This window comes from Gigantopelta aegis, chromosome 3, assembly GCF_016097555.1.
Source record: "Gigantopelta aegis isolate Gae_Host chromosome 3, Gae_host_genome, whole genome shotgun sequence".
Lineage (NCBI taxonomy): Eukaryota > Metazoa > Mollusca > Gastropoda > Neomphalida > Peltospiridae > Gigantopelta > Gigantopelta aegis.
In genome coordinates, this window is record NC_054701.1 from 48,880,119 (window position 1) to 49,024,297 (window position 144,179).

General features: G+C 38.5%; 7 protein-coding genes across 8 annotated transcripts in view; 5 read left to right on the forward strand and 2 right to left on the reverse strand.

Annotated features, from left to right (window-relative positions):
• LOC121368689 (leucine-rich repeat-containing protein 4-like) overlaps positions 1-631 on the forward strand; it is a 1,488-nt gene extending 857 nt beyond the window's left edge. Inside the window, exons 1-2 of the mRNA XM_041493427.1 lie at positions 1-112; positions 592-631. The exon at positions 1-112 is cut by the window's left edge and continues 857 nt beyond it. Of these exons, the coding sequence (XP_041349361.1) occupies positions 1-112; positions 592-631 (152 nt within the window). The remainder of the gene's footprint in view (positions 113-591) is intronic.
• On the forward strand, positions 556-1,972 carry LOC121390621 (toll-like receptor 4). Its single transcript, XM_041522487.1, has one exon. The coding sequence runs from the start codon at positions 699-701 to the stop codon at positions 1,767-1,769; it is 1,071 nt and encodes a 356-aa protein (XP_041378421.1). The 5' UTR covers positions 556-698; the 3' UTR covers positions 1,770-1,972.
• Positions 1,973-11,026: 9,054 nt separating this feature from the next.
• Positions 11,027-18,608, forward strand: LOC121368167 (epididymal secretory glutathione peroxidase-like). Its single transcript, XM_041492783.1, has 3 exons — positions 11,027-11,351; positions 14,669-14,910; positions 17,406-18,608. The coding sequence occupies exons 2-3, from the start codon at positions 14,704-14,706 to the stop codon at positions 17,688-17,690; spliced, it is 492 nt and encodes a 163-aa protein (XP_041348717.1). The 5' UTR covers positions 11,027-11,351; positions 14,669-14,703; the 3' UTR covers positions 17,691-18,608.
• A 10,068-nt stretch (positions 18,609-28,676) lies between these two features.
• On the forward strand, positions 28,677-58,969 carry LOC121368166 (integrator complex subunit 2-like). The gene is made up of 23 exons (XM_041492782.1): positions 28,677-29,057; positions 31,457-31,595; positions 33,262-33,373; positions 35,247-35,360; positions 35,879-36,009; positions 37,006-37,182; positions 37,717-37,886; positions 39,428-39,553; positions 39,897-39,968; positions 43,369-43,483; positions 45,714-45,782; positions 46,301-46,435; positions 46,814-47,102; positions 47,664-47,790; positions 48,392-48,519; positions 49,125-49,326; positions 49,823-49,951; positions 50,491-50,713; positions 51,575-51,682; positions 53,650-53,757; positions 55,062-55,167; positions 56,175-56,342; positions 57,700-58,969. Exons 1-23 carry the CDS (start codon positions 28,771-28,773, stop codon positions 57,873-57,875), a joined length of 3,411 nt encoding a protein of 1,136 aa, XP_041348716.1. The 5' UTR covers positions 28,677-28,770; the 3' UTR covers positions 57,876-58,969.
• A 1,534-nt stretch (positions 58,970-60,503) lies between these two features.
• Positions 60,504-66,578, reverse strand: LOC121390630 (phospholipase A2 phospholipin-like). The gene is made up of 5 exons (XM_041522499.1): positions 66,359-66,578; positions 66,068-66,231; positions 64,673-64,832; positions 61,231-61,389; positions 60,504-60,849 (listed from the first exon to the last, which is right to left on the reverse strand). The coding sequence occupies exons 1-5, from the start codon at positions 66,508-66,510 to the stop codon at positions 60,753-60,755; spliced, it is 732 nt and encodes a 243-aa protein (XP_041378433.1). The 5' UTR covers positions 66,511-66,578; the 3' UTR covers positions 60,504-60,752.
• Positions 66,579-69,549: 2,971 nt separating this feature from the next.
• On the forward strand, positions 69,550-88,679 carry LOC121368690 (sphingomyelin phosphodiesterase-like). The gene is made up of 12 exons (XM_041493429.1): positions 69,550-69,897; positions 70,769-70,933; positions 72,231-72,354; positions 73,276-73,382; positions 75,375-75,544; positions 77,707-77,817; positions 78,857-79,025; positions 79,916-79,998; positions 82,155-82,347; positions 83,934-84,026; positions 85,483-85,577; positions 88,064-88,679. The coding sequence occupies exons 1-12, from the start codon at positions 69,550-69,552 to the stop codon at positions 88,176-88,178; spliced, it is 1,773 nt and encodes a 590-aa protein (XP_041349363.1). The 3' UTR covers positions 88,179-88,679.
• A 12,396-nt stretch (positions 88,680-101,075) lies between these two features.
• On the reverse strand, positions 101,076-143,721 carry LOC121368168 (G-protein coupled receptor 161-like). 2 transcript variants are annotated; one of them, XM_041492784.1, is made up of 2 exons: positions 143,480-143,721; positions 101,076-103,808 (listed from the first exon to the last, which is right to left on the reverse strand). In XM_041492784.1, the coding sequence occupies exon 2, from the start codon at positions 103,651-103,653 to the stop codon at positions 102,331-102,333; it is 1,323 nt and encodes a 440-aa protein (XP_041348718.1). In that variant the 5' UTR covers positions 103,654-103,808; positions 143,480-143,721; the 3' UTR covers positions 101,076-102,330. The 2 variants fall into 2 exon arrangements, with proteins under 2 accessions (XP_041348718.1, XP_041348719.1); XM_041492785.1 differs by lacking the exon at positions 143,480-143,721 and adding an exon at positions 114,959-115,118.
• Between the last annotated feature and the right edge of the window lie 458 nt (positions 143,722-144,179).

The following is a 144,179-nucleotide window of genomic DNA, read 5'->3' on the forward strand; positions in this document are numbered from 1 at the left end:
TTGATTCGCACAAGACGGATTTATTACGGATTGACGATTCAGTATTGACGACCGATGTAATTCGGTATTTAGCCAACATCTGTGTTACCAAGATAGATTTATCACGAAACAGGTTGATTTTTATTGATTTAAAGTTGCTAATAGATGAACGGTTTCTCTTTCGAAAATGCATAGAGTATATTGATTTATCGTTTAACCGACTAGATCAAAATGTAATTCTTCTAATGATTAAGGTCCACAGTTTCTCCAACCTTCGCATTCTAAATATTTCACAGCAGTTTGAAAAACATGATCCAGTTTCAGAAATCCAACAAGAACTAATATCAGACGTTAGTATTAAATATTTCACAAACGCAGATCATGAGGTTACATCTCTGCCAGACCGTCGCGAAAACTACATTAAGCAAAACCCACACTACTTTATAATACTCCCGCCAAAGCTGGAGGAGTTTTATATGGGAAATGCTAAGGGAAGCACGGGGCAAATCACCACCTCATTTAAACCCAACGCAACAGTCATCGATGGTCATATGCTGCGAGAACTCGGCCTATCATTTTTGGGGATAACCGATTTCACAGGAACAATTTCAGGATTAGAAAACCTTCAGAAACTGGATATATCGGGAAATGATGGAACACATTTCTCAGAGTTATTTTTTGATACATTTCCAAGTATTCAATACCTCAATCTAAACGATATGTCGATAGGAAATGATTTTGTCTTCTGGCACGGAAGACGATTATTTAAGAATTTAGTTAAACTGAAAAGTCTTCATCTGGCTAACAATAACCTTGCCCTTCTTCCTCGTGATATTTTCGTCGACAACATAAACCTTGAACATCTTGATTTGTCTTTTAACAGGTTTCAGTCTCTGCCTTTGAAAATAATCAATCTAAATGCGCTGACTTCTATTGTTATGACATTTAACTCCATTAGTTACCTTAACAAAGAAGAACGATATGCCCTCGATATGAAAACAATTTCAAATCCTGTCCGTATTTATTTAGATGGTAATGTGTTTGCATGTGGATGTGAAAGTAGGAGTTCAATAATGTGGCTATTTGAAACCAACGTTGTTCTTGACAACAAGGGCAACTACAGCTGTATTTCGGAACACGGTTTGGTTACTACAACATCTGCTATGATAGACCAAATTGAGCTGTTATTCAGGACGTGTTCTGGAAAATTGTGGTTGTTTATTGGTCTCTGCGGCTTAACTTTGATGTTAGCTACTTTCTTGTCTGTCATGCTAATTAGTCGACTCAAGACACGAATTATTTACTGGATTTTTAAAGTATTGGGTCATAATGTCGAGATCCCTAAACGAAAGGACTTTGAATATGATCTGTTTGTTCTTCATGCTGATTCTGAATACCAGTGGCTTTGTTACACTATGAGGTTAAATCTGGAGGAAGACCCACGAAGGAACATCCGACTCTGCCTCAAAGAGAGAAACATTCTACCAGGTGGAGCAAAGGCTGAGAGTATCGTTGAATGCCTTTACTCTAGCTGGAAATCTGTTATAATTCTTACCCCAGAATTTGTAGCTGATGAATGGTGTATTTTTGCTATGAGAACGGCCATTTATTCCATATCCACCCAGATGCCAAGTCGAGTTATTGTGCTTTGGGAAGAAAGCATGACTGTACAGCTAGTACCTGAAGAATTGCTTGCTGTGTTGGATGAACGAAGCATCATAACGTTTTCCTGGCAGGTGGACAACAATGATAAATTCTGGCATGACCTATACAAGATGATTATTGACTGACCATTGACTATTCACATTGCTAACTTAACCACAATTACATTTACTGTACGATGTCTCAATATGTTTATTAATTTTTAATATAACAAATGGAGAATGTTTGTATTTGTATGCTACTTATGTTATATAATATGTTAAAATCATTACTTTTCCTTTGCCCAACTAGAACACGGTAGCTCGATTAAGCGCCTCTATTCATTCCATGAGTTCAGTGATCAATGTTTACTTATCTATGCCCACAAAACCGGTATACCAGTCTATATACATTTATAAATCGTATATAACGTATTTTATTGTTGCGTATTTTATTTGTTAATACAAAAGATTAATGTGCGTAGTTTGAACAGTGGCGTTAGAAGCTGCGATGGTGGTGGTGGTGGTGGAGCAGTGAGTACTTCCGCTGTTTAAAAGGCGAATTAATATAATATACACCCCACACCCTAGAAGCTATCTTCCGAGAGCTTCGTAAGTTGATAACTTGTACCCAGTCCTATTTGTATATGAGCATTATATTGTAATAGAATATGTTTTCAATGCTGTATATTATAGATAGTTTTGTGTTTTAAACGTATCTAATTAGATGCGTGCACAATATTTTATTAAAGGTGCATGGTCCCTGCTCATGAACATAAACAAAATGATGCTCTCTCTCTCTCTCTCTCTCTCTCTCTCTCTCTCTCTCTCTCTCTCTCTCTCTCTCTCTCTCTCTCTCTCTCTCTCTCTCTCTCACGGTGAACAGATGAAAATACACTTTTAATAGTTTTTAATTAATATGTCTTTTTGTGTTTATCTCTTAGGGGTCTTTCATAACTATCGACATTTTCATGAAGGGGGTGGGGGGTGGGGGGAGATAATTCTAGCGAAAGCTTTATAAACGGTTAAAAATCGAAATAAATATCCCTTGCTAAATTAGTATTTTTTATGATTACTTTTATTAGCAGGTAGAGGAAGTCGTAAACAATAGTATGCTTGTGACAGTGTTTACAAAAATTGTGAACGACCCTTGTCATTTTTATTAATAGAAGGTTTAAGGATGGTTTTGTTTTATTTTCGCCGTTTGTATTTTGAGCTACGTTTTCTGTTAGAAAATAATAAAAACAAAAATCTCAGTTCAGTTCTTTTCTCTTTTTTCCCCCTGTTTAGCATTAAAAGCAGCATTAGCACTAGTAGTAAACAACATCTATTGTTATTTCTTAGTGAGTTAGTAATAATCGCCACCAATTGTCCGGACAACGCAGAGGCAGATCCAGGACATAGTTTTGCGGGAGGTGGTGGGGGGGGGGGGGGGCGGGCTAATGGGAAAAGGGCATATGGACCAAGTCGTCAAAAGGGAAATCCTAAAAATCCTAATGAAAAAAACAACTAAAAGAGTGAAAAAAGGGGAAACTTGAATGTTTTTAAAGGGGTTCTTGGTTCAACCCTCTTAGCACTGGCATTATATTGGGGGAGGGGGGGGGGGGGGGGGGCAAGCCACACTATGTATTTATGTATGTATGATTTTATAAAATTTGATACAGAAACAAAAAAGAAAAAAATGTCTGATTGGGGAAGTAGTGCCCCCCTCCACCCCCTCCCCTCGCAACGTCATTGCCCCTTGGACCCACCTCTGCCATGAGTAATAATTCGTAATAATACGTTATGGATTGCCCCAAAATTGTATTAAATGAATAGGTGCGTAGTTGACTGCGAGCGTGGGCGGGATCTCGGTATGTCAATAGGTTCTGTGTGAATTTTTTCCATTTAAATAATCGTGACAGTGTGGTGAGATATACCGGGGTGGGTGTAGGGTTTCTCTGATCCCTGAAAAATAATGTAATTAACCAATCACAATACAGAACACACTCGCCATCAGTTTACAATTTGGATTAGTTGGGTTTTTTCCCTCTAGACGCCAGGCACTAAGCCATTGTGAAAACATATTGGTAATACATCGGTCATCTATAGATCTCTTTGTAATTTTGCATTCACAGGGCCGTAACTAGCGAATGGGATAGAGGTAGTTACCCTTCATAAAATACGAAAAAGTGTCTTCTAAGTTTTAAAGTATCCTCTCTGTTTAGCTAGAGAAGACACTGTACACATATATTATTTTACCCTGCTATTTGTTGTTTTCACTACACCCCAATGTTTTGGGCTAGATAACACTCACGAGTATGTTAGAACATAAAATCATTAAAATTGCTGTTCTTGTTCTCGCAATAATAACAGCAAGCGCGGATCAAGGGGGAGGTGCTGGGGTACCTACCCTCTCCTTGAATTTCGAAGTTCTCCGAAAAATCCAGCCTGGTGTTTCTGGAGAAGACTGCCACATAGATAATGCATAATAATTTTAAATATTATAGGTGGTCTTTTCTTCTTCTTCGAACACTCAGTAGCTCGAACAAATGCTGATGTGGGTTGCAGGTTTTCCTTGGGGCCAAAGGTTCTATGTTCATACGTTATACATATCCCCTTTATAAGCGATACACCCCTTCGAGAAAGACTCTCATTCTGGGGTAGATGGTGAAAGAGAATATGAATACATATTTAGTCACAGTTGTTGATGCGTGCAGCGTACACCCATATACAGGTGTTGCACAATTTCCTGCACACGCGCCCGAGGCAGAAATGACAGGGTTCAAAGTGTTTAATGAGGATGGAGGATCCTCTTTGGCAGGGGAACAAATAATGTGTGTAGCTTCGTGGGTTAAACGACCCAAAGGTTGAGTCCAGTTAGAGACCTGTTAGGAGCATCGAACAAGTACCAACTCAGTTATCACCTCTCGAGGAAATGATAAACATAAGACACGTGAATATTAATTTAGTTGTGTTTTGTGACGGAACATGCTCTTAATATTGTTTTCACCTGTGGCGATATTAATTGTTTTACAGGCCCGTGTGCAGTTCCAATATGCACTTAAGCCCAGGTGGGCACTTTGTTACGTAATACCTCCTCGCGACCGTGGTCGAGCTGTGCCTAATACACACCCAGCCCAGGTGCGGAGGCCATGTGGCCAGTAGTTACGTAATACCTCCGCGAGTGCGGCTTTTACGGCCGTGATTTTGGCGACTAGGCGTCATCAAGTCTGGCCATCTAAGAAAAATATTCCGGCTTGGTCGCTGTGGAAATATCACTTGATAGGGGGAGGACCGCGTTGTACCCCCAGGCGATATTCGGATATTTTATGATAAATAGCTAGGGTTTTAGAGATATCAGGGAGAAACAAAAGGAGGGCTCCAGGGGATCGTTGTCCGTCCGGACTGGTAATTATATATTTCCTGCTCTGTTGTATAACCTTGATGTGATTGATGTGACTTTAAATATTTTAATACTGTATTATACCAATATTATTTAGACGGTGCTGCCGGTAATCTGACGCAGTAAACTGTAGGCTCACTGTTCTAATATATATAAAGCTTAACCAGTCATCCTAGAGGACCTAGGTAAACTGTAGGTTATTTTCTTTATTGTGATAGGTACCAGTACTAATTCTGTATTACAAGGTTACTGAATGAGTAGTTACGGGTTAATTAAAAATTAACCAGTTAGGAATAGAGTTGTAATTCCTTTATTAATTAAGTTGCTCTGGAAGCGTTTCTCAATTATCACACGTGTGGGTGTTGTGTCACGGTGAAGTGATTAGAATATTGTGTAAACTAGACACCTAGAGATTAACTAATTAAGTGATCAGTTCAGGGTTGTTATTATTTGTTGTTGTTAATTAACTACTGCGGCAGTACATTAGTCAGCGTAGTAATAATACAGATTCCAAAGTGTATTGTGTTTTTGTTGTGTTTTCTAGTGAACTAAACGTGCTATATTACTTATACTTTATATATAAGATCTTATCTCTGATCATACCTAGACGAGCCACGTGGGTATAACCACCCGTTACAGAGAGATCTAATAGATATACAGTTAGGAGAGATATTTTGATAATCGTGTTTTATTCAGTTACGGGTATTATAGGATCCCCGTGACAGGAGTGAAAATTGGGGGCTCGTCCGGGATCTGAAACGGGACATGCATATTTAAAAAAGTATTGTTTGTAAATGGGAGCTTTATAAATTATTTTTACAAATTAACTAGAAGTAGCAACGTTGTTCACTAGAAAATTAATTAATAATAAGTGCGTCATATCTAAACATGGATAAGAATTTGCTGGATAGGCCTACGCTCAGTGTAGTGGAGATTAAGCGAGCACGTAAGGCCGAATTAGTTGAAATCGCGGGTGAGCGAGAAATTGATTTAACATCAGTTAAAACCTTAGGTGATATAAAGACAATTATTATCCAGGAAGTTTTTGGTGATAGGCCTGTTATGGAAGACAGTGAGATTGTTCCAGAGATAGAGATAAATGAGTTAAGTGTGGAACAACAATTAGCTTTTAAAAAGCTTGAGTACGAAAGAGAGGAACGTGCATTAGATAGAGAGAGAGAGAGAGAGAGAGAGAGAGAGAGAGAGAGAGAGAGAGAGAGAGAGAGAGAGAGAGAGAGAGAGAGAGAGAGAGAGAGAGAGAGAGAGAGAGAAGAAGAGAGAGAGAGAAGAGAGAGAGAGAGAGAGAGAGAGAGAGAGAGAGAGAGAGAGAGAGAGAGAGGGAGAAGAGAGGGAGTAGAGAGGGAGAGAGAAGATAGAGATAGAGAAGATAGAGAGAGAGGGGGATAGAGAGAGAGAGAAAGAGAAGAGAGGGATAGAGAAGATAGAGATAGAGAATTCCAGTTAGCAAAATTAAAAGTGGAACATGAGTTAAAGTTGAATACTGAAGAAGTTAGACGGGAGGTAGGAAATGGTTTTAACATGTCGGAGGCTTATAGATCAGTGCCTGTATTTGACGATCAGGAGGTAGATATGTTCTTCCAACTTTTTGAACGGGCCGCTAAGCAGCTAAATTGGCCGCAGTCTAAGTGGACATTGTTAGCCGTGTCTAAGTTTAAGGGGAAGGCTAGTGTAGCTTATAATTCAATGAGTGATGAGCGAGCAAGTCAGTACGACCTAGTTAAGGCGGCAGTGTTGAGTGCTTATGAATTACGACCTGAGGATTATCGTTTACGGTATAGCGAGTTGAGAAAAACGCAGGGTTAGTCTTATAGTGAGTTTGTGGCTAAGAAGGCAGGGATGTTTGATAAATGGGTGGTGTCTCATCAGGTAGAGTCATATACCGAGTTACGGGAGTTGTTGATCTTACAGGACATTAAAAATGGATTACCAGTTAGCTTACGTATTCATTTAGAGGATCGTGATGTCAAAAAGATAGAGGAGGCAGGCATAGTGGCAGATGACTACGTGTTAATACACAAAGCTCAGGCAGTACAGGATAGCTCTTTACAACAGGGTGATAAGAAGAAATTTCAGCCAGGTTTTTCCCGGGAAAGTAACTATCGGGGAGAGTCATCTAGTTGGTCAGCTAGTCAGGCAAGGAATGCACCTGGTGGGCAAAGTAAGGATAAGCCTGCATTATCAGCCAATGCACAAACTTTTCGTCCACATTGCAGTTACTGTAAAAAGGATAACCATCTTGTCGGGGACTGTTTTAAAAGGAAACGCGATAACGCGCAAGTGGTCGGTTTAGTGAGGTCAGCTCCGTTAGCAAGATAGTTAACGGTTAGTCCCATGGCAGAGAAAGTAAACCCGTATGTGTCCACTGGTATGGTTTGTGATGTGAAACAAGAATTGAGTCCTAAGGCAATATCAATCTATCGAGATACAGGCTGTAGTCAGTCACTGATAACGCAAGAGTGTTTAGCTGGTATTAAGAATTCAGATACAGGACGTAGTTTGTCCTTAACCTCGGTTACTGGAGAAAAAATGGTTGTCCGGTTACATAACGTTTTCTTGTGTTCGAAGTTTGTGACGGGACCAGTCATTATGGGTGTTGTGAAGGACTTGCCTGTTGAAAACATAGGAGTTTTGTTGGGTAATGATTTGACTAGTCAGTGTTGTCAGCCGAAATGTGACCAATTGTTAATTAAAGACAGCCCTTTACCAATAGAAGAGAGTGAGGTTCCTGAGATTAGTTATCCTGTGTGTGTAAAGACTAGGGCTATGGCCAGAAGGGTAACACGAGACCCCGAGGATATTTGTGATTTGTCTGATACTTGTGTGAGCCATGAAATTGGAGTGGATGAGGATATCAGTAAAATGGTAGATAAGTCAACTGAGGAACTAAATGTGGTGGAACCTGTTGACCTCCCGCAGAGGGTAAATGAACCAGTTGTGTTTTATAGAGGGGCCTTACCTTGTAATAGACAAGAGTTAATTCTAGAGCAGGGGGCTGATCCAAATTTGTTGGCAGCTCGCACTACCTTGTTAACTGAGGGTGAGATGGAGGATCAGATGTCAGGTTATGATATGGACAAGGGAGTATTAATGAATAAGAGAGTTAGAGATAGGAAGGCTAGGAAGCAACTTAGCCATGCTCAGAGCAAAATAAAATCAGTGTTTGATAGGAAGACTAAGAGTCGGGAATTTAAACCAGGGGATACGGTGCTGCTGTACCTTCCCATTAAACGGGGTTCATTGCAGAACAGGTATTTCGGGCCCTATGTTGTGCACAAACGGGTTAATGAGACAGGGTATGTGATAAACACTCCTGATAGGGTTAGGAAAAGTAGGTATTGTCACATCAATTTGCTAAAAGGTTATTTTGACAGACTGCCGATAGTTCCAGAGTTACCGGTCCAAATTGAGAGTCATTCAATTTCCTGTGATGACGTCAAGACTGCAGAGATCAAATTAACCAACAGCCAGATTCTAGCAGACTTGAACCCCCAGCGAGAAACGTTCACTACGCTGATACAAGACAATGTTTCCATTTGTCAGGACCTTCCAACGGTTACCAATACCTTAAGCCAGGATGTGCGCTTGGAACCCAACGCTACACCGATTCGACAGCATGCCTATCGGAGAAAACCTGGAAAACGTGCGACACGGAAAAAGAAGGAAAAGAAGTTCCAGTGGTCCGATGAATGCGAGAAGTCATTCAACCGTCTCAAGCAGATGTTCTCCTCGTCTCCCGTGATGGCAGCACCAGACTACCGAATGCCTTTCAAGCTAGCTGTGGATGCTAGTGACGTGGGAGCTGGAGCTGTGCTGTTCCAGGAAGACGAAAATGGACTGGACCATCCTGTAAGTTTCATCTCCAAAACGTTTGACAAACACCAGGTGAACTATTCCACTATAGAGAAGGAAGCTTTGGCCATGGTACAAGCTCTGAAGCATTTTCAGATCTACGTGAAATCGGCAGTGCATCAAGTGGTGGTCTTTACTGATCATAATCCGCTTACCTTCATTCATAGAATGAAAGCCACCAACCAGAGAGTTTTGAGATGGAGTCTTCTTCTGCAAGAATTCCCAATTACCAGTGAACATATCAAGGGCACATCCAATGTAATCGCTGATGCCCTGTCCCGAAATTGAACGTTATGATAATGTGTTGACATTCTTGATTTCTGTTTTGTTTTTATATATTTTATTTGTATACCAGGGACTCAGAGACTCAGTGTGATTACTGGTAGTCACCTTATTACATGTGTTATAAATGCCCGGATGCATCGGTTAACGCACTTTTTGTTTTAATGTAGTATATTTCCCTATTTCTAGAGTAGAGGAAATATCCTTTTTGAGGTGTGTGTGTGTGACGGAACATGCTCTTAATTTTGTTTTCGCCTGTGGCGATATTAATTGTTTTAGAGGGCCGTGTGCAGTTCCAATATGCACTTTGTTACGTAATACCTCCGCGTGACCGTGGTCGATCTGTGCCTAATACACACCCAGCCCAGGTGCGGAGGCCATGTGGCCAGTAGTTACGTAATACCTCCGCGAGTGCGGCTTTTACGACCGTGATTTTGGCGACTAGGCGTCAGCAAGTCTGGCCATCCAAGAAAAATATGCCGGCTTGGTCACTGTGGAAATATCACTTGATAGGGGGAGGACCGCGTTGTACCCCCAGGCGATATTCGGATATTTTATGATAAATAGCTAGGGTTTTAGAGATATCAGGGAGAAACAAAAGGAAGGCTCCAGGGGATCGTTGTCCATCCGGACTGGTAATTATATATTTTCTGTTCTGTTGTATAACCTTGATGTGATTGATGTGACTTTAAATATTTTAATACTGTATTATACCAATATTATTTAGACGGTGCTGCCGGTAATCTGACGCAGTAAACTGTAGGCTCACTGTTCTAATATATATAAAGCTTAACCAGTCATCCTAGAGGACCTAGGTAAACTGTAGGTTATTTTCTTTATTGTGATAGGTACCAGTATTAATTCTGTATTACAAGGTTACTGAATGAGTAGTTAAGAGTTAATTAAAAATTAACCAGTTAGGAATAGAGTTGTAATTCCTTTATTAATTAAGTTCCCCTGGAAGCGTTTCTCAATTATCACACGTGTGGGTGTTGTGTCACGGTGAAGTGATTAGAATATTGTGTAAACTAGACACCTAGAGATTAACTAATTAAGTTATCAGTTCTGGGTTGTTATTATTTGTTGTTGTTAATTAACTACTGCGGCAGTACATTAGTCAGCGTAGTAATAATACAGATTCCAAAGTGCATTGTGTTTTTGTTGTGTTTTCTAGTGAACTAAACGTGCTATATTACTTATACTTTATATATAAGATCTTATCTCTGATCATACCTAGACGAGCCACGCGGGTATAACCGCCCGTTACAGAGAGATCTAATAGATATGCAGTTAGGGGAGATATTTTGATAATCGTGTTTTATTCAGTTACAGGTATTATAGGATCCCCGTGACATGTTTTGGGGTTTTTTAAAAATCATTTAGGTAGAAATCCATTAGGTTTTTTTTTTGTGGATATTAAAATAATGAACATTTTAGGCCTATTTTGACAGTCTGTTTTGTGAATTAATTTTATTCTGAAAAATATATATACATAGACTATTAAAAAATTTGCTTCCTTTGGTTGTTCAGTGTATATATAAAGATCTCCAAAAATAAACTCTTGCCCTCGGCACCACACCCCAATATTTGAATAAGTAACAGTTATAGAGTCGAGTTTAAGTCTATTTTTAGAGGGTATTTCACCATTTCAAACTCACAGACTCATGTTTCACTCAATTGTAACTTTATCCAAATGTGTTACAGGCTTGTAGATTATCTGAACTTAGTGTTAATTTACACGGGTTGAAACTAGAGTATGTCCCTTTAAGACAGTACGTGCTTTTTGCATAACGAAACCATATTGATTTATTTGAAACACAACCGGTGATTGGCTGCATAAAACCCGTACTGCATTGAGACAGCACTGATTAGTATGAATTCTCGTAGCATTAATTCTACAACTGCAGGGATTGACATTAAACGTCATTTGTCAGTTTATGTGTCAGCAGTAAATGTGCAGACAACACTGCGTATAAGCCGAACATCTGCCATGACGGTGGCGGGCATCGGGGGACTTGTCCCCTTGCTACTGCTGGGTGTGGTTCAAGGGGGCCGGTATCACACTGTATGCGAGCCTGTAAGGAATGAAACGGTGTACGACTATCGTGCTGACAGATTGGACGGTACATATGTTAGTATAAGAAGTGAACTGCGCGATAGCGTAACACTATTGCTGAATGTCGCTACCTTCTGAGGTAAGTTCATTACTGTTGTTTAATAATATTGGCATGATTTTAGAATTATATTGTACGTACAGCATGAGAGGGTTTTGGGGGCTGAACCCCTCCCTGCTCAAGTACATTTTTTTTCTTATTTTTTTTCAATACATTTTCATGAAGAATATGTCTCCATAAGCGTACGACCGGCCTCGGTGGCGTCGTGGTTAGCCCATCGGTCTACAGGCTGGTAGGTAATGGGTTCGAATCCCAGTCGAGGCATGGGATTTTTAATCCAGATACCGACTCCAAACCCTGAGTGAGTGCTCCGTAAGGCTCAATGGGTAGGTGTAAACCACTTGCACCGACCAGTGATCCATAACTGGTTCAACAAAGGCCATGGTTTGTGCTATCCTGCCTGTGTGAAGTGCAAATAAAAGATCCCTTGCTGCCTGTCGTAAAAGAGTAGCCTATATGGCGACAGTGGGTTTCCTCTAAAAAAAACCCAGTCAGAATGACCATGTTTGACGTCCAATAGCCGATGATAAGATAAAAAAATCAATGTGCTCTAGTGGCGTCGTTAAATAAAACAAACTTTACCTTTACTTTACCATAAGCGTACGACTACGAGACAGAGGGCGGGGGGGGGGGGGGCAAAACCTCAAATTCGGGCAAAAATGATGCAGATATTCGGACAAAATGTGCTACCTTCAAAATTAGTTGTAATCCATGTAAAAATGCGTAGTGATTCGTTTGCATCCCTATAATATTATAACTGGTAGTAATATATATAATGCTAATATGAATAAATGTTGTCCAGACTCGGGCATTTTCATTTAATTCGGGCAAAAGCCAGCCTGCCCCCCCCCCCCCCCCCCCCCCCCCTTTACAAAAATAAAAACCTGTACGTCTATGCATGTCTCGATCCCCTATAAACTGATAAACGTCGCTCGTCAGTCTACCGCAAACCCTGATAAAACGCGCTGGTTTCATCAAAATAAATAATGGAAGGAAGGAAGTGGTTTAATTAACGACGCACTCAACACATTTTATTTACGGTTATATTGCTTCGGACATATGGTTAAGGACCACACAGATATTGCGGGAGGAAACCCGCTGTCACCACTACATGGGCTACTGTGTTCGATTAACAGCAAGGGATCTTATATATACACCACCCCATAGACAGGATAGCACATACCACGGCCTTTGATGTACCAGTCGTGGTGAAATAAATAATGATCGGAGTAATACTGCAAACAAGCTTTGTCTGTGAAAGGCATGTTGACATTTAATGGAATTGGCATTTAATGTAACTGGTTTAGCTGAGAAGTCGTCAACCCAGTAATAATACTTATCTCAGGTCAATGGAAAGGTTCTGATTTAGTGTTTAATTTGACGGCAAAACTTCAGACCATTCCAGAATTAAATAAAGACAGAAATCATTAAATACACATTAATTTTAACATCAAACTTTTATTATGTTATGACAATATAGTTTAAATAAATCCATTAATGCTCATTAATTATTGTAAAAAAACGTTGGAAACGGGGTGGGGGGGGGGGGGGGGTAGAGCAGGGGGTGGTGCAGGGGGTACTTCCCCGCTAATTGAAGATTATGCATTACGACTCCTGTTAAAAAGTGAAATAAAATGAACTGTCACCACCACACACCCCTACCCACACCCACCCCTACCCCTACCATCACCACAACTGGTATACCAAAGGCCGTAGTATGTGCTATCCTGTCTGTGGGACGGTGCATATAAAAGATCCCTTGCTACTAATGAAAAAGAAATGTAGCAGGTTTCCTCTTTAAAAATATGTCAAAATATTTACTACATGTTTGACATCCAATACCCGATGATTAATAAATCATTGTGCTCTAGTGGTGTCATTAAACAAACTAACCGGTTTTCGTCTAGTTTACATTATACAGGTTAAAAGTTGTGTGTCCCGTTTCTCTGAACTTTTTGTTTATACAAAGTTCTAAATGATGGCGACGAAACTAACAATATTGCACAAAGGCTTACTAATAAAAAGCGGAGTCTTTTTAAAGTCGCTAACAAGTTTTCGAGATATGTACGTCATATTGTTTCGTATTAAATTAATTTAGAGCTTCAATAGCAGGCCAACCACGTTGGAATTGTTAAAATTATTAATTTGGCAATCATTTGTAGGTCTAAATAATGGTTTGTTAAACTATAATAAACGGAAATAGTTTACATGGTCTAAAAACTAGGATTAGTAACTTTGAAAGATGTGTGTGCTTGCGTGCGCGCGCGCGTGCGTGCGTGTGTGTGTGTGTGTGTGTGTGTGTGTGTGTGTGTGGTAAACGATGTCCTTTAGTCAAGTTAAGTTCAAGTTCAGTCAGTCAAGAAGTCAGAGCCGAGTTGCTTAACCATGGCAGTGTAATAGAACCTTACTTGGATTTATATTCGCAGTGTGAACGATAAAGCGATTAACGCATTCAAAATCGTATCTCTGCACAGTTTAGTCCAAAGGTTGTTTTAATAAGATTGTGACAGTTAACGGCTATTCCAGAATTGATCAGATGTGGGAGTGGGGAGGGAGAAAGAAAGACATGTTTTATTTAACGACGCACTCAACACATTTTATTTACAGTTATATTGCGCCAGACATATGGTTAAGGACCACATGTATTGAGAGAGGAAACCCGCTGTTGCCACTTCATGGGCTACTCTTTCCGATTAGCAGCAAGGGATCTTTTATATGCACCATCCCATAGACAGGATAGCACATACCACGGCCTTTGATATAGCAGTCCTGGTGCACTGGCTGGAGCGAGAAATAGCCCAATGGGCCCGCCGACGGTGATCGATCCCACACCGACCGCGCATCGAGCGAACGCTGTACCACTGGGCTACGTCCCACCCGGGGGGAGGGAGAGCGGGCGATATGTTTTATATTATACTCAGTCACGAAATCGAATTTTATGACACAAGTATATAGATTTAGATATAAATCTAGACATATAGATATAGATATATTTTAAAATGAAGCAGACTGGGCACAAAAAATTACGGCGTTCCTTGTCTCCTTCGACCGATCATCACCAAAACACTCATAAATCACTGTCGGAAACTTCGTTTATAAGACTGCCACTTCCCATATCCATTCATCTTGCCGTGTGGGGAAATGGGTGTTATCAACGTCATCATACCAATGTAGGCCCAGCTGCACAGCTTCAGACTATATTTTTGTTTTAATTTTTAAAAGCTTAATTTGGAAAAATTAAGATTTAACAACTTGATATGGGTTTTCCCCCGACGCCATATAACCGTAAAATAATGTGGTGTGTCGTTAAATAAAACATTTCTTTGGTTCTCTTTCAGGTTTCACTCCTCAGTACTGGCAGTTAAATGCACTTATGTCAGAACTGAGTTATCTTCCTTTCACCATCATTGGCTTTCCGTGTAACCAATTCGGGCATCAGGAACCGGGGAATAACGCAACTGAGATCCTCAACGGATTGTACTACGTTCGTCCTGGACTGCAGTTTACTCCTCTGTTCCAGCTCATGTCCAAGGTGGATGTAAACGGGCACAGAGAGCATCCCCTCTTCTCTTACTTGAAGGTTAGTTCATCCGAAGATCAATTTAGATAAATATTACAGTGGTATGTGATATCCTGTTTGTGGGATGGTGCATATAAAATATCCCTAGCTTCTAATGCAAAAATGAATGTGCTGTTCTCTGTGACTGTTAGAATTACCAAATGTTTGATATCCAATAGCCGATGATTATTAAAACAATGTGCTCTAGTTAGTGTTGTTCCAGTGATCGATTATAATTTAAAAAATTATCAGATTGGCTCTTACGATGTGATGATCAATTATAAAAATCCATAATCGATTGTGTGGAAAAATGTTAGCTGTAACTGATCCTCCAGTTTAGATGATAAAATTGAAGGAAATATACAGTGGTTTCGGTTTGTTTTCATGTGTACATAAAGCAAACTTATATTAAATAGTTAATAACAGAACAATTGGCCATTTGCAGCGTGCACCCGACAATAGGTACATGGTCCTTGTAATTCAAAGCCGTCTCATGGTCATGGAATTCTAACCCGACTGTGTAATCGAAAGTTGATCGGTTGGTGCCAACCGATTAAAACCGACGATCGATGATAAAATCTCAACCGATTCCCAAAACTAGCTCTAGTGGTGTCGTTAAACAAAACAAACTTTAAATAAACATTATCTCATCTAATTCATCGCATAATTCGTCCTTGTTTCTATGTCAAAAAAGTACTGTTCGTTAAGTTAGTTGAACGTTGTTTTTCACTTAGATAAATAGATTTGTTTCATCATGATATATTGATTAATGTGTTTATCCTGCAATCACTTTATTGATTATGTATTGTTAAGGTATGATAAGTAGATAAATTTCTATATTTTCGGTCACTGACCAAAAATATAGCTTTTTGGGACGAAATTACTTTTACATTAATTATAAAGAAGCAAAGGAATATTGTATTGTCCATAGTTATTTATTTTTGTCATTTCCAGATATGGTTTTGAGTTTTAAAAACAGTTTTCAACCCAAGAAAAAATAAACAAATTATTGTTCTTTAAGAACTATTTTGTTTCGGTTCTTTATAGATATTGTAGATAACCTTCACAGCATAAAGACAGGTGTAACAGATAAAAATAACCTCCACTGAGGGGATTCGAACCACAGACTCTCAGTATGAACTCGTTCTAAGCAGTGCACCACGACTGGTATATCATATGCCGTGGTATGTGCTATCCTGTCTGTGGGATGGTGCATATAAAAGATCCTTTGCTGCATTAGGAAAAATGTAGTGGGTTTCCTCTGATAACGAGTCAGAATTACCAAATATTTGACATTCAATGGCCAATGATAAGTTAATCAATGTTCTTTAGTGGTGTCATTAAACAAAACTAAACAGTATGAAAGTTCAGCGCTCTACCAACTGAGCTAATAGGGAAATTCTCACTTGTTACTGCCAGTAGCAGCACTTTATACCAACACTACTACACAGTAACCAGTTATTCTCTATGATAGGTGTATTTTACACCAATTTCGCCATTTTAATGTTTCATAATTTAATCGAGATACTTGAATGTATAGTGCAGCGTGATGTAGTTCAGTGGCAGGACTCTTGCCTGAGTTGCGCTGGGTCGTTGGATCGATCTCCAGAACGAACAGTCCCATTTGGGTTTCACCCCTTTCCAACCAGTGTCCCACGACTGGCAGATCAAAGACCATGTTATGTGATCCTTTCAATGATAGTGTATTCAAAAGAGCCCTTGCTGCTCTTCAATAAGACTAGCCCATGCGGCGGCATTTTCTGTCTGGACTAAAGACGACGCCACACGATACGAGTGTCATGTACGAGAATAGCTGATGGCATAGCAGCCGATGAAATTGTAATGTTTGTCATATCACAATCAGCTATTCTCGTGACTTATTCTCGTAAAGACTGGCCTCGGTGGCGTCGTGGTTAGGTCATCGGTCTACAGGCTGATAGGTACTGGGTTCGGATCCCAGTCGAGGCATGGGATTTTTAATCCAGATACCGACTCCAAACCTTGAGTGGGTGCTCCGCAAGGCTCAGTGGGTAGATGTATACCACTTGCACCGACCAATGATCCATAACTGGTTCAACAAAGGCCATGGTTTGTGCTAGCCTGCCTGTGGGAAGCGCAAATAAAAGATCCCTTGCTGCCTGTCATAAAAGAGTAGCCCAAGTGGCGACAGCGGGTTTCCTCTAAAAAAAACAAGTGTCAGAATGACCATATGTTTGACGTCCAATAGCCGATGATAAGATAAAAAAATCAATGTGCTCTAGTGGCGTCGTTAAATAAAACAAACTTCTTTTTTATTATTCTCGTAAGAGGCACTCTTATTGGGAAGCGTCGCATTAAGTGCTGCAATGACAATAAGTTGCACATGATTAACTAAAGTAAAACAACATTTTATATTCCTTTTTCACGAATTTGTCAAACAGTCAGTCGCCTTTTTGCATGGTCACGTGGTTGCCTAATTTGAACTCAGTAAGAAATCTGCTCACGGTCATTAACAAACATTTTTTATTTATTTTTAGGAATCGTGTGCTGTTCCATCAGCATCGAACTACGATAAAACTGAAAGTTTCTGGAACCCTATTAAAGTGAATGACATTGCATGGAACTTTGAAAAATTCCTTATTGATCGTAATGGCTATCCTGTTCTGCGGTTCAAACCGGAAGTTGAACCCCGGCAACTTCGGGGAATAATTACAATCATGATGGATGAGACGCTGTCACGGGAGGAGAAAGAAATGTACATTTCAATGGAAGTTCAAAGATTGGAGCAAAAACTCCAGATGCGACCCAACAGAATTCATTAGAATAATTCAGTATAATTTTATGAATGCCTCCCCCAAAAACCAAACTGTAATTCTATTAAGAGCTATTCAGAAATGATCACATAGCAATCCACTTCACCCACAAATAAAAATGGTGCATTATCTCGTCAAGAACAATAAAATAAAAATACTAACAGAAATAAAAAAAGAAAGAATATAAGATCTAATACATATATGAAAATGAAACATATGTACACTCTCACTCTCTCTCTCTCTCTCTCTCTCTCTCTCTCTCTCTCTCTCACTCACTCACTCACTCACTCACTCACTCACTAACTCACTCACAAAAACGATCACACACACAAAAAAACGATCACACATATCACACACACACACACACACACACATGCTCATACACAACACAAACACACGGCGTTGCAGTATTCAACGGGTACACCATTAACTACTTTATAAAAGAATACTGCTGTTTAACTCGCTATAGATTAGTACTAAGATATATATCGTTATTCTAATAGAATACATACGTCACTATTAATGCGTCTTACCGTTATTATTGGACATTATTATTTTATTTATCCATATTTATTGGTGGTGAAGATATTGCTGTCGATTATCATTCTTTACATGGGTTTTTGTTTTTCGTTTGTTTGTGTTTGTTTCGTGTGTGTGTTGTTTTAGGAGTTGATCCAGTTTTGGATATTTGCTGTTTCGCTGACCTCGAAAACGGCAATACATGATGAGCCATCCACAAGCCAGTGACATGGTCGGGCAGCTCTGAATATGCCAAATAAAAATCGAGAATTTGTGCATTTGACTCGATGTGTTTATTTTGGTATCGCCGAGACGCGAGATCGGTGTAATAGTAAAACAAACCCATTTGAACGTCCGTGTGCAAACAAATGACATAAAAGATCTTAATAAAGACGTATAAATCTCGTATAACTGTGTTCTGTCTTTGTTGTAATGTTCCACGTAATATGTTATGCAGGAAAATGGTAAATGTTACGCCCTGGTATCTAAATATAAGCACCAATTTGTTTTCCTGGCATGTGGACAACAATGATAGATTCTGGCATGACCTATACAAGATGATTATTCGCTGACCATAACTATTCACATTGCTAACTTAACCACAATTACATTTACTGTACGGTGTTTCATTATGTTTATTAATTTTGAATATAACAAATGGATAATGTTTGTATTTTTATGATACATTATGTACGACGGACGTTGAACACGTGAAAATGCACTTTCAATAGGTTTTAATTAATATGGCTTTTTGTGTTTATCTTTCATAACTCCTATAAGCCTAAATAGTGGGGTGGCTTAGGGGAATGGTCGTGACTTGCTGGCCTAAAGCAACAAATTTGGCACAGTTTTACTACAGGACAGTACATAGTTTTAGAGGGAGCTACTCGATTTTAGAGGTCAAGATCATGGTCAACAGTCAAATTTAGACTATCCAGAAAAGCTGTTTCAAACCACATTATGCATATATTTACCCAAAGCATGTACAAAATGTTAGAGATTACCCCCGCCACCAATTTAGATGTCAATGTCAAAGGTCAAAATCAAATTAAAATGGTATTCAAGAAATTCAGAAATTTGTTTTTAATTTCGCACAATTAAACTAGTACTTTCATAGCCAAACCAAGTACGTATCACACGCTCTTTATGCAGATGATATGGCCATCTGGAGCTCTGCTGAGAAACTAAACGTTGCAGTGTGCCAAGTACAGGACACCCATAACCTCATCAATGAGTGGTCCAAAACCTGGAAAGTTTAGATCACCAGCAAAAAACCACGGTCACGACATGTTTTTCCCTCTCAAACAAGGAAAGAAGGAAGGAAATGTTTTATTTAATGACGCACTCAACACATTTAATTACGGTTATATGGCGTCAGACATATGGTTAAGGACCACAGATATAGAGAGGAAACTCGCTGTCGCCACTTCATGGGCTACTCTTTTCGAGTAGCAGCAAGGGATCTTTTATATGCACCATCCCACAGACAGGGTAGTACATACCACAGCCTTTGATATACCAATCGTGGTGCACTGGCTGGAACGAGAAATAGCCCAATGGACCCAAGATCCCTTGCTGCTAATCAAAAAGGGTAGCCCATGGAGTGGTCCTTAATCATATGTCTGACGCCATATAACCGTAATAAAATGTGTTGAGTGCGTCGTTAAATAAAACATCTCTTTCTTTCTGAAACGGAAAAGTATAAAACACACAACACAAGACCTAAATGGAAAACATGCTGACATCATCTCAAAATATCCGGAACATTGTGAACCACTGACAAATATGGCAACTCCCAACAGTTCTTCTTCCTCTTTTTGTTCGCTTCTTGACTACATGTCGAGGCCAGCAGTGACTATGAACGATACTGTTCTCTGTAGATCACTTCTTGTGCCATACAGCTTCTTCTGGAGATGTGTTGTAATTGTCCAGGTAGTTTCCCTCAGCTGCTGTAGGTTTATGCAGTCTTGGATAACATGTTCAGTGGCCTGTTCTGCTTCTCCACAGGAGCACACGGAAGAAGATACCAGACGGAACCTCGTATGCATATGCTGGTTCATCCTGTTGTGTCCAGTCCTTAGTCGGAAAATTATGACCTGTTCCTGACGGGACAGCGGTAATAATCATTGGTTTGTTTGGGAGGTCTATAGAGAGAAATTTAATATGGGATTTCATATCTTTATATGTCAGCCAGTTATCCTCCTGTTCTTTAGCTGCACCCAGTTTGACCGGTTTGTCTGCATTTTCCTTCCCTGGTATGCCAAAGTGAGCAGGGATCCATTGTAACACGACTTGGTTGACACTGTTGATAGGATGTAGGGCTTCTGAAAGTCTGTCAAGCTTCTTGTTTTCAAGAGCCTGGAGGGCAGAGAGAACATCAATCAGGAAGACAACATGTGAGCAGTTCTCCTCTCTGTTGCTGATGATGTGGGCAGCATGAATTAGAGCCTCAACCTCTGCAGCATAGTTTGTGCAGTGTTTCCCAATAGGAAAATGTTCCTCCTCTTGATACCACTAGGGTCCATGATGTATATTCTAGCCCCTCCGTTTTCCACTGCATTTGTTGCAGATCCATCAGTATATGCCTTTGTCCATGATGTCTCTGGGTACTGTTCATCAATCATGGCCCGTGTCAGGGCTCGTTTGTATGGTATTCCTCTCCAGGGGTGAGGTGTATGACCGCTGTGCAGATCTTTACATTGTCCAGTTGTTGTTCCCATGGTGGGATGCAACCGACAGTACTAACTTGATAGATTTTATCTGGGAGTTGTCTCTTATGTTGCCTCAGGAGTGAAAGTTAGTTCTTTTGAGTCTGTTGCAGGGATAGTCATTCATTATCTTGTTCATTGGGTGTTGTGGCAAAGACTTGAACTTAGTAGCTTGTATCATGAGCTTGGCGTTTGCTGATGGGTACGTTGCCAGTGAGCTGTTCCATTTTCTCAATGAGGGTTGACCTGAGTGCTTGATTTTGAACCCTGTTGTGACGGTACATGCTCTTAATTTCTTTTCGCCTGTGGCGATATTAATTGTTTTAGAAGGCCGTGTGCAGTTCCAAATGCACTTAGCCCAGGTGGGCAACTTGTTACGTGATACCTTTGCGCGACGGTCGTCGAGCTGTACTTCTAATACACACCCAGCCCAGGTCCGGAGCCATGTGGCCAGTAGTTACGTAATACCTCGGTTTTACAACCGTGATTTGGCGACTTGACGTCATTGAGTCTGGCGATCTAAGAGAAAGATATGCCGTCTTGGTCGCTGTGGAAATTCAGATGATACGTGAGGTACCGCCTTGTGCTCCCAGGCGATATTCGCTGTCTCTGAGAGTTTTGAATAAATAGCTAGGGTTTTGAATAAATAGCTAGGGTTTTAGAGATATCGGGGAGAAACATAGGAAGGCTTCCAGGGGGAACGTTAGTCCGTCCGGACTGGTAAATAATTTTATTTCTGCTCTGTGTATAACCTTGATGTGATTGATGTGACTTTAAATATTTTAATACTGTAATATACCAATATTATTTAGACGGTGCTGCCGGTCATCTGACGCAGTAATCTGTAGGTTCACTGTCTAAATAATTATTAAAGCTTAGCCAGTCATTCTAGAGGACCTAGGTAAACTGTATGTTATTTTCTTTATTGTGATAGGTACCAGTATTAATTCTGTGTTACAAGGTTACTGAATGAGTAGTAACGATTAATTCAAAATTAACCAGTTAGGAATAGAGTTGTAATTCCTTTATTAATTAAGTTCTCCTGGAAGCGTTTCTCAATTATCATACGTTACTGAACGAGCAGTAAGGGTTAATTAAAAATTAACCAGTTAGGAATAGAGTTGTAATTCCTTTATTAATTAAGTTCTCCTGGAAGCGTTTCTCAATTATCACACGTGTGGGTGTTGTGTCACGGTGAAGTGATTAGCATATTGTGTAAACGAGACACCTAGAGATTAACTAACTAAGTGATCAGTTCTGGGTTGTTATTATTTGTTGTTGTTAATTAACTACTGCGGCAGTACATGTGTCAGCGTAGGTTAATACAGATTCCAAAGTGTATTGTGTTTTTGTTGTGTTTTCTAGTGAACTAAACGTGTTATAATAATATATACTTTATATAAGATCTTATCTCTGATCATACCTAGACGAGCCACATTAGGGTATAACCGCCCGTTACAGAGAGATCTAATAGATATACAGTTAGGAAAGATATTTGGACAATCGTGTTTCATTCAGTTACGGGTATTATAGGATCCCCGTGACACCTGTCTAGTTTTTGTTGATGTGACTTTGCTGCTGTTGACCATGCACTGGATCCGTACTCATGATGTGGTCTGATTGCCCCTTGGTAGACTCTTTTCAGTGTGTTATGATCAGCACCCCACTTGGTGCCAGCTAGTTTTCTCATTATGGCAAGTTTTCTTCGAGCTTTGACCTCGGCTTTCTCCACTTGTGGTTTCCAGGTCTGTCTCTTGTCAAAAGTGACCTCCAGGTATGTCTGTTGGTCCTCATACTGGAGAGGCGTGTCATCAAGTTTGAGGTTGCCTGCTTCCTGCTTTGTGGAGAGTGAGAAAAGAGTGGCAGCTGACTTGTCTTTGTTGATTGTCATGCACCAGTCTCGAGTCCAAGATATAACATTGTCAAGGGCAAGCTGCATGCGATATGTTGCTGTTGTTGCATACTCCTCTGAGCACCACAAAACTAGGTCATCTGCATATAGTTCTGCGTGTATCCCTTTGGGTAGTTGTGTGACCAAGTCATTGAAGAAGATGATGAAAAAAATAGGTGACAGTACTCATCCTTGAGGTACTCCATGGCGTATGATTACTTTCTTGTTGTGTTGGCCATCTACCATTACTCTCGCCCTTCGGTTGTGAAGATAAGACTTGGTCCACCTGCACATGTTGCCACATATACCGGGGTGTGTTTTTTGTATAGCTTTGCTAGCAGGCTATCTTTCCAGACCTTGTTAAAGGCCTTTTTGTAGATCAATGAACAACTTTCTGTGATAGGTAGGTGGCCTGGCCTTCTGTGCTGCGGAATTGTCTAAATACTGCCTGTTATTGAGTGATGATGTTCCCAGTGTCAAGAACCTGTTGAAGCCGATAGTTGATGATGCGCTCTAGGGTTTAGGCGACACAGCTAGCTAGGCTGATGGGTCTGTAGCTTCTTGCCTTTTGTTTGTTTTTACCTTTTTTTAGTATGGGTATCATCATCGCCTCTTTCCAGATTTGTGGCACCTTGCCTTCAGACCAGCTTAGGTTGAAAATTTCCAACAGCTTGGATCGCGCAGTATTGCCTAGGTGTTTCAGCATTTCATTAGTAATACCAACCAGTCCTGGAGATTTCTTATTTTTTAGATGTTTGAAGGCATTCTCAAGTTCTGGTAGAGTTATACTATTCGTCATGGAATCTTGCGGAGTAGCTCTACTTGCCGTTTCTTTTTGTTCCCTTCGTGGTTTTTTCATCTGAGTTGTTGTGATGGTAATGTCACTTTCCTTGGCATAGGTCTTTGCTAAAAGGTCAGCAGAGGTCTTACCCATGAGTATATTTCCATCCTCCATTAGAGATTCTTCATCATTCAGTTGCTTTGTAAGTTTCCATAATTTGGTGCTATCCTTTTCAAGGTTAAGTGCAGCAGTTTCGTCTCTCCAGCTTTTTCTTTTGGATTCAATCTTGGTTCTGAGGTATATGACTTTAGCATGCTGGAGCTTTAGGTTGTTGTTTTGGCTCGGGTTAGACTCTACTTCTTCCCTTACCCGGGTCAGTTCATCATGTGCCATTTGATGTTTTTTATTCCAGTAAGGAGCATATACTTTCCTGACTCCTCTTGAGATATTTTCTTTGGCAGCTTTAATGATTGTAGGTTCAATTCTTTCACTACAGTGTCTATGTTCCTTCTCTGCACTTCAAGCTCTTTGGTCAACTTATTCGTGCGAAGCTTGAAAAGCTCCCATTTGGCTTTCTTGTAGTTCCATCTTGGGGGCTGTGAAGCTGTATGGATTTTGCTATCACTTAAGGTTAGGAGGACCGGTCGATGGTCACTTCCCCCTAGCTGTGGTCCTACGTCTCGACTAATGACTATGTGGGCATCGTCAGTATAGAAGGCAAGGTCAGGGGAGGTTGTGGAATGCCAACGCCTGGAATAGAATGTTGGTTGATCTCCTCTTTTGTCAATGTTGTTGTAACCCCAGCTCTGGGATTGGCTGTTGAAGTCTCCAACACGTAGGAAGTTACTGTCTGATGTCTTGATATCATCAAGAGAGAGTTCTTTGTCATTTGAGCAGTAACAATTTACAATGTGAAGCTCAGACGTTTTTGTTTTGATCTTGACCCCAGTGAATTCAGCTTCCTCCATATATATATTGGTTTCAATGGCACTGATGTTGTTTCTAACCAGAGTGACTACCCTACCCTTGGTTCTTCCATTACGATCACTTCTGAAGGTCTGGTAACCTCTGACCTTGAAGCTCATTGATTCTTTCAGATGGGATTCTTGGATGCAACAGATGTTGATCTGGTTTTCATGCATAAAGTGCTGAAGCTCTGTCTTCTTGTCTGAAACTCCCTCAGCATTCTAGTGCATTATGTTGTTAGGGGTGTTTTCTTTTGTTGCTTTTGTCTTGCCAGTAGCTTTACTTCCTCGTCCCCTGGCTCCGCGAGAAGGTCGGGAAGGACTTCTAATAGTTGAAGATGGGCCCCTCGAGGTAAGGAGCCCAGCGCTGCACCTGCCTGGTGAGACATCACAGGGCGAGCACCGATCACGTCAGTATTGTCTAGAAATGTAGTCATAATAGCTGTTGATGCATGGTATTGTCTTATTAGAGTGCGCCGTGTGGCCCAGTATCTCCGACTTCAGCACTCGAGGTTTCTGTTAGGGTTACCTCACCTTTAGTCCATATCAGTCTAGCCTCTACCCATTGACCAGTCCAGCGTGGGTGTCCCTAACAGAAGCCAAAGCTCCTGCTGGCATGGCTCTCGGGGTCACTGAGACATACAAGCCCTCTCACCACGTCAAGGAATGGACTATGAAGTGGACTCCCAACAGTCAAGTTCAACATTTTTCTTAACATCCCAGGCATCATGAGGAAAGAAGATATGACACCAGATATGCTGAAATACCTGACTCTCGAACACATAGAAAACAAACTTCAACAAAACAATCTGGACGCATATAAACACTGATGGATCAGCAGAAGAAGCCATCAAAATGGAGGAGGGGGGTCTACATAAAATTCCCAAATACGAAAACAATCTCCAGAACTATACCAAATGGATCACTCGCTTCAAACATTAAAGCTGAAGCAAAAGCAGTCCATGAAGCACTAGAGATTCTCAGCCAAGAACTCTTCCCACCATCACATGCAGTAATCTTCACCGACACAAAAACATTTTTATTACAGCAATATTATTATCCAACAGAAATTGCCTTAAAACTGTGTGTGTGTGTGTGTGTGTGTGTGTGTGTGTGTGTGTGTGTGTGTGTGTGTGTGTGTGTGTGTGTTATGGTATCGACAGACATTTATTTCTGTAACAAATGTGTAACTCGTCAAGTATAAAAATATATATTTATTTTCAGCATTTACTTATTAAAAGAATTCCTGGGAATATTGCGGTTGCGCACCATTCTTTGACTGCTGATGTTGAATGTTTGGGGATGTGCACCTTCCTTTGATTATTGATGTTGAATATTTTTTTGGGTGCGTACCCATCCTTTGATTGTTAATGTTGGATGATTTTTGGGTGCACACCATTTGTTGATGTTGAATGTTTGTGGAGTGCATCCCATCATTTACCCTTCTTCTTTTTTTTTTTTCTTCTTTTTTTTTTTTTTTTTCTTCTTTTTTTTGGGGGGGGGGGGGGGCACCATCCTTTGATTATTAATGCTGAATGTGTTTAAGGTGCGCACCATCTTTTGACTGTTGATGTTGAAAATTTTGGGGGTGGACACAATCCTTTGATTGTTGATGTTGAATGTTTTTGGAGTGTGCATCTATTCTTTGATTGTTAATGTTGGATGCTTTTTGGGTGCGCAGTCCTTTCAGTGGATGATGATGAATATTTATGGAGTGCACTCCATCGTTTACTTATTGATATTGAATATTTTATGTGGGTGCGTACCATCCGTTGATTTTTGATGTTGAATGTTTTGGGGTGAGCACCCATCCTTTGATTGTTAATAATGAATGAGTTTTGGGTGTGCACTATCATTTGATTGTTGATGTTGAATGTTTGAGAGTGCGCACACATCCTTTGATTGTAGATGTTGAATATTTATAGAGTTTACCCCATCGTTTGGTTATTTATATTGAATATTTTTGGTGAGTGAGAACTATCCTTTGATTGATTTTGAATGTGTTTTGGGGTGAGCGTCAACCTTTGATTGTTGAAGTTGAATAGTTTTTGTGGTGCGCACCAACCTTTGATTTTTGATGCTGAATGTGTTTGGGGGTGGTGCACTCCATCGTTTGCTTATTGATATAGAATATATTTTGTGGGTGCGCACCTCTCTTTTATTGTTAATGTTGAATGTGTCAGGGGTGCGCATCCGCCTTTTGATTGTTGATTTTGAATGTTTTTGGGGTGCGCACCCTTCGTTAGATTGTTGATTTTGAATGTTTGTGGGGTGCACCCTTTCGTTTTCTTATTAATATTGAAAAACAAAATGTGTGGGTATGTACCATCCTTTCATTGTTAATGTTGAATATTTTTAGGGTGTTCACCATCCTTTGATTGTTAATGTTATATGTTTTGGGGTGCGCACCATTCTTTTTCAATTAATTGATATTGCATATATTTGGGTGAGCACATCATCCTTTGGTTGTTGGTGTTCAGTGGGTTCTTTTGGGTGTGCATCATCCTTTAATTGTTGATGTTCACTGGGGGGTTTTGGGATGCGCACCATCCTTTGGTTGTAGATGTTGAATGTTTATGGAGTGCACCCCATTGTTTGCTTACTGATATTGAATATTTTTGGGGGGTGCGTACGATGCTTTGATTGTTGATTTTGAATGTTTTTGGGTGCGCACCATCTTTTGTTGATGTTGATATTTTGGGGATGTACACAATTCTTTGATTGTTGGTGTTGAAATTTTTGGGGTGTGTGCGCGCACCATCCTTTGACATTTTCTTTAGTAGTTTGCTACTGTTCTGTTTGGAACATTTTGTGTAATAATTTGTGCATTTTGCCAATTATATAATATGATTTAATGGGAAGTTGAACGCAGTAACTTAGAAAACTCACTTTAATTGGTTGTGATACCTCCGGTGTAGGATTGGGGACGGTGTGGTCATATTTGCAGTTATAAATAAGAAACTAAGTTTCGCGACCCTAACCTGATTGCAGTTATAAAACATAAACAGCGGCATAATTTTAATTTTTTTCAGGGCAAGGCGAGTTTGGCCTTGAGGTTTGAGAAAATGTTTGGGGTCACCAAGACAATTGACAAGCGCACCAAAGCCAACATTCCTTTCAACATTTCTACACGTTAGTCATATGTGGTTACTGGTTAATGATCAAAATTTAAAAAAAAACCCATAAAAAAACAAAAACATGCTGGCATTGTCTTTGTCTTTCGGTTTGTAAAATCAGCAAATGTTAAGTAGGTGTGGGACAGCTGATATAAAAGTGTTTTCACAACTGAAGACATTTATAGGTTTAGCCAAAAGTTTAGCACTCGAATGAAACGATAACGATGACCATATAGCAAGTTACCAGGATTTGAAGTGAAATTACGGTAAGATATGTTATATTTATTGTGTACAAAGCCAAAACAAGTAAAGTAAAGGGTGCGAAAAAAACAACTATAGTCCGTCCCATTCTCCTACAAAAATGTTTGGAGTTTTTTTGGTAAATAATTTCAGTTTGGTTTGCCGTAAGAAGAAAAGTAAAAGTGTTTTTAAAATAACACAAAAATAGAAGAACCTATTTCTGTGTGCAATTTGAATTTAGGAACAATCGGCTCAGAAATAAATAACTTAAATTGTCCGTACTACATTTAGTCGGGTTGCCAGGTGCCACAATTTGACCTGACCTTGAACTAGGGTACATACAATGTTTTATGGTGGTTTTATGTCATTCAGGGTATCCTGAATCGGAAACTGCATGATGACACTTTGTCATCATTGAGGGTTTTTTTTTTTTTTTTACGGCCATTTTAAAAACACCTCTTCCAGGCTAAAAAATAACCGTTTTTTAGTTAGGCCTACTGTGTCATGCTATAATGTCCTATTCCATAGTATGAGAAAAAGGCGTTCCCTGTCATATCGAAATTGAGTCATGGAAAATTCCACTTTCTTCAGTTAATACTTTGGGGACAGGGGGTCATACATCCAGGGGACATAGTTTGGTTAATATATTGCATATCGTACCATAACATTATCGCCTATGGGATTTTATTTCATATAGTACAACCTATTTGTAAAGAAAAAGTGTTTGTAGTTGTGTCCCTTGGTATATAGCTCTCTTTAGATTGAAATAATTTAGTTGTTTTAAAGGAAAATTATCTTAAAAGCTTTTAAAATTATGATAGACCTGTTTTTATTCTCAAAATCAGACATTGTCTTCGTATTTTAACAAAATGTCAAAGAACTACGTACCTGTAACAAGTCGGATTTTTCTGGCAATGAAAAATGTCGACATTGATACGCTGTCACGTTGTAGTGAGACGGATCTGCGCCCAGTTTTGCCAAGTCTTGTGAGAATGGCACTGTGTTCGCCTCTGGATTCCAGCGAAGAGTGGACACAAGGACGTAAAGATATTCTTAAAATACTCTCAGGTCTTGACATCGTAAACAGTATTGTAGCACTACTGTCGATAGATTTTCATGCACTCGAGCAAGATGTGAAAAAAGAGCAACAGTTAAGGTGAGATAAAAATGATGCAGGGACGGAGTCGAAACATGATTAAAAAATTGCCTTTAATTTTGTTATTATGGTTGAAGTTTCGTGACATTTGTTTTGTTGTCTTTTTTACCTTGCATATATCACACTTGCCTTTGGGGCATCAGAGGATCATGGTATTGTTTAACGAGGGGCGGGACGTAGTCCAGTGGTAAAGTGCTCACCTGAAGGACTGTCAGTTTAGGATCAATCCCCATCAGTATGCACCATGACTGGTACATATATATATTATGTATATATCGCCAATTGTCGAAAACCATATTATTTTACTTCCGGGTATTTTGTAATGTCTGCACATGTTTGATCGTTGATACGACAAGAACGTCTTGTTAAGGAAGTACATTTAAAACAAATTTCCTTAAAAATGCGGGGAAAAAAGTAAAAATAAGTTTTATGTACAGTGAAATGTATTATTACAGTTAATTTGCACCCTGGAATCTTAATGAATGCAATGCAAATGCATCCCTAAACAGCAACAGGTGCACAACGGAATCCACACAACCAAACATGTCTGCTACCACTGCCAAATGAGTAATGATGGATCATTTCCAGATAGCCGCTTTTAGGTCATGTGACTGTCATGTTACTGTTTTCACGGGAAAAGCTGATTTTATGTTGTTGCCATTAAGTTGATAACGTCAGTACGGTTTTCGATAATGCTTTTAAAATGACGTTTTCTTACCACCTGGTGTAATTTTTTATGGAACGGGGATAACATGCGAGTATGTACTTACCTTTTTATACATTTTATTTCTAAATTGAACAAGGTAAACATTAATGTCGTTAAATTGATAGCCTGACATGACTGAGCATGCGCACCAGCCATTTCTTCTTAGTCGTACGGTTTTCGATTAAACGAGGATATATATATATATATATATATCAAAGGCTGTGGTATGTATGTGCTATGCTATCTGTGGAATGGTGTATATAAAAGATCCCTTGCACAACTAAAGGAAAAATGTAGCAGGTTTTCTCTCTCAGATTATATGTCAGAATTATGAAATGTTTGACATCCAATAGCCAATGATTAATAAATCAATATGTTCTAGTGGTGTCATTGTTTAACACTTATTTTAACTTTTTTTTGTTTAATAATATTTTAAACTACTATACATATGAACCCTCATTATGTGGCCAACAATTGGTAGTTGTGACATTTGGTTTAAATGAAAGGTTTGTTGCATGCCAAGGCTCGAATTTGGCAGGTGGCAATTGTCACTCAAAATGCATGACAATAATCCATTTCATAAGCAGCTTTTGCTTTCCATCTTATTTCTAAAAATTGTTTCAGGGGTGCAGAAATGGAAAATATTTCACTAGCCAGCTGGACTAGTACCAACTAAAATTTACTAGCCAGTCAGAATTTGTACTAATCCGCCAGAACTTGATTGAAAAATCATTTCATTCATATAGATTTACAAAATTCAAGTTATATTCCACAAGTATTTAACAGACCAATCTATTCATAACCGGCAACATAATTTGAATGTAAAGAATCCATTTCTAAGTAGTATTGACTAACTCTGTTTCCTGACTGTCGTACTTACGCAGTTGCTTATTTGGAACTCCGAAGTCCTCGTATTACGTATTTCGTCATTATTCTCAACAGCTTATTTGAATGGTTTTAAATTCTGGCATGGCCGATGCTCTGTTAGGAATTCGAAGGAAAATTACAGTCAGTCAGGGGGAAAAAAGATCGCCCGTTGGACTGGTTGTTGCATTTTTTAACTCGTCAGTCAGAATTTTTACTTGCATTTGGCGAGCGAGTGAGTACTTCCTGCACCCCTGTGTTTTCAGTATATCCCAGAATTCTTGATTCACGTTTGTCATGCATTTCCTGCATTTTAATTGAAGAACATGAAATATTTTAAAACATTGCTACATTTGTACCAACATCGTGGACACGGCTATTTTACATTGGTGTGCACACCAATAATGGAACAATTATCTACCAACAACATTCTCGAAACTCATTCAGATCACATTGGCCGGTTACGGTTTTTCAAATCAGAGTTCAGCATCGTGAACTATTTAATGTGGTACTCAGAGTGGTCATGTAGCATAAAAACTAGTCTAGTGAACATTAGCAAAAAACTACTGTCTGAATTAAAATTGGAAAAGCAAAGATTGCTTCCCAATCAACAAAATTAATTTCGAGCCATGCATGTAATCCATTGTGGTCTGAACTACTCCCATATACCGGTACACACAGCACATGATATTGCCACCTACATCCTCCTTGCTTAAATTATTTATAGATGCTCCATTCCAAATTTCATGTTAGTTCTTGTGTAGTGTTAGTAAACTAGTAATTGATGTCTTTATATTGTATCACATTTGTTTACTCAATTCATTTGTAGAGCTAAGATTGGAGGGAACCAGACAGAAAGTGTACTCATTTCCCAGCTGCAGCATGGTTTATGTCTAGAGTTTGAACGCAGTGATGCGCCACGCCGTATTCGACTTTTGCTCAGTGAGCTCATGTTCATCATGACTGAGGTACATTTATGACCGTATAAGGATATTAATATAAAATTACGGGATGGTAATGGTAACACAATTTAAGTTTAAAAATATTTTTTGAGGATGGCAGTGCATTTTTAAGGCCTTTGAATAGGTTATTTTAATTTCTACTTGTACATGTATGTACCTTCAGCAATGTTTAATTCTAGTCATCAAGCATGGCTCTGTTTGTGTACAGTTGAGTTACTTCCCTTCTAGTTCCTTGTTCTTGGTACACTGCTAATCAGTACGTGTATATGGAAATGAAATACAATTAGAAACTTATAATTTATACATGTAGTTAAACTATTTTGTCTAAGAAACATCATTTAAAAGCGGTGTGTGTGTGTGTGTATATATATATATATATATATATATATATATATATATATATATATATATATATATATATATATATATATATATAATCACACCCATAACTTGTAAGAATCATATTTAGTACAACAAAGTAGAAAATACCTTTTAATTAATTATTACTTGATCATTTGTTGGTTTGTGCAAAATTTCATTTGATTCCCAATACTAGAAAATGCAACAGTGCAGAACTCGGACCTCACTATGAAATAAATTAAGGGGAGTGATTAAATTGCTTCTCTAACTTAGATTATGCAGGCCTTTGGATTTCACGGTAATGATCGTTTCCGGTACCGTGTCGGTAAAATCACGGAACTGAAATTTCGTTTCCCATGATTATTATATTGAGTACAACTATTCATTGAAAATAGTATATAATTAATTATATTAAAAAAAATTATGTTTCTGATGTCACACTATTGGAGAATGTGTTTGATACAATCACGTGACCTGATTCGGATTGTTGTGTTAATCGTACTTCTGTGTTCTTGTTCAAGCAAACCTGAATCCAACCCATTGCACATTTGAACTAAAATCTCTAGCACTAATTATTTGTACTTGTAGTGTATTGCTTAAGTATAGGGGTCAAGAAATAGTATTTAAATTCAAATATAATTTTGTAGAAAATATTTAACCTTCTGCCTACTGTCACTTAAGTCGACAAAAGTTGATGTCACGCATGTGCTCAAGTACTGAAGGTGGCAATCGAATAGGCCCCCACTATTTACTGTGCTTTCGTTATGGGAGGAAATGATGTAGGCCTAAATATTATTTTTATTTAGCTGTCAAAATCACAACACCATGCTACGTGTAACAGAGAGGGTCGAAAATCAACTTTATAATGAGTTTGAAAACATGTCTCTTTGCACAGATTTTTGCAATAATTTAAATCAGTGTTATTAAAAATGTGTTCCCGTTATTTGTTTTCACAAAACCTAAAAACAGTTTCTGATTGGTTCCCATAAACACAAGGCACAGAACCCAAAATGTGTTTTCCATGGCCTGTTATGTGGAACCATTAATTACGATATTACTGTATTTAGCATTGACATTTAATCCTTTTGTAGTATTATCATTAAAAAAAAATTCACATGCTAAGGGGAGCTAAAAAATACTCTCTTTGTCTAGTCTCAGGTGGGGAGCCAAAGTGATACCTTCCCTTAAATGATGAGGTTTGAGAACTAGATTTTAATGTTTTGAAGTTTTAGAGATGAAAGGGATTTTGTCAAGTACACATTTTTAGTTTTTTTGTTTTTAAATGTTTTTAAACAAATTAAATACTTTCTAGTTGCAGGTGAAAGATCAACAAAAACCTGTACTATTCCAGAAACAGTCGGAACTGTTTGAAAGTGAGGTGTATTTGGAAGAAGTTTGTGATGTGCTGTGTATTGCACAAGCAGGTTTGTCACGTCAGAGGATTTTTATTTTGGAAATCTAGGTTACCAAGTAGATATAGCTCAAGTGTCCTCTATCCCAGTTCTGTTTGTAAGTCAGTATAGGGCTAGAATGTGCTGAGTGCTAAAAACTGTCAATTTTACAAGTATTAAAGGGTCGTTAAGTACAGTCTCTTAAATAAACATAGTTTCTTAAGTTTTACCTGATGTCACAGACTGTTTGTTTTATTATTTTAAGAGTTCACCCATAACATTAAACTTATATGTTTCCAACTAGTACAATTGCTACAAGAAGAAACTGAACACCCCTATCAGAAACAAGTCCTCCCATTTTGGATAGGAGTGTCAGGTTTTCTCCAGTAGCACTTGTACTAGTTACTAACATGTTAGTTTAATGTTATAAGTAAATTACCAGCCTCGGTGGTGTTGTGGTTAAGCCATAAGGCTGGTAGGTACAGGGTTCGCAGCCCGGTACCGGCATCCACCCAGAGCGAGTTTTAATGACTCGATGGGTCGGTGTAAGACCACTACACCCTCTTCTCTCTCAATAACCACTAACAACTAACCCACTGTCCTGAACAGATAGCTGAGGTGTGTGCCCATGACAGCATGCTTGAACCGTAACTGGATATAAGCATGAAAATAAGTTTAAATGAAATGAAAATGAGTGAATAAAAAAAAAAGATCAAAGTAAAGTCTGTAACATGAGATTTAGGAAAATGTGTGCAGTATTATGACTAACCTAGTTTTTAAGTTTGTTTTAATTGTATTACGCTGAAGACAGAGAACTGAGACACTTGAGCTATTTTGACCCACATAGTCAGATCAAGGGCCATTGTCTTTTACCAGTAGTTTAATTCTCTTCATTGTAATGGAGTAACCATCAACATTGTTAAACTAAGCTGAAACTATCTGTGTGTTGGGACATAACCAGGAACATTTTGTTCAGTATCACATCGCAATTCGCTATGCATGTTTTAGAGATCACTACACAATTTTATTACATACCTGTTCAATCTTACTATAGTAATAAAGGCATTTTGAAACCATGTGATAAATGTATTTTGTATCGTACATATGGACTGGAACTTTTAAATCGGGAATTCTCTTTTTCTTTTTACAGCAGTTAGCACCTTTTATTTACTGACGTCATATATGATTAAACATGACATCACATCGTATTTGAAACTTTACACAAAACTGCCGCAGAGTGATTCTTAAGATTAAGTAAATCCATGAAAGGAGTTTTGATCATAGATTTAACAAAGTGTTGTTATGACGTTAAATTAAAAACCGTTTCTGTAAAACATAAAGAAGGTATGTAATAAATACAGAACTTCACATACATTGTTTTCGCTTCCTGTTTATTTCACTCGTTTATTTTGTGAAAGCACATACCACACGACCGCTACGTGGTCTCGTGCTTTATATTCTTGCACAAAAAAAACTTGTGCAATAAATAGGAAGCGAAAACACCGTATGAGATGTTCTGATTATTTATAACTTTAAGCAGTTGTTGCTAATAAATTTTTAACTGACTATAATTATTGGTAATCAAAATTTTATTTAAAAAACATAGATTGTTGCTCTTCCTTGAGTTGCATTATCTAAATAAATTTATATCAAGTGACCTTTGAGCATTCCTATATTGTAAGTTAAGTACAAATCTATGTATTAAATTTGGCTGTTGCACATAATAGATAATAATATTTTTAAGAGGTGATACAAATTTAATTTATACACATGTGATAGTTCACAGTGATGCCAAGTTTACAACATACATTCTGTATTTAAGTATTACCAAATACCAGGAAGTGACTGAAAAAAAGAGGTATTATAGTTTAGTTTGTTTGTAATGCTTGTTATTTTCTAATTTCAGAACTGCCAAATCTGCTTCCTATGACAGATCTGGCAGAGGCGTTGCTGTGTGTCAAGAATGGAGCTGGCTTGATTTGTCAACTAGTAGCAAATTGTCCCGAGAGTTTTACAGAAGGTTAATAGCTGTATTTGTACTTTTATCAGGATGTTATTTCTAAGTTTGAATTAGTTAGTCACTCTGGACTCATCTTGTCTGTTTATTTCAACTAGCCTGTACATCTACCAACTTAAAAGCATTATCTTCGTGTGTTCTGGGATTTTTTAGGATAAATTTGTGTAGGAACTGTACACAATTGAATTTTTATCATTTTAATGATTTTAGTCTTGATACCTTGCATGAGACTTGATTTAACAAATTCAGAGCTAGATGCATGCTTGATTCCACCATAAATACAGTTTTAGCAAGCTTTGAAATTCTGGGTTCATTGATGTTTTAAAATAAAGCTTACCATCACTTGTGGTATAAGATAGATATATATTACGTAAAAAATAAAATAATAATAATAATAATAATATGTCTGTGAACGTGACTTTTGAACAGATGTAGGTTTTCTTTCAGTATTTTCAGTGAGAATGCTGTTTTTTTGTGAAAAAGAGAAAGGACCCATATTTTGCTGAATCTGTTTGTTTCAGTGTGTAGAAGTCTGGTTTCTCACGGAGAGCGGCAGGATGAGGAGTCGGTGAGCGGCCGGCTGCGGCTGGACATGCTTAAGGCTCTGTGTACCATGAACCCCAAGGAAGCACTCAATGTCCGACAGCTATGTGTATGTGCTGCTTTCATTTGTTAAAAGGGGCGGGATGTGGCCCAATGGTAAATAGGTCGCCTGATGTACGGTCGCTCTAGGATCGATCCCCATTTGGGCTATTTCTTTTTCCAGCCAGTGCACCATAACTGGCATATTAAATGCTGTGGCATGTGCTATCCTGTCTGTGGGATGGTGCATATAAAAGATCCTTTGCTACTAATAAAAAAAAATGTGGCGGGTTTCCTCTCTAAATGTCAGAATTCCTAAATGTTTGACATCCAATAGCCGATGGTTAATAAAACTAGTGGTGGTATTAAAGAAAACAAACTTTTAACTTTTCATTTCTAAAAAAAAATGTTTTCTTCAATGACACCACTAGAACACGTTGATTTATTAATCATTGACTATTTGGGAGGTGAAACATTTGGTAATTGTGACATATATAGTTTTAAAGAGGAAACCCGCTACATTTTTCCATTAGTAGCAAGGGATCTGTGATATGCACCATGCCACAGACATGATAAAACATACCACAGTCTTTGTTATGCCAGTCGTGGTACACTGGATAGAAAGAGAAATGGCCCAATGGGCCCAGCGACGGGGATCAATCCTTAACTGTGACTGCGCATTAGACTGGGCTAGATACCAACCTGCATTCATTTGTTGTAAATAACAGTAAAGAAATAATATGAAATCTATGGTCCATTTATTATGCCCCATCACTTTATTGTATGGCATCAGGCTTGTCTATTTAATTTGTCTGAATCCTGTGCATGTTTTCTATTGACTATCTATGTGTTTTGTCTGAACACTGGAAAATGTATGTAAATTAGACTTTAAAAAAGTCGTCATGAATAACATTTTAAAATTTTTCATTCTACTCAGTACTCTTGCATATCCTATGAGTTCTTGCAATTTAAAATTTATTAACTTTTATATTTTTATACAAATTTATACCTTTGTTGCGAGTTTATATATATATATATATATATATAAAACATTTTTCTTCTGCAGGTAAAACATTGTACCATGCCTGGTCTGGCTATCTCCCTGTCTCTGCAGATTGGTGAGAGTGACAGACAGATGGACACACAAGAAGATGATTTAGTAGCTTTTGTTAGCAGCTTACTGCTTGGGAATGACCAAGCAATTCGAATGTGGTTCTCTCAGTTTGTGAAAGTTGGACAAAAGGTAAGTTTGTTTTTAACACAAAATTTTACCATTGAAATTTGGAGTCATGGCATGAAATTAAAATCTTTTTAAACACTTTATATCAATTTTGTCATAATTTGTGCCGTTTCTGCAGCATTTCACAGCCTTCATCAGGGATTACAATTTTCTTTTATCTGTAATTATAATAATTGTAATCCCCTTATAAAGGAAACAGGATGTTGCTGAAATGGGCATATATTGTGATGAAAGCGATAAAGTGTTTAATTTTCTCTGTTATGGATTTTTGTATAGTGTAAAGAAAGTTTTACTGTATCAGATTCACAATCAGTATTCTGATAAAAAAAATAATTAGCCATATTTTTTGTTTTAAATACTGTAATTTTTAATGGCATTTTGTTGTGTGTTTTCAGAAAAAGTGTGCTTTATCTGGCTCGTTCCTTCGGGCATTGCATTTTAATGGCATTTTGTTGTGTGTTTTCAGAAAAAGTGTGACTCATCTGGCTCATTGCTTCAGGCATTGCATTTTAATGGCATTTTATTGTGTGTTTTCAGAAAAAGTGTGACTCACCTGGCTCATTGCTTCAGGCATTGCGTGACAATCTTCTTGGACAAGTGGCTCTGCTGCTGCCCAAGAAATATGAACTGATGAGTGAAGGCAACGTGGTTAAAGCCAGCAGTATGATAAAGTTGTACTGCGCACTCAGGGGCATGGCTACTCTCAAGTAGGTTTTATTATACATGTGTACATAGAAAATACTACATAGAGCAACATGGTTAATGCCAGCAGTATGATAAAGTTGTACTGCGCACTCAGGGGCATGGCTACTCTCAAGTAGGTTTTATTATACACGTGTACATAGGAAATACTACATATAGCAACATGGTTAATGCCAGCAGTATGATAAAGTTGTACTGCGCACTCGGGGGCATGGCTACTCTCAAGTAGGTTTTATTATACACGTGTACATAGGAAATACTACATAGAGCAACATGGTTAAAGCCAGCAGTATGATAAAGTTGTACTGCGCACTCAGGGGCATGGCTACTCTCAAGTAGGTTTTATTATACACATGTACATAGGAAATACTACATAGAGCAACATGGTTAATGCCAGCAGTATGATAAAGTTGTACTGCGCACTCAGGGGCATGGCTACTCTCAAGTAGGTTTTATTATACACATGTACATAGGAAATACTATATAAGTAGCCATTAGATACCATTTTATTTTATGAGTTCTCTTAAATTATTTAAGTAATAAATGCGAGTTGGATACATTTTAAAACAAGTTGTAGAATAAGTGGTATTTAACAGACACATGTTCAGTATTCTGTTTGTTATATCCTCGAAGACGTTTCAAAGAAATTAAAAAAATATTTTCCAATGAATACTTATTTATGGCTCTTACACTTTCATTTAATCTACTTGTCATAGAGGCATCTATTTCGGGTTAACATAAATGTCATAGAGCAATCAATTTTGGTCATCTTTATTTATTGGATGGTATCACTTTAGTGTTCCTTCCAATAAGTGGGTAACAAACTTGTCGTTAGTATGATAAATATTCACGAAAGAGAAAATGCTCAGTTTTTTCAATCCTTTATTCAGCTAATGGCCTTGTTAGTATAATGGTTATGTCTTCACACTTAAGCTGGTAGGTACTGAGTTTGCATCCCAGTACTGACTTCAGCCAAGAGCAAGCATCAATAACTAAATGGGTGTAAGGCCACTGTACAGTACTTACTTCTCTCCCACTAACAGGTAACCCATAGTCCTGGACAAACACTTCAGGTAGCTAAAGTGCATCATTGGATATAACATAAAATTAAATAAAATGAAGTTTTCTTCGATCCTTATTTGTTTAGTTGATGAAGTAAAATATCTTACTTGGTTTTCCATAAGAAGATGAAGGCTAACATTACTGGTATATCCATTGTTTGTCTATTCCATTGTATACAAATTAATACTTGTTAGAAATGTAAAATTTCCTCTCTTTTTTTTCTTTCTTTCTTTCTTTCTTTTTAACATGCAAAGCATACCAATTAATCAAAGCATGTCAATGACAACATCCACTGAATATAATAGTAATTGTCTATGTCCCTTAAACAGAATTGCATTAATGGCACCCATGTGGGGTGTTGTTAAATTCATTCATACATCCATCCATTAAATGAATCTTTTTACTTACTGATAGTCAATAAAAGTTTTGAAAGTTGTCCACCCTTATAAACAATGTAAAGATAAGTTAGTGTTGTAAATTGCAGGTACTCAGAAGAAGAAATGTCATCACTGCTGGAACTTATCACAGCAAGACCGCCGCCATCCAAAACTGGTGCTCACTTCATATGTCTGGGGCTGTCCATGCTCATAGCATGTCCTTATTTGCTTGGGTACGTTTGCGCTATAGTTATATAAATAAATTAGGGGATAACTATGTTGTATTTGACCATTTGCAGACATAATGCTGTTTTTTCAGCTGTTGCAAATTGAGTTTTACTGGTGACGCAAATCGTAGAGACTGAAAGGTCTTGAGATTTTTTTTCAATAAATCTAAACTCATGTTTTGTGTTGATGCAAATTGCTAGGATTTCTACACATAATGATTATTTCAGAATTATATATTGTTAACTGGTACAGGTATATCTACTTGAACTACTTTATTAGCAATAAGACAAACACAAGTACATTATTGTGGTTAATTTAAGTAATATGCATTGTGTTATTTGTTTTCAGGTCAATGGATCAAGAACAGCAAGCTATTGAATGGATCACTTGGCTCATGTCAACAGAGGGCATGTTTGAAAAGTAATAGTAAAATATAAACTATAATATTATTTTTAATAGAAATGCACAGAGGTAGAAAGTATAACCTTCATGTGGAGTAGTAACATATGTAGGCTCCAGTGTTCTTGCTAGGATTTTAACAGAACGGGGCACTAGTTTAATTGTAGAGCATTTTTTAATGTAAATTTGTTTTTTGTTTTTTTAAAGCAAGTGCTAAATATGATTCAACGTTTGACATTCAGTAAAAAATCATACAATGTACAATAGGACCTCGGAAGGGTCGATCACATTGCAACGAAGTCCCGAGTTTTTTGTTTGGTAAACCCTTTTATTAACTGATAATGGGTTTGAACACATCCAGGGTCGACTATAAGCCTTCGCTCAAACTAAATTATCGGTCCTGTCTGTGTTATTAGCTATATTTCCCTCGAACTGGTGATCCATCAAATATCAAATGGAAAAACAACCGAAAAGGGCCAACAATTGCTGCGCTTGCGCAGTTGGTTATTACAACCTTTGGATTAATTATTTAGGTGGAACGAGCTATAGATGAATTGGAGAATCGCAACAATAGCCATGCACTCCTTTCTTTACCATACCTGTCATGTTTTGTGTTATGCGGCAATCAGTAATGATCTTTCAAGTACAGCTAATGTTACGGTACCTGTTCGATGAACCGTGATTTCAATCAAATAATTAGTGCACAAAATGGCCTCGGCGTGAACAGAACAGAACAGAATTTTATTTCTCCCAGGCCATTACACAACGGCATATGGGGAATATAAAATAACAATATTTGACAGTGACAAGATGGGTTTTACAGGAGATAATATATATGTATACAGTACAATGCATATATGTAATAAATTCATAATGTAATATGCAATGGTATGAACACAGCTATGTATGGTGTGGAACAATCATCATACTGCACATGCACAAAAATATACGCAAACACTCATACATATATAGGTATACACATACACATACATAGAGGTTATTACCAGAGTATTTTTCGGTATCGTCAATATCATATATTAGGAATAAAAAATTGTATTATGCGAGCATAATACATTATTTTTATTCGTAATATATGATATTGACGATACCAAAATACACGAGGGTAATAATCTCTTTATCATATAAGCTCAAGCTTAATACAACATGTTTTTGTAAACTGTACATGCAACTTTAATTCCAGACCGCCATTACTAGATATTCAAATGACGTAAGAATATGTGGCACGGTGTATTTTTGAATGGAAATGACGTCAAACTCGAATGACGTCATTTTCGATGTTCTTACATCAAAATAAAGTCATGCCTAACGTTTTTTGTTTTCTGAACGCTGGACAGCTTTCAGTGTCAAATTGCCATTGAAATGTTTTTATTTGATGACTATGAATGCAAACGTCAATCATGGAGTGTCACCCTAGTACGTTTGCTTAAATATCAATAAACCTAGTGCCGAGACCTCGCCTAATTTACATCTAATTTACAAAGTTATCAAATTCTTAAAGTATGTAATCTGAAAAATATCACATTCTTTGATTGCACTGAAAATGTAAGATATTATATGATAAATACATATACATACACACACATACATATACATATACATACATACAGCGTTATTCTGAACACGTCTTAAAGACCAGTTTTAAATGAAACAATGGGAGAGTTTCTCAGCTGTCGTCACTTCAGCAACCACACTTTTAATTAATACCGACAAGGGCTTCTATATCACACAATTGGAGTAATTTGTAATAAATTCTTTCACTTTGATATTTGCTATATAACACCTTGATGAAATTTTTTAGTTTGCAGTTACCAAAATAATATGTATCTAATTCAACTTTCTAACTGATGTTACGGAAATATCCGATGTTGACCGAATGTTTCGGTCGAACTACCCGATGGGTCGAACACTTTTTCGAGCACCGACGGGGTTCGAGCCAGTGGGATTCAACTGTATTTATACAATTGAAAGCACAAACCATTATTTTAATTCATGCTTGTTTTATTAACTTGTTGACGTTTTGTTATTTTTTTTGGGGGGAAAACCCAATTTGGATAATTGATGAGAAAGTACATATATAACTGTATGTATGATTATTCTGTCAGTATCCTAAATACAAAAACAGTTAAGCCATAATTAATAATATAATTGGACCATTTTGGATCATGAATCTTTAAAAAATCCTATTATGTTTTGTTGTTGTATTATGGGTTGTTTTATACCATTTAATATGTAGGCCTATAATATTATGCACAAAATTAAATTAAAATAGATAAATAAAAAAATCTATAATAAATAAATAAAATGACATATGTATATATTTTTAACACTATTTATAGGTGGGTTTTATTTGTGCACTGTATTTGTTTTTTAACATTTTAGGTTAAATATGGCTACTAATAAAGGTTACAGTTGATATCAATTTTATTAACAAGCTTTGATACGGTGTTGTTAAATTACACAATCAAACATCGGAAGTTTGCAAATAACCATGCATACGACATGTAAGATTATGCAGTAACTGACTTGAACAATGTCCCTACGTGACATTGCATGCACGGTAACATTGCATGCACGGTAACATTGCATGCACGGTAAGGAAGTTTGGCTTGTGATAGGTGGGGTTTAAAAATAGTGTGCAGTTATATAGATTTATCATCCATTAAAGGTTTTTGTAGGAGATATCGCTGGCACTATAATTTGCTATATCTCCTGCAATATTCTCCAAGGCGATATCGCGTCTTTTGTTATGTCACTGTGTATGTTTCATCGCTAAACCTATCATTAGTGATATCACATCGCTGCCAAATATAGTGACATTCAACCCACATTACTGACATTGTTTACAATTGTTGCGAATGAAAGGAATGCTAATGGATGATAAAAAGAATATCCCCCTCGTGTCTTGTGATAATATAATTTATCAGCACTCGTTGATAAAAGTATAAAATCATCGGCAAGCCTCACATTTCATACTTTTATCAACTCATGCTGATAAATTATGATATCACAGGACACTTGGGGAGTATCCTTTGTTTATTGCATACTATTGTCAATGGGAAAACAACCTAGGTATGGTACAAATAAACAGTGTTGCTAGTTTGCTTATGATTTTATTCTTTTAATTTATGCAGAAATAAATTAGGGTGTAGCATTGATAGTTAAAGGTAGGGGATAAAAACAATGTGACATGGCAGCACTAAACGTAGGTAGGATGATAAAATTGTGGATAAATGTAGCTATAATTTTGGTGCAGCTGCATTAATTTGATACGGATATTAAAAAATTCAGATTTTAATGATGGTCTGATATTAAAATAATAAAACAAAATTAAGCTTTCTTTTTAAATTCATTGTTAAAATGTAGTTTAAAAAACTCAAACAAATGTTCTGTTTTATTTCAGAGAAACTGCCAACACTACGTCATTTGGTGAGATGTTGTTTTTGTTGGCTCTTCACTTCCACCACAACCACATGCATGCAATTGCTGATTTGGTGTGCAACACTCTCGGCATGAAGGTGAGTTACTAACAGTTTGCTATATAGAGGATATTTAATGTTTTTTGTCAAATATGATTTATATGTCATCGAGTGAAGTTTGCAATCATATCTTACGAGTAGCGCAAGCGCGACAAGTGTGATATGATTGCACACTTCACAAGATGAGATATAAATCATATTGGACAAAAAACATGGAATTTTCTATTTATTATATAACTTTTGGCAATTTACCTTTATTTTTAAAATGCCAGCAGCAAACTAGTTCCGGCTTTCTTCAGGGTTTGCACGCATCCTGGAAAACCCTGGAAAGTGCTTAATTTTCTTTTTTACCCTGGAAAGTCCTTAAATGTCCTGGAAAAGTCAGTTTACCTCCGGGAAAGTCCTGGAAATTCGAAATTTTGTTTCTAATTTTTTTTTTAGTGATGTTACAAATACATAAATAATCACGTTTTACTTAGGTACCCCTCCCCCAAAAGAAAGAAAACCCCCCACAAAAACAATACCTAAACGCATCAATGATTATAATGAGGTCGACTGCCATTGGTCAGTTGTTGAGCAGGAAATACTGTGTTGGTTTATTTGGTCTATAGATAGGCGTAGTGGTGCTCGTTAGAGCACGAGTAGATAATCTTAATTGAGATGGCGACACAATTCTTCAAGCATGGAATCTGGATAAAAAATATATACCAGTATGACATTAAAAAAAAGAAAAAGAAAAACGGGTAGATGTGTAAATCACTTCTGCTAAAATGCCTAACGGAAAGTGTACGTTTAACGACAGGTGGCTAAAAAAAATTTTTTTTTAGGAAAAACAAGCACGCGTCTGACGTCATATAAGTTGACTACTTGCATGTAAATAATTTTATGGACCTGTTAAATCCTGACAAATTCGAGTAACTGAATAAATCCATTTAGCTCGTAAACGTTAATTAAACAGTGTATAATTAAGTAGGAATTAACACCTCACAAAGTGAGCTATCGCTTTAACAATGGCCCACCGCTTGGGTCTGAATCCTGTGCGGCAAGTCGTGACCATGATTAATCATTTGATCGGAAAGAAGCCCATATCTTTAAATAAACCCCATCGATGTAACGTGAGATTAAGAATGAGTTTAACACCATAGAGATTTGCAAAGGTCTCCTTTCAACAATCGTAACAGTGTATAACATTGTTACACTTGTTTCTTTTGGTGGTGTCGTTTATGTTTATTCGATCTACTTGAGTCAAGCCAAAACAAAGGAGATGTATATTTCAGAAGGCGCACGTGCAACACGCTTTGATTTAGCAGCTGAGCTTTAGCTGCAAGGATTTAATTGACAACTAATTTACACAAGGAGGCGTGGACAAGACCGGTTTAGATCACACCAATAATTATAAACGTTCTAAGCTGTTTCATATTTGTTTGTGTGTGTGTGTGTGTGTGTATATATATATATATATATATATATATATATATATATATAGTATAAATAAGTGTGTGTGTGTGTGTATATATGTATTCTATTTGAGTATTAGATACATGTTTATATCACTATTTTGTACAATGTACAACAAATGTAGTTAATAAAATATTTTATTTCAACAGTTTTAGTTTACAACTTTACCATCCAAAAGTTATATCCAGAGTGGGGTGTGACTACTGTAGACCGTGTGTAACAAGTATTGTATGTTGGAGACATAGCAGCCACTGACTAAACAATCTGCTAGGGTGTCGTTAAACAAAAACTTCTTTCCAAGTCATATATTCAGACCCCTGGAAAAACGTAAAATAGTCCTGGAAAATGAACGAAAATAGCCCTTAATTGTCCTGGAAAATTAAACCATTTGAAGTGTATGAACCCTGTTCTTACAGTGAAGATAACACTTTCTACAGTGACGATAACACATTTTAGAGTGAAATAGTAAAATTTTCACTCTAAAATGTGTTATCATCACTGAGTGACTGATAACACTTTTATTTCACTGATATTTTAAGATATTTCACTAAATGTTATATAATAAATGTCTGCATCAAACAAACCTTTGAAAGTATAAACATTGCTTATTTGTCATTATGGTGGATCATCTTTTGTTGTTTATAGTTACTGATATTTAAATGGTTATTTTGAGGCATGTTTGTTTATCAAAATGTTGCTAGACTAGATTGTGTGTAAAAGAAAAATGTGCTTTTGAAAAATAACATGAATATATTATATTATGAATTTAAATATTATGCGCTAAAATATTGGAAACATTTTGCTTTTTCAGAGTGCTGTCAAAGCAAATGCTTTATCAAGAATTCGTCAAATCTTCACTCAAGAACTATTCACAGAACAGGTAAAGTTGAGCCAGTATATAGTTCAAGCCAACAGAATGCCTTTTGCCAATCTGACTGATTCAACTTTACATTAAAGCTTGATTGAAGTTTGATTGAAGTTCACACACTCTCACATTTGTATGTGTTATAATGTGGGTTCAAAGGAATTGGTAGTGTTTGTGTTAATTTATGCAACTGATGAATACTATACTAGTCTTTATTGCAGCTCTACCTGGCAACACGGCATATTTTTTGGATGCTGTTTAATTCAGTGAATGACGATGATTATATATATTTTTTAAATTTCTCTAAAATTTAGCAACTATTATTTAATGTCTTGGAATTTTATAGCAATCTGAACTTTGCATTGAGAATCGTGATGAAATACTGAAACGTTCAATAAATATTGACATCTTTGACAATGTTAAACAATATATTTTTATTTTTTTTAAAGAAGGGTTTTTTATTTAAAATTTCAGCCAAGTTTAAAGGGTTTTTTCTTCCCTCAAATGAAAACAAAATGTGTTTTTCTTTTCAGGTTATTGCTGCTCATGCAGTGAAAATCCCTGTGACTCCAAATCTCAATGCCAACATGACTGGTTATCTCCCCTTACACAGTATATGTCAGCTTTTAAAGAGCAGAGTTTTCTCCAAGCACAAAGTTCCAATAAAAGTAACATTCAGCTCTGTACATAATTATTATTGTTAATATGTTTTGTGATAAAATTTTAGTTTGATGTTTTGTTAGTGAGATATAAATAGTGTCGGCTAATTGAACAAAACTAATTTCCATTTTCTTTAATAATAATTTTTCTCAGTGTAGTAAATTTACATCATGAAGTAATTTGATAAGAAAATGATGTACAATACTGTTCTTTCTTTCTTTCTTTCTTTTTATCTTCTGTCCGTTCATAATGTTTAAGTGCTGTATTCTAAATACTGCTGATTCCAATATCTGTCAGCACAGATGCATGTAACTTTAACCTTTTATATATCACTTAAAATATATTAAATCCTTTGGTAATTGCAGCTCATTTGTTAAACCTTTCAGGACTGGATCTACAAGCAGATCTGTCACATTTCTCTCCCTTTGCATCCACTTCTACCTCAGTTGATTGAAACCTACGTCAACTCAATCATCATCAAAGGTGGCAAAATGGAATACACAAATGAACCAATCACAGAAGAAGAGATTTTGGATGTGTACAAAGACGCAATCAGCCATGGACACTCGAAGAAAGAAGGTTACTCCAAAAACCAGAACCTGTCCTCTCAGTTGCTTATTCTCTATTATTTGTTGTTGTACGAGGATACGTTGTTGAACAGTATGAAAACAATAGGTGAGTTTTCATTAACCCTGATGCCAAATTCAAATTTTCTAAAGTTTCATTCTTTCATTGTGTATTTAGAATATCTGATTTGAATCTACAAGTTTTATGGGTGGTACATTTTTATGTCATACTTATTTTTATAGACCAACTGTAGAAAAAGCCCATAGATTTTTTTTTACCTCAACTAAAACATTTTGTTAGCCATAATTTTTGTCATTTTATTGCTGATGACCTTTTTGCATGTATTTTTAATTACTCTAGTTTACTGTATTGAAATCAAATGCATACTAATACTATATATTTTTACATCTCTGCCATATTTTTAAGATTTATATTAAAATGTTCCACAAGTCAAATATAATTGCAAATTAGAAGGGAAGGATCTTTATTCATTCATTAAGATATGAATGCCAGTTTATTTTAGCTTTTTCAACCAGTTAAGACTTTCGCAATGGGTACAGATGGGATTAAAAAACCATCTTTATGAAGAGGGAAATGTCTGCATGAGTCATATTAAAATTTTAAAATGATTGTTGTATGAAACTGGCTGTTTTTACTTGTGTGTTTCAGTGCTGTTTAAAACTGGAGTAAAGTCGTATTCTGAGAACATCCTGTCTAAAATCCCCATCAACTTCCTCATACAGGAGGCTTTGAAGGAACAGCAGCTGTATGCGGGCTTGTTTGCTCCTCTCACACGGTATGTCCATGTTTTTTAACCAGGTGGAAGTTATTTATAGTTATGACCCTTTGCCTTGTTAGACGTATTTATATTTTTTCATAATACATGTTAGTTCCTATATTAATAACTATATATTTACTCTAGAATGTTCTAAAATGTTAATCCTTTAGGCATTGATATAATTTTTAAATGGATAAATGTTTTAGTGCCAAGAATATAAAGCATAACTGGTTACTGCCTTTAGATATTGGCTTTATCCTGTGAAAGTTAGCATGACTAAGTTCTACAATTTTGTGTGAATGTAAGGGTGTTGTAAAAACATTGTTGTATATTAAAAATGAGCCATGGAAGGTTGCATTTCTTCCCTAAGTACTTTTAGGGAGGGATACCTGTTGTAGTATTCATATTTGTGGGTCATAATGTTATTGATATATTGTATATAGTATTTTTTGCCATATGTTAATTAAAAATATTAAAGTATTTTAGCCATATGTTAATATTGTTGCCTATGGGATTTTAGTTGGTATAGTACAATTTTTTTTATAGAAAGAGAAAAGACTCACCATGAAGTATAATATTTTTAAGTGTGTAATATACTAAGATGTTATCATTGTAACAGGTTGCTGGTCACTCATTACCCACATCTGTGTTTGGTGGAGGACTGGCTGGAGGAAAGTCTTACAACGAAGACGTCAGTTGGAACAGACTCGTCCTGTAGAGCTTGTACACCTTCAGCATTCCAGTCTGGTGAGGCTTTCACTGCTGATCGTAGCAGCAAGATACACTTTATATACTATACACTGTCTGACTCACACGTCAAGCCTTTAATATTCATGATCACTTGACGAATAGAGAAAAACTCACACTTTATAACTTATCTACTGTCTTTACTTGCCTTTAATATTCATGATCACTTGACGAATAGAGAAAAACTCACACTTTATAACTTATCTACTGTCTTTACTTGCCTTTAATATTCCAGATCACTTGATGAATAGAGAAAAACTCACACTTTATAACTTATCTACTGTCTTTACTTGCCTTTAATATTCATGATCACTTGACGAATAGAGAAAAACTCACACTTTATAACTTATCTACTGTCTTTACTTGCCTTTAATATTCCAGATCACTTGATGAATAGAGAAAAACTCACACTTTATAACTTATCTACTGTCTTTACTTGCCTTTAATATTCATGATCACTTGACGAATAGAGAAAAACTCACACTTTATAACTTATCTACTGTCTGGTTGACATAGTAACTGAGCTAAATTCCACCTCCATGGTAGATATGTTTCCGCATAGGTTCCCTAACTGATATTGGATAATAACAATATTCTTGTTTTAGCTCTAGGTAAACTGGAAAGTTGTCCAACAGCTGTCATTCAACATCTCAAGTACTTACTTGGACTGACATCGGTGGATCTCATGCCCTACAGTGAAATCCTCATCAACAGTCTTCCCAGCATGCTTCAGGAAGGAACGCCAAGGAGAGTCCTTGATCTAGCCCAGAGTGTGTGGTTCAAAGTACATGCTGTCACCCCAAGAAGGTCATTTAACTTTTTGTGTCAGTGTAGTTGAACAAAATGTTAATGTTTTGTAAAATAGAAATTAAAATTTTAAAAATGTATTGAAATGTATAATAATATTTAGAATGTTAATATATTTTAATCTTAAAATGGTCTAAATTCCATATTTTAAGATATAAAATATATACAATTCTAAATATTATATAACATTTGTCCATCCTTCCCCCTCCATAGAAAAGTTATGAATTCAAATGTTTTGTTTTGTATACTGTATCTAATTTTTAAGAGTAATTTTTATTGTGTTTTTGATGCCTGTTATTCAATTTGAATTTGTGCTGTTTTAGTGTGTCATGAACCCTAATCATGTGACCAAATATTTTTAGCCAATGAGGTACTAGTATATTCTCATGGACATTTTTTAATTTAAAAACATGTTTCATTAAATAAATTAGATTAACATTTTAATTAAAATCTTTTGCTTTTCAGTGCTGATACTTTTTATGTTTTCTTGTGACAGTATTCGGCTGTGGACGGTGAATGCCCTGCGTCCTCGTTTAAATACGGTTTTCATGTCTCCACCCTTTACTGAGCAGGACCTGATGATAGACCCTCTTATTGTACTCGGCTGTGATGAAAGGGTGTTCAGGTAAAATAAAAAAAATATATATATATATTTTCATCATACTATAAATTTGAAAATTAATTAGATATTTCATTTTACCCATAAACTGTACAGCTAACTTAACATCTTATTATTGTTTCCCTATCAACTGAGTTGTTATCCCACCAAACCAAATTATGTTGTGAATTTATTGTCTACAATGTACCTATATGACTAGCTGTCATGTATTTTCTTCTTCTAGGTGTAGGGGTGGGACGTAGCCCAGTGGTATGGCACTCGCTTGATGTGCGGCGGTCTAAGATTGATCCCCATTGGTGGGCGCAGTGGGCTATTTCTTGTTCCAGCCATTGCATCACGACTGGTATATCAAAGGCTGTGGTATGTGCTATCCTGTCTATGAGATGGTGCATATAAAAGATCCCTTGCTACTAACAGAAAGATGTAGTGGTTTCCTTTTTAAGACTATATGTCAATAATTACCAAATGTTTGACATCCTATGATTAATAAATCAATGTGCTCTAGTGGTGGTGTTTAACAAAAACAAATTTTAACTTTCTTCTAGGTGTCCTCCAATTCTGGAAGTAAATTTACGAGTGCTAGCAGCATACACGCAGGCCTGTCGCGTTTATCTGACGAACCACCTGCAGACCCACCCGATCACGGACAACAACACACTGGCAGAGCAGGAACGACAGGAACTGAAGATAGCCCTGATTGCAGCCCAGGAGAGCGCCATCATTCAGATCCTACTGGAGATATGCTTACCGAACAACGATTCAGAGAAGGTTAGCATACAACATGACACACACTTTGTTACACTTCCCCTGAAAATGTGTACTGTAGTTGATCGGAAAGTAGCCCATGTCTTTGCATAAGCCCTCCTCCCCCTCCTTTTTGACAGCATTTAAGACATCGTGTCGTTATCCATATATAAGTGCCCCCCCCCCATCTTCTTATCACAGTAAATAAAAATACTTCATGTAGCAACACTGAAACAAACAATTAAAACAACTAATGTAACATCTTATTGGCACCAGTGAGGTTTAGCAGTCTAACAGTGTGTAACATTGTTTTCAATTTCATGTCTGCAGTGGGGGGGGGGGGGGGGTATGTGCCCATTTTGGCCCCCTCGGCTTATTTCTGGTCAAATACAGTAAGATGTATAAAATGTTTTCAAAATATAGTGGAATCTTGGCTTGAACTGGACTGTTCATTAATTACAATATACACTCGAGGGTGGTGGGGATAGGGGCTGCTTTGGGATGCATTATGCTAATATACTCAATGTGGAAAGGTGAAATATATTGGCTTTTTCATACCAAGATTAAGGTCTAGACATTTTTATTCAAACCGGCAATTCTTAAAATAACAAGGACATGTATAACAAGTGGCAACAATTTTTTTTTTTATCATCTAGAAAGTGATGCTATAGTTAAGTGTTGGTAAATTGTGATTTTAATACAAGTAGGCTACATGTTTCAGCACATTGTTTTTACATCATGCACTAATGATGTTGGCAACCAGATTTATCTGAAGTAATTAACAATAACCACTTTATACGAAAAGGGTTGTTAAATTTGTCTTTATGGAACAATATAGATTAATCGGAAATGTCTAATAATAATAATATGTTTGAATATTTCCAGGACAGCAGTCAGCTTTCGAACAGACGCGAAGTTGAGTGTCTCATTTACTCCTACATACATCAAGTGTTTATTGCCGATCCTAATCTAGCCAAGCTAGTACACTTTCAGGTGCGTAAAACGTAAAATTCTAATATCTTGGGCATCATAGTGGTGGCAGGATCTAGGATCTAACTTAACTAGAGGAAGGAAATGGGTTTTTTAATGACGCACTCAACACATTTTATTTACGGTTATGTGGCATTCGCCACTTCATGGGCTACTCTTTTTGATTAGCAGCAAGGGATCTTTTATATGCACCATCCCATAGACAGGATAGTACATACCACAGCCTTTGTTACACCAGTTGTGGAGGACTGGCTGAAATGAGAAATAGCCCAATGGGCCCACCGATGGGAATCGATTCTAGATCGATCACGAACCAGGTGAGCGGTATACCACTGAGCTTCGTCTCTCTCCCCCCCCCCCCCCCCCCCCCCCCAATAACTAGAGCATTCTCTTGAGGTGGACGCCATATAACCGTAAATAAAATGTGTTGAGTGCATCGTTAAATAAAACATTTCCTTCTCTTGAGGTGTTGTAGGATTGAACCCTTTAGCAGACCCAATGTCTTTTGTTGGCTGTGGTATGTACTTTCCTGTCTGGGAAAGTGCATATAAAAGATCCCGTCCTGCCAGTGGAACAAGTTAGCAGGTTTTTCTCTAAAGAAGTAATTAATGTGCTCTAGTGGTGTCATTAAACAAAACAAATGAACTTTTTGTGGACATCGGCCTCGGTGGCGTCGTGGCAGGCCATCGGTCTACAGGCTGGTAGGTACTGGGTTCGGATCCCAGTCGAGCCATGGGATTTTTAATCGAGATACCGACTCCAAACCCTGAGTGAGTGCTCCGCAAGGCTCAATGGGTAGGTGTAAACCACTTGCACCGACCAGTGATCCATAACTGGTTCAACAAAGGCCATGGTTTGTGCTATCCTGCCTGTGGGAAGCGCAAATAAAAGATCCCTTGCTGCCTGTCGTAAAAAGAGTAGCCTATGTGGCGACAGCGGGTTTCCTCTAAAAACAGTGTCAGAATGACCATATGTTTGATGTCCAATAGCCGATGATAAGATAAAAAATCAATGTGCTCTAGCGGCGTCGTTAAATGAAACAAACTTTACTTTTTGTGGACCACTATTACGGTAATAAAAGTTTGGTTGGTAGTGATTTAACGTACCATTTCAGTGAAAGATCATCAGGCAGACAAATTTTCTTTTTTGTTTATCTTTTAAAAAATAATTTGAAAAACAAAGGCTAGAATTCACAACTTAAAGGGTCATGGTAATTTGCATGACTTAATAAAAAGCAATATGTGCTTTAAATTACCCTGTCAGCATCTCAGAGTTGGTTTATTAATGAATTTACTAGATTATGGAAATTACATATTTAAAGCACTCTTGGGTTTTCACATATAGAAGATCAAGAAAAATATGGTAAATAAAACAAACTTTTTTTTTCTTTTTTTTTTAACATTATAAATTATTTGAAAAACAAAGGCTAGAATTCACAACTTAAAGGGTTTTTATAAAACTCTTAATCCTTCAGAATGTTTGTTACAATATTTTGTCAGATTTTCACCTAATACTGTCACTAATACTGTTCATCAAAATATATTGACCATAACAGGTCTTTGAAAATTGCGAGAACGATCATTTCGTTCGTGTGTTGCTCACGCAAATCTAATTTTGCATAACCTATTTTTTGTTCTCATAAAATTTGGAGCACCATTTACTTGATATAACGGATTACGCAAAAAGCAAATGGGTTACCTGGATTTATTTCTGCGTAACCAGTAAATGGGTCGCACAGATTTGTAATTCACAGAGGCCTGCATAATGCTTAGTCCCTCTTTTTTAATAAAGCATTGTTATAATGTAAGTATTTTTGACTCCCTGATGAAAGTCCTCAGCATTCATATTTTTATGTAATGTTTATGGGTTTTATATTATTGAATAATAACATTGACATTTCTTTTTATCTTTTATGAATATTAGGATGGCACATATTTTTTACATTAAGATATATTTAACTTTGTTGATAGGGTTACCCAAGAGAACTGATAAAGTCTGTTGTGCAGAGTGTTCCTTCCATGCACATATGTTTGGACTTCATCGCTGAACTGCTAGGACAGCCACAGTCAGAGAAACAGGTCAGACGCAACAAAGAGCCTTGTCTAGAATGATATTCAGTCTCACAGTGGGAATGGGAACTGTTTTAACATGCCCATATCTGAGGTTCAGGCACACCCACCCCGGACTTGGCCTCTGACTTCGCCAGTGACCATTTCCAGGGCAGGAGGGGTCTCATAGTGTAAAGTGTCCACCGCTATACTTAGCTTTAAATAAGTGGTGAAGGGGATGGAGGGGGAAGTGAAAGAAAAAAAAAAAAAAAGAGCACAGTAACAGTCTTGATCAGCTGGAAAAAAAGGACACCTCTGATATTCAAATGACTTTGTAAGGCCTAAAACACATCAATGCTGGGTCTGGTGAGTCTGGCTATGTTAAAAATATAGTGCATGTTTGATTTAATCTGCTGTCAGATCTGTAGTTGGCACCAGCACATGTACAGTGTGTTTTGTCATGTTCGGTTCAGTGCGTTTCTTTTTCACCTTCTGCCATCTTCACCAGACCTCTACCCAGGTAGTGGCTGTTTCATGAAGGTTCATTACATGTTTCTGAAGCGAGAAAACAGTTTAAAACAGGTGGCTGCTTGAGCAGGTTTGACTAGTTATAAATAACTAATAAGGATAATATTGTATTAACAAACTTCAAAATCTTAAATTGTTTAGTACGCATTTCATGTGATTTTCATGTAATTGTTTCAAAAATTGAAGGAAAAGGTTTTCATTTATGTTACGCTGGTTGGTTTTAAACCAAATAATGTTTGTGATTCAGTCAGTTCATTCCTTTCAAATGGTGGTGTCAACTTTTGCATTAAAGTTTCATGTTTAGATCAGTTTCTCCAAAACTTTTAAGTCCTAGATCAATAAAACTTGGGTTGTAATTGCATGTATGGATGTTCATCACCATGTACTGAAACTCTTTACGGTAGGTTTGACATTTCATTCTATGAAAATCGTGTTGTTAAAATTTATTTTGTATACCACTTGTCTTGTTGGCATATGTGGATGACAGCCATTTCTCCAGTCACAAGTCTTCATCAGGAAAACAATATTATGTAATACCGACATACCAGGTTCACACGCTCACACAATATTTATTGTTTCACGTCTAAAAATAATTGCATAGTTCTAAGAAGTCAAAATAGTACAATTTATATACAACCTCTTTACTTCTACACTCACTTTTATCCACTTTTATCTCTTAACTTACATTCTGCATTGTTTTTAAATATTAGTTGTGCGGTTACATTTTAGTCTTAATAAATGAATTATCACTTATAAATGTGGTTATGGTTGTTGTAATTCTGTAAGATAACTTGTTTTCATTTCAGATATTTGCCATTCAGCTGACGTCTGAGTTGTGTCTCAAATATTCTTTACCTAAATCTCTGAGTGTGGCGAAACTAGGCATCAATGTCATGTTTACTCTGCTGACAGGTGGGTGTTGTCACTTCAGTGTTCACTGTGGTTGGGGTGGGGTAAGTTTTGATAGGCAAAGTACAGTGTGGCCAAACTGGGCATCAATGTCATGTTTACTCTGCTGACAGGTGGGTGTTGTCACTTCAGTGTTCACTGTGGTTGGGGTGGGGTAAGTTTTGATAGGCAAAGTACAGTGTGGCCAAACTGGGCATCAATGTCATGTTTACTCTGCTGACAGGTGGGTGTTGTCACTTCAGTGTTCACTGTGGTTGGGGTGGGGTAAGTTTTGATAGGCAAAGTACAGTGTGGCCAAACTGGGCATCAATGTCATGTTTACTCTGCTGACAGGTGGGTGTTGTCACTTCAGTATCCACAGTGGTTGGGGTGGGGTAAGTTTTGATAGGCAAAGTACAGTGTTGAGAGGGGGGGTTTGGGGGGGGGGAGAGAGTGTTCATAGCAGGTAATGTACATTGTGGCCAGATGTTTTCACATTCAAAAGAAAACAAAAAAAGAGAGTTCTAAATATCTGTTTAACAACACCCAAGAATATTAGGTGTCTAACATGCCATGATATAGAGATTTAGAGAAGAAACCTGCAGCTGCCATCAAATGGCTACTACTTTATTACCAAAGAGTAGCATGGGCTCTCTGATCTGCATTTTCCTACATAGTTTAGCACATACTTTGTTCTTTGAAATACCTGTTAGAAAACACTTTTTTTTCATTTCAAAACCCAGAAACAAAGACTATTTTTTAATTCAACACTGGTTTGAATGGGAGAACATCCATAAATGGTTTGTTTATTGAGGGGAACATCCAGAATAATAAAGTCTGGAAATGACCAAAGCTGACTTTACTTTTTAAAACTTGGTATGTAGCACAGTTTCCTCTATCAAGTAATGTTTTTGTTTTTATAAAAAAAATTATACAAACTTTTTTTGTTAAATTTATATTCAATTTTCATACAAAAATCATTTTAAAAACATTCCAATGATATTATCTCCTATTTGTTTGTTTCTTTACAGTGTTAGATAGTGAGGAAAGAATCAAATTCTTCCTTCAGACAGTTCCATGTTTGTTAAATTTCTGTAAGGCTTTCCCCCCGCTGTGTGAAGACGTTACCACATTACTGACGCAGGTTGGGCGAATCTGTGTTTCACAACTTGCTGCCACCACAAACATGTCATTTTTTGGTGAGTGTCTTTTTGTCTCTGCTATTGCTTGAAAAGTTCTTGTAATGTTACATTATGAATAATTTTGTTTTATACTGGTCATAAGAAAACCTCATATTTTGTGTGTGTTTTTTTAGATGAAAAAAAACCTGTTGATTTTGTGTAACAAATGACTCTCAGGAACTATAATAGAAAGGATAAAGGCTTTATTCTTCATGTTATAGTTCTTAAAGGGACATTCCTGAGTTTGCGGCATTGTAAGATGTTTCCAATTAATAAACTATTTCTATGATTAAACTTACATATTCAGTATATTTTCTTGTTTAGAATATCAGTGTCTGTATATTCAATGTGCTTTTGGTCGTCTTAATATTTGTAAGAAGCCCAAACTGGATTTTGTCTTCAAATAATTTCGTACGTACGAAAAAACAATATTTTAGAAAATAAAATGAAATTTAACCTAGTACAAATATTAGAATGATCAGAAACACGTTTAATATACAGCCACTAATATTTTATGCAGAAAAATATAGTTGATATGTAATTACAATCATTAAAAAGTCTTTCTTAGTCGATAACATCTTACAAATTGCATCAAAGCCAGGAATGTCCCTTTAAGAGTCATTTGTTACACTGAATCAGCTTGTAAAAATACAGGTTTTTTTTTCGTTTCCAGAAAAACATAAAAAAAAATACAGATACAAGGTTGTTTTTAGTTCAGCGGTGATATTTGAATGATACAATAAATGTGTCAATTATAAACCATTTAGGTCTCTCAGAATGGATAACCTTAGATCTAAATTTTAAAATGCATTCTCAAGCTTTAATTGTTATTTTTTTTAAGGGGTTTTAACCAGAAAATTCTTAAAATATTTGAAAGCTTCTCAGTTTGTTGACGCTTTCTTTTCTCAATAATAAACTTAAAGTAATTTTTCCTTTTAAAATATAATCAGGAAATATCTTTAAAGTTGAGTTAATTTCTTAATATAGTTATTTCTCCGAAGAATATCTTGATGGTTGATTAATGTTTTTTTTTTTACAGACGGGACGTAGCCCAGTGGTAAAGCGCTCGCTCAATGTGCAGTCGGTCTGGGATCGATCCCCATCAGTGGGCCCATTTGGGCAATTTCTTGTTCCAGCCAGTACACCACGACTGGTATATCAAAGGCCGTGGTATGTACTACCCTGTCTGTGGGATAGTGCATATAAAAGAACCCTTGCTGCTAATCGAAAAGAGTAGCCTATTAAGTGGTGACAGCGGGATACTCTCTCAACATCTGTGTGGTCCTTAACCATATGTGTGATGCCATATAACCGTAAATAAAATGTGTTGAGTGTGTCATTAAATAAAACATTTCTTTCTTTCTTTCTTTTACAGATTTCGCTCAAGAGTGTGACGTGGATGGTGGATCTGGTGACTACTTGTTAACAAAGAAGAGAAAGACTGTTTTACCCAGAGACACTGTCACTCTCTATCACAAACTCTACACCATGGTGCAAAGGACGTTTTCTCAAGTCACACAAAAAGCTCTTATGGCAAGCAGTGTGTACTAAGTTCAGTTTATATCACATACTCTATATCATGGTGCAAAGGACGTTTTCTCAAATACTAAGTTCAGTGTATATCACAAACTCTACACTATGGTGCAAAGGACGTTTTCTCAAGTACTAAGTTCAGTGCATATCACATACTCTATATCATGGTGCAAAGGATGTTTTCTCAAGTCACACAAAAAGCTCTTATGGCCAGCAGTGTGTACTAAGTTCAGTGTGTATCACAAACTCTACACCATGGTGCAAAGGACGTTTTCTCAAGTCACACAGAAAGTTCTTTATGGTCAGAAGTGTGTACTAAGTTCAGTGTATCATCAATACAGTGTCATAATCTAATGCACACAAAATGTGTTTTTAGGTTTTCATTCAAAACTTTTCTTTTATATTATACAATTGCTATTGAGACAGACATTTTAGATGAAAAAAATTGTTAACAAACTATTTAATATTAAGGTGCTATAAAACAAAACAAAAAGTCATGAAATTTATGAATTTTATCTCTTGTCTGTTAGGTACATACTATTTAAAAGATAGTTTATTTTGATTTTGACATACTCGGTTCAAAATCATATATAGTCTGATGGGCTGACCCCAGTGTCACATTTTATATTTATGCCAACAGGGTCATTGTGATACCGTTAGATACGATTTCTGTTGCCAACAAAAAGGTTTCAACTTTCCAGTTAACATCAAGGGCCATGTTCCCAAAGAGGCCAGTTGTTACACCATACCGACATCGCAAAAACATGCTAACGCCATACTGACGTCACAAAAACATGCTAACGCCATACCGACTTCGCAAAAACATGCTAACGTCATACCGACGTCGCAAAAACATGCTAACGACAACATAACGATATAGTGAAATATCAATGCAGCAGCCATTTTGCATGCATGAAGCCTAAATACAAGGATAGAGAGTTGTCATGATTCATTACGAAAAAACATGCAATGAATGACACCATAACAACAAGACCGGCGTCGTGGTTAGGCCATCGGTCAACAGGATGGTAGGTACTGGGTTCGGATCCCAGTCGAGGCATGGGATTTTTAATCCAGATACCGACTCCAAACCCTGAGTGAGTGCTCCACAAGGCTCAATGGGTAGGTGTAAACCACTTGCACCGACCAGTGATCCATAACTGGTTCAACAAAGGCCATGGTTTGTGCTATCCTGCTTGTGGGAAGTGCAAATAAAAGATCCCTTGCTATTAATCAGAAAGAGTAGCCCATGAAGTGGCGAGAGCGAGTTTCCTCTGAAAATCTGTGTGGTCCTTAACCATATGTCTGACGCCATATAACCATAAATAAAATGTGTTGAGTGCATCGTTAAATAAAACATTTCTTTCTTTCTTTCCATAACAACAAGGTTGGAGCTGTTGTTAATGTAGGTATATCATAGGGTAACAACGTCCATACAGATACCTTCGAGATCATCAACGTTTTGTCAACGAACTGTTATCGTGGGGCATAATTTGATTTGTTATGTACTCTCTGTCACAGACAGGACAACACATACCACAGAATTTGGATTGCTAATTAGAATGGAAAACAACCCAGTTGATACACAGTTTGTTCCATTTGTTTAGACCACAATCCCAACAAATGTGATTATAGACTAACCAACCAGTGACACCTGTAATAATACAGGAGTGGCCATCAGATACCATTTATTTTAAAACGAGTTTCAAAATATATTGTATAAGCAAAAATCATTCGGATCTATTTTTAAACAATGAGTTGTTAAATAAATGGTGTCTAATGGACACAAGCATAATATTACATTTGTTACTTATACTCTAAAACCAGGTTAAAAAGAAATTTAAATGTCTTTTCTAACTAAAACTTGTTTACGCACTAACACTTGTAGTTAAAGGTTGCAATCAATTACAGTAGTGTCAATTCATTGGAGGCTTTGGCTTTGACATCTGGGCCATCACATGGCGCAGCCAAGTTGATGTCTTTAAAATCGGTTAGGAGATAACTATATGGAGTTTTTAGATTTGCGGGTGTTATTGTCTATTTGATCCCGCAAATGTCATTTTTGACCGAAGGCGTTGGCCTGAGGTTAAAAATGAAACATTTGTGGGCATCGAATAGACAATAACACCCGCAAATCTAAAAACTCAATATGGTTATGTCCATTGAAACTGAATTGTTTTTCTACAGAACTAACTGTATATTTGGCATTTCTTGAAAAAAATATATGGCTACAATCTAACTGTAGACCCTTGAATCGTCAACTTCGCCTGTTCCAATTGCTAATGATGTCACTTTCTAATGACGTCATTAGCTTTCCGGGTGTTATTGTCTATTTGATCCCGGAAAAAGAATGTAATTAACCAATCACGATACAGAACACATTGTCAATTTACAATCTGGAGCAAATATGGGATATTGCAGTTTAATACTACACATTTTATAAAATATTTTTTCCAAAGGGTATGAACAAATTCTTTATTCTTATTTATCGGGTTTCCACTGTTAGTCCTAAATTTTCTCTATTCTCTGTCCAAAACTTAAGATATGGTTTCAGCTATTGCTTTGAATAAATTCTGAATGGTGGTCGCCATTTCAGACTATTGTACAACCCTAACCGTCAGGCTAATCTCAGTACCCGATGACTTCAGTCAATAGAAAGGCTCCTTTATTCAGAAACATGTTACAATGTAGTCAACTTAGGACACTCATTAAGACTAGATGTCAAATTAGATTAATAGGTTGCATCATATAAGGCTTATGTTTAGGAGCAAAGTTGTCATAAGCTCTGTGATTTTTAAACTAAAGTGAATGTTTAAAAGTAATCGGAAAACAAAATCAGGCTTACATAACTAAAGTATTGTTAACTTTGTACAGCTTTGTAGTGAAACTATTTTATTAACAGGGTCCTTTTTCAGGACAAAATTTGGTTTTTCGCGTAATCCAGTGTAATCCATACGTTGCTTTATATTTCTCACAGCCCAAATCCAGCCATCTGAAATCAAAATATATTTATTTTGTATAACATACTTCATATCACCCACCTGATGATTTCCCTATCTAGACAAAGTGTTGCAACAACCTTATGTTAAACACTAAATGACAAGTTTTATTTTAAATGGGCTTTAGCCTTAAATTTGTTAAATTTGATTGAAACAACTATTAATGCACTCTGCCTTGGATGACATTCCCCTTTTTTCATACATTAACGTGTATTTATTTTTGCTACTGGTATTTAATTTCAACTTTAAAAACCCCAAAAGAAACAAAAGGAAACATGCCTGACATGCATTCTCTCCCACTAGAAGAAGTGCTTTTGTGCCTATATTTACATAATTTTCCAGGGTTTTTGCATTCTTAATCACCAAATACCTACCCTGTTTTGACACACTTCTTAATTGTTCCATTTTGGTAGCACTTGTTTGGCATTATGTCGAAGTACAAGCTACCCACATCATTGGCTGTGGTATTCTCGTGTGTTTTGGCAGCAGCCTTCAAACATTTGAAGAATGCGTCATCACAACTGCATTCAAATCTACAATGGATTGACATACAACATCTGTATTACTCTGAGATGCAAGGTGTTTTGTTTCTTTTTTAAGGATCATAATGATATAATATATATATATATATATATATATATATATATATATATATATATATACTACTCAAAAGAATTTAAGGGTCAAAAATTTATAACCAAATAAGTTTCAGAGTGTATTAGATTGATGATGTAAACTACACCAATTTTTTTATTTATTGTTCCATATTTACAAAAAAAACACAAATAAACGTCACTGTATACAAGAAAGTCACATGACATGCTGTCAAAGTTGAAGGTTGTCAAACATGGATTTTACACATTAGAACATTCGTTTAATAGTGTGTGAATCCACCCCTGGCGCGAATACACTCGACACATCGTTGCCTCATGCTGTTGATCAGACGTCTGAAGAACTCTTGGGGAATGGCCTGCCACTCTGCCTAAGAAGTTGACCCAGATCATGAAGGTTGGCCGGAGGGGCATGGTTATCCCGAACTCTCCTGCCTAATTCGTCCCAGGCGTGCTCTACTGTGGCCAAGTCAGGCGAATATGGTGGCCAATCCATCCTGGCGATACCTTGTTGTCTGAGAAAGTTTGTTACCACCCTGGCGCGGTGGGGTCTGGCATTGTCATCCTGCAGAACTGCCCCGCCGCCAATCTGCTGAAGGCCTGGGAGAACAAACGGCCGGATAATCTCATTCAGATAGCGGATGGATAGAGATGCCGCCCCACACCATGACGCTGCCACCACCGAAACGGTGACGTTGTCTAACGTTAACGTCAGCGAAGCGCTCCCCAGGACGTCTGTAGACACGAACCCGACCGTCGTTGAACTGGAGACTAAACCTGGACTCGTCAGTGAACATCACTCGACCCCACTAAACACGTTGCCACCGCAGATGAAGCATCCACCAGTGACGTCTGGCCGTTCTGTGACGTGGTAGGAGTGGTGGTCGAACAGCCTGGCGACGGCAGTGTAGATTATTGGCTCTCAGACGATTGCGTATGGTTTGATCAGACACTCGAGTTCCAGTCGTAGTCCGCAGATTGTCACGTAATCGGCGTGCAGTGGTTGTGCGTTGACGTAGAGCCATATTGGTGATGTAGCGGTCCTCTCTATTTGTAGTGCTTCGGGGTCTTCCCGAACGTTGACGATTTCGAACAGAATTCGTTGCTTGGTACCTTTCGCTTTCGCCCTAATTTACGTGCAAATGTAAGCATGTTTTCGCCATTAGAACAAGTCGACAGTGTCAATGACAGTGGATTTTAATTCATTTATGGGTTGCTTAGACCCACTTTCGTCAAAATGGAACAATACCATGCGTGATATTATGGTATAGCTAATATAATTGACATTCAGAAAATAATGTCGAAAATATCGTCTGACCCTTAAATTCTTTTGAGTAGTGTATATATATATATATATATATATATATATATATATATATATATATATATATATATACACACAAATATTTTAATCATCAATATATTTTTAAAATAATAACAGTAGAAAACAAATTCATCTAGTGCAGGCAGTAAATCATTGGGCTTGTTCCAGCCAGTACACTACAACTGGTTTATCAAAGGTGGTGGTATGTGCTATCCTGTCTAACTAGATCATAGGGTGGGAATTCTGTGTGAGATTGCATGATTCGGCATTTTTTTTCTCTGCTGAAACCTGGACAAAACATTGAAACGCTAAAACAAATTAAGTATTCTGTGGAATCCAAATATGAAGATGGATGTTGATATGAAAGTGTTTTTTTTTATCTAATGCTAATAAAGACTTTATTTTGTTTGGTTCCCAAGCCATAATGAAAAGGTAGATGCAGTTCTTAAGTCTGCTTTTGATTTGCCTATTTCCAGGGTTTGTGTGCCTTACGCTGATCTTAAACATGATATTAACCAATATATATTTTTAATCTGGCAAGATCATAGGCATACGGGCTCACATTTTGGTAGGAGGAGGGGGCCAGGCTGGTTTTTGCCTGAATTAAACGAAAATGTCTAAGTCAAGATAATAACATGTATTCATATTACTATTACTACCAAACAGCTATGCATTTTTACATGGATTACAAATAATTTTGAGTGTAGAATGATGGAAATACATGGTAAAAAAGTCACAGGTTAACACATTTTGCTGGAATATCTATCATTTTTGCACGAATTTGAGGTTTTGCCCCATGTCTCGTACGCTTATGGGCAACATTACTGGAATGGTGCATTTGCGAACAAGCTTCATTCCTTGAAGAGTGGCAGTTCTCTTATGGATGGTGCAGGAAGAATGAAATAATCATGCATCATGCTCGCATAGGTCACATATACTTGACACATTCATATCTTAGCCCATCCGATGCCAGGGTGGCCATCTTGGATTTTGAATCCGCCCGAACAAATACCACTTGGAGCCATGAGGGGATCATTTGGATCCAATTTGGTTGAAACCTGCCTGGTGGAACTTGAGAACAAGTCGAAAATGTGAAGCGTTAACGGACACCGTACTATCGTATACGGGTCCCAAGCAGATAAAGTCCCAAATTGAGGTTTTTACTTTCAAAAATAAAAAACTACTTTTTCTGTTTAAATTATTGGACGACTTGATGGAATAAACACCAGGGGATCATAAGTCAGTGTTAGCAGTGCACATTTCGTTAAAAATGACCTTTTTTTAAAATGACCTTGTCAAAACTTTGTCACCCACACATTTTCTTTTTGTGACTGCGTACGTCGCCGTTCAAGGAGACAGCAATGGAGACAGACGAGCGTACACTTCGGTAGATATTCAGAGATCCACGTACCAACTACATACCTCACTCTCTTTTTTCTTCATCATCTCTGTATTTATTACAGTATCAAAAGTCCATGTACCTTTGTAAAACTGTTATATTTGCCCGCCTCACTTTCAAGCGGAATTAGGCGGGGATTGAGAGTCATACGGGAGATAAAAGATTTTGATATACACTATACCAAAATCTTTTATCTCCTGTATGACTCTCAATCCCCGCCTAAGGAGCTCGAAGGTGTATGCAGGTTAAAGTTAGAGATTTTTGCAAAAGTACTTTTTATATAGTCCCTTGTGTCATTAGCCTGCTGATTAACATTCCCAATGATTTTGTTGGCCCTCGCAGGCAAGTTAATTTGTAAAGCTTGAATTTAAACGCTGGCAACTGTCATAGTCACCATAGCCTTCTGCTGAGGAAAATCAACAATGTCCATCCAGCTCTCGAATGGCAGAGTACTCGGGCTGCTTCCCAGGGTACTGACTTACCGACTCCAAAACCAATCATTGCAGAAGCTTCCTTTGCAGGCCCAGGCTTTTAGGTATGGTTTGCACTTGTCATGAGTACGGCAGCAGGCGTCGGTGAACTTCTTCTCCCCCAGGTCGTTGTCGTGGGCGGCGATGTTGCTTATACCACACCACTTGGTGCCTTCACAAATAAAGTGTGATCAGTTAAAAACAACAATACAAACATGCACGCAGTTTACCATCTTCGAAAGCCAAGTAAGAAATGCAGTATACTGTACAGAATGGGACCTTGGTTTGCGAAGGTGGCAGTCTACATATTCAGACTAAGCATATGCGTGCACACTATATGGCACAGATATACACCCCCATCAAAACACACCTACACACACGCGCGCACACACCTACACACACACACACACACACACACAAGAACACAATATGTATAATAAATCACTTTTATAAACTTTTCTTTTAAATTACGCTTTGCTTCATTTTTTAAAATTACAAATTAAACAGATTTTTACTTTCGGTAACGTGACGTAACCCAGTACTAAAGCGCGAGGTTGCTCTAGGACCGATCAACATCGGAGGGCCCATTTCCTATTTTTTCGTAGCCAGTGCACCACGATTGGTATATTAAAGGCCGTGGTATGTGATATCCTGTTTAGGATGGCGCATATAAAAAATATCTTGCTATTAACGTAAAAAAATGTAACGGGTTTCCTCTCTAAGACTATATCAAATTACCAAATGTTTGATATCCAGTAGCCGATGCTTAATAAATCAATGTGCTCTAGTGGTGTTGTTAAACAAAAAATATTTTAAATTTCTGTAAATTACATATGGTCAAGTTAGTGGATATTTTCTTGTTAATATTATTGTTGCTTTAGGTCAGAATAGCATAATAATTGTTAGCAGTTTTGATGACATACGTAGGATGACAAAGGATAGTCATTCTGCACCACAACATAATTTTACAGTAGCTAAATTAAGCCAAATGTTTTACATGGACCGAAAGAAAGAAAAGAAAGACATGTTTTATTTAACGACGCACTCGACACATTTTATTTACGGTTATATGGCGTCAGACATATGGTTAAGGACCACACATATATTGGGAGAGGAAACCCGCTGTCGCCACTTCATGGGCTACTCTTTCCGAGTAGCAGCAAGGGATTTTTTTTATGCACCATCCCACAGACAGGGTAGTACATACCACGGCCTTTGTTACAGTTGTGGAGCACTGGTTGAAAAGAGAAATAGCCCAATGGGGCCACGGACGGGGATCGATCCTAGATCGAGCGAACGCTTTACTACTGAGCTACGTCCCAATTCGTCATAGATATAAGCATTGTCATTAAAAAAAAAAACCATATAGGCTATTCCACTCATGACAGAAATAATTACTAGTATTACCTTTATATATTAAAAGGCTTTCTTTTCTTTTTACTCGAGTAAACTCTTGAGCAGCATCTATGGTATGTCTTGAACACTCTCTTGCAATCAAGGTGAGATGGTCTGAAGTCAGATCATGTATGACAACATTGGGGTCTCTGATCTCCCGTTCTTCATCAACATCACTACAAAAGACAGAAAGAATCATCGCCGTCTTGTCCTGGGGTCCATATCACTAAACATCGTGTGTTTATAAAACCATAAAACCATATAGATTTATTTATTTATTTATTTATTAATGTGTGGTACTACCTTGCCGGGACCGTGTTGCAGGACTGTACGGTTCTTTTGCTGTCGTCCACTTCATACTGCAAAGCATTTTCGCCATCGGTAAAATAAATCTTAGTTGACCAAACTGGCAAAGCAGTCATGCAGAGGTACAGCAGGAAAACACAGCCTTTCATGTTGGTGGTTATTGCACAAGTTCAGAAGTATGCCCTAACTAGCTTGTATGGAAAACGATAGGTACAAAAGCAGCAAGGTGTCACAGACGTGGAAACCAACAATCATAGATATCATGACACGTTCGAGATTATGTTCACACTTCGAAGCGGATGCAGTAACATATGGAACTAGTGTTCTTTGTAATGTTTTGTTATTGGTAACATATTTCAGATAAAAAAATATTTCTACAGGAAATATCAAATATCTTCTGACTATAATATTACAAAACGCAGGTCCGGGTCAGTTATTGGTTAATCAAAATAAACAATTTCTAGTCCAAGTATAACTGTCCAAATGTCCGTCTAACTGTCGAAAGGCAGAGCAATCGGGCTAGGCAATTTCTACCAAATGACTTGTGAATATTGATAACATTCGTGTATTAAAGGGAGTATCCCGAGTTTGTAGCCATTTTAGAACGTTTTCGGCAAATAAGTTATTTTAACATTTACATTTACAGTTACATTTTACTTATATTTTCTTGCTTAGAATATGAATATCACTATAATCAATTGGGGGTGGGGGGCTTTTTGGACATCGTAATATATTGTAGAACCTCAATATCAATTTTTATTTAAAATACGTTCAATTGAATTGCTATTGTTCTTAACTTGGCTACATATTGAAGTTTCATTTGGACACTCCACCTTTTGTATGATTAAAGTACAGTTTCGTCAAATGGTTAAACATCCCTGTAGTATAAATGTACAATCGCTTCTTTTGTTTAAAAAGGTACTTGTATAATTTGTCTATTTTTTTAGTTGTTTTTTTTTGAAATGGTAGACGTGTTACTTCTACCCGAACAGACAAATGGACTCTGTAAAGATTGTTTAGATAAGGTTCTTTACTCAAGAGAATATAATTAAATCGTCCAACAAACCCTGTACATAAAATTATATTAAAATACATTCACAGGTACACACAAATAGTCCTAACACATTAATATATATATATATATATATATATATACAGTCTGCAGTCTGGTTACGATATAGTTTACAGAACAAAACATCATTTGACAGAAAGAAAATACTCCTATACTGGCAATATTTAACATCGCTACAGTAAACATCAAATATAATTATATAAGATTAAGCAACTGAATAAAACCATTGAAGTCCATGAAAAGCAACAAAAATCACGTGGTTACAAAAGTTTCACTTTTAGTTATGAATATATTTATTTATTTATTTATTTATAAGTGTATAATAATTACCTGCAAATTGGTTCAGTATCCCACAACTTAACGTGTGAAATGTTTCCAATTATTTATTACTTGTTTAATTTCAAACAGTCTAGAATTATAGTTAAGTTTAGTCATTTCAGCTAGATCAGTACTAAAGGTAATCCCAAGTGATTTAAAAGTGGAAGGATTCCATTTTAAACGAAGGTTTTGTAAATATGTGACTGCACTGTTCTTAAGTGAGCCAATCCATATGACTTCCGATTTATCATAATTAATTTTTAGTCCAGATAATTTCGCAAATATATTCAAAGTATTTAGATATTCTTTATTTTGTACTGAAATTCATTTAATTTTCTTATTTTTGCGCACAAGTCCTGCCAGAATTTCTACACAAAGGAGAAATATATAGGACGATATTGGGTCCCCTTGTCTGCATCCCCTGTGTATGTCAAAAAATTAAGATATATTGCCATTGACTATTACACTTGATTTAATATTTAAAAAACAACAAAAAATCCCAACTGAAATCCAACGTTTAATATGATCCCCAAACCCAAAACCGTGTGAAATGGTATCTGACATGAGTAAACGTTTTATTTATGTTCATGTTAGAAAGGTGTTCTTGAACCATAATAAACCATGGCGGTATTTCTGAGAATAACTGATGCCACCATTGGTAAGACGTGTGGTATTAACTGTTCTATCAAACGTCGGTGTATCTCGAACTTTGACCCTGTCGGTGGGCCCATTGGGCTATTTCGTGCTCCATCCAGTGCTACATAACAGTAACTGGTGTAAGAAAGGCTGTGGTATGTACTATCCTGTCCGTGGGATGCTGCAAATAAGAGATACATTGCTGCTAATTTGAAAGAGTGGCTCATTGCGTCGCGGCAACGGGTTTCCTCTCCCATTATCTGTATCTAGTGTGTGGTCCTTAGCCATAGGTCCGACGCCTAATATCCGTAACTAAAATGTGTTTAGTGCGTCATCAAATAAAACATGTCTTCCTTCCTTATTTTGCCAAAGTAAAATAAAATTCGCTAATTGTTTTTAATTTTGCAATTGGCGAATTTGGCGAGTGGCAGAGATAGCTTTGCCTTGAACACAGTTTTCTCTCATCCTCAAGTATATGGGACAGAGCTATCCCATGAAATAAAGAAAGCTATGTAAGACATTTATATCCCACATGGGGTATCAGGTGCTTGTGCTTAATATGACGCCGTTGGTAATGTGACAATATATTTTAAAGCGAGATGATCATCAGACCAGGTCGAAATTTTCACCACTTCAGGTGCACTTTTATCTATCCCACATGACCACAGATGATGGAGTCTTATAATTTTACTTTTCTATTTCTAATTCGTATGGTTGCAAGTCGCCATCTTCTGTCATTTACTGTGGGCTGTTCATTCCGCTAAGCGGTAAGAACTATTTTATATGAATTTCCCTTACAGACACGACAAACAATATCCTGGAATATATACCAGTCGTGGAGCAATGGCTGAAATTAGAAATAACCCAGTGTAAAATAATCTCTTAATGAGGTCAAGGTCGGAGACACAAATCTGAAACAATGACGCAGAGGGTCAAACGTAGACAGTCATCATTATCTTGGGTATGGGCCTATGCTGTTTTATCTCTTTGTACCAGTTTTTCGGTCATGTGATTAAGAAGACACGATAAACACTTTAGATAATTATTTAGACAATTAATCTCAAAACGGGACAACTGGATGTACAAATACAAGTTAATATATGTATTTTTTTAATTGTTGAAATATTATTTTATTTACTGATGAGGTAAACCACATAACAATATGACAAACATCAACGTGGCTGTTTTGTTACTTGCAACTGTGTTGCTTCTACAAAGTGGTGCTGAAACTCTCTACCGTAAACCATCGAGGGCCGAGTTAAAAAAGTTCTTCGAAGGCTTTGTCTCAAAGCACTCTGGATTCAAGGATTTTGTTTTCGGTCTCCCTGACAACGACGTGCCCCATCTCACTCGATACGGGCCCCAGGACTGGGGCGCCAGCGTCAACTGTGACGTCTGCAAGTATGCAGTGGAGGGCATGCTGTTGGTGATCAGTCTGGGAGGGACGGAGGAGGATCTGGTCAGGTTCGTCACTAAACTCTGTGTAGACTTGAAAATAGAGGACCCCAGGGTTTGTCACTATATCACGAGAGAATACAAGGTATATATATCTTCATTTTTCCTTCATTATTTATCAACTAATTTTATTTATTTACAGGTATATTATCAGTGGTATTACAGATACATTTTCATTTTCATTACGTAAAACATAAATTAAAAAATTAAATAGTGTTTCCGGGAACACGACCCAACTCTATTTATTTATTTATTTTATTATTATTATTTTTTAAATTTATTATTATTATTATTATTATTATTATTATTATTATTATTATTAAATTATTTATTATTATTATTATTATATTTTATTTTTTTGGAGTGGGTGGGGTGTGTTGGTGGGGCACGTTTCCGGAATTATTGTTTCAAGCCTTATTATTACTATTTGGATATTCGAAGTCCTATTATCAGTTATTACAATTACATTTAGTATTTCAACCTTACTGCTTCTACCATTACTAATACTACCTATGTACAGTAGTAATAGCAGCAGTAGTAGTAGTAGTAGTAGTAGTAGTAGTAGTAGGAGTAGTAGTAGTAGCAGTAGCAGTAGGAGTAGTAGGAGTAGTATAGTAGTAGTAGTAGTAGTAGGAGTAGTAGTAGTAGTAGTAGTAGTAGTAGTAGTGGTAGCAGTTACTATTAAGTAGTAGTTAATCTAGTAATATTGTTAATAATAGAAGTTACTACTAAGTAGTAGTTGTAGTAGTAGTTATGGTGGTGATCATAGTAGTAGTAGTAGCAACAGAGGCAGCAGCAGCAGTAGTAGTAATTGTAGTAGTAGCAGTAGGAGAAGCAGTTGCAGTATAGAAGTAGTAGTAGTAGTAGCAGTAGTAGCAGCAGTAGCAGCAGCAGCAGCAGAAGTTGTGTTCTTGTTGTTATTCCAGGATGAGCTGTTCGGGGTGTTGACTGGTCGGCTTCTCACACCAGATGAAGTGTGTGGGTTTGTCATCGGTGACTCGTGTGCTCAGCCTTATAACCCGGAACTGATGTGGAACGTGACGATGACGTCAACGCCCAAACCACCAGTGATTCCGCCAACACCACCGCCGGTATGACGACATTACTGTTAAACCATTCTGGGTTTCTTTAGTCAGACAGTGTACACAAACATTAGTAAACATGGAGTCGAGGCATGTTATGACAAATCTATTGGATCCAGAATTTTATTTTTGAGGGGCATTGACCGAAGATCACAAACGTTCCCGAACGGATTCGTCGGATTCTCCAACGTAAAAAAAAAAAAAAAAAAAAAAAAAAAAAAAAATAATAATAATACAAAAAGTAAAACTGTCGCAAAATGTAAAGGGAATCCCCCACTTAGATCCGCCACCGTTTTTGACGTTAATTTGTATGATGGGGAGGCGAGATTACTGCTTTGACGTCATTTTTTATGATGGGGAGGCGAGATTACTGCTTTGACGTCATTTTTTATGACGGGGAGGCGAGATTACTGCTTTGACGTTATGTTTTATGACGGGGAGGCGAGATTACTGCTTTGACGTTATGTTTTATGATGGGGAGGCGAGATTACTGCTTTGACGTTGTGCTGTAGGATAGGAAGGCGAAATTACAGCTTTGACCTTATGATGTATGCTGGGGAGGCGATATTACAGCAGCTTTGACGTTATGATATAGCATAGGAAGGCGAGATTACAGCTTTGACGTTATGTTTTATGATGGGGAGGCGAGGTTACTTCTTTGACGTTATGCTGTAGGATAGGAGGGCGAAATTATAGCTTTGATGTTATAATATAGGATAGGAAGGCAAAATTACAGCTATGACGTTATGGTGTATGGGGTGGGGGGGGGCGAAATTACAGCTTTGACGTTATGGTGTATGATGGGGAGACGAAATTATAGCTTTGACATTATGAAGTATGATGGGGAGGCGAGATTTCAGCTATGAAGTTATGATGTAGGATAGGAAGGCAAAATTACAGCTATGACGTTATGGTGTATGATGGGGAGGCGATATTTCAGCTATGAATTTATGATGTAGGATATGAAGGCAAAATTACAGCTTTGACGTTATGGTGTATTATGGGGATGGTATATTACATGGTGGGAAGGCGAGATTACAGCTTTGACGTTATGATGTATGATGGGGATGGTATGTTTTATGAAGGCGAAATTTCAGCTATGAAGTTATCATGTAGGATAGGAAGGCGAAACTACAGCTATGACGTTATGATGTATGATGGGGAGGCGAAATTACAGCTTTGACGTTATGACGTATGATGGGGGATGGTATGTTACATGATGGGAAGGCGAGAATGCAGCTTTCACACTCTGACTAATGTGAGTTGATTTGGTGTAAAGTAACCTATAATATCGCTGTTTTTGCAGCCATCGTCTCCAAAACTGCGCTTTTTACATCTCACTGACATGCACATTGACCGGATGTACGATGCTGGGTCAGATGCAGAATGTGGAGAGCCTCTCTGTTGCCGTAGTAACGATGGAAAGCCAGGTAAATTGGAAACACGGGTATGCGCTTATCAAAACACCAGGGTTGTTACAGAAATAATCATATTGGGAAGGAGGGGATGGGGAGGATGTCAACTGAGAGACGTTTTCTGACACCAACCACACGTAAAATAAAATAATCTGGCAGTGAACGTTTACAAACTGTTCAACTATCTGCAGCAATTACACTAATCATTTATCGTTGATAGTCCCTTATACTGACGTTAGGGCGGGATGGGGATGGGTGGGGAGGTCGACTCACAGGACCACAGAGTCGGACGAGCAGTCTACCACTAATTCATTTCATTTCATTTCAACTTATTTTCGTGCTTATATCCAATTAAGGTTTAAGCACGTTGTCCTGGGCACACCTCAGCTGTCTGGGCTGTCTGTCCAGGACAGTGCGTTAGTTGTTAGTGAGAGAGAAGAAGGTGTAGTTGTCTTACACCTACCCATTGAGTCGTTAAAACTCGATCTAGGCGTGAGCCAGTACCGGACTGCGAACCCTGTACCTACCAGCCTTATGTCCGATGGCTTTAAAACCATGACATCACCGAGGTCGGTCTCTACCACTAAGCTACAGTCCGCCCCTTTATGTATTATGTGGTGCGGAGATAATAGTTGCTGCTACGCTTGAAGCGTTATCATTTAGACAAAAAAACAAAAACAAAAAACCAACAACCACGGGCTCGGAATTGATGTCTTCTTCATATCACTGGACAAGGTTTTGGTAAATCCATTACTTTCGACAGTAAATACATAAGATGTGAAATCTATTTTATAAGAACAAGGGTGGATCTGGGAGGGGTTTTGGGGTTGTTTTTTTTAAATTGGGGGGGGGGGGGGGGATAGGACAGCAGCTTATATATATAGTGAACAAATGTTTTCAGTAGTTTTTGTGTGATCTAAACGATTTTCATTTTAGGTCCGGGAAAAGCGGGTGCAGGAAAATGGGGTGACTATCGTCATTGTGACTTGTCCCCTGACCTAGTTGAAAATTTATTCCAGCACTTGGCCACCAAAAAGGATCAGGTAATGGTGTTGAATAAGTTTAATAAAACGTTATGCAAGCTAGTGTTACCTAAGAAGTAAATAGTGTATGTATACAGAACGACTTATTAGCAGGCTGTTATATCGACATATTCACTACTGACATTAAATCATAATTTCTGTGAAATTACATATCTAACATCCAACAATTGAGTCATGGAGGGAGAGACAGATAGACAGACAGGCAGAAAGTCAGAGACAGAGACAGAGACAGAGAGAGAGAGAGAGAGAGAGAGAGAGAGAGAGAGAGAGAGAGAGAGAGAGAGAGAGAGAGAGAGAGGCAAGGGGAGAGAGAGATACAGACAGACAGAAAGACAGAGGCACACAGAGAGAGAGAGAGAGAGAGAGAGAGAGAGAGAGAGAGAGAGAGAGAGAGAGAGAGAGAGAGAGAGAGAGAGAGAGAGAGAGAGAGAGATAAACACACACATACACGCGCGCGCGCACACACATTCATACACTCAAACAACAGAGAGAAACACACACACAAACACACACACACACACACACACATGAATACATACCCGCACACAGATACAGAGACATACAAAGACGCACGCACGCACGCACACACACACGTGTACATCTGCGCCTGGTAAGACAGTGACACCGAATTAATAGACCTGTACTTGGTGATACCAGATTATCACCGGATTATTGGTAATTAAATCATAAATTATTTTACATAACGCGCTTGTCTACTAGTATGGATCATATTTCACGATGCGGACAGAAAAGACGATTATCGCGCTAATTAACAGCGTCGAGTTGGTGTCAGGTGTGGAGGGAGGTGTCTGGGAGAGAGAATCAGCCGATTTCACACACATTAATTCCATCGACTGGTACTAATCAAACACCTAGACACTCCAACCAGGACCCGATCGCCCCTTCGACACCAGTGTTTTGACACCAGTGCTAATGCCCTCATTGTAGCTTATTTTATGCAAACTGGAAGAGTTACATTCCCTGGGAACTTGGGTGTGTGACAGAACATTACATTTTTCAAATTATATCTTTTCCCTTTGTTTTGGCTAATGTCCGGCATATTTTGTTTTCATATGTGTTGTGATTTACGACTTAAATCGATGGTCAGTGACTTTAACAGATGGGAGCTGGCCTGAGGACTAACCACATGCTGTTAACGCGGCCGCAAATCAAAAGACCTTTCTAAAACAATTTCTCACAACTACCATCAATCAATATGCATAAAATCAAATTCTGTCAAAATAAACTTTGTAATAAGAATGTCTTGAGGTAGACCCAGTGGTCATGAAAAACAAACGAGGTACGTCGCACCTCATCCACCCATACCCCAACTTTATCTAATACCATAACATTTGGAATAGTTCATATGTTTTCTTTTTCTTTTTATTTCTTTCTTTCTTTCTTTTTTTATTTTATTTTTATATTTATATCATCCTGTTTGTTTAATGGGTTTTTTGTTTTATTTCCTGTATGATGCTCAGTATATTGTTCGTTATTCATTCATTCATTCACTAACTCACTCACTTACTCACTCATTCATTCAATCATTAATGTGCTGAAATAACAGTTGACATGTAAATTATATTCTTACACACCGTTGGTGAGAATACCATGCGTTATTTATGATAACACAGACTCAAGATTGACGACTGGCTGCTCCTAGGTGATGACCATATATCCAATGAAAAACAACACGATGGAAATCAATTACACTGTGACGTATAGTTAACCTGACAATCATGTGTCTGTGACGCGTAAGGCTATATGTGCAAAGGGTTGAAAATATCCTTCAGTTGAAAAAGATGTTAAAATTTGCTTAAAACCTGGTTTTTGAGGATTTGTAAGAAATAGAATAATACATTCGTGTCCGTTAGATACCATTTATCTTACAACTCGTTTTCGCTCTTTAGATACATTTTAAAACAACTCGTTGTGAGATAAATGGTATCTAACGGCCACTCATGTATTATTCTCTATTTCTACTTCTGTTAGTTTGACTTCATAATTTTCACGGGAGACATCCCCGCCCATGACGTGTGGAACCAGACTCGAGATGCGCAAATGAAGGCGGTCACGGATTTCAGCGACATGTTTGACAAATACCTGCCTAAGATACCCGTCTACCACTGCGTCGGCAACCACGACAGCGCTCCCGTCAACAGGTAGGTACACTCAGGTTAAAGAAGCAATCTCGAACATCTTCTCTTTTTTTTTTAAAGTTACATGTTTGACAAATACCTGCCTAAGATACACGTCTACCACTGCGTCGGCAACCACGACAGCGCTCCCGTCAAGAGGTAGGCGCACACAAGTTAAAGCAGCAATGTTTTTAAAGTTAAAGTTTGTGTTATTTTAACGATATTATTAAAGCAAATTTATTAGACTGTTAGATGTTAAACAATAACAAATTCTAATTGTATGAAACATTAGATCGTGTGTGTATGTTTGAACGAATGTGTGTCTTGTAAAATGCTTAGACTAGTGTTGTTTTCCCCATATGGGTAAAGTAAAAGATGAAAACATGTATGGTGATGAATCGGGGCTTCCCAACCCTGACATCATCTATATTTCTAGTGATAATAACTATTTTTTTAAAACCCCCAGAAAAAACCCCATTTGGTAATATTTTCTCGTAGTCTTCAGAAAAAAAACAGGACTTTTTTCAATTAACAGTAAGGGATCTTTTTATAAGTACGTTCCCACAGGCAGGGCAGTACATACCACGGCCTTTGATATACCAGTCGTTGGAAATTTGCTTTATTTTTATTTTTATCTATTTAGAATAGACCATCTACATTAATTTTCTTACCATCGCGCGCCCTATTCTTCGTTATCCTTTTGCTATAATCGCTATAATCTATGAAACATCAAATTAAATGTATTGTCATCAAGAGACGCTATTCCGCTGTTTTATGTTACAAAGTATTAACAAACATGGCAACATACTTGTATGTTGTATAAACATAAACGTTATGGAAACTTTAGTTAATTATAATTGTAGTTGTTTCTAATTTATATGATTAATAAAGCATAATTATGGCGGGGCGATATGGCAGTTGCTTAGGCGAGAGAAAATGAACAATGGAAACTCAATTTATCAATTACTCTTAATTTTCAGTGGAAAGTCGTGGTGAGGAAGGGGTGGGGTTGGCAGAGATCATTATTTATAATCCATTAAAGCCTTTTGTAAGAGATATCGCTGGCACTATAATTTGCGATATCTCCTGCGATTTTCTCCTAGGCGAGAGCGCTTCTTTTTGTTACGTCACTGTATGCTTCAGCGCGAAACCTATCATTAGTGACGTTACGCCACTGTCGTTCTGCTAGGTAACGAGTCTACCGCTGCCAAATATAGTGACATTCAACCCACATTACTGACATTGTCGCAAATGAAAAGAATGATAATGGATGATAAAAAGAATACCTCCCTCGTATCTTGTGATATCATAATTTATCAGCACTCGTTAATAAAAGTATAAAAATCCTCGGCAATCCTCGGATTTCATACTTTTATTAACTCGTGCTGATAAATTATATCACAAGACACTCGGGGAGTATCCTCTATATCCACATCTCGCAATTAACATAATTCATATGAACTGTAATATAGCACATCTGGCTTTTTTCATATTAAAATTTTGGCCTTTAAATATTACAATATGTGCTGCTGTGTCTCTGGGAAAGAGCATAGTTAATTTTATTTCAACTTATTTCCGTTCGTATATCCACTTAAGGTTCAAGCACGCTGTTATGGGCACACACCTCATCTATCAGGGTTATCGGTACAGGGCAGTGAATTAATTGTTACTTACACAGAACCATGGAGTCGTTACAATCCGCTTTCAGTAGGTTCCGGTACCGGGAGGTGAAACCAGTATCTACCGGCTTAGCCACTACGCCACCGACCGATAACCATGGTTAAACAATATGCTGGGGTTAAAAGTTTGTTTGTTTTGTTTAACGACACCACTAGAGCACATTGATTAATCAATCATCGGCTATTAGATGTCAATCATTTGGTAACTCTGACAGTCTTAGAGAGGAAACCCGCTACATTTGTTCTATTAGTAGCAAGGGATCTTTTACATGGGATCTTTTACATGCACTTTCCCACAGACAGGAAAGCACATATCACGGCCTTTGACCAATTGTGGTGCACTGGTTGGAACGAGAAAAAAATGGATCCACAGAGGTGGTTCGATCCTGCGGCGCAAGCACCTTAGGCGAGCACTCGACCGACTGAGCTAAATCCCGCTCCTAGATTCTGGGGTAGGCCTACAGTTAAAGGAACGTTTATTTCCTTTTAATATGTTTACATTTTCAGTTTTCCTCCACCCTTTATCGCCGACCACAATTCACAGGCGTGGATGAACGCGGCTTTGGCTGCCAGCTGGATGAAATGGCTGCCAGCCCAGGCGAACGAAACCATTATGAGGCAAGTGATATCTCCATCTACAAACGCAAACGCGGTTGTGGAAAAGAAAAGTGCTTTTACATGTTTCTGTCACATCGAGTTTCAAACATGCATAATTATGATGTTGTGTGCAGATATATGACTGAGACCAAGTCAGCTAAGAGAGGCAGAGAAAAAGTGGATGCGAGGTGTATCGAAGCAAACAAACCAAGATATTATAACTTCGTAGATGATAATTATATAAGGAATCACATAAAGAATTTTATAATTTTTAATGTGGCCTCTTAACACTTATTAGTTGGTTTGAAAGAACAGTACAACATGGCCGTACCTAGTTTGAAATACATCGAAATGCAGTGAAAACAAGGAATTAGTGGCACAGTAATAAACGGTTTTTCGGCATAATCCCGAATATTTTCAAATTCTTTTTAAATCACTGGCATGATTTTGCAAGTCAGGTTTTGATTGGTTGAATGAAAGGTCAACTGGACATGAGCTCCAACGGGGTTCTGTTAGATCCACAGGTAATATTAATTAACCAGTGGAGCTAATTTTAATTAGATTGGACACCGCGGGCGTTCGGGTCCAGGGCCCCGTTCCACGAAGCGATCTTAGCACTAAAGATCACCTTTGTGCATAAGGTAGCTATGCACTTAAGATGATCTTAGGGCTAAGATCGCTTTGTGGAACGGGGCCCTGGTTGGAGTTTCTAGGTGTCTGATTAGTACCAGTCGGCAGAACACTCACGAGCGCTACGCTATATATTGTCTGTGTCTATTTATATATGGTTCGAAACTCGTTGCAATAAACATCTTACCTGAAATTATATAGGAGAGTTATTGCCGTCAATGTCAAATTCACAGTAATTTTGAGTAAAATAAATGTGAGATATCGGCGTGTGATGAGGCGAGTAGTATTTCGTCTATGCGAAAATCGTTTTGCGCAAGACACGCGAGCGAGGGGTAATTCGCTCGCGTCAAACTATAATTGCAGTGTTTTGTTACAGGACTAGAGGACATTGATTTATTAATCACTGCAGTGAGTACGTCTTTCATTATAGGGGTGCGTTCTACACGACATTACTTCGCAAGGGTTTTCGGATCGTATCCATTAACATGAACTATTGCAACACAGGAAACTGGTGGCTCCTCATCAACTCGACGGACCCCGCCGGTCAGCTGCAGTGGTTAATAAACGTCCTGCAGGATGCTGAGAACAACCACGAAAAGGTGAAAATACACATCTACATACACAGATGGGCGGGATGTAGCCCAGTGGTAAGGCTCTCGCTCGATGCGCGATCGGTGTGAGATCGATCCCCGTCGGTGGGCCCATTGGGCTATTTCTCGTTCGAGCCAGTGCACCACAACTGGTATATCAAAGGCCGTGGTATGTTTTACCCTGTCTATGGTGCATATAAAATATCCCTTGCTGCCAATCGAAAAAAGAGTAGCCCATGAAGTGGCGAATGGGGGTTTCGTTTCTCAATATCTAACGCCATATAACCGTAAATAAAATGTGCTGAGTGCGTCGTTAAATAAAACGTTTCTTTCTTTCTGCATACACAGTATCAACAAAAGAGAAAGGAAATTTGTCTAACAACGACCATGCACCTTGTTTGATGAGCACCTGTTGGGTTGGGTTTGTTAGATTTTTTGGGGTTTTTTTTAGGGGGCTGGACTTAGTTCAGTTGGTTGAGCGGTCGCCTGAGGTGCTTGCGTCGCAGGATCGAACCACCTCGGTGGATCCATTCAACTCAATGTGTTTTTCTCGTTCCAACCAGTGCACCACAACAGGTCAAAGGCCGTGGTATGTGCTTTCCTGTCTGTGAGAAAGTGCATATAAAAGATCCCTTGCTGCTAATAGGAAAATGTGGCAGGTTTCCTGTGATGACCACGATTCAGAATTATTAAATATTTGACATCCAATAGCCGATGATTAATTAATCGATGTGCTCTAGTGGTGTCTTGTCTTCAGAACGATAGAGCAGCTTTAACAATACTAACTAGTGGCAATTGATTTGGTATAAGGCAACCTATAACATCGCTATTATGTGGAATGAGGAAGCGAAATTAATTTAAACATTGTGTTTACTTTATTTCATGTATATTTCCATCAGGTCTATATCCTCGCACACATACCACCAGGCGGAAAACACTGTATGAAGGCATGGAGCTGGAACTATTATAAAATTGTGAACAGGTACTTACGGAATCCTGTTTTAGTCATTTAATTCTACTTTGATTATACTGTTACAAGGCATTTAGATATTTTGTTGGCTGATCAGGGATTTGACAAAAGGAACTGTCATGCTAGGAGGATTGCACCCACCCACCTTCTCCTCTCGCTAATTAAGGGCATGGTAACGTGTGTTTTGCATAAAAAGGCGCAACTTTGGGTTCGAATGGTCTTTTAATGTGTAGAAGTGACCTTTTTAATTTTGAAAGCTGTATTGTGTCTCTCTTTTGAACCTGTTTTTACGTAATGCTAGTCGCAGACTACCAACTGTCAGCACAATGTTGGCCAACTTTCTTCTGCCACGACTTCTACGACTGTCCAGTTGTTAATCTGAGCGCTCTCACAGCTCGCTTCTCGTCGTATAACCCATTAGTTAATTTGAGCGCTCTCATAGCTCGCTTCTCGTCGTATAACCCATTAGTTGTTAATTTAAGCGCTCTCACAGCTCGCTTCTCGTCGTATAACCCATTAGTTGTTAATCTGAGCGCTCTCACAGCTCGCTTCTCGTTGTATAACCCATTAGTTAATTTGAGCGCTCTCACAGCTCGCTTCTCGTCGTATAACCCATTAGTTAATTTGAGCGCTCTCACAGCTCACTTCTCGTCGTATAACCCATTAGTTGTTAATCTGAGCGCTCTCACAGCTCGCTTCTCGTCGTATAACCCATTAGTTGTTAATCTGAGCGCTCTCACAGCTCGCTTCTCGTCGTATAACCCATTAGTTAATTTGAGCGCTCTCACAGCTCGCTTCTCGTTGTATAACCCATTAGTTGTTAATCTGAGCGCTCTCACAGCTCGCTTCTCGTCGTATAACCCATTAGTTGTTAATCTGAGCGCTCTCACAGCTCGCTTCTCGTCGTATAACCCATTAGTTGTTAATCTGAGCGCTCTCACAGCTCGCTTCTCGTCGTATATAATTTGAGCGCTCTCACAACCCATTAGTTGTTAATCTGAGCGCTCTCACAGCTCGCTTCTCGTCGTATAACCCATTAGTTGTTAATCTGAGCGCTCTCACAGCTCGCTTCTCGTCGTATAACCCATTAGTTGTTAATCTGAGCGCTCTCACAGCTCGCTTCTCGTCGTATAACCCATTAGTTGTTAATCTGAGCGCTCTCACAGCTCGCTTCTCGTCGTATAACCCATTAGTTAATTTGAGCGCTCTCACAGCTCGCTTCTCGTCGTATAACCCATTAGTTGTTAATCTGAGCGCTCTCACAGCTCGCTTCTCGTCGTATAACCCATTAGTTGTTAATTTGAGCGCTCTCACAGCTCGCTTCTCGTCGTATAACCCATTAGTAGTTAATTTGAGCGCTCTCACAGCTCGCTTCTCGTCGTATAACCCATTAGTTGTTAATCTGAGCGGGAAATTACAACCCAATCGTCGAGTTGGCCATCTCAATTGTAAAGTTGACAGTCTAAGCGTAGGATAAGGATTCTTTCCAAATACTTACATGAATATGTTCCAGGGTCCGGTCCCCCCCCCCCCCCCCCCCATGAAAATAACTTCTAAAATCTGAATCCATGAAAATAACTTCTAAAATCTGAATCCATGAAAATACCTTCTAAGCGCTGAATTTCTTCTTCTTGGAGGTTGGGACTTGATGGGTGGTGTGGTTTGGTTGTTTGGTAGGGGTGGGGGTGATTTAAAAAAAAAAATTTCGTTGATGTTTATTCAGCATACATGGAACGAACTTTGATAGCTGGTTTAGTTGCCAGCGGCTTTTCGTATTCCACCCCCACAACATGCCCAGCTACATCAGACTACGGTTTTGTATTATCGGTCTTAGTAGGCATCGTATATAAACACTAGCTAAGAATAAAGGGGGCAGTTGGCCTTCAGTTTTCTATCCCAAACACACCATTCCATTTATCAGTTGTATACTAGATTCTTCACCGAGAATTTCCTCGTTCTATTGGGGAACTTTTTTTTTTCTTTCTTTCTCTTTTTTCTTCTTTTTTTTTGGGGGGGGGAGGGAGATGGGGTGTGGGCGTGGATGGGTTTGTTGATTTTTTATTGTTTTTGTTTTTTTGTGTGTTTTTGTTGTTGTTGTTTTATGGGAGGGGTGTTTTTGTCATTGTTGTTTTGTTTTGTTTCTTTGTGTTGTTGTTGTTGTCTTTTAGATACGAAAGTACAATTGTAGCGCAGTTCTACGGACACAGCCACAATGACTTCTACTTCGTGTTTTACGACGAGGTCAACTTCACACGTCCAACCAGCGTGGGCTACGTTCCAGGAAGTGTGACTACATTTTCCAACCTCAATCCAGGATACCGGATATACACCAGTGAAGGTGTTTACCCAGGCAGCAACTACGTAGGTAAAACAAAAAGCCGATGGCAATATACTGCAACAGAATCTCCATAGGTGTCGGAATATCCCAGCAGCTGTGGGTGGGGAGCAGTTATTTATTGATTCCACTATTAATAAGTCAAACATTCACTGTATCTACACCGTGGCAATTTCAAACCATAATACTGCTGAAACTGGTTACATAGACTTGAAGATAATGTATATATTGCATAACACGAACAAACTGATCTACAAAAAGTACAGTTTCAAACAATATTTGATTTATCGGCCTAAAATGTTCACTGAAGGTTTAAAATATCCATGTAGTAATGAGTGTGAAATATCAAATTTACAGACCCCATACTTTTTAAATAATTCCAAGTTCAAGTAGGATAGTCTTTTTTGTCTTGTTTTTGTTTTTTGGGGGTTTTTTTGAGGGGGGAGACAACCGATATATTATGGTCAGTAGTTTACTAACTGTTATGAGTTGATTTGTCTTTCAGTTGTGGAGGGCGGTAATGAATAATCTCCAGCGACCCTTGTCTCCCTCCCTCCTCGTTTTCCGACACACATAACCTTCTAAACCTGTTTTCATAGATCGCAAATAACTATTGTCTTAGGCTATTAGGCCCCTTGGACAGACTTTAGGTAAGTTCGCAAGTGACTTGTATAGTGGAGAGGTGGGGTGTAGCCCAGTGGTAAAGCGCTCGCTTGATGCGCGGTGGGGTCGATCCCCGTCGGTGGGCGCATTGGGCTATTTATCGTTCCAGCCAGTGCACCACGAATGGTATATCAAAGACCGTGGTATGTGCTGTCCTGTCTGTAGGATGGTGCATGTAAAAGGTCCCTTGCTGCATTAAGAAAAATGTAGCGAGTTTCCTCTGATGACTACGTGTCAGAATTACCAAATGTTTGACATCCAATAGCCGATGATTAATTAATCAATGTGCTCCAGTGGTGTCGTTAAACAAAACAAACTTTTTATCTTTTTTTGTATAGTAGACTTTGGGCATACTCGTAGTAAATAGTTTCAGTCGTACATTCCGCTATAGGCCTGTAGGAACGGGTAGAGGATGTTCCGCACTCCCCCTACACAGATCATAAAATTTAATGTTTTGCTCCAGTATACAAAAACATTTTAAATCCATTTTAAATGTTCTGTCATTTCGAAACGGGTCAGATGGTCTGAAAGTGTATGAAATTGGACACCTCCCCATTTAGACTACGTCCTTAATAATGGATTTAAATTATCCAGTCAAAAGTGTACCACAGGGGAGAGACAAGTAAACTGAACTACAATACAAAAAGGATGTTTACTCTTCATTAGAGAAAATAACGCACGCTTTATAGTGAAACAAACAAAGATTCTACACGGAGGAAAAAAAAGGTTTCTATTTTAATCTATCTTCATCATATAATTTTTAAAGTGTTATTTTATTGACGTCTAAACGACAAACGTGTAGTTGTTTAAACCCGTAAAAGATCTTTAAAAGACAAAGTCCAAGTAACATTTAGGTAATTCCATCATAGCATGCTCTCGTGTACACCAGTTAAAAACGACGGCGTTACACCTGTGTCAGCCGCGGTGAAACGTTGCCCTATCGTTTTAGGTTCCTATTGACTTTGAGAACTATATTGTGGATCTTCCTAAAGCTAACAACGCTTCGACACCCCCACAGTGGCAGTTCGAGTACAGTGCCAAGGTAGGTCTTCAACTGTTTAATGCAAACACTGCAATTAAGAAAATATCTATTAAAAAACAACAACACCCACATGCCGCGCGCGTGCGCGTGCGTGCGTATGTGTATGTGTGTGTGTGTGTGCGTGTGTGCTTGTGTGCGTCTGTGTGCGCGCGTGTGTGTGTGTGTGTGTGTGTGGAGTAATCGAATATAGCCCACAACAACAAAAAAAGTACCATGGAGAATTAAAAACTCCACGGCAATTTCTACGGCATTGCAGATTGCCGTAGGCAATTGCAAGGGTTGTAAATGTAGTTATATACTGTTTTACAAATTTTCAATACTTGAGTAAATTTAATTCTGTTAACATGGTACTGAGTCGTCTGTGTTGTATCGATAACTGAAGATATCGGTTGAGGGTGAAAACACAAGAGTTTATTAAAACTGTAGTTCTCTTTGTGTTTTGCATTAGTAAAATGTATTATACGATGGGGGAAAGATAAGGCAGCTTTAACTCGATGTAAGCACGAAAACATAAATAAACTAAAAGCAACAACCCCAAAACCCCCAACATACATACATACATACATACATACACACACACATACATACATATACACAGACGCATGCACATGCGCAAACACATGCACACGCACGCACATACACACACAGAAACTGAATGACAACCCAAAACAGGCAGTTTGCATCATCATTCATTTTCATTCATTTCAACTTATTTTCGTGCTTATATCCAATTAAAGTTCAAGCACGCTGTCCTGGACATACACCTCAGCTACCTGGGCTGTCTGTCCAGGACAGAGGGTTAGTTGTTAGTGGTTAGTGAGAAAGAAAAGGATATAGTGTAGTACCCACTGAGTCGTTAAAACTCGCTCTGGGCTGGAGCCGGTATCGGGCTGCGAACACAGTACCTGTCAGCCTTATGTCCGATGGCTTAACCACGACCCCACCGAGGCCAGCATTGCATGAACGGGACCGGTGTCTCTGTTATTTGGTGTTTCGTGTTTGAAGTAAGGGCGAGATCTAGCTCAGTGGGTAGAGCGCTCGTCTGAGGTGCTTGCGTCGTAGGATAGCCTCATCTCAATGAAACCATTTTGCGTTTCGGGGTTTTCTCGTCTGAACCAGAGCACCACGACTAGTATATCAAAGGCCGTGGTATGAGCTATCCTGTCTGTGGGATGGTACATATAAAATAACCTTTGCTACTATTGAAAAAAAAAATGTAACGGGTTTCCTCTCTAAGACTATATGTCAAAATTAACAAATGTTTGACATCCAGTAGCCGATCTTTAATAAATCAATGTGATCTAGTGGTGTCGTTAAACAACACAAATTTTAATTTAAATTAGTGTGCTCAAGTGGCGTCGTTTAACAAAACATATTTTAACTTTATGTTTAATGTATTTGCTTGAACTTGTCTGGCGCTGATTATTTAAATAGACAAGCACGTCTGACGTTTCAGGTAGCGTACAGACTGAAGTCGCTATATCCGTCCGACTGGAATGATCTAATCTACAGGATGAAGGGCAACGACACGCTATTCAACAGGTTTCACAGGTTAGTTACATCAGTTAATGTTCTCTCTCTTCATCCGTGTTAATCCGCACCACGGCTTGCCAGTTATCGCACTTGGATCACAGGTACCTCGTTATGTCGACTGGTGCATTTCATAGCAGGATCGTCCATCCCGAAAAAGAATCATTCTAGAGACTATTAGGTTTATTAATTAAGTTCAGACATCCCACATGACTCTGGTTTAGTAGAAGAAAGGAAGCTGTCATTTTCTGTTATGTGATTTAAAGTCTTACATTCCAAAGTAAGACAGTCTTGTGTTAGACAGAATTCTCTGGAGAAGGTAGAGATGGAGTTTTGGCTTGAACAATTATCCGATAGAAGCATGCCAAAAGTACCTTCATCGACAGTAAGAAAGATTCTTCCAACTTGCTGTTAGTTTTTCCTCTCAGGATGCCAGTTTATACTGTACTAGTGTAATTAGAAGATTCGAGTAAATAGTAAGGTGATGGTTGAAAACAGGTGCTGCGTTATACGTACTGGTCAAATGGTTGATGCCACGTGCTACATGCCATTTGTGCTATTTATTAATTGTTTTATGCCATCAGGGCTTACACAGCTTTTGTTTTACGTCACGCCAGTTATAAATACTGGATATAACACGTACACCACGATATAGCGTCCATTGTGACACCAGTATTACCTGAACATTCATGGTTGAATTTGTATCAGAAATTTGGTTAATTGCTTTTTATAGTCGTTGACCCCTATTTGAATTGATAAATTAACTGTAATATGTGACAAGCTACGTGAAAAATAAAAGCTATCTTACATCGACTGGCGTAGTATAATATTAAAGCTTTCATAGGAGGTGTCTGTAGGTAGTACTAAACCAAATATCTTCCGGCTGGGTCAAAGTTGGAGGTATATCCATCTTTTGATAGAGCAGTTAATACCACAAGTCCTGTGATTGGCTATAAATGTGAGTGTGTTGGGTGTAAACAAAATTAGGTCCATCTGGGCCAAAAATCTATGCAATTTTATTTCATCTAGTACCAGTGTGAAGTAGCCTTGTGTTTGAAACATGTATGGGGTACCTGTAAAAAGAAGTACTTAAATGTTGTGCAGAACTAGGGTAGTCATAAACACAACCCGTTACCTCTGAAATGAGCAGCTTGACCCCCATTTTTTTCTGATTCATTTTAAGGGTGAATGGTGGTAGTATTTATATTCGTGATGTATATGTCGCTTGCTACGCTGCAGGTGGGAGTTTTAGCCACATATGTCACTATTGTCGTCTATGGGAATTAGGGTAGTCATAGACACTACCCGTTATCTCTAAAATGAGCAACTTGACCCCATTTTTTCTGATTAATATTAAGGGTGAGGGATGGTAGTATTTATATCTGTGGTGTATATGTCGATTGCTACGCTGCAGGTAGGAGTTTTAGCCACATATGTTACTATTGTCATCTATGATATTTGATTTGGCGGTGTACACCCTATAGAGATGATAGTTGAATGTTCACAACACGATCATGTGTAAACTATTTATATCAGTTAATGGTTGATTACAACTGTGGCTGACAGATTCGAGTTGATTTGTTTTCATTGGAGTTAATTTAATTTGCTAATGCAAATAGTACCTTTATTAGTTGTTTGGAATATTTTGGTGAGTGGGCTACGTTATTTTCAATAGGTGATTAATCATGCGTCTTGATAATATTAGGCACTTTAGATGCATTAGCCAGAGAGCGAGAGGGAGAGAGAGAGAGAGAGAGCAAGCTCGGACATTGCTCGATGTTCAGTCGTAATATAATGCATGTCTAAATATGTTTTATAGTGTTCTTCGCTGATGCTAATTTTAAGTAATATACTAATATCAGCAAACATTGATCACAAACATTGATAATAAACATTTTTAAGGCGGTGACACAGATCGATTGTCACAAAATAAATTAGGTCCATGGTCAATGGTCTCTTTTGTTAATATTTTTGTGAAAGGTATTGTTAAAATTGTAGGTGGTCAAATGTATAATCCTCTTCTCTCTGTATTTCGCACCCACCAACACAATCTCTCTCTCTCTCTCTCTCTCTCTCTCTCTCTCTCTCTCTCTCTCTCTCTCTCTCTCTCTCTCTCTCTCTCTGTATTTTTTGTTTGTCTTTCTCCCTCTCCCCTCTCTCTCTCTCTCTCTCTCTCTCTCTCTCTCTCTCTCTCTCTCTCTCTCTCTCTCTCTCTCTCTCTCTCTTCCCCCTCGCTCTCTTTTTCCCTCTCTATCTCTCCTACAACAGTATGCGCGCGCATGTATTTTAACACACACACACACACAACACACATACAGACTCGCATACATGTACGCACACACACACACCACACGCATACAGTCACGCACGTACACGTACATGTACATGCACACACATACACACGAATATATCTACACCAAGTCTCAGCCGATCAGATCCCATGGATGTACATTCATTAATTTATTTTATTATTTCATTCACCATTGTATTGTTATTATTATTTGTAGGTACAACTCGAAATCAGCAGACGACAGCCCATGCACTGGGTCATGCAAGAGAAATGCGCTGTGTCGACTGAAAACCGCACGGTCGTTTGATTCGAACCTCTGTAAAGATTTGTGATTGTTGCTTTTGCAATCTATTTTGTGTTTTAGTTTAATTTTAAATTATTTCATTGGAATCCATTGGGAATTGTGATGCAATCTTGATACTATATCCAATCAATACCACATTATGGTTATTTGGCAGGAGATGGGGGAGGGTGTGTGTGTGAAAGGGGGCAGTTGCCTTCCAAAAATTATGAAAGTGCCTTTCCTGTTTCCTTTTTTGTCCACATGAAGAAGATCCTAATTCCATGTTTTACTGATCCCACCTTCCCTTTTATGTTAGGCTAGATACGTCTCTGTAGACTAGAGAAGTTAACAACACTGTTATTGATTTGACTTCCAGAATTAATAACGTGTTTGTTTGTTTTCAGTTTAAAACTCATAGTTCTAGGCCTATGTCTATGACAGTTGGCGATGTTCACGCAGAAATGGAATATCAATTATGTTTTCAATATTGTATTGTTATATAAAATTTAAGTATACATATCATGAATATGAAATTAGAACGTGAGATCATCGTTGTTGTGTGTGTTTTGTTGTTGTTGTTGTTGTTGTTGTTGTTCTTCTTCTTCTTCTTCTTCTTTTTCTCCTTCTTCTACTTCATCTTCGATGGGGGGGGGGGGGTTGGGGGGTCTTATTCCTCCCTTTCTTTTTCTTTCATCTTCTTCTTGTTACTGTGGACGCATTCTACCACTGCTATCACCGTATAAATTGTTTATGGTTTGAACAAATGAACCAAAAAGACTATGGTGCTATAATTACATTTGTCGGACGATTTCTGTATTTACCGTGTATTCCTATCAGTGACACAGCGGATAACCTGGTAGTATGCTGGATTCCCATCCAATTAGTGAAGTGCGAACACAGTTCATTTGAGAGGTGTAGAGTCATCTTACCAACCTCTCTTCCACTGATGGTTGGACTATACCAATTCAAATGTTAACGTTTGTGTTTAAAAACACTATATGCAATATATCAACCAAACTGTGACCCAAAAATATCAGTACTACAACCCCTACCTCAAAGTATTAACTGCAGAAAATGGTACCTTTCATGGCTCATTTTCGGTATAACCAGATGTTTCTGCAACACCCCTAGTTTCGCACAAAATTTTAGTACTTTTTTTTACAGGTACCCCATACATGTTCCAAGCACAAGGCTACTTGACACGGTGGTACTACATCAAATAAAATTGCATACATTTTTAGCCCAGATGAAACAAATTTTTTTTACAACCAACACACTCACATTTATAACCAATCAAAGGACTTGTGGTGTTAACTTCTCTATCAAAAGTTCGGTACACCTCGAACGAAACCCAGCCGGAAATTAATTGGTATAGTGCAACCTGATTGCTAACCATTAAGCGACTGTTCTGAGTTTCCAGCCATTGTTAAGATGTTTCGGTGCGAAAGTAACCCAGTGGTAAAGCGCTCGTCTGATAAGTGGTCGGTCTGGGGTCGATTCCCATCGGTGGACCCATTGGGCTATTTCTCGTTCCAGCCAGTGCACAACGACTGGTATATCAAAGGCCGTAGTATGTGCTATCCTGCCTGTGGGACGGTGTATATAAAAGATCCCTTGCTACTAATAGAAAAATGTAGCGGGTTTCCTCTCTAAGACTATATGTCAAAATTACCAAGTGTTTGACATCCAATAGCCGATGATTAATAAATCAATGTGCGCTAGTGGTGTCGTTAAACAAAGCAAACTTTAACTTTGTTAAGATGTTTCCAGTTAAGAGTCTTTTTAACGACTAAAATTACCTATTAGAATATTATATGTTTTCTTTTTCACAATATCAATTTCTGTATATTCATTGTATGTCTGATCACCACAATGCTTGTAGTAGCTCAAATATTAATTTATTTGCCAATGATTTTTTTTTTTCGCACATACGAAATTAATGGGAGAAAAACTTCGGTTTAAAATGCGTTTTTAATATGGTAAAATATTTGTTAAACAGGTTTTGGCTGTTAAGAAGGCTTGGTTAGGTTGAGACAGTTTTTCTAAAATCAGAAAGAATGTTTAACTTCATCCCAGCGCGAAATATTTTTTTGATCGGTTTATATGTTTTTGGTTAAATAAATGAATAAATCGATGATCAACATCAATATAAAAATTCAAAGGTCTAAAATCAGTCAAAGACATAAAATTTTGAAAACATAATCGAGCATGTTGATGCAGATTTAAACGATTTCCTAATAATGAAGATTCTCGGAAATAACAATATGTCAGATATATCTTCAAAATAGGTTTTGGAGCTTGGACTACTGAAGGTCAATGTCCTGCGAACATTTACCGATGTGATTAATTTGCTGTCTAATGCATGCGTACCAACATGTTTATAGATTTCCATTAAGCAGATCCTGAAACATACTGACATCAACAGATGAGGTCACTATCAGTGTCAATGGCAGGGCAGAATTCGATCATCTTTGGCTAATCTGGGAATTCCATGACGAAAAAGAGCACATGCTCTTTCAGTACATAGAAATGCATGGGCGTATGGCGATGGTTCAAGGCAAATCAATTATTTCCTCGTACCTGACTTAGTTTTATGGATTGTTGTTAATAACTATATTAATTTTATGCACTGTCAGTGAAGGCTCTCTTAAATAATTGTGGAGTGTTTGAGTATTTAATGTATATTTTATTTTACCTCCATGGTTGGCATTGCATTCAGGTGTAACTGCAATTTTTAAGATGTTATCGACTAACAGAGACTTTTTGACGACTGTAATTATATTTATATATTTTTCTGCATAAAATATTAGTGGCTGTATATTAAATGTGTTTCTGGTCGTTCTAATATTTGTACTAGGTTAAATTTCATTTTATTTCCTAAAACAGATTTTTTTCGTACGTACGAAATTATTTGAAGACCAAATCCAGTTTGGGCTTCTCACAAATATTAAGACGGCAAGAAACACATGGAATATACAGACACTGATATTCTAAACAGGAAAATATATTTAATATATAAGTTTAATCGTAGAAATGTTTTATTAGTCGGAAACATCTTACAATGCAGCAAACTCAGGAATGTCCCTTTAAGAGAGTTCTGGACGACAAGTGATCAAAATTGATGCCTTAATATTTCTGCGAGCTAATACTATGAAAAAATGAAGGAATGTTTGATTTAACGATGCACTCAACACATTTTAATTACGGTTATATGGAAGGAAAAGGAAATGTTTTATTTAACGACGCACTCAACACATTTTATTGACGGTTTATAAACGAAATCATTTATGTTTGGAGTTTAGTATTACTACAGGTCGACATATTAATATTGTCATACTCTCATTGCCTTCAAAGAGTTTGAGAACATTGATTGCAGAGTGGATTCTCACAGTAAATGGCGCTCACTGGATGTATCGAACAATATTATTTTAGAAGAATGGTGACTCTATGTCACTTTGTGTTTTGCGTACTTTTCCTTTCCATACGATCACGACGTATACGTGAGTGGCCGTTTGATACCATGTATCTTACAACGAGTTGTTTTAAAAGGTATCTAATTAACAAAAGCGGGTTGTAAGATAAATGGTATCTAACGGACAAAAATGTATTATTCTATTTCTTACATATCCTCAAAAATCAGGGTTTAAGCATGAATATCTTTTTCGACTGAACGTTATTTACAGCCTTTGCGCTTGTAGCTAACTTACGCGTCACAGACAAATGCTGTTTCTTCATTGGATGTATGGCATCGGCGACCTGGTCATTACCTAGAAGCAGCCAGTCGTATGTCTTGAAATTGTACATGTGTTAACAAGTATGTGTTATCAAAAATAACGAATGATGTTTTCATCAACGGATGTGTAAGAAACTAATTTTAGAAACAGTGTTTTATATGTAACGGACAGAACTATTGTCCGTTTGCGGCAAAAGTGAGCCAATGAATTGGCGTATAACAGAGTACGATGCTAAAACTCATAAAAAAACCCAACATATTATTAAGTTTAAAACCCATACCAACTTCCATAAAAAAAATGTGCATAAAGATTTATGGAAATAAAGAAATTTCTTAACAAACTGTCATCAAATTGTACAGACTAAAGATCACTTGTACTATAGGGGTGAGGACAAACTGTTGGAACAGCCAATGTGTGCAGTGTCACCAGGCTGCGTTCAGCCAAACCGAGCGGAAAAACGTCCGCCAGGCTGGTTTGTGCGCTTCACGGTAAACCAAATGGCCACGTTGGGAACCAATCAGATAGTTCACGAATGTTAGCGAAACGTTTGCTGGCTGAACGTGTGGCAGAAGTAATATATAATGTAGTGCACGGAGATTGAAGGCAGACTTGCGAATGTTTCATCATGGCTGATCCATCAGTCGCCTTCATCCCTGTATTAAAAAAGGAGATGGAAGCCTAATGTGTAAAGAAACTGTTTTATTTATACTGAGATTTGTTTTTTTCTTCAAAACATGTTTTGTGAGTTAGTATGGGTTTAAAACGTAATAGTATGTTTTGATATGAATTTTAATGTTATTTATTATAGAGCTACATCCCAATTAGTTAGTTCCCTTCAGACGCAAACAGACTTTAGACATGGAATGCTTACTAATCGTAACAAGAGACTTAAGGAACAAAAGTAGTTGACAATTCATAGCACTTAAAAATAAGTTAATAATTGATAAATATGGTATATGAAACACTGTAATTTCAGTCGTAATAACACACATTATGTCCGACTCTCTCTCTCTCTCTCTCTCTCTCTCTCTCTTCTCTCTCTCTCTCTCTCTCTCTCTCTCACACACACAAACAGAACACACACACACATTATCATTCTTTCTCTCTCTCCCCCCTGCCTTTCTGCCTCTCTCTCTCCCTCTCTCTCTCTCTCTCTCTCTCTCTCTCTCTCTCTCTCTCTCTCTCTCTCTCTCTCTCTCTCTCTCTGTGTGTGTGTCTCTCTTTGTGTCTGCCCGTAATTCTCTCTGTCTCCCTCCCTCCCTCCCTCCATAAAGACAATGTAGCTGCTTTGGCTATCTTTTAAAAATCGATTTTTCTTTTCTTTCTTGTGATCTTGTTTCTATTTCCGCGGTCTTGTGTACAACTGTTTACTACAAAGCAGTCAAGAGAGTATTGTATTACAGATCTGTGTGTTGTTAAAGAAAACACGCTTGATTAGACTTTGCCGAACAGATATCATTATTCTTTCATCTTTTGATAGCACTGCAATTTCGCTCAAACTAATTTCATGGTGTTGTACTTCAGATGTACTAATGAAAACAATGTCGGCGAAAAATACTAGTGCATGCGATATAACAACGTGAAACAAAATATGCATGCATTTCAGTGTCGAATTTCCGCATAAGATGTAGAAGGCCGCACAAGATTAATATTTTTTCACGATACAGCCAATGCTCCACGACTGGTATACTATCAAAGAACATGGTATGTGGTCTCCCGTCTGCCAATACGGAATAGTAGATTATGCGATGGCATTGGTTTCTTCTTTTATTATTTTATAATCCAAGAGTAGCAATGATTATCATCCATTAAAAGCTTTTGTAGGAGATATCGCTGGCATTATAATTTGTGATATCTCCTGCGATATTCTCCGCAGGAGATATCGCTTCTTATAATCTTGATTGGTCAAATTTTAATCACAAGACAATCTTTTGTTACGTCACTGTGTTTGTTTCAGCGCTAAACCTATCATTAGTGACGTCACGACACTGCCGTTCTGCTAGTTAACGAGTCTACTGCTGACATTCAACCCACATTACTGACATTGTTTACAACTGTCGCAAATACCCCCCTCGTGTCTTGTGATATCATAATTTATCAGCACTCGTTGATAAAAGTATAAAATCCTTGGCAAGCCTCGGATTTCATACTTTTATCAACTCATGCTGATAAAGTATGATATCACAAGATACTCAGGGAGTATCCTCTATTTATTTTACACAACGGTGCAATTTTAGAAAACATCGTAAGTTTACGTCTGCGACTAGCAGTTATACCGGGCATACATTTACACGTGTTTGGCATCTATTTCACGAAGGGGCGGAACGTAGCCCAGTGGTGAAGTGCTCGCTTGATGCGCGGTCGGTTTGGGATCGATCTCCCGTCGGTGGACCCATTGGGCTATTTCTTGTTCCGGCCAATGCACCACGACTGGTATATCATAGCCGTGATATGTGCTATCCTGTCTGTGGCATGGTACATATTTTATATCCCTTGCTAAGTAACTAATGGAAAAATGTAGTCGGTTTCCAATGTGCTCTAGTGGTGTCGTTAAACAAAACAAACTATTTCACGAAAAATTTGATGCTAAACACGTGTAAATGTATGCCCGGTATAACTGCTAGTCGCAGACATAAACTTGTGATGTTTTGTGAAATTGCCCTCAGTTGTGTTAAAAATACATATATATCCAATAGCCGATGACTAATTAATCATTGTGCTCCAGTGGTGTCGTTAAACAAAACACACTTTAACTATGTGTGAGGATTTTGGTTGTAGGTACTCTTTCCTGTTAGGGGCGGGGACGTAGCCCAATGGTAAAACATTCGCTTAATGCGCAGTCGATCTGGGATCGATCCCTGTCGGTGGGCCCATTGGGTTATTTCTCGCTCCAGCCAGTGTAACAAAAAAACAAGTTTGTTTATTTAACGACGCCACTAGAGCACATTGATTTTTTTTATCTTATCATCGGCTATTGGACGTCAAACATATGGTCATTCTGACACTGTTTTTAGAGGAAACCCACTTCGCCACATAGGCTACTCTTTTACGACAGGCAGCAAGGGATATTTTATTTGCGCTTCCCACAGGCAGGATAGCACAAACCATGGCCTTTGTTGAACCAATTATGGATCACTGATCGGTGCAAGTGGTTTACACCTACCCATTGAGCCTTGCGGAGCACTCCCTCAGGGTTTGGAGTCAGCATCTGGATTAAAAATCCCATGCTTCGACTGGGATCCGAACCCAGTACCTACCAGCCTGTAGACCGATGGCCTAACCACGACACGACTGGTATATCAAAGGCCGTGGTATGTGTTATCTTGTCTGTGGGATGGTGCATATAAAAGATCCCATGCTGCTGATCGAAAAAGAGTAGCCCATGAAGTGGCGGCAGCGGGTTTCCTCTTTCAATATCTGTGTGGTCCTTAACCATATATCTGACGTCATATAACCGTAAACAAAATGTGTTGAGTGCGTCGTTAAATAAAACAATTCCTTCCTTCCTTCTTTCCTGTTAGTGTTGGTGTGATCCCTTCTTTCTTTCCATCAGTATAATAAACAATGTGCGACTCTTTTTCTTCACTCGTGCGTATTGTTTAAGTAATGGCATACCTACTGGTGTAGATGATGGTAAACAATTTGCCGTGTTGCGGTATTTCCTCCTCACTTTGTCCTGTCAACTTCAATTTCTCTGATCCTCCAAAAGAGGCCCAATTCCGCAAACACTTGGCGGAATATAGCTTACTGATGGAGCGCTCGCCTGAACTGCGACGGGTTGTAGAATAAATTGTGATGGGTTGTAGGATAAATTGTAATAGCTTGTAGGATAAATTGCTATGGGTTGTATGATAAATTGCGATGGCTTGTAGGATAAATTGCGATGGGTTGATTGATAAATTGTGAAGACTTGTAGGATAAATTTCATTCAGTAGACTGTTTTTGCCCTCCCAGGCAGTGCTTTACAACTGGTACACCTTGGTATGTGCTGTCTTGTCTATATTAAAGCGTATATAAAAGATCCTTGCTGATCTTCAGTACGAGTAGCCTATGTGGTGACAGCGAATTTTCTATATGTTAGAGACCAAATGGTCGTATTTTACTTTGAAATGTCCTGGCGTGCCATTAAACAAAATTAAATTCCTTTTCTGCAGTATAATTAAAGGTCAGATAATTATACACTGAAGTATTCGTGTCCTGTCTTGTCACATATTATATTATGTAATTATTCATGTTTCCCCATATGCCGTTGCCTAACGGCCTGGGTGTAATAAAGTTCTGTTCTATTCTGTGAACAATTTATTCTTGTTGATGGTCACGTTCAAAGTTATAGTTTGTTTTGTTTAACAACACCACTAGCGCACATTGATTAATCATCGGCTATTGGATGTCGGTCATCTGAGGAAACCCGATACATTTTTTTTTCAATAGCAGCAAGGGGTCTATATGTACTTCCCACAGACAGGAAAGCACATACCACGGTTTTTGTCCAGTTGTGGTGCACTAGTTGGAACCGAAAACATTCAGTCAGTTGAATGGATCTACCGAGATGGTTCGATCCTGCGACGCAAGCACCTCAGGCGAGCGCTCAACCGACTGAGCTAAATCGCGCTCATGATCATGTTAATACCAAACGAGTAAACCAGCAATAAATAATGTAAGTCCGAAAATAATTTGTTTTCATCATTGATGTTAAGTTTAGTTGCTTTCAGTGATGACATTCGGTGTTCACCAAACTCATAACTCGATTTTTTTTTAACGACAACAAAACCAGGTTTACTATAAACAATATATAATATCAAAATGTAATAAATGACAGCACAAATTAATATGCATGTATAGAACAGACGTCATAATAAATGTGAATACTAAAAACTTCATAATGTTCATATTCTGAAGACGCGTATAACAAAACATGCAATAAAACTTCGAGGTGTTTACAACATCAAATGCTGATAATGTCACAGATGACGCAATATTGAATACTATAGTTGAGCGTTACATATTCCATTCATATTATACTGACGTTATGATATGACATTTGGTACACCGTATATTTCACATATATCCACGCAGTTGTTTATTATTCTGTGTATGACAACATAAAATTTATAGTACAAATGTGAAAAAAATAAAGAAAAAAAGATGAATTGTAAAACTGATTTAAGCCATGACACATTGAAGACAGAATTATACATGGATATAAAATAGTCTTAGTGGCTAAAGCCAAAGTTTGAAATATAAATATAGGTTATTATAACCCGACCGACAACAAAAAAGCCCACAAGTACATTAAAAAAATACCTAAACAAACTACTCTATCTATAAATTAAACTTGTGGACTATGCTTCCTACAGACACATTTTAAATAGACTACGTCACCTGTAGACAAAAATTGTTAAACAGAATATATCAGTTGGAGATAAAATCTTAGGCTACGTCACTTACAGACAAAAATCTTAGTCTACAAAATCTACAGACAAAATTCAAAAGCAATCTTAAACTACGCCACCTAGGCAGGCAAAAATATTAAAACACCACCACATGTAAATAAATATGAAACTAAGTCACTTAAAGAAAAAAAAAACTAAAAACTAAACGGACTATGCCAACTGAAGACAAACATAATAAATAATCTAATCCACTTACAGACACAATTATTAAACAGATTGTTTAAGTTATTTGTCTGTATACGGCGCAGTCTACTTCATTTAGAGACAAAACTTTTATTTATACAAACTACGCCACTTGGTTTCAAATATCTTTAACTAAGCCATCTACAAGCCAAACTATTAAACAGACTACATTACCTACAGACAAAAATCTTAAACAGACTATGTTACCTACAGACAATAATCTTAAACAGACTACGTTACCTACAGACAAAAATCTTAAACAGACTATGTTACCTACAGACAAAAATCTTAAACAGACTACGTTACCTACAGACAATAATCTACAGACAATAATCTTAAACAGACTACGTTACCTACAGACAAAAATCTTAAACAGACTACGTTACCTACAGACAAAAATCTTAAACAGACTACGTTACCTACATACAAAAAACGTAAACAGACTACGTTACCTACAGACCAAAACTTAAACAGACGACACTGCCTATAGAAAAAAACTTAAACAGACTACGCCGCCTACAGACAAAAACGTAAACAGACTACGCTGCCTACAGACAAAAATCCTAAAAAGATGCGTAACCATTAACTATATACATCATAACATAACAGTAAAACAAAAACAAAAGTTGCACTTCCTGATACGCATGCATAACTTATAAAATAATTTCTGTTATGGACTCAGTCAGACTTCGACACAGTGTGTGTGTCCACAACACGCGTGTTTGAACCCAAATTAGATATAGCACATCTGACTTTTGTGTTGATTCTATGATAAAAAAGAAAGAAAACGAAAATAAAACTAGCTGTTGCTGACGTTACCAATGCTAGATACCCAGACGTTACCAGTGCTAGATATCCAGACGTTACCAGTGCTAGATATCCAGACGTTACCAGTGCTTCACAACTAACATGCTATACTGTCTGAGAAAATATAAATAAGAGACCGTGTTACTAATGAATAATAACAGCAGACTATGTAATGCGAATTTGTAGAAAGCTCAGACAAACTGAATTGTGCGCACGTGATTGCGTGATGCATCTATTCCCCTAGGTTCATAAAACGTCGAATCTTTAAGGCGCAGGCTAGGACAACTTAACCCTATTGTTTCTTAGGTGGAGAGATATGCAGTGTTATGCATGACCTCTCAACACCTTCTGTCCACATTTTCGACAACGATAATGAGATAAACATAATATTATATTAACATTAGCATCATTATCAACAGAATAAATAACGTAACATACAAAAAGAAACCACCAATATTCAAACACAACAGGCGCGTGTGCAGGGGTGGAGGTTTTAAAAATACATTTTCCGGGGTAGTATGTTTCGACTCCCCCCCCCCCCCCCCCCCCCCGCAAAAAAAAAAAAATTCCCTCCCCACAATCAAGACCCTCGTGCTAAAATTCCAACACACGCACCTGCACAATTTAACTGTATATAACCAAAACGACCAAGCTATTAGCGTATCAAAATTAGTATATCTGTACAAGGCAAAATTCAGAGTCTGTTTGTGACATTACAATGAACTCTGATACAGATAAGATCAAGCCACAACAATATTAATTAGTTGTCGGTCGGTCTGTCTGTCTGTCAGTCAGCTAAGCAGCGTGTGTCATATTTATCAGTTCAAGCACGTTTGTCCTGGACATAAATTCAGGCATCGGCAGACAGAAGATAAACATATTTCAGCTACTCACGACCGACCAGTATTTTAGAACCCGGAAAGAACCATTCACAATAAAAAAAAATTAAAATAGGTCATTACGCTCAATTTATAAAAAGACACTCTTATACATATCCACTCGTGTTTTAAGCGTTGCCACACCAACTAAACATAGTACTCAGCGTTCTACATTTACGACGTAACGTCCAATTACCGGCAATTCTATATATCTGCACTCAATATACATAACTCAACATTATTCATTAAGTAGTTGTAATACGGAAGACACGCGGTCGTACCCCGGAGACCCGCTGACCTAGCGGTGGCCTGACAAACGACTCACCACGGACAGACGTCCTCCACGCCAGGCCTAACGTCGTTAAATCCGTTCTCCAGTGCCGGGCTAGATGTTTACACGATTACTTGGTCAGCCGTCTCGGTGTTTTCCTCTAGGGAGCTCCGTTGTTTTATGAGGTTAGACGAATTAAGCATCTTTGAAACTCAAAGGCATCATCTGATGTACGGAATTAACGAACTGTTAACATCGCCAGTATTAATACAGCTCGACCTGAATGTCCCATTTACGTGTCTCAATTTCTTGTCAGTCAGTCCAACTGCATGTATGTATATTCATATTCACTAGCGTAGGAAGAGGGGGGAGGCATGCCCCCCCCCCTCCCCTTTCTTAATCCAGTAGCAGCAGTATTTGTATTCTATTTTGGGGGACGAACAGATGTCTTAATAAGAATATCTTATGTGGCAATGGTTGGATTTCCTCTGCCGTGTGAATCTGACAAACCCTGCACGAGCACAGTTGCCCGTCCTAACATCATGCTTGAAACTTATTCTAGGATTAGACTATCAAATGTCACGACGGAGTTGACCAATTCCACAGTTGCGTTGTAATTTCCCCCATTCCCGACTTACGACTACTCGGTCGTAGGAGTTGTATACGACGAGAATGAGTTGTAAGCTATAAAAGCGCTCAGACTTGCAACAGGACAGTCGTAGAAATCGTGAGATCGGCGAGTTGGCCAACTCCGTCGTGACAGTTAGTAGTACGAGATTAGCATTACGTGACTACAAGTACAAAAATAAATTCAATATATAATTATATAACTGGTATTCCCGGGGAACAAATACTGTCATATTTAATGAGAAAGAAATGAGGCTAATAACGACCAGTATTATCGCTTCCATTGATGTACTAAATTTAACAGCTATGGTTTCCATTAACGACGTTTTCTTTTTTCCGCCGGTCATTAAATCAGTGAAGACCGCGTTTCACACAATACGAGCTCTGTTGACTGATACCGAGCGGATATTTCTCAATGACAGTCGTACCTAATCAACTGTTTGATAGGTTGGTGATGGGTCACCAGCGTATTGTGTCCACGACGTCAACATAGCTCATGGAACATGACTTAGTGGGATAAAAATACAAGGTTTCCATACAACATGGCATTTATGTTTAAAACTTACTTTGCTTGAATTTTGTTTTTTAACCTGTAGTTATGAGATTTTTTACCGCCCTCGGTGGTTTCGTTAGGCCATCGGACATAAGGCTGGTAGGTACAGGGTTCGCAGCTCAGTACCGTCTCTCACACAGAGCGAGTTTTAACCACTTAATGGGTAGGTGTAAGACCACTACACCCTCTTCTCTCACTAACCACTAACAACTAACCAACTGTCCTGGACAGACAGCCCACATAGCTGAGGTGTGTGTCGAGGACAGCGTGCTTGAACCTTAATTGGATATAAGCACGATAATAAGTTGAAATGAAATTAATGAAATGAGATTTTTGTTTCTGAGTGTGTAATCATCTACATATTCGTCAAGTAACCCACAATCATAAGTATTGTGCACAAAACTTCAACAACTATAAGTATTGTGCACAAAACTTCAACAACCATAAGTATTGTGCACAAAACTTCAACAGCCATAAGTATTCAACAACCATAAGTATTCAACAACCATAAGTATTGTGCACAAAACTTCAACAATCATAAGTATTGTGCACAAAACTTCAACCATAAGTACTGTGCACAAAACTTCAACAACTATAAGTATTGTGCACAAAACTTCAACAACCATAAGTATTGTGCACAAAACTTCAACAACCATAAGTATTGTGCACAAAACTTCAACAAACCATAAGTATTGTGCACAAAACTTCAACCGTGCATGGTCTTCTTCTTATCTATGACATTTCTGTCTCAGACTTATTTTGTTGCTTTAAACAATATTCTCTTTTTTTACATCTAGCTATGAGACTTTTATTTATTTATAAAATTCGCCTCGCACTTAGCAACTAAACATTTACGAGTCATATTAGGGGACGAGTGTATGCTTATGGTTGTGATATATGGTAGTGCATTGTGTTATCGTAATCTTAGCGGTTCATCAGGGATGCATCTGTAAAAGGTACTTAAAATTCTATAGTGAACCAAACGGTAATATGAAGACACTGTCTTGAACATCTTGAGACATCCAAGAAAATACTGGCTGTACAGATATGAATCGTCTAAGCAAAACCAAATTAATAATAATAAAAAAAAAACATTCTGCAATGTTTTAAAAGCAGTAGGCCTATGCATGTTCCTGCTTAGATCATATTCTCTAATGACATACAATCGGTTTAATGTTTGCATCCAGACGACTAACTCTAAATTGAACAGCGTTAAATATTATAAGCATGCAGCTTAGAAAACAAATTTAAATTAGAATGAAAATGATAGCTACCGGTATAAAACGGAGTACTGGGCCCGTTAAAACAAATGCAAAAACAAAGACATTCCACTCCGTATGCCATCAATGTGACCATGCCACTGTTGATGAGAAGGCTTTCCCGTGATGTAAATGGTATATCATTCTTTGGAAATATATGCATGTATAACAATGTTTTAAAAATACTGATGCAAAATAAATAAATAACATACATACATACATATATGTGATAAAATAAAGCATACAATTTGCTTGCAGTTCAACACTGCCTTTCACTGTTTGTAAACTTAAAATAAAATAAAATAATAATATAATATAATATGCTATTCTAGTATAAAAAAAAATCACACACATACACACACGCAACAACAACAGTAGTAAAACGCCAATACATATAGGCTACAAAAAATGAACACACAAGACAATAATAATAATATCAGATGTGTTGTAGAGACATTGTGACCAGTGACGTCACAGTGGGCGACGCGTGCAGGGGTTCGGGAAGAGATGGTCGTCTGTCGATGAAGTGTCTTTCGGAAGCAGAAGGCAGTGAACATCGCCTGCTACAAATGGGTCGGTTGATGATAATCCGTTTCACCTTGGTCCTCTTGTTGAACACGATGTCGCGCAGTTCCACCTGGAACAGCTTGCTTCTGAACACGTACACGAACGGGTTGCACGCGCAGCTGAGCATCGCCAGCACTATGGACGTCGTGCCCAGGGCAGACGGTAACGTGTCCGTCTCGGGCAGCGTGGATTCCAGAACGATGACGACGAAGTACGGTAACCAGCACACGATGAAGGAAAACAGTACGAGGAAACTGGTCAGTGCTGCCTTCCACTCCTCCATCCTCATTAGCAGGGAGTTGGAGCGGCTGGACGCGCTTAGACGTCGTATCAGGATGGGCGCGGTGCTGCTGCTGCTGCGACGGCGTTCTATCCTCAACGGCGACTTGATCAGATCGTCCACCAGCGCAGACGGCATGATGCTGCTCTTCCGGGTCCTCTCGCTGTTCGATCGAGCCGCTCTGAATATCACAGAGTACGTCCACAACATGGCGATCAGCGGGAGAACGAAACAAATGTTCACGAGAAATAAAGTGTAGTACCTGTCGCCTGTGGCCCTGTTGGCCCACTTCACCGTGCACACCATCTTATTCGTCTGGAATTCTATGTGGTTCCAGCCTAGTAGAGGCGGCACTGACGACATCACGGCTATCGTCCAAACGGCCATGATGGCGAGAGACAGGCGTCGGGTGGTCACCCATAGTTTATAGTGGAGAGGCGTAACGACGGCGCAGTACCGGTCCAAAGAGATGACGACCAGCGTGAGGGTGCTGGCGCCGAACACGACGTTCATGAAGAAACCCGTGGCCTGGCACCAGGCGTCCCCAAACAGCCACTGTTTCGTAGAAACCGAAATGAAAACGAAAGGCATGACGAATGTTGTATTGAGACAATTGCACACTGTCAGGTTGACGATGAATCGATTCGATATCGTCAGGAGACTGCTCCGTTTGAAGAAGACAAAAAGCACCAGGATGTTGCCCACGACGCTGGCAAGAAACACCAACGCCAGAAACAGCGCCATGATGGACGTTTCCAACTTTGAGATCCCCTGCGTCGACTCCCGGCACGCAGACGACAGGATGTCGCCGAGGACGCCATTGCTGCAGTTGCTGACCACCTGCGGCAGTCCCGCGTGCACAAACACCGGCGGTTCAATGCTGTGGGGGCATGATGAATTGCACGAATCCATTATCACCGTCTTGTTGTTGGTGGTGGTCTATTTGCGGCAACCAACGCTCTCCGGCAGCGTTCAGCGATGCATTATGGGAATGTTCTTCGGTGTCCAACGCTCGCTGATTCATCTACGTCCCCGGGCTTCCGATATTGGCTCAAGATCTCGCCTGCCTGCAAGAAATAATCATGAAAGCTGATGGTTATTGATACTGTCTGTAAATTGGTCCGTATGACATGCCCAACGCGTCCCTGGGTTACCAGCACACAAGTAATTTAATACAACCCAAGCCATGGAAATCAATTGAAATAATATTCAGTTGTGGTTCGCAGACATATATTATAACATCTGGGTCGATGTTTGCTATCAGATCTCGTTACAGCAGAAATAATTTCGCATCCAATTACAAATGTATATTCTGAAGTAAAGTAATCTGAAAAAATAAATCGATGTATTTTCTTTGTGAAACAGACAATCTGTACACAAACTACTGAACTGTGGTAAATATGTATTTCATACAAACAAACACAATTAAACATAAAACATGACAAAGTAAAATGTTAAAATTATTTACACAAATCCTAGATAAACTAATTGGTTAGTTTTTCTTCTTGAGCAAACTGACTGCACGTCCGTCCGAAATGCCGACATCTTCACGTGATCTTACCTACATCTTAAACTGGTTTCAGAGTGGACGTATTCGGATTAACTAATTTTATGAACCCTGACTAGAATATTGTGTCTACGGCAGGTCTCGATCAATACGCACGATTCGGTCGTGTATTATATTAATAAGTAACCAAAACCACAAAATCTGCAGTTCAGTTATCTTCATGTTGGTGGACTCTATAATAACACTATATTAACATGCTAGTATTTAAGCTCACGTACATTGTCTAATGAGGCCGTTTATCATATACTGAATTAGTATTTACGTTATACGAATATAGAGGAGAAAATAACTGGGGTATTCTAATCAGGACTTGCTATTTGAGAAACCAACGAAGCCTTATAATTTACATCTGATATAACTACTATACTCCTCAAAATAATTCAGGAAATACCAAAGAAATGTTTTACTTAACGACGCACTCAATACATTTTATTTACGGTTATATGGCGTCAGACATATGGTTACGGACCACGCAGATATTGAGAGAGGAAACCCGCTGTCGCCACTTCATGGGCTACTCTTTTTCGATTAGCAGCAAGGGATATTTTATATGCACCATCCCACCAAGTCAGCGAATACAGTTTCACTATAATATATTACGGGCATCATCATACCCATTATTACTATTGGATTGGTTTTGCATGTAGTGTTAAACCTTTAACGGAATCGTAAAAGTCTGCTGATAACCTGGCGAATATAAATATATGGTGACGATTTCTGTGTGTCACATCACGAGATAAGGCTCATATAGACTGAATGCGGCGCGTGCGTGCGGTCCCACTGTTGAGTCTGTCGCTTGCGTTTTGGGCATATACACCACATACGAATACGATTATTTCACTGCGGTTGGCGGCATGCGTTTTGTAAACGCACACATCGCACGCATACAGTCTTTAGACGCTCTCAATGAAACTAATTTATTTTGATTTTCTTTTTAGCCAGACCACATTCAGTCTAAATGAAGCCTTCAGCGCTTGATGCCGACAGTTATTCGACCTTAAATATTTGTCTCAACGGTTATCAACTGTCGTACAGGGCTCACCCTGGATCAAAAATGCCTGTAGCCAAAAATTAGCTAAATGAGATTTTTATTAGCAATAATGAAAATGTTTTAGCCAAAATCCAACTCGTAATAACACTGTAAAATATTTTATTTTCACGGGATAAAATTTTGGCGATTTAATAAAAATGAGTCAGTCCGCGAATTCCCATCCCTCCGCCAATAATAAAAAAAAGTATCGGTTCTGGTGTTAATAATTTTGACGTTTATTGTTTACAAAATACCGGAAGCTTACGCAAAGTGTTTAGGCTACCTCGTGCTCTTTTTCGTAATCCTCAAACTTGTTATAAAAACTAAAATGGTCACAAAATGACCGAGTTGATACAAATATTCCTTGTCATTACTACATTAGCGATTTCCTATGCTATAATTATACTTCTGTTATGTTAGTTACAGTTTGCAATGTTAACTTGGATATTTATGTGACCGGTCATATCGTAATCATTACTCCACAACTATCGATTACGAGTATGACACTATATAGTTTCCCCCGTCCTAACAAGGGACAAACGACTGGTATATAAAAAAGCAGTGGTATGTACTGTCCTGTCTGTGTGAATGTACATATAAAAGATCCCTTGCTGTTAATTGAAAAAAAATGTAGAGGGTAAAAAAAAACTTTTAAAAATTTGACCTCCAGTAGCCAAAGATGAACAAATCAAGGTGCTCTAAAAGTGTTGTTAAACAAAACAAAGTTTAACTTTAACTTTAAATATAGTAGTACCGGCCTCGGTGGCGTCGTGGTAGGCCATCGGTCTACAGGCTGGTAGGTACTGGGTTCGGATCCCAGTCGAGGCATGGAATTTTTAATCCAGATACCGACTCCAAACCCTGAGTGAGTGCTCCGCAAGGCTCAATGGGTAGGTGTAAACCACTGGCACCAACCAGTGATCCATAACTGGTTCAACAAAGGCCATGGTTTGTGCTATCCTGCCTGTGGGAAGCGCAAATAAAAGATCCTTTGCTGCTAATCGGAAGAGTAGCCCATGCAGTGGCGACAGCGGGTTTCCTCTCAAAATCTGTGTGGTCCTTAACCATATGTCTGACGCCATATAACCGTAAATAAAATGTGTTGAGTGCGTCGTTAAATAAAACATTTCTTTCTTTCTTTTAAATGTAGTAATAAGTAACATTTGGTTTTGCAATGTTTAATTGTTTCTTTTTACAATTTTTCACAAAACAAGTGACAGTATTAAAAATGTTGAGTAAAGTTTCTTTTATTTAACGACGCCACTAGAGCACATTGATTTTTTATCTTATCATCGGCTATTGGACGTCAAACATATGGTCATTCTGACACTGTTTTTTAGAGGAAACCCGCTGTCGCCACGTAGGCTACTCTTTTTACGACAGGCAGCAAGGGATCTTTTATTTGCACTTCCCATAGGCAGGATAGCACAAACCATGGCCTTTGTATGGATCACTGGTCGATGTAAGTGGTTTACACCTACCCATTGAGTCTTGCGGAGCACTCACTCAGGGTTTGGAGTCGGTATCTGAATTAAAAATCCCATGCCTCGACTGGGATCTGAACCCAGTACCTACCATCCGGTTGACCGATGGCCTAACCACAACGCCGGTCTTGTTGTTATGGTGTCATTCATTTCATGTTTTTTCGTAATGAATCATGTCAACTCTCTATCCTTGTATTTAGGCTTCATGCATGCAAAATGGCTGCTGCATTGATATTTCACTATATCGTTATGTTGTCGTTAGCATGTTTTTGCGACGTCGGTATGGCGTTAGCATGTTTTTGCGATGTCGGTATGGAGTTAGCATGCTTTTGTGATGTCGGTATGGCATTAGCATGTTTTTGCGACGTCGGTATGGCATTAGCATGTTTTTGCGACGTCGGTATGGCATTAGCATGTTTTTGCGACGTCGATATGGTGTAACAGCTGGCCTCTTTGGGAACATGGCCCTTGATGTTAACTGGAAAGTTGAAACCTTTTTGTTGGCAACAGAAATCTTATGTAACAGTATCACAATGACCCTGTTGGCATAAATATAAAAGGTGACACTGGGGTCAGCCCATCAGACTATATATGATTTTGAACTGACTATGTCAAAATCAAAATAAACTATCTTTTAAATAGTTTTTACCTAACAGACAAGAGATAAAATTCATAAATTTCATGACTTTTTGTTTTGTTTTATAGCACCTTAATATTAAAATAGTTTGTTAACAATTTTTTCATCTGAAATGTCTGTCTCAATAGCAATTGTATAATATAAAAGAAAAGTTTTGAATGAAAACCTAAAAACACATTTTGTGTGCATTAGATTATCACACTGTATTCAGTGACCTTGTACACTGTATGGATGATACACTGAACTTAGTACACACTGCTGGCCATAAGAGCTTTTTGTGTGACTTGAGAAAACATCCTTTGCACCATGATATAGAGTATGTGATATGCACTGAACTTAGTACTTGAGAAAACGTCCTTTGCACCATAGTGTAGAGTTTGTGATATACACTGAACAAAAACAGGTTACGCAAAATTAAATTTACGCGAACAACGCGCGAACGAAATGATCGATGAGGCCTATATATGTGTCTATATGCCTGCCTGTCTGTTTGCCTGCAAGCATGCATGCATGTAAAAAAGAAAGAAAGAAAGAAGTGTTTTGTTTAACGACGCTCTCAACACATTTTATTTACGGTTATATGGCGTCAGACATATGGTTAAGGACCACACAGATTTTTTTAGAGGAAACCCGCTGTCGCCACATAGGCTACTCTTTTACGACAGGCAGCAAGGGATCTTTTATTTGCGCTTCCCACAGGCAGGATAGCACAAACCATGGCCTTTGTTGAACCAGTTATGGATCACTGGTCAGTGCAAATGGTTTACACCTACCTATCGAGCCTTGCGGAGCACTCGCTCAGAGTTTAGAGTCGGTATCTGGATTAAAAATCCCATGCCTCGACTGGGATCCGAACCCAGTACCTACCAGCCTGTAGACCGATGGCTAACCACGACGCCACCGAGGCCGGTTAAAAATGTTGAGAAACTACTCTACTCTTTCGTCAGCAGTCTTCAACCCAGAACACAGCCGCAACTAGCGGAGGGACGGGGACAATATCGTCCCTCACATCAATACGAAAAGAGAAAAGGGGACTTTACGTTTAAAAGTGTCCGTTTTGTTTAGCTTAATGCGATGGAGACGACCCTCCTTTTTGTGACATTTTTTTCTTCTTTTTTCTTCTTTCTTCTTCTTCTTCTTCTTCAGTCCCTCCCTTCCCCACTGTTTTGTTTGTTGGGTTGCTTGGTGGGGGGGTTTGTTCGATTTTTATTTTCTTATTTTTATTTTTTATTTTCTTATTTGTTTATTTATTATAGCCTTGTTACGGCCCTGCGGAAACAAGCCGAAAATATCTGTCCCCGAAATACATTTTACTAGTATACTTGAGTTGTTTTAGATATAATCCAGTGGTCTCTATTGTACGACTTCTTTCTTCCTGATTATCCTCTCCGGAAGCCTTAAATTTTCTTAAGTAATCAAGGCCTATGGCTACCACTCTGTCGGTAGTAATACCGAAATAAGACTATTTTTTAACTTAGCATATACGGTTATTTATTTATTTTATTTTTTTAGAAAGAGGTAACAAATATCAAGTGAAATGATTATGGAAAGGGAAAAAAAGGTAGTATGCATCTTTCCTATACCCACCAGCCACAGATTAAAAATTTCAGTAGGCCTATTTAATATATATAATACATATATATTGTAAAATGTTTTGAACAAGCATCCGGAAATAATTTCTATGTCCTAATACTGTTGGTAATGTGGATTTTCCAACCCTTACCTCTGTATCGTACAGTATAGTGTTGACCTCTTGAAACATTCATTTGTTCATCATTTTCATTCATATATTTACCTTTGACACTCAATGGCCGATGTTGGGGGTTTTGTGAGGGGGGGTTTGTTTTTGCTGGAGTGTCGTTATCCATTCATTCATTCATTAAAAAAATCATTCATTCATTCATTTAAAAATTCATTCATTCATTCATTCATTCATTCATTCATTGTTTAATACCTAAAATGATCATAACACAGAAACTGTTTTGCGAAATGGTTATGTAGAACTAGTATCTTCTAAATCTTTTCAGAGATGGTTTTGGGGGTGGGGTGGTGAATGGGCATTTATGCATAAAAAAAAACTTTCTGTAATTAATTTACCGTACTTAGTCTCATATATGTATATATTTCAAAAAATAAATTATTCTTTGTACTTTAAAACAGAACCTTTACCTTTAGTTATTCGTTCTTTCAGGACAATGCCTCTGTCGTCGGCGTTTTGGAATTTGGGTGTACGTGCTAACAAGCATCGTCGACTCAAGTGGAATTAACAGACATCAGTTGTGACACGGGCCTGAACATAATGGATAAAAACGATCATATCTTATTAATTCAACGATAGAACCCCGACTGTAACATCTCCAAACCACGCAAAGTTCCGTTTTTTCACAAACACACGGCGACATGTCACGCGATGTTGGGTAACACTACGGCCAAGATAATGTGTAACGTCAACATTCTTCTGTTACCAAATCCATCGCAATTCAAAAATACATTTCAAATGGCTTAAAGAATAGAATTCTCTTATCACTAAATTAGAAACTAAGAAGTGAAGGAAATCCATTTAGAAATGCAACCTCAGCACCAATTTTTGCTGTCACGAATAATCATATATGAGGCATTCTTTTGTAAATTGGCGCAGAATTTCAGACTTGGGCAATCTTTCTAACGATGTAGTGTAGCAGTAAAATATTACCTTTTCCGTTACCTTATGGCATTAAATTAATCATGAGCTGGAAATGGTGCATACAAATCATATTCTTTTTTGTTTTGTTTTGGGGATTTTTTTTGTGGTTTTTTTTTTGGGGGGGGGGGGGTGTTGTCTGCCAACTTTGTTAACAATCGATATGAACTGATGGTAGCGGAAACATGCATGTCACGTACGTTGGTTTTGCCCTTGGGGTGTAATATAGGAATATTACATTTCTCCGAGGGTGATCAATGTACATGTAAATAATTGATACAGCGGGCCGGATGTAGCCCAGTTGGTAGTGTATTCGCCTAAGGTGACTGGGACGTACAATCGAACGCCCTCCTTGGAGCCATTGTTTGTGGGGGCGGGACGTAGCCCAGTGGTAAAGCGCACGCCTGATGCGCGGTCGGATTAGGATCGATCCCCGTCGGTGGGCCAATTGGGCTATTTCTCGTTCCAGCCAGTGCACCACGACTGGTATATTAAAGGCCGTGGCATGTGCTGTCTGTGGGATAGTACATATAAAAGATCCCTCGTTACTAATGGGAAAATGTTGCGGGTTTCCTCTATGTTTGACATCCAATAGCCGATGATTAATAAATCAATGTGCTCTAGTGGTGTCGTTAAACAAAACAAACGTCGTCTTCTTCTTCCATTGTTTGGTATATCAAAGGCCGTGTCATGACAGTTGTTCTGATTCTAATGAGCTGTCCGGTGTTTGCTTTGATTTAGTAAACTAGACTGGGGGTGGCAGTCCTCTTTTTAGCGGTGCAAAATGTTTGAATTTCCAGTAAAGGATCTTCTCGGAAGTGGCTGCCCTCTTATAGATAAGGCACTAGACAGAGATTCATAGAATCAACCACTATTTTGCCAAATGTCCATTCCACTCTGCATTCTGCAGAGGTACGGCCCTGACCATGTATTTTTTGTCGTTTAGATTTACGAAATATTCTGTCTGTTGAAAAGTGCATATTTTAAAAGATGCTTCTGCACAGTGCGTTTTATTTGAAGTGTTATTTGTCAGAATTAGGACCCGTTTGATATCCAATGCTCTATAGCTGACAATTCAGTAATCAATATGCTCTAGTGGTGTCATTAAAGAAAATAAACTTTACTTTGAAAAATACACCACCACACTTGTTAGCTGTCCCCTCTGTCACTGCAAGTTGACTCTTGCTACAAGTCCAAATCTGAAAAGTCTTACCATGCAGCATGCCTACATCCAAACGAAGGTTCAGGCATGTCCACCATGGGCATAGCCTCTGACTTCGTCCATATTTTCGAAGCAATCGTAAAGTCATCGTAAGCTGTGACGTCACTATGGCGTGTCCTATAGTGACGTCACAGCCTACGGTGGTTTTACGATTTCGTAGTGTTAAGATGGCTTCTACGAAAATATGGGCCCTGAGTAGAGAGCTGCTACAAAACAATGACCGTAATGATGTATCGATGATATTTTAACCATTTCCTCGGTGCCATGTTCACCTGCATCATCGGGTCATGAGGGTTCCCAGTGCACGCCGGCGCAAAAGCAATTAGATGTGCGCCATTAACCGCGGAGACTAATCTGGTACTGGTGTACCGTCTGACTCTGCTCCAAGTACAAAGCCTGGTGGGCTCATGTGCGCTCGAATACGCTCATGTACGCAGATCTTGCACACGAATAGCTTTGCATGTCGGGAGATAAAAACCCACCGATTGAGTCACAAGATAGCAGCCCGCCAAGAGTTGGTAGACCTACGCAAAATGTTTTCATAGTAAATACGTCTGACTAATTGAACGTATTCTCCAAACAGAGTGCAAACGTGGTAACGACCGAGGGTGGCGTTTTCTAACACAACTCGGATCATCTGGAGATGCGATAAAGCACGGGGCGCCTTGTTATATCCGTATAATTACCCAGTGTGTCTTCAGGTATAGAACAAGTACATGGTATAAAACTTGGTGGTGGGTGTGTGTGTGGGGGGGGGGGGGGGGGGGGCGTTCGGGTTTCCTGCCTCAGACAAGTCACTGGCGAAGTCAAGTGTACTGCCCCGAAAAGACGTGCCCATGGGGTCCCATTTTGCGAAACGATCTTAACGCTAAGATCACCTTAAGTGCATACGGTAGCAATATATTTCAGGTGAGCTTCGTAAAACGTGGCCCAGCGGGGCCTCTTTGATTAACCATCGCAAGTTTACGTCTGCTACTAGCAGTTATACCGGTCGTGCGTTTATACGTGTTTGGCGTCTATTTCACGTAGAAAATTGCATCATTGCGGAAGATGAAACATTTTAAAAACAAAAAAAGAAAGAAATATGTGTATTTCTAACTATATTTGTTGTACTATAATAGTAATAAGAATTGTGGTTTAGTCGTAGATTTACGTTTACGTGCAAAACACGGATTACGTGTTTTGCGAAATTGGGCTCTGGACCGTAAATAGATAATGCATTATCTGTACCCATACTTTTCTTTCAAACTGATCAAGAGATGCTAGTAGAAAGTGTAACACAAATTGTTAAACTTAAAGCTCTGAGTGAAGGCTTAAAGGATACCACGACTACTCGTCATATGTTATTTGCTTTTATTCGTTCACTGGATATATTTTTTTTTTCTTTTTGTTTTTTTTACAGTTACTTTTGAAAACTTGTAAACTTCATATACTGATTTTATTTTTTAAAAACACATCAAAACGAGGCGAAAGGAAAGCTGACGTCATTCGGGGAAAATAAAGCCATGGACTCGATCTTCATTTTGTATGCTAGTAACTGGAACCAGAGCCGGTTTAAGGATCCGCGGGGCCTGTACACAAATAACAGCGGGTCCCCTTCCCAGGATATATATTTTGCATCCCCTCTGGGAGAGGGGGAAAATGACCCGGGAAAATAAACGTACACATTACCGCGGGGGCCCCTGAAGCGCGGGATCCGTTGCACGTGTTACATGTGCTACTAGAATAAACCGGCTCTGACTGGAACTATGACTTGTAGAGACTTTAGGATTTGCGACTTCTCTAACGTAGTACAACTTATACATGCAGAATGAGAATGCGATCTGAAATGGTATTTTCATTTGGGGGGGTGGGGGGGGGGGGGTGGGGTTTGTATTTTTTTAAACGCGAGAAAACTATTATATATGATCGACACAATTTCAAGTAGCGATATTTATATTTTTAGACAAAATGCTTTATTTCAGTATTCATTTGACGGATGTCTAAAGCGTTGCGTGGTGGGCTTTTTTTTTTCTTTTTCTTTTTTTGAGGGGGGGGGTTGTGGTGGTGGGGGAGGATCACATATAATGTGTATATATATATATATATATATATATATATATATATATATATATATATATATATATATACATACATATCGATTATTTTGTTTACGTTAGAATAATAAATTTAATGGTGCTTTGATATTTAGTTTTCGTAAGATTTATGTTTATGGTCATGTCTGATATTAGCCTATATTTCATGACTTTTTGATATTTTTTTTATGGAAGGTGATATTCTACCTTTAGTCGTAAATGTACTTTGGCTTTCTGTTTGCGGATTTCTTCCACACTAAATCTTTTCGCATGATATGAAAACAAAAGGGCAATCCTCGCGATGAAGAGAATGGAAAATGATGGGGTGGAACAGGGCACAACGGTTCATTCACTCTGACTGTTCAGCCGTCTCCAAACCCTGAGTGAGTGCTCCGCAAGGCTCAATGGGTAGGTGTAAACCACTTGCACCGACCAGTGATCCATAACTGGTTCAACAAAGGCCATGGTTTGTGCTATCCTGCCTGTGGGAAGCGCAACTAAAAGATCCCTTGCTGCTAATCGAAAAAGAGTAGCCCATGTAGTGGCGACAGCGGGTTTCCTCTAATAAACAATGTCAGAATGACCATATGTTTGACGTCCAATAGCCGATGATAAGATAAAAAATATGTGGTAATTAACCATATGGCTGACGCCATATAACCGTAAATAAAATGTGCTGAGTGCGTCGTTAAATAAATCATTTCTTTCTGGCTATTCAGAAACGCCATACCAGCATAATACAAAAAATAACAATACATAATGTGACAGGATGGTTTACGAGAAGGTTGTATAAATAAAAAATCATATCAAAGTATAACATATAGTGTATATCAGTGGTTTAAGCTATATTTGTACAAATTACTTGATACTATAAGTAAACATGGCACACGAGGTTATGACAGATAAATGTTAAACATTGCACATTAATACATGTACTTGTCTATTATATGTGTTAAACCCTATTGGGCTATTTCTCGTTCTAGTCAGTGCGCCACGACCGGCATATCAAAGGCCGTGGCGTGGGATGGTGAAAACAAAAGATCCCTTGCTACCAATGGAAAAATGTATCGGGTTTCCGCTCAAAGACAATATGTCAAAATTACCAAATGGCTGAAATCCAATAGCCGATTATTAATAAATCAATGTGCTCTACTGGTGTCGTTAAACAATGGGAACAAATATTGTAACCGTCATACATTTGTTTTTTAAACCCACCCCAAAACCCCATAAAACGAACCTGTCAATTATTTAAAATATAAAACAAAAACAAACAAATAAACAAAAAACATGAATAGAACAATTCCAAAATCGTAAATATTACATGTCCCCGATGGGACTTACACGACTCCAAATACAAAGCGAAATAATGAATAAAAACTAAACAAAATGTGTAAAATTCTCTTTGCAAAAAGCAATTACATGTACATTCGAATCTCACAAACGCAAGACGTCCGAGAAAGCACTGTAAATAAGGCAATTATATTCAACTTCTCGACGGTGAGGTGTGGTGCCAAGTACTTACGTTCAGTCGCAGCCAGTCGACGCTAATAGAAAACCATTAGTACAGACGGTCGCTCCAGTCATGTTCTGTGTTCGCTAGCGGCTAACAGCGTTCAGTATTCGACACCTGTGAGGTGCATCACAACTGGTGCATACACACACGAATGAGTATATCGAGATTACCCGTGGGAAGTAAGCTTTTCGCCCATGACGTCATCGCTGTTCGCAACCAATAGCGTCAGCCGATACATGTAGACGACGTCCCAAGCGGTTCGTAGTCGCCCACGTCCCGCTTAGTTGTGCCACAAATGTAACGTGCGTTTCAGTCAACACCAAAATGACAATATGTCAAAACACAACGCTGTTCGTTTTACTGTCGGATCACCAAAAGGTTATAACCCTCGCTATGTTTACTCTCTATTTGGACAGCTGCAGTGCATATACATGTTGGGGATTTCGACTTTTTTGTATTTTTGTTTTTGTTTTTATATGTGTGTGTGTGTATTATATATATATATATATATATATATATATATATATATATATATATATATATAGTACTACTTCATCTGACAAAAGGAAGTAACCACATTGTTTTTCGAGAATGTTTTACTTTATTTGATCTTATTAGGGGGTGGGGGTGAGAGGTGTATGAATGCGTTGTAACGCCGCATAGAGCTCCTCGGCTCCTAACACATAGGCCATAACGCATAGAGCTCCTTAAAGAGCTCTATGCGGCGTGACAATGCGTGAATGTGCGAAAAATATGATTTTGAAAACAATTATCATACTCTTTTGTTGAAATGTTCCGCCATTTTCAATAAAATTAATTTTGCTGATAAGATAACTGCATATACGTAGGCAAGCACGCACGCACGCACGCACACGACCAAGAGTTTTAATCAATATTTCTGAAAAACCAATGTCAGCTCGCCAGCACACAAGCATGCGCGTACGCGAGAACTCTTACATATGCACACTAAGTGCTTTTAAATGTTAGAACATCTATATATACATGTAAAAATATCTGTGCTCGACAACCTTTGTCCTCTGAATGAGATTTTCTGGCCATGACCCAGGGTAACTTAAATAGAATGTTAGGAATGTTTGTTTAACAACACCCCAGCACACTGTTTAAAGTCGTCGACTCTGCATTTTGAGGACCGTACTGTTTTCCATTTCGCATCAAATGTATTTGAACAACTACAAAAACCAGGACATCCAGAAACGTGTTGAATTTACAAAGATTGAAATTTAAGCAAGAGGTTGCAAGTGATGTGTGAGTTAGCGGTTAAAAACAAGAGCTGTTATAGCAGAAACTATTTTACACCAAGGCCCCCCAAAAACCCCACACCAAAGCTGGGTCTGGTGAGTATGGTACCAACTGAAAAAGAAACACACCGCGTCTGTGTTGATGCGAAAGCAGACGACATACAACATGCGCTATATTTTGACAGCGAAAGACTCACCAGATCCCAGACCTCCCCATCACTTTGATTTGTTTAACATCAACACTAGAGCACATTGATTTATTAATCATCGGCTATTGGATGTCAAACGTTTGGTACTTTTTGACTGTAGTCTTAGAGGAAATCCGCTTCCTTTTTCCTTTCGTAGGTCAGGTCAGGTCAAAGAGTTTAACGTGCACATTCAGAGAAAGCTGTTGTAGCGCACGCATGTCATGGACACAGGTGTCGACCTACGCCGGCTCATTCGTACAGGACAGGAAAGGGTTTGGGGGTGGGGGGGGTGGGGGGGGGGAGAAGGGACCGCCCGCGCTCGTCCAGTGCAAGAGAGTACTGGTAGCCTGACCAGGGTCGGTAGCGGGTTTCTATTGGCAGCAAGGAACCTTTTATATAAACTTTCATACAAATAGGAAAGCACATACCACGGCCTTTGATATACCAGTTGTATATACCAGGGATGTATATTTATTCACTGACAGCATATTAGCAAAACTATGAATGTTAAATGGACGGGTCATAGAGCACTCGTTGGAACGGGAAATAACCGAATGGGTCTGCCTATTGAGGGAAATTGACGAAGGACACATCGCACCGTATGCTGGCGCTTTACCACTGAGCTACCCCTAGGCCTGCATTCAAAGAAATTGAGAAACGGCTAATGTTCGCGAAAGACCTTATTTGGTTCCGAAGTAGTTATTCGGCTTAGTGGACAGTGTTTGTCTTATATTCGTGTATCCGCATGAACTCGGCCCTGCTCCCCACGCATCCACTCACGCCTTAACGATCAGCGAGATAACTATAGATGTAAAGTAGTGACAGCCAGTAAATTAAACTGACAACATCTTACACATCTGAGCAGGTCTCACAACACAGTTCCCCGCTGTGTTCGGCAAGGACATGTCCGTTAATAGGAAACTGTTAGCCAGTTCTGTCAGTGAGATTACTGTCCACTTTCTTATTGCTGTCTAATGTGCGTGTGTGTGATCTTTGAGTCAAACGGAAGATCACTACATGATGGATATAATAATAAATATGGCAAGGTGGCCATCTGTATTAAATTTGGTCTCAGATTAATCCGGAAATTTGTCCGCGCAAATAGTCTGCTGTTTGACTGATTATTTCAGTGCAGTCAGCTATGAAGTGGCAACTATTTGACTGAAGTGACAGGGGAGAACATGTAGTTTGTAAGCACGTGTAACTTGTTGACATTGAAGACTTGTTTGTGCTTATTCCGGCCCATGCAAAAGTAGTGCTTTTTGTGTAAATGATGTAGTCCGGCCAGGTTTTTTAAAACCAATATGCTGGGAGAAAGAGCTGGACAAAAGGGGTTGCATTTTTCAGGGTATGTGTCCCCAAGGCAGGCAAAGGTACCTGTATAGTAAACCTTGTTATTATTATAAACAATAAACATTTAAAATAACGCAACTACTATCTAGCGACAGTTCAAAACAGCTAATTAAATTGTATAAATATTTGACCGCTGCTACCACGCATAGAACAGACACCACTGATTCATGATATATGTTATTATATTGTATATTACTACTAGGCATGTATTACCCATTTATTATTATTATTATTTATATATATATATATATATATATATATATATATATATATATATATATACCTTTAATACCCCCAGATCACTGGCAATGTCAAGGTTTACCTATTTATTATTGACTTTTATCCATTGTAATATTTTGCTACTTACCATTCCCCGCAAGGTACAGATTATATTATTTTATTTATAAATATATACATGTCTACAAAATGTATATTTTTTGGCACAATAAAATGTATCTACGTTAAGCACGAAAACAGACTAATGAACGTCTTACGACTCAACCTGCTGAAGGTCAGACAGCCTAACCCTTAATTTGGTATAAGCACAAAGATCCATCAATTTGTCCTCGTAACTGAGTTAATAATACACAGTATGCAATAGGATATTTATGGAGAAACCTTGGTTTTGATCAAATTACAGAAGCAGCATTCCAAATAATGGAGTTGTAATTAAATATACAGAAATACATTAGCTAGGCCAGTACATGAGTAAACTGTGGATATGACCTATATTAAATATTCGAAACATTAATTTCACTAAATAAAGAAATGTTTTATTTAACGACGCACTCAACACATTTCATTTACGGTTATATGGCGTCAGACATATGGTTAAGGACCACACAGATATTGAGAGAGGAAACCCGCTGTCGCCACTTCATGGGCTACTCTTTTCGATTAGCAGCAAGGGATCTTTTATATGCACCATCCTACAGCCAGGGAAGTACATACCACGGCCTTTGATATGCCAGTCGCGGTGCACTGACTGCAACGAGAAATAGCCCAATGGGCCCACCGACGGGTATTGATCCCAGACCGACAGCGCATCGAGCGAGCGCTTTACCAATGGGCTACGTTTCGCTCCCTAAATAAATAAAGACGTTTTCCCTTATTATGATGTTACGACGTCGGCGATTACTCTATGTTTGTCCCTTTTATCGATTGAGTAGCTGTTTCTTTCTGTTGTCAAGTGCACTGACAACATATTATATTTTTTACAACAATAACAAACAACGCACTTTACTGAAATTTATGCTTTACCTTAAAATTTATGCGTTGAGCGCTCGGCAGCTGGTAAAGTAATTTCAGAATATTTTTTATTGATATTTACAGCTGATGTGAAAATTTCAAAACCAGTAATATAAACAGAAAATCCCATCAACATGATCCACTTAAGAACAAACAAGACATCTGTTATGTAGTGACGTACGTGAAAGAGAAAACATGGATCATATACAAACATATACACACAAAAATGCATAAAAACGGATACAGATACATGCAAGCACTAACGCATAAGCATAAAGACGCGTGCCCGTGTACTTACATTAATAATACATAAACATGCACGCACACAGAAACATACATACATACATACATACATACGTTACATACATACGTTACATACGAGCATTCATACATCAATACATATTAACCAGTTTTACCCTCTGTTCCATGCACGTAAGCGGGATCGACCGCGTAGCTTGTAGCCCCATGCATATGATTGAGTTAAAGAACATTCTTTTTAAGGATGACTCGATAGCTCAGAACGTATCGTGGTAAGTCTGCAAGTTGCGGGCAATACGGTGCCACAGGTTCTAGTCCCAGCAACGTCATGAGACAATTTGTGAGGCCAAAAAACAAATATAATTATCCCTTTCGCCAGTGCGTTAATATATGCAATAGCCAAACCCGATATACGGTACATATAATATATATATATTCATAAATCAATACATACATTACCCAGAGACACAAAACATATATATATCATATACACAAATAATGTAGCGATTTGACATGTTTGTGCAACTACATGTACATCAGTTAAGGAGGCATAAAATATGAAATATTTCACCTGAATAAGATATGCGATGATTATCAACCGGTAAGACACAGCTCCTTTGCACGAAACTAGTTTAAAACTTGTATGGATGGAAAGAGCCAGTTTAGTACCGATCTATGTGGCAAAGTACAAAGTCGGTTCCTTTTGGTTTTACAAAGTTCTTAAGTTATTAAGACCTAAAGGTTTAGGTGGAATATAAAAGCAACAAAGAAAATTAATTGAGTCTGGAGATTTTCCTGACATATTAAGTAATAATTACCCAATGTACTGTACTTACCTATACACGAATGGCAAGTAATTGTACAACATTATTGGGACTTGCGTATTAAAAATGTTATTAAATGAAATGTTCATAACGGTAGCAGTCGTTTGCAGCTTAAACTGCAATTTTTAACTGGTTTTATTAATAAGCTGCTTATAAGAACTAATTAAACAATGGTAATCGTGTAAAGTGAATTAATCAAGTGATATATATGGCGTAACAGGATAGATTCGTGGTCATGTTTTTGTTAGGGTTGTTAGTTTCACTTCTTGTAAATACAATACTTTTAAATAGTTTTGATTGTCTTTTAATGGTTTTAAAATCTCTCATAACTCCATAGGAGTGGCTGGTGTACTTTTGCTACTGTACTATTGTATTATTACTGTCGAATTCTTGTTTTTATTTTAATCTGTACACAAGGCGAGACGTAAATAAAGAATTTGTCTGTCTGTCTGTTATGGCCGTTGTTTTGTTCTTGTAGTGTTTGTTTTGTTCTGTGGTTTGTTTTTGTGTTGGTGTTTGAGGGTGGGTTTTTTTTTTTTGGGGGGGGGGTTGGGGGGTTGGCAGGGGGGGTTATGGGTGTAATATAATTAGAACAATTTGCAATTATACACACTGTGTAGTAAAAGAAAACATATTCAGAACATTCTACACCAAAAAGGATTAAAGAATATAAAACATTTTCTGAAACACAGTACCTAAAGATCAACTATTACTAAGTTTACACAAAGTATAAAAGCTATTAAAGAAAAAACATTGTGGTTTTGGGTACAATATATATTGCTCAATAAGAAGACAAAAAATTATACTTAACTGGGAGCGAAATCAAACCACAATGTGTTGCCTACATTCAAATACACATCGATACGGATACCGATATAGACACGGATTCCAGTATGGCTACGGATACCGATATCAATACGGATTACGATATATACTACTCAAAAGAATTTAAGGGTCAGACGATATTTTCGACATTATTTTCTGAATGTTAATTATATTAGCTAGACCATAATGTCACGCATGGTATTGTTCCATTTTGACGAAAGTGAGTCTAAGCAACCCATAAATGAATTAAAATCCACTGTCATTGACATTGTCGACTAGTTCTAATGGCGAAAACATGCTTACATTTGCACGTAAATTAGGGCGAAAGCGAAAGGTCTGCTAAGTGCCCATAACTAGCTTTTTCACAAAGCGCTTCATTTGCACGCTTTGCACGCTTTGCATGTGTATTCCATGTTCCCAATGCTGAATTTCCGTATAATTGGAGCTTGCGTTTGTGTACGGTGCACACTCCAAATTCGACAATGGTAAGACTTCAATTGACTATCGAAGATCGAGGAAGGGCTATTGCTTGGCTTCAGGATGGCAATACGCAAAGAAATGTTGCTCTGAGACTTGGTGTCAGTCAGAGTGTCGTTGGCCGACTGTGGCAACGGTACCAAGCAACGAATTCTGTTCGAAATCGTCCACGTTCGGGAAGACCCCGAAGCACTACAAATAGAGAGGGCCGCTACATCACCAATATGGCTCTACGTCAACGCACAACCACTGCACGCCGATTACGTGACAATCTGCGGACTGCGACTGGAACTCGAGTGTCTGATCAAACCATACGCAATCGTCTGAGAGCCAATAATCTACGCTGCCGTCGCCAGGCTGTTCGACCACCATTCCTACCACGTCACAGAACGGCCAGACGTCACTGGTGCACGCTTCATCTGCGGTGGCAGCGTGTTCAGTGGGGTCGAGTGATGGTCACTGATGAGTCCAGGTTTAGTCTCCAGTTCAACGACGGTCGGGTTCGTGTCTACAGACGTCCTGGGGAGCGCTTCGCTGACGTTAACGTTAGACAACGTCACCGGTTCGGTGGTGGCAGCGTCATGGTGTGGGGCGGCATCTCTATCCACCATAGGACCCCCCTCTATGTGGTGGATGGCAATCTGAATGGAATCCGCTATCTGAATGAGATTATCCGGCCGTTTGTTCTCCCAGGCCTTCAGCAGATTGGCGGCGGGGCAGTTCTGCAGGATGACAATGCCAGACCCCACCGCGCCAGGGTGGTAACGGACTTTCTCAGACAACAAGGTATCGCCAGGATGGATTGGCCAGCATATTTGCCTGACTTGGCCCCAATAGAGTACGCCTGGGACGAATTAGGCAGGAGAGTTCGGGATAACCATGCCCCTCCGGCCAACCTTCATGATCTGGGTCAACTTCTTATGGCAGAGTGGCAGGCCATTCCCCAAGAGTTCTTCAGACGTCTGATCAACAGCATGAGGCAACGATGTGTCGAGTGTATTCGCGCCAGGGGTGGATTCACACACTATTAAACGAATGTTCTTATGTGTAAAATCCATGTTTGACAACCTTCAACTTTGACAGCATGTCATGTGACTTTCTTGTATACAGTGACGTTTATTTGTGGGGTTTTTTTGTAAATATGGAACAATAAATAAAAATGTTGGTGTAGTTTACATCATCAATCTAATACACTCTGAAACTTATTTGGTTATAAATTTTTGACCCTTAAATTCTTTTGAGTAGTATAGATACAAATACCGATATGGATACGGATACCGATCTGTAAACGGATACCGATATGGATACGGTGGAGCAACATAAATACTTCACAAATGACAAACAAAGGTTGTCTCTGAAGGATTCTAGTAACATTTCATTCCAACTTATTTTCGGGCTTATATCCAATTAAGGTTCAAGCACGCTGTCCTGGACACATACCTCAGCTATCTGGGCTGTCTGTCCATCTGGGCTGTATGTCCAGGATAGTGGGTTAGTTGTTAGTGGTTAGTATTTAGTGAGAGAGAAGAGGGTGTAGTGATCTTACATCTACCCACGGAGTCGTTAAAACTAGCTCTGGGTGAGAGCCGGTACCAGGCTGCGAACCCTGTACCTACCAGTTTTATGTCCGATGACTTAACCACGACACCACTGAGGCCGGTTATATTAACAACAGTGTATTGCCAAACATTTTCACCATCCGATGATTCAGTTTCTACATTATGATGTAATACGAGTCGTTAAAACTCGCTCTGGGTGGGAGCCGGTACCGGGCTGCGAACCCTGTACCTACCAGTTTCTGCTATCTCTCACGACAGGTGGCTGCGTTAACAGAAAAAAACCTGGATAGGTTAATATGCATTTTTCATTAAACTGGTTGGGCCATAATCGCCATTTCTCAAGCGAGACATATTACATCAAACAGTTGTACCAAAAATGAACTGACCGCTTTATATTTTTTACATAACGCCACAGACATTTAGTACCATACACACATGGATACGGCTAACGTTACTATGCGTTACTCTGTAATCTGAAATGATCGGGTGGAAATATATATTTAGAGCTTGTTATGTAACTGACCCTAACCACATCGGTCGGTCGGTCTCTCGGTCTCTCTCTCTCGGTCTCTCGGTCTCTCTCTCTCTCTCTCTCTCTCTCTCGGTCGGTCTCTCTCTCTCTCTCTCTCTCTCTCTCTCTCTCTCTCTCTCTCTCTCTCTCTCTCTCTCTCTCTCTCTCTCTCTCTCTCTCTCTCTCTCTTGCCTATCCATGAAAAATGTTAATGTTAGAGAGTATATATATATATACCATTATCTAAAAATATATATAGGGGCAATAAAAATTGCGTAAAAATATAACCATCGACTTTTAAAGTTGTAATCAGCTTTGGATTGATGGTAATCTTTTTATCCCCTTCAACAGAAGCGACACAGCATGAATGAGTGCCGTTAATCAAGGAATAGTTACTAACTGAGTATTGTGACGGCGCAGTGGGTTGTAGCTAATACTGGAATTTGGTAAAAACTGCGAAACGAAAACTACCAAGAAGTCAAGATAAGTCCAGTTACGTGGCAGAAGTTAGTCACTTTCCTTTTGGCCACTCAGTCTGCTTTAATTTATCATGGTAATGACGACGACGTTGATGATGATAATGATGATGATGATGATGATGATGATGATGATAGCGAGTATCATTAAGGTTCTGAAATAATATAAGTTGTAGAAGCATCACGAGGGGTATATGGCGAGGGGGTAAAAGAGCACACTGAGGGTACATAAAACGCCATATACTAGTACCCCGAGAGATGCTTCTACAACGAATTTATCTTGCCGACATGTTAAACCATATAGCCAAATAATCAAAATAATGCCAGACAATAATTGTTAACAATTTATTAACGGAGCCGTACCATGCGGACGCGAACGAAACCACTTGCCAGTGACGAAAAATAGTTCCATCGATAAACGAGTTTTTAATTTCAAATGTTTGTAATACGAAATTGTCTGAAACAGATATTAATAATAATAAAAAAAAATTTTTTATTTATTTATAATCTAATTATTGCTTTAGCATTAACTGGGGTGGCTGGAAACTGTTAGAAATTACAGACGGGGTATAAAAGAATTTGGCTCCGCCCACAGGGGTATAAGAGATTTGTCTAACGGCAAACAACCAATGAGATTAAAGAATTTTACATGAATGCGAGATAATGATGTCATAAGTCCCGTGAGCTTGTATCTATCTGATGTTCAAGCGCGCTGTAATGAGTAAACTAAAGTTTGATTTGTTTCACGACACCACTAGAGAACACAGATTTATTAATCATCGGCTATTGGGTGTCAAACAATTGTTAATTTTGACATAGTCTTAGAGAGGAAACCCGCTACATGTTTAGATTAGTAGTAATGGATAGCAACGATGGAACTAATTTTTGTCCTGTAACTTTTGGCTATTCTCGTGGCTAGACTCGTACAGAGGCAGTGGGCGGGAGATGGCCCAGTGGTAAAGCGCTCGCTTGATGCGCGGTCGGTATGGGATCGATCCCCGTCGGTGAACCCATTGGGCTATTTCTCGTTACAGCCAGTGCACCACGACTGGTATATCAAAGGCTGTGGTATGTGCTATTCTGACTGTGGGGAAAGTGCATATAAAAGACCCCTTTGCTGCATTAGGAAAGAAGTAGCGGGTTTCCTCTAATGACTACGAGTCAGAATTATCAAATGCCTGACATCCAATAGCCGATGATTGATTAATCAATGTGCCATAGTGGTGTCGTTAAACAAAACAAACTCCTTCCTACAAGGCACTATTCTTGTGGCTAGACTCGTGCAAGGCACTCGCTTCGTGTGATGTCGCCTTTAGCAGTTTAGATGTCGAGAGAAAAAGACGTTTGTTTTTATTTAACGACGCCACTAGAGCACATTGATTTTTTTTATCTTATCATCGGCTATTGGACGTCAAACATATGGTCATTCTTTTATTTGCGCTTCCCACAGGCAGTATAGCACAAACCATAGCCTTTGTTGAACCAGTTATGGATCACTGGTCGGTGCAAGTGGTTTACACCTACCCAATGAGCCTTGCGGAGCACTCACTCAGGGTTTGGAGTCGGTATTTGAATTAAAAATCCCATGCCTCAACTTGGATCCGAACCCAGTACCTACCAGCCTGTAGACCGATGGCCTAACCACGACGCCACTGAGGCCGGTAGGTGTCGAGAGATTATTAATCACAGTATGGATGTGTAAGGCCACTCCGACTTTTGTCTGACTGACCAATAATCATAAAGCCACAGACAGCCCAGGTAGCTGAGGTGCGAGCCCATAACAGCATGCTTCAATCTTAATTAGATATAAATATGAAAATAGGTTAAAGCGAATTATGACCGGATTCTTGTGGCACAAACAATGGCTTAATCAAGTTAAAATTAATTAATTACAATCGGGCACACTCAGCTGTCTGGGGTGGGGCGTAGCCCAGTGGTAAAGCGCTCGCCTGATGCGCAATCGGTTCAGGATCGATCCCTGTTGGTGGGCCCATTGGGCAATTTCTCGTTCCAGCCAGTGCACCCCGACTGGTATATCAAAAGACAGTAGTATGTGCTATCCTCTCTGTGGGGTGGTGCATATAAAAAGATCCCTTGCTAACTAATGAAAAAATGTAGCGGGTTTTATCTCTCTAAGACTATGTCAGAATTACCAAATGTTTGACGACCAAAATCCGATCATTTAATAAATCAATGTGCTCTAGTGGTGTCGTTAAACAAAACAAACTTTAACTCAAGCCGTCTCTTCTCTCGTTACTTAATAATCAGAGGTGAGTCAGATGACCTGATACCCGATTATAGGTTTGTAATATTTTATCTGATGCTTAGCTCATTACACACACGCTAGTAACAAAACCCTCAAACATCGGCCTGACTAATAACGTCTTGTCACTATTAGAAGATTGTAACCTGAACGAAAATCTCCCTGTGATATAATGACTTCATGATTATCCATCAATTATCTGTTATTTCTGGCCGGTGGTGAGGTTTGGTAATAACTGTGATACGTCGCGTGTCCCAGCATGACACTTCGTCCGTTTACTGACACAACTATATTCACAGCTGCATGATGGTTCGGTCAGATTTCGCTTAGTAAACGAAAATATTCTGGGGTGTTTCCAACAAAAAAAAAAAAAAAAAAAAAAAAATCAACTGATATTCTATTTTCAATTTCTAATCGGGCATTCCTCCCGCGAGAAATAACCCTCCACACACCTGATATAAGATATGAGATTCCGTGTGGGATGCAAGTAAGTAAAATGATCTAACTTACTGTAGGTAGCACTAAACCAAATAATTTCCGGCTGGGTCAAAGTTAGAGGTGCACCGAACTTTTGATAGAGAAGTTAACATTACAAGTCCTGTGATAGGTTATAAATGTGAGTGTACTGGTTGTAAAAAAATTAGTTTCATCTGGGCTAAAAATGTATGCAAAAAAAAAAAAAAAAACGTTAAGTTTAAAAGAGCCATTTTTTTTTTTAAATTTAGCTGCAGAAGACCTAAATTCTGGTGGGTAACTGACCCTCCACCGATTATTTTAGCCTACGTATTGCCTTGGCAGCCATGACGTCTTTGTTTAATTAGTGTTGTTTTTTTCCAGTAGTTCTTTGTAGGGATGGTGACATAGCAAATCTTCAGGTATTGAACCACAAACCAAAAAAGAAAGAAATGTTTTATTTAACGACGAACTCAACACATTTTATTTACGGTTATATGGCGTCAGACATATGGTTAAGGACCACACAGATATTGAGAGACGAAACCCGCTGTCGCTACTTCATGGGCTACTCTTTTCGATTAGCAGCAAGGGATCTTTTATATGCACCATCCCACAGACAGGGTAGTACATACCACGGCATTTGATATACCAGTCGTGATGCACTGGCTGGAACGAGAAATAGCTCAATGGGCCTACCGACGGGGATCGATCCCAAACCGACCGCGCATCGAGCGAGCGCCTTACCACTGGGCTACGTCCTGCCCCTCAAAACCACGACAATCCACGCGATGTATCGGGTACATACATACATGCATACATGCATACATGCATACATCCATACATCCATACATGCATACATGCATGCATACATGCATGCATACATACATACAACCTCGACATACATACAATATATAGATATTCATACATCAATACATACTAGCCAGTGCCAGGTCTGCCCACTGTTTCATGCACGTAAGCGGGATCGACCGCGTAGATTGTAGGCCCCATGCATATGGTTGAGTTAAAAGAGCTTCGATAGCTCAGAGCGTATCGTGGTTAGCCTTGCAATTTGCGGGCGAATCGGTGCCACAGGTTCGAGTCCCAGCAACGGCATGGGACACTTTGTGAGGCCAGAAAGGATTTAATTATCCCCTGCGCCAGTGCGTTAATATCTATGTATGTAATAGTCAACCTCGACATAAATACAATATATAGATATTCATACATCAATACATACATACATGCATACATGCATACATGCATACATCAATACATACTAGCCAGTGCCAGGTCTGCCCACTGTTTCATGCACGTAAGCGGGATCGACCGCGTAGATTGTAGGCCCCATGCATATGGTTGAGTTAAAAGAGCTTCCTTTTTATGGAAGCTTCGATAGCTCAGAGCGTATCGTGGTTAGCCTTGCAATTTGCGGGCGAATCGGTGCCACAGGTTCGAGTCCCAGCAACGGCATTGGACACTTTGTGAGGCCAGAAAGGATTTAATTATCCCCTGCGCCAGTGCGTTAATATCTATGTATGTAATAGTCAACCTCGACATAAATACAATATATAGATATTCATACATCAATACATACATACATACATACATACATACATACATACATACAAACATTCATACATGCATACATACATACATCAATACATACTAGCCAGTGCCAGGTCTGCCCACTGTTCCGTGCACGTAAGCGGGATCGACCGCGTAGAGTGTAGGCCCCATGCATATGGTTGAGTTAAAGAACTTTCTTTTTTTATGGAAGCTCGATAGCTCAGAGCGTATCGTGGTTAGCCTTGCAATTTGCGGGCGAATCGGTGCCACAGGTTCGAGTCCCAGCAACGGCATGGACAATTTGTGAGGCCAGAAAGGATTTAATTATCCCCTGCGCCAGTGCGTTAATATCTATGTATGTAATAGTCAACCTCGACATACATACAATATATAGATATTCATACATCAATACATCAATACATACATACATACATACATACATACATGCATGCATGGACCGACCTCGGTGGTGTAGTGGTTACGCCATCGGTCTACAGGCTGGTAGGTACTGGGTTCGGATCCCAGTCGAGGCATGGGATTTTTAATCCAGATACCGACTCCAAACTCTGAGCGAGTGCTCCGCAGGGCTCAAAGGGTAGGTGTAAACCACTTGCACTGACCAGTGATCCATAACTGGTTCAACAAAGGCCATGGTTTGTGCTATCCTGCCTGTGGGAAGCGCAAATAAAAGATCCCTTGCTGCCTGTCGTAAAAGAGTAGCCTATGTGGCGACAGCGGGTTTCCTCTAAAAAAAAATCTGTGTGGTCCTTAACCATATGTCTGACGCCATATAACCGTAAATAAAATGTGTTGAGTGCGTCGTTAAACAAAACACTTCTTTCTTTCTTTCTTTTTTACATGCATGCATGCTTGCAGGCAGACAGACAGGCAGGCATATAGACACATATACAGGCCTCTGAAAATTACGAGAACGATCATTTCGTTCGCGCGTTGTTCGCGTAAATTTAATTTTGCGTAACCTATTTTTGTTCGCGCATAATTTGCAACATCATTTACTTAGATATAACGTGTTACGCAAAAAGGAAATGGGTTACCTTCATTTATTCCTACGTAACCGATAAATGGGTCTCGCAGATTTTCAATTCTCAGAGGCCTGCATATAGACAGACGCACAGTATACACTACATACTGTATATGAATATGTATATGTATATGCAATGTGTACACTACATACTGTATATGAATATGTATATGTATATACAGTGTGTACACTACATACTGTATATGAATATGTATATGTATATGCAATGTGTACACTACATACTGTATATGAATATGTATATGTATATACAGTGTGTACACTACATACTGTATATGAATATGTATATGTATATACAATGTGTACAAAGTTCATGGTGAGAACCGTAACAAAAGCACATAAACAAATTATAATACAGCAATTAAGGCAGAATCGAATTAATAGGAAAAGATACAAATATTTAACGTAGATGTATATACATTCTTTGAACTCTCGTTCCAGCCAGTGCACCATGACTGGTATATCAAAGGTGGTGGTATGTGCTATCCTGTATGTGGGAAAGTGCATATAAAAGATCCCTTTGATTCATTAGAAAAAAAATGTAGCGGGTTTACTCTGATGACTATATTATATATCAAAATTACCAAATGTTTGACATCCAATAGCCGATGATTAATGAATCAATGTGCTCTAGTGGTGTCGTTAAACAAACCAAACTTTCTTTGAACTGTTAAAAAAGCACAACGTTATAAACTATCACACAACTTCAAACAGAATGAAATTAATTTTACAAAATTAATATTTACTGTTTTCAGTATGTTGTTGTTCAATCTGATACTTTCAAGTAAAGTAAAACGATACTGTTTATTATTGCATAAAGTAACTGAGACTGATGCGGTTAATTATTTAGGTGGGAGTTTCGTGTCGGTAATATCGCGTGTCAGACACGCGGGACTTCACGAGACAAACGCAAGGCTATAAAACCACTATGAGGCACAGATGGACCAAACCAGTATCTGGACCGTAAACCCATTACTAGACTGGTAACCAGTCAAACTCATTGCTGGGTGGTTTATAAATAAAGAAAGAAAGAAATGGTTTACCCCTCCGCCTGCTACCGACCACGGTCGGGCTGCTGGTGCTCACTTGCACCTGCTAGTGCAGGCGGTCCCTACTCCCCCCCCCCCCCCTTTCCTGTCCTGGACGGAGGAGCCGGCCGAGACCTGCTCTTGTGCCCAAGACAGGCGTGCGCTACAACAGCTTGCTCTGAATGTGCACGTAAAGCCCTATGACCTGACCTTATTTAACGACGCACTCAACACATTGTATTTACGGTTATATGGCGTCAGACATGGTTAAGGACCACACAGATTTTGAGAGAGGAAACCCGCTGTCGCCACTTCATGGGCTACTCTTTTCGATTAGCAGCAAGGGATTTTTTTTTTTAATGCGCCATCCCACAGACGGGGTAGTGCATACCATGGCCTTTGATATACTAGTCGTGGTGCACTGGCTGGAACGAGAAATAGCCCAATGGGCCCACCGACGGGGTTCGATCCCAGACCGACCGCGCATCGAGCGAGCTTCGACTTAGATACGGTTTGTAACGTGCTCATATACCTCTATGGTTTCGAACTCATCGAGCCAGCGCTTTAGCACTGGGCTACGGTCGCCCAGGTTTATAAATGGTGCATGTCATTAATGACATTTTCATTTAGAGACCCGTCCCGGAACCGGTCCCTGGCGATGTCAGAGGTCGGATCCGAGATGGGCGTGCCTGAACCTATCTCTGAATATGGGCACGTAAAAAGAGTTCCCATACCACACCATTTAGACAAATAAGGCCCTGTAAATTACTGTAAATCCGCACAAAACGTTTGTTAAACTGTTTTGTTTAACGACACCACTAGAGCACATTGATTTATTGATTATCGGCTTATGGATGATAAGTATTTGATGGTTTTGACATATTGTCACAGAGAGGAAACCCGCCATATTTGTTTTCCATTGGTAGCAAGGGATCTTTTATACGTACCACCCCACAGACAGGAAAGCACACACCACAGCCTTTGATATACGGTACCAGTCGTGGTGCACAGGCTGGAACGAGAAATAGCTCAATAGGCCCACCGACGGGAATCGATCACAGACCGACTGCGCATCAGGCGAGCGCTTTACCACTGGGCTACATCCCGCCCCAAATCCCCCCCCCCCCCCCCCCCACACACACACACCACACCCCCACCCCATCACAACCACCACAGGTATATCAAAGACCGTGGTTTCTGCTGTGCTATCTATAGGAATGTGAATATAAAAGATTCCATGTTGCTAATTAAAAAAAAGAAATGTAGCGGGTTTCCACCCGATTACCCGTCACAGTGACCTCCAATAGCCGATGATTAATTGATGAATGTGCTTTAGTGGTGTCGTTAAAAAAAGTGAACACATATCTGGGTTTGTGCGCTCCCCCTCGCTCCTAACAGATAAAAATGTAGCGGGTTTCCTCTGAAGAATACGTGTCACGGTTATCAAATAACACATGGTTAATTAATTAATCAGCGTTCTCTAGTAGCATCGTTACAGTTAAACACACATACAATGTTTTATTTAAAGTTCGCCAACCATACCCTCCATCATGAATAATAAAGCACATTCGATGGCAATATCTGTTCTTGCTATTCGGTAGAACACTACGTGGGGGGGGGGGGGGGGGGGGGGCAGCTGGGGTTTTCTTTAATACCAAATAATCCACATTTGTCAAACGCAGACAGTCGAGTTTCGTGACTATCACAGAATGGGTGAATATAAGTTTGAATATAATAAAGTTATGTCTTCGAGCAACTGATTTGTAAAGACCACATTTAAACAGTACTTGAACTTAAGTTGAATACATAATCATTAAAATAAGTCAAATCGTTAAGAAACTGATTTGTAAAGGCATTATTTAAACAATACTTGAACTTAAGTTGAATACATAATCATTAAAATAAATCAAATCATTAAAGGGACATTCCTGAGTTTGCTGCATTGTAAGATGTTTCCGACTAATAAAATATTTCTGCGGTTGAACTTACATGATAAATATTATTTTTTGTTTAGAATATCAGTGTCTGTATATTCAATGTGTTTCTGGTTGTCTTAATATTTGTAAGAAGCCCGAACTGGAATTTGTCTTCAAATAACGTCGTACGTACGAAAGAAATATATTTTAGGAAATAAAATGAAATTTAAAGCAGTACAAATTTTAGAACGATCAGAAACACGTTTAATATACAGACACTAATATTTTATGAAAAAATATATATTAGATATGTAATTACAATCGTTAAAAAGTGTCTGTTAGTCGATCACATCTTAAAAATTGCAGCAAACTCAGGAATGTCCCTTTAAGAAACTGATTTGTAAAGGTATTATTTAAACAGACCTTGAACATTGAGCAACTGATTTATAAAGACATTATTTAAACAGTACTTGAACTTAAGTTGAAAATAATTATTAAAATAAGTCAAATCGTTAAGCAACTGATTTGTAGAGACATTATTTAAACAGTACTTGAGTTTAAGTTGAAAATAATTATTAAAATAAGTCAAATCGTTAAGCAACTGATTTGTAGAGACATTATTTAAACAGTACTTGAGTTTAAGTTGAAAATAATTATTAAAATAAGTCAAATCGTTAAGCAACTGATTTGTAGAGACATTATTTAAACAGTACCCGTAATTGAACTTAAGTTGAATACATAATCATTAAAATAATTTAAATCATTCAGCAACTGATGTAAAAACATTATTTCAACAGAACTTGAAATTAAGTTGGATATAATAATAAAAACAAGTTAAAATCACTAAGCAACCGTTGGCCTAATTCATTCAACTCTGGCAAGTTTGCGACCTAGCAGTGCAATGCAGGGACGATGTGATGTTGTTTAAGAGAACTTTGTGAATTAGGCCTCTGATTTGTAAAGACCGTATAATATTTAAATAGTACTCGAACCTTCGGCTGAATACAATAATGAAAACAAAATACATGTACATCGTTAAGTAACATATTTTTAAAGAGAGTACAAGTTTACTGGCTGTCAGGTTCTAGGTAGGATATGATAACGACAGTGACATTAAACCGACTCGACACCGTCAGAATGTTTACGCATGGGGCGATTCTACTGGCGGAGAAAGGAAACTGCATCAAATGTTTAAATATTTAATGAACGAACTACTTTTCCGTTAAATATAGATTTATATATATAGGGTTACTATGGTAAATGCATTAACGTAGACGCATTGCTTGATGCATAAGCACTCTATAACGATCATACGGGATATGACTAACTGCAAGCAATTGGAGAAGCGAGGATTTCGTATTGCAGGTCACACACTTTCGGGGACATTCTTATGCTTGTACATTCGTTTGTTAATTCCAACTTTGACACGTGTTAAGGGGCAACAGGCAAATATGAAAGGTGGTGGTGGAAAAGAAGATGTGTGATTACGGGACCATGGTCCCCATGACACACACACACACACACACACACACACACACACACACACACACACCCACACAAATACACACACACACACACACACACACACACACACACACACACACCTCCTCTGGTTGAGCCAGTGACAGCCATGGTGCACTAATATTACTTAACGACATATTAAATTTATCACTTTTGTTTATTTGATTTGGTACGTCACTTTGATGGATGTATAAGAAAACCACGCACAAATAACCGACCACCGGAACACTTCGCATTTTGCCGTCGTACGTATGTATTGATGTATGTAGGCCTACGTGCGTACGTATGTATTGATGTATGTAGGCCTACGTACGTCTATAGTGATGTATGTAGGCCTACGTACGTATGTACTGTTGTATGTAGGCCTGCGTGCGTACGTATGTATTGATGTATGTAGGCCTACGTACGTCTATATTGATGTATGTAGGCCTATGTACGTATGTACTGATGTATGTAGGCCTATACGTACCTATATATTGATGTGTGTAGGCCTGCGTACGTCTATATTGATGTATGTAGGCCTACGTACGTATGTACTGATGTATGTAGGCCTATGCACGTGTGTATTGTATGTGTCTTTAATTTAAAGATCCCATTCATACATACATTAAGATAACTAATCAGCATGTAGTTAATTAAATGTGCAAGCATAAATCCTCTACGATTGTTCCAAAATAGGCTTCTTTCGCAGGTCGCCCTATAACATTTCACAAGTAGGTTCACTTTCTAAACCCCATTGTGTTTGCCACTATCATTATATCCTACTTCAACCCCTAATTTAGAGATCACATTTTACTTCTCAGGTTTCAATAATTTCCTAACGTCGCCGAACGGGTTCACCCCTGGAGAAAGGTGAACCGGTACACTTGGCGTGTCTGTTGGTACGATATGGTGAACACGACACTGAACGGAGCCGTGAAGTGGCTTATATCACCAGACTCACGATGATAGAAGCGTGTGCGGCAGTTAATCATACTTGACCCGTGGGTTAGACCCATCCTGCACTACCAGGGTTTCTTGGAGAACAGATGGGGGGATGATGAACCGCTCGGTCTTGCAGTTGAGAGATGATTAAGTCTGCGTGTAACTCATCTAGCTGGTTGTTTACGTTTTGCCGGTGCGGCATCAAAAGCAGCAACGCCAAGGAGGCGGTGGTTCGTAGACATGTAGCGGCTAAACATAACACTCGGGTACAAGTGTATTATCGTTAATTACAGCGTCTATCTGCGATAAATCGTAGGATTGATTTGTGCTCGGTGGACCCACATATTTATTTTATTATAACAACAGATCTACGACTGATATGTTAAAGCGGGTTTCTCATCTCGATCTCAAAGACCCGGTGCTGAAGAAAAAAAAGTAAAGTTTGTTTTATTTAACGACGCCACTAAAGCACATTGATTTTTTATCTTATCATCGGCTATTGGACGTCAAACATATGGTCATTCTGACACTGTTTTTTTTAGAGGAAACCCGCTGTCGCCACATAGGCTACTCTTTTAAGATAGGCAGCAAGGGATCTTTTATTTGCGCTTCCCACAGGCAGGATAGCACAAACCATGGCCTTTGTTGAACAAGTTATGGATCACTAGTCGGTGCAAGTGGTTTACACCTACCCATTGAGCATTGCGGAGCACTCACTCAGGGTTTGGAATCGGTATCTGGATTAAAAATCTCATGCCTCGACTGGGATCCGAACCCAGTACCACCAGCCTGTAGACCGATGGCCTAACCACGACGCCACCGAGACCGGTCAGGTGCTGAAGATGTCTTATACTTGACGCTGAATAGGCATATTCTGAAATGTTTACAATAATCGAGCGAGTGTGCGTGCGTGTGTGCTTGCGTGCGTGTGCGTGCGTGTTTTAAGTAAATCTGTCCCGGAAGAAGTGATTGATTATTCCCGAGACAGACATGCCTCAATAAGTGGATGTAAGCACGCTACCAGAGTGTCCTGATCACGATCCTGGTCAAGCTGCATGTATTAATATGTTTTCAACCAGGTTCAATGTCTTCAACGTGCAATGTTTATCCAATGCAGTAAAATGTTTGGGTTTGGGTTTTTCACTTTTTATCTAATTATTTGTGACCACCGTCCTGGACAGACAGCCCAGATAGCTGGAGTGTGTGCCCAGGACAGCGTGCTTGAACCGTAATTGGATATAAACACGTAATTAATTTAAAAGAAGAATTATTTGTGTACGGTGAAAACAACAAACCCATAAGCCATTTCTCGTGGAAATTACGATAAAATAAAAGAAGAAAAAGAAAGAAAGAAAAGGAAAACAAATATGAGATTTTTAAAAATTATTAAATAGAATAATATTAAACTTGCAAATAAAAACGAGGAAATGGGATTGGCCCACCCAGTTTACGCATACTGAGCACCCTGTTAAAAGCAAACACCTGGCATTTTCTTCATTCATTTTGTGGTTTCCACACAACCTGAGCCTCTCCTGGTATTAAACACATTACTAACGCTCTCAGTCAGTGTTCAGTAACTGGACACCACGTATCCGGGGGTGCGGGTGGGGGTGGATGGATGGATGGAGAAGGTCTTTTCCGTTGTAAGTTACCTTTGTTTCGGTTTCCCCTTTATTAAAGTTGATCTATTACGAGTGTTAAATATTATATATATATATATATATATAATATATATATATATATATATATATATATATATATATATATATATATATATATATATATATAGTGATTTCCCTAGAAATTTGGCAAGGCATGGTAGACCAAACACTTTTGGGGCATTTTCATCATTTTCGGGGCACTTGTATTTCATTAAAAATAGACAAAAATTAATTGAAATAAACATTAATGTAATTTATGTGTTTGCTTTAATAAATGAATGGCAAAAGATATAAAAGGCATATTTTATTAATTAATAATACCTTTTTTGGTATTTTATAAAGGCAATTTTAGAATTAATTACTGAAAAAAGGTTTCTTTAATCTCAGGGCAGCATGGTGCTGATTAAGGCAAGATGGCACTAGACTATTGAGGCATGGTGCCGCACCATGATAAAACAAGCTAGGGAAAACACTAATATATATATATACATGTGTGTATATATATATATATATATATATATTTATATATATATATATATATATATATTTTTTTTTTTTTTTTTTTTTTTTTTTACCAATATTAAAATAATTTACATTGCCAATATTTTTACACCTTCCTCCTCACAATCCTGTAGAACAAAAAAATGTAGTTCGTGTAAAAGTAAACTACAGTGTTATACAATGCCAACTCCTTCGCCAGTATTTATACATATGTTGTTTAAAGTTAAATGTTCAGTTAAAAATTTAATTTGTCTGTTGTACAGTTCTTCCCTGTAGTTCTGAGCAGTAACAATCCTATTTCAGGGTCCATTAATTAGTCAAGTTTAAAGTTTGTTTGTTTAACGATACCACTAGAGCACATAGATTAATTAATCATCGGTATTGGATGTCAAACATTTGGTATTTCCGCCATGTAGTCATCAGAGGAAACCCGCTACATTTTTCCTAATACAGCAAGGGATCTTTTATATGCACTTTCCCACAGAGAGGGAAACACATACCACGGCCTTTGACCAGTTGCTAATCACCTCAAGCGAGCAGTCAACCGACTGAGCTAAATCCCACCCCTTTTAAATAGTAATATTTGTACAGGTTTGTATTCGGCGTAGGACTATAATTCATATATTCATTTCAACTTAGTTTCGTACTTGTATCCAGTTACGGTTCAAGCACGCTATCCTGGGCACATACACCTCAGCTATCTGGGCTGTCTGTCCAGGACAGTGGGTTACTAGTTAGTGGTTAGTGAGAGAGAAGAGGGTGCAGTGGTCGTACACCTACCCACTGAGTCGTTAAAACTCGCTCTGGGTATGAGCCGGTACCGGGCTGCGAACTCAGTACCTACTAGCTTTATGTCCGATGGTGTAACCACGATACCACCGAAGACTTATAATTACTACCAATGTGTCTGTTTGACCGATTTTCGCAAAAGTCCAGATTTTAGGAGCTTCCGTACACTGGTTTCGATCGCATGATTAGGTTTTTGCAATAACTTCAATCAGAGCGGCTTAGTATCGCCAGACCAGCAATTTGTTCAACTTGTAAGACCTTGAATGTAGGCTAAGAGGGGTTAATGCTCAAGTTCCACGTTGTTGAACGTTTGACACAATAATTGGAAATATTTTTAACGAAGTAAACAAAATATTTTCATTTCATAGGAAGTCATTTCAGTGTGCTTATATCTAATTGAGGCTCGCTAACGTTTTCAAGGACACATGCCTTGAGCAGGGTTTTTTTGGCTGTCTGATAAATGATTAATGAGAAGAAGATTGTTTTGTTTACCGACATCACTAGAACACATTGATTGATTTATTAATCATCGGCTGTAGGATGTCAAACATTTGGTAGCATCTGTCCAGTAGTCTTAGAGGAAACCTGCTACCTTGGTACTTGGTGATGCCTCGACCAGAAGCGGCCAGGCCCTTTATAAGGGCCCTATGGGCAACCTAGGAGACACCACAGCATCGTAAAGGTCTAAAATGAACGAGCTACTCTCGATTCACTAATATCAAAACCTATATTAGCTCGGCCATTTACTTTTCGACCGATCGTTCAAAATTGCGCCAAATTCCCTCAATCAAAATTGCGCACCCTTTTCTCTTTGGCATTTAACTGCTCCATTCAAATTCCATAGCACCACCACCACCCCCACCCGCCTGCTACCGATTTGATCGGGCTGCTGGTGCTCACTTGCACCTGCCAGTGCAGGCGGTCCCTCCCCTCCCTCCCCCTCCCCCACCTTTCCTGTCATGGACGGAGGAGCCGGCCAAAGCCGACTCTTGTGCCCACGACAGGCGTGCGCTACAACAGCTTGTTCTGACATGACATGCTACCTTTTTCCATTAGAAACAAGGGATCTTTTATATGCATTTTCCCACAGACATGATAGCACATGCCACGGTGTTTGATATACCAGTCGTGGGGCACTGGTTGGGACTGGGAAAAACAATCACTTCGACATACATACAATATATATATATATATATATATATATATATATATATATATATATATATATATATATATTCATACATCAATACATACACATGTACATGTACATACATACCTGGAAACTAATTAAGCATTATTAATTAAGTTTTGGGTTATACTTCGCAATTAATTGTGAACATTTTGTCGATACAAAACACTGAAATTAATGTTCTGTTATTACAGAGGAATTTGAAAGAGATTTTTCTTTTTAAAGATTCGCAGTAATTGATACATCAATATTTAATGTATTCTAGAGAAAAACACAGAAAAGATAAACATGCATGAAAATGTATGATAATTAACTACGGAGCTGGAACCACACTAATGTGCTTCTCGTAAGTAATTTATTCAGGTCATCTTGGTAAATACCCAGTAGATACAGAATACAGGATTAACCTTCATCAGTACAGACAAATACTTCTGACGCCTTTTTTTGGCAGCAATACAATTCAGGTGATGCTTAATTAATTTCCTGGTGTATAAATCTATCCTCTACAGCAGAACTAGAACTAATGACGTGTGTGTGTGTCCGCCAACTAATTATATATTAAATCACTGGCAGGATTCTGCAAGTAAGGTTTTGATTGGTGGACATGAGCTCCAACTGGCTGGTGTTAGATCCACATGTAATAGTGGATCTAATTTTAATTAGATTCAGCCAAAGATTAATTAAAACAGTGTGGCAGCGCAATAGACCTCTTTCTCATTCCACTGCGCATGTGCCCGTTGCGGAGTTACTCGAGGACGCAAACCGCGAGATTTCGCGAGATCTCGCCAAAATAGACCTATCTGCAAATTGGGGGGCAAAAGCAATGGGAGGCCACGACCATTGTTCAATTATTAACTGTTCCAATCGCATATGTCCGGGAAATTCGTTATCCTTCCATCGATATCCAGCCAATGGATATCGGAAACGTTTGTGGGTAATCGTTTCACGTAGAAAACGATTTTAATGTTACTCTAAGTACGAGGGTTTGTTCGGTACATTTTGTAGGAGGGAAGCCAGTGAACGCATAAGGGACCAAAACCTTACCAGTTCTGTACAGGACGTTCCTACACAGGGCGGTCTAGTATACTTAGATATGGTGGAAAACACATTAACAGTAAAGAAAATAAATATATTTGGTATAATACCCAATGCGTTCATGTTGACACTGTATAAAAATGTGTGTATGGGTAAACAGAACGGCACCTACCTTCAACCCCCCCCCCCCCCCTCAAATCCCCCTTTTTTTAAATTCCCACTTTATGGATATACATGTAACAGCATAAAATCAATTCCTTTTTTTAACTTTTCCCAATTAGATAGACACTAAGAAAAATGCAACAAAACACCTTTTGATTATATATATATATATATATATATATATATATATATATAGTCAAACCTGTCCTAGCGGCCACCTGTACTAAGCGGTCACCTGCCTTAAGCGGCCACTTTTTTCCTCCCAAACGATTTATAATGTAAATGCACCTGTAATAAGCGGTCACCTATCTAACGCGGCCAGCGGCCACCTAAATCGGATCCCAAATCGCTAAAATACCTGCATTAAGCGGCCACAGTAAAGTTTTACTCTGATATAAAAGGGATATTTTAACAACAGCGATAAGGTGCAGCAAATAACTGATCTTCACACCTTCAGGAATACTAGTACCCATTCAGTCCCGACATCTCCACTGTGTATTAATTAAGGAAGTATGAATCTGACATGCATCTAATTGCCTCTGGGCAGGCTACGCTTGACATTTGTAGATTCACTTACTATAACAATACATCGCATGAAGTCGGAATTAAATAATTAAATGGAAAAAGAAAACAAAATTGTGGAGAACGGTTAATTTAATATATTCTATTTGCATTATTTCTGAAGGAGACAACATGTCAAAAGTTGATTTATAGTCAACTATGAAGCACAAATCCGTTAATTAGCAGTCCAGACGGTAAAACAAGAAACAACAACAAATGTTTTAAAGACTATATATGTGGCAACCTGTACTCAGCGGCCACCTGTCTTAATCGGCCACGTTTATCTACTCCCTTGTGTGGCCGCTTAAGACAGGTTTGACTGTATATATATATATATATATATATATATATATATATATATATATATATATATATATATATATATATGTGTGTGTGTGTGTGTGTGTATACTCTCTGTCTCTGTCTCTGTCTCTGTCGCTCTCTCTCGCTCTCTCTCTCTCTCTCTCTCTCAAATATATATATCGATCGATGCCATAACCTGTCGATGCCATAACCTATGGAATCTGTCAACTGTTTTGTTTATACTTTTTACGAGATAGTCTTTTAATCTGGCGTTATCAAAACCCTCGGGTACGAGTCGCAGAGACTTTGTCCAAGTTGTTGCACTGCTTTTTAAAGGGACATTCCCGAGTTTGCTGCACTTTTTAAGATGTTATCGACTAACAGAGACTTTTTAACGATTGTAATTACATATCAAATATATTTTTCTGCATAAAATATCAGTGGCTGTATATTAAACGTGTTTCTGATCGTTCTAATATTTGTACTATGTTAAATTTCATCTTATTTCCTAAAATATAGTTTTTGTCTTACGTACGAAGTTATTTGAAGACAAAATCCAGTCTGGGCTTCTTACAAACATTAAGACGATCAGAAACACATTGAATATACAGACACTGGTATTCTAAACAAGAAAATATATTTAATATGTAAATTTAATCGTAGAAATATTTTATTAGTCGGAAACATCTTACAATGCAGCAAACTCAGGGATGTCCCTTTAATTTGAACCATTCCGCTGTAAATTTCAGCGGACCGTTTTCTACGGCCATTATACCATCTAATTCGAAATATGTACATGTTAGTTGCCAAAGTTTAAAAGTCTCCTACGAAGCTACTCAAGTCACCCATAACAACCTGTCTGTCACGCCCCCCAATTTGTAAATAGACTAGTTTCAGTCTATTTTGTCAAGGGACGTTACTCTTCGCGCGCATGCGCAATAGGAATGCGAAATACCTCTAAGGAATACGACAGTAGATGACGGTCAACGTTGATTGGATGAGTTTCATTGCGTTTTGTTGTCTGTCCGACTTTCATTATCAGGATTATGTATGTCCAGTTATAGTCACTGTCGTCAACAAGTGATACGGGACATGTAGCGAAACAAAAGATAACATGTCAAATACGATGAGAATCAGATACCTCACCAATACGTTTGGCAGGTATTGGGTTCATACGTCGATACCGGCTCCATTCAGTCTGTCTCTCTGTCTCTCTGTCTCTCTCTGTCTCTGTCTGTCTCTCTCTCTCTCTCTCTCTCTCTCTCTCATCTACACTATCCTTCGAACTCCCACTCTTCCTCTCATGATTTCAACTCAATTGTTTATTAACCAGTTCACACACACACACCACCACCACCACCACAACTGGTATATCAAAGGCCGTGGTATGTACTACCCTGTCTGTGGGATGGTGCATATAAAAGATCCCTTGCTGCTAATCGAAAAAGAGTAGCCCACGAAGTGGCGACAGCGGGTTTCCTCTCTCAATATCTGTGTGGTTCTTAACCATATATATAACCGTAAATAAAATGTGTTGAGTACGTCGTTAAACACAATATGTCCATCCATACACATACACACACTCATATATATAATGTACATGCATAAATCACGTAAATCTCAGATTTAACTGATGTGTATGTCCAAGACAGCGTTTTAGAACCTTATTCGCATTATGAATATAAACACATAAATAAATCAAAACAAAAGTAAGGTAAATATTTAAAACGTGTTAATCAAAAAATGTTTTTAAAATACGCCAGTGGTGGGTACATAATCTGGCCTGCTCGGTACACGTGTTCAAGGCCAATTGGGTATGGATATGCGACATGTTTTTGGCGTGCTTCCATCAGAAAACTGTCCAAGCTCGCCTGTTGTGGGCACAACCCATGGAGGTAAATGGAGGTATATCTGTTTTGAGCCCTAACTCAAACTGCCAAAAAATATATAGCTGGGGGGGGGGGGGGGGGGCTGGACAGCCCAACGGTAAAGCGTCAGTCTGGGATCGATCCCCGTCGGTAGGCCCATTGAATTATTTTTCATCCCAGCCAATGCACCATGACTGGTATATCAAAGGCTGCGCTAATGTGCTATCCTGTCTATGTCTATAGGATTATGGGATGGTGCATATAAAATAGCTCTTACTACTAATGGAAAAATGTTGCGGGTTTCCTTTCTAAGACTATGTCAAAATTACAAAAAAAATTACATCCAATCAGTGTGCTCTAGTGGTGTCGTCAAACAAGATAAAACAATCTGTAAAATGGACTCACCCATGACTCTGGCCGTTCCAGACGAACACATGGAGCAGTTTACTGTTAATGTTACAAGCCAAAACAATCTAAAAACTTCACATTCCACAAAATTGCATATGGTTGTAAAATCAATACCGGTAATTTATATTTATTTTCTAAAAACATAACAGTGAACAAAAGCAACCCACGTTACAACAAATTGCGCCATAAACGCCCATCAAGTCTCATGGCCACTGCTAAAAACACATGGCTTTTCATACGTGGGAAACAAGATTCAGAAACACCGTGTTGTATGCTAAAAAACGGAGCTTTCTGTGGCAGTCTCAACGTAGATATACTAGTAAATAACAAAGATTACTTACCATAACAAAGCCATTATGGTAGCACGTGTAATTAGCCGTGTGTTTGTCCTCCGACTGGATTACAGGTTCGTCTGCAACCCGTTAAATCGGGCAGTATTGAAGCGCATCTCGCACTCTCCCATTGTCCCCTGCAACATACACACATCACATACGCGTACTCTTGTTTCCATGTGTGAATCAGGAGCTGCGAGCTAAAAATAACTCACTTTTGTTTAGCTAGAACCCAAAAGCGTCGACCTGAAGCTAATATGAACTGTGTTGGGACTAAAAATAGCTCGGCTGAGGTAAAATTACATTGTGTGTTATAAGCGGCTGACTGTAGACACACAATAAAAGGAGGTTTAATGTTATTCAGTGTTGAGATTTTTTCATTACTAACACATTTCCATTGAACCATGTATGTGTGTGTGCAAATATGTAAATATGTATGTATACTATATAGATGTATGAATATCTATATATTGTATGTGTATCGGATATGACTAGGTCATGCATAGATATAAACGCACGGGCACAGGGCATAGAAATCCTTTTTGGCCTCCCAAATTGTGCCTTAGACACTGAATCGACCGCAGTTCCCAGACCACTACCATAACCACTCGGCCATCGAGACATACATGTATGCATGTACGTTTGTATGTATGTACGTATGTATGTATGTATGTATGTATGTACGTGTGTGTGTATGAATGTGCGCGTG

Bases quoted from the DNA above. Each gene is read 5' to 3' on its own strand.
- LOC121390621 (XM_041522487.1), top strand. From the start codon at position 699: ATGTCGATAGGAAATGATTTTGTCTTCTGGCACGGAAGACGATTATTT.
- LOC121368167 (XM_041492783.1), top strand. From the start codon at position 14,704: ATGTCAGAACTGAGTTATCTTCCTTTCACCATCATTGGCTTTCCGTGT. The intron at 14,911-17,405 runs GTTAGTTCATCC...ATTTATTTTTAG, and splicing joins CCCTCTTCTCTTACTTGAAG to GAATCGTGTGCTGTTCCATC.
- LOC121368166 (XM_041492782.1), top strand. From the start codon at position 28,771: ATGTCAAAGAACTACGTACCTGTAACAAGTCGGATTTTTCTGGCAATG. The intron at 39,969-43,368 runs GTAATAGTAAAA...GTTTTATTTCAG, and splicing joins ACAGAGGGCATGTTTGAAAA to AGAAACTGCCAACACTACGT. The intron at 50,714-51,574 runs GTTAGCATACAA...GAATATTTCCAG, and splicing joins CGAACAACGATTCAGAGAAG to GACAGCAGTCAGCTTTCGAA.
- LOC121390630 (XM_041522499.1), bottom strand. From the start codon at position 66,510: ATGAAAGGCTGTGTTTTCCTGCTGTACCTCTGCATGACTGCTTTGCCA. The intron at 66,232-66,358 runs GTAGTACCACAC...TGTCTTTTGTAG, and splicing joins TGCAACACGGTCCCGGCAAG to TGATGTTGATGAAGAACGGG. The intron at 64,833-66,067 runs GTAATACTAGTA...TTATTTGTGAAG, and splicing joins AAGCCTTTTAATATATAAAG to GCACCAAGTGGTGTGGTATA.
- LOC121368690 (XM_041493429.1), top strand. From the start codon at position 69,550: ATGACAAACATCAACGTGGCTGTTTTGTTACTTGCAACTGTGTTGCTT. The intron at 75,545-77,706 runs GTAGGTACACTC...TTACATTTTCAG, and splicing joins GACAGCGCTCCCGTCAACAG to TTTTCCTCCACCCTTTATCG. The intron at 82,348-83,933 runs GTAGGTAAAACA...CTATCGTTTTAG, and splicing joins TTTACCCAGGCAGCAACTAC to GTTCCTATTGACTTTGAGAA.
- LOC121368168 (XM_041492784.1), bottom strand. From the start codon at position 103,653: ATGGATTCGTGCAATTCATCATGCCCCCACAGCATTGAACCGCCGGTG.